Here is a 144,179-nt window from a genome sequence, read left to right on the forward strand (position 1 = left end):
TGGATTTTACAGTTCATTACTTGCTTATCCACGACTTTCCTGGCTGCAACAATACACATGTGAGTGCATTCTAACTGTAAATGAGGTTATTCATCCTACAGGTGAAAGTGACACCAGGGCTGCCTCACACACCCTCATCTCCCCAAAGTCTTCAATACCGCTAGGGAGTTATGTACTGACCAAAGCTAGGATAGCTGACAAAGGCTTTGCAAAGCCATCGTCATTTTGTGGGTTTTCTTGTGCGGAGTTTAAGGGTGACAGCAGGATATGATACAGCAGCCAGAGCCGATGCAGCATTTTATCAAAGTCTGTCGTTGCTAATCTCCTTTTTATGAAAGGTAGGGAAGTGGCAGTCATTCACAGGGGTAAACAGCAGTCCCAGCAGAGATGCTTTGAACTGCACTGCTCCTTTGGGAGAGATGGGAGATAAAGCCGAATCTGGAAAGCATCAGTGATGGTGCATCGAGGGCCGCTCATCACCGCCGGGGTTCCGGACCTTCCCCTTTCTGTCACTTTCTGTCCCCCCCACAATACCCCTTACCCCGCGCTCCCCGCAGCCGTGGGACCGCAAAAGACACGAGTTGGGTCCGCGGGGTCCCCCCGACTCCCTCCGCACATCTGCCGGGGTCCCGCCCCGCCGCGGGGCCGCATCTGCCGGCACATCTGGGCGGGCGCGGCCCCTCCCCGCGGGCACATCTGGCGGCCGCGGGGGGCGGCCCTCCGTCGGGGCGGGAGGAGCGGCTCTCGGCGCAGCCCCGCCGCCGGTCGGGGCGGGCAGAGCCGGCGCGGCGCGCAGCGGAGAGGCGGCCCGATGGGGCGGCCGGCCCGCAGCCTGGCCTCGCTCCGGCTGCTGCTGCTCCTGGCGCTGGGGCACGCCTGGACTTACCGGGAGGAGCCGCAGGACGGCGACAGGTGAGTGTCCCCCGGCCGCGGGTTACCCTGCGCTCCCATTCTTTTTTCCTTTCCTATTACTGATTTTCCACCCGGCGCCCTGTCTTACAGGGAAGTCTGCTCGGAGAACAAAATCGCCACCACCCGCTACCCGTGCCTGAAGCCCACGGGCGAGCTCACCACCTGCTTCAGGTGAGCGCGGAGCCGCGGGATACACGCGTGGGCGCGGCGTTAACACCGCGGGCACAGTGTGACCGTCTCGAGCTCCTTGCCTGTCCTCTGCTCCGCGCGGAACCATCCGGCGTTCCGAACCCCCGGCGGAACGGGAGGCTCGGTCACGGCGTGCGGCATCTCTGCTGGCAGCTCCCCTGCTGTCCGGGGAAAAGGTTGGGTAACGCTGCCAGCGTCACCTCCAAGGCAGCGCTGGAGAGATTGCGAGGGGTTTGGCTGCTGGACCCCGGCTGTCAGTCGTCGATGCGGATGGGTGTAGACAGGAGGGCAGTGGAGCTGCATCAGTCACAGAATGACCAGGGAAATGTGCTGGGCTCACCCCAGCGAGTAGCCGTTTGCGTTTTTAGGTGGATGAATCAGACCTTCAGAATGACTGAGTGCTTCAGCTCTGCGGGAGAAGTCATCTGAGAGCTCTGCAATTAAATGAATTCAGGGCAACCCCAATTCTCTTCTCTTCTCTTCTCTTCTCTTCTCTTCTCTTCTCTTCTCTTCTCTTCTCTTCTCTTCTCTTCTCTTCTCTTCTCTTCTCTTCTCTTCTCTTCTCTTCTCTTCTCTTCTCTTCTCTTCTCTTCTCTTCTCTTCTCTTCTCTTCTCTGCTCTGCTCTGCTCTGCTCTGCTCTGCTCTCCCCTGCTCTCCCCTGCTCTCCCCTTCCCCTTCCCCTTCCCCTTCCCCTTCCCCTTCCCCTTCCCCTTCCCCTTCCCCTTCCCCTTCCCCTTCCCCTTCCCCTTCCCCTTCCCCTTCCCCTTTCCCTTCCCCTTCCCTTCTTTTTTAAGCTGTGTGTTTGAGAAACATCAATAATCTTAAAGCTGTCGTAAGGATGATAAAGAGCACTTGATGATACATTGAAGTATACACAAAGCTTGAGAACACACATATCCCTTTACTGATGTCCTCTGATTAGCTCCATCTGCAGATGAGACTTCTCATCCATGAAGGCTGCTTCTTGTGAGAGCTTTTGCTTTGTGGAGTCAACTGCACTCTGCTCATGTGTGTGTATGCCTGCGTGTGCCAGAGCCACTTATGTATACCAAAAATGTTATAAGGCACACTGGTGCTCACGAGAAGTGTTACAGAGATCCCTCATTTATTCCCAGGGTCCTGGTATTTTCTTTTTGGTACAGGTATCTGATTGCTGCAGACTCATGATGCAGCAGCGCTGTACTGTTTGTGCACCTGGGAAGGTACCACACCTCTGCCTGAGTAGTGTTAGCATCCTTGCAGCCCATGCTTTGCTCATCTTCTCTCCCTATGAAGGAGAGGCAGCACCTGCTTTAGTAGCACTGAATTGTAGAACCATAGAGTGGCTGAGTTAGAAGGGACCATAAAAATCAGCCATGGGCTGATTGCCCCCTAGCAGATCAGGCCCCATCTTGGGAAAGGCTGTTTGAAGTTCTGGAGCAGGAACTACAAAAATACAGAGTACATCCTGCTACTTGCATCCTTGCTGCTGCACATCCCCACATCCCTCCGAGAGAAGTGGGGCTGCTTTGTGCACAGCAGAGGAGGACTTCACAGGCTCCACTGGCTGCTGAGCTCCCCGTGCAAAGAAAGCAGGACTGTGTCTGGCTGCCAAGTCCGCTCATGCTGTCTTTCATCCTCGCTGAGGTGTTGCTGACCTTTGGGCTCTGCTCTGTCAAGCCCTCCCTTCCTTCCCCCCTGCAACTCCCAGACAGTGTTCACCATCCCCAGCCCACACAGACAGTGAGCATTTCCAAGTCACTGCACTGCACACTCTGTGTTGTTGTGGTTCGTGTTTCTGAAGTTTGTCTATGTCTGTGGCTGCTAGGACTGCTTCGTCTTGAAAAAAAAGGGGAAAAAAAAGGAAAAAGGTTGATTTCCACATAGTGAACTTTATCCAGGGTCTGGCACTGGGGATGTGTGAGAGCTCCATCCCTTTCTCTGGGCTCTCCTCCTTTGCACGATAGCATTTCCTGCATGAAGATGTGTGGCTCAGCAGAGCAGCCTCGCATGGAGGATGTCTTAAGTTTATGTTAATTGATACTTCGAGGTTGGAGCTGATAGTGAGATGAGAGGGAACATGCAAGCATTGGAGAAGCCAGTGATGCCTAAAGATGGGCTTCACCATACTGGGCCTGGCAGGGAGGTATTGGTGGTTGGACTAGATGGTCTTTGTGGTCATCCAAGCCTTAATGATTCTATTATTTTTCTGAACTTTCAGGGGCCTTACAATCCTGTTTTCACTTCTGGCGCAATACTGAACATTTTAAAAACTTCAGCTGGACATGAAACTCACCTTTGGCTGTAGGAAATTTTCACTCCAGGTTCCTGAAAAGCTTAACTTTGATATTCTGGTATTTAAACTTAAAAAATTTGATTTTTGTCTTCCAAGACTTTTATTTTCACGGTTTCACAATGACAATAATTATGCATCGTGTCATGATTTTAATATTCTGTTAGAGGTAGGAGCTGACAGTATGCCTTTTAAAGCTATTAGCTATTATCATACACATTTAATTCATTTCCTAAGTCAAATTCAATTAACCAAATTGACCCAAGCTCTATTTCATGCCATCCCACACCAGGCATGAGGCAGCACACACTGCTCATTAAAATCTGCAATACAAGAAGTTAAGTAGAAAAAGAGTACTTTTGAAGTCAGATGTCAAAATTCCTGAGCATAAACTCTTGACTGAACACAATTTCTTCTTCTTTTTTCCTCCTGTTGGATTTTTTTTCATGAAAATCAGCATGTTTTGCAGAGCACTTCAGTAAAAAATAGCATCTTCTCTTCACAAAAGAAATATTTCTTGAAAATTTTTTACCAGATTTACTCATGAATATAAATGAGCCAAATGCAGGGCCAAGCCAAAAGCAGGGCCAAGCACTGAGAGTATGTTGGCATCTCTCCCTGTGGTCATAGCAACCTTGTACATAATTAGATGTATTTTTCATTTTTGAAAGTGTGCAGTCTGGCCCTTGGCTTGGATTGATTCGTATTTTTTTAGATGTTCTCTGTATTTATTTTCATAAGAATACAGGGGAACGGATGCAACAAGCAGTTTGAGCTCGTACAGCATTTAAGCTCTCATTTAAACTCTTGCATAAAGTATCTGTAGTGATGGCCTGTCCAGGTGGACATACAGGGTGTAGTGGTAAAACTCCAGTGCTGGGTGAAAAGTGAAATGCTGGGTGAAAACTCCAGTGCTGGGTTAGATGTTAGGAAACATTTATGCTCAGAAAGAGCAGTGATGCATTGGCACAGGCTGCCCAGGGAGGTGGAGGTGTCCAAGGACTGTGGAGATGCGGTATTGAGAGACGTGTGTGGGCATGGTGGGGGAGTTGGGGTTGGACTAGATGATCTTAGAGGTCTCTTACAACCTTAATGACTCTTCAGGGGCTTTGACTCTGTCTATCCCATCTGTGATAACGAAGGGATGTGTCTGTGTGTAAAAACAGCATCTGTGGAGTTGGCATTTTCTTGCTTTATCCTAGCAGTGTCTTCTTGCAAGGGGATGGTGATGTTTCCAAGTGCAGGAAACTCAACGATTTATTAATTAAAGGCATCTTTTTTTTTTTTAAGATCTGTTAAAACCTGATCACTTTGCTAACTGTTGTATAGTAGGAGATCTACATATTACCTTCAGCGAGAGCAGGGAATGTGTTTCCAAATAACAACATACAGACGATATTTGTTGGTAGCAAAATATTTTGTCAGTCACCTGTTGTCTGCTAGATACTGAAATATTGCTGTTAATAGACTTGAGATAAATAGTTTCACTCTTTTTCAGAAGTTGTGGACAAAAATGAAGGTCTGATTTAACAAAAGCAGTGTGCAGAGCAGGACTCTATGCTTGTCTGGTCTTTGTTCTGAATCAGACAGGTAGATATTTCAACCTGGGTCTGTGTACTTTGGAAGAACACTTGCAAGACGTGTTTCTTCTTTTATGAAGCTTAAGACACTTGTCTAGGCCCCTCTCAACTTGCAAATCAAGTTGACAGAACTGATGCTTTTAAGCAGACAGGCAGACAGTTGGTCTGGTGAGAAAAATTATCCATCTTTCTTGGAAATCATGGTGAGTGCTCTCCAGTTCCTGTTTCCTTTGCTAGAAGTGAAAGATACAGGTACCTGATCATATCCCAGTGTAAATGTCCATTCTGGATCAAAGGATTCTCTGATTCTATTCTGAAGGTCAGGCGGGAGGGGCTGTGAGCACCTGCCTTAGTTGTAGGTGTCTCTCTTCACTGTAGGAGAGTTGGACCAGATAACGCCTTAGGGTCACTTCCAACTCACACGATTACGTGTAGTTCTGTGATTCTAATTCTGCGTGCAGTCGATGTCCTGCAGGACTAGCAAGGAGGAGATGCTGCTGGTGGATTAGAGGACATCAGTGTATGTGCAAATACGGCCACGTTGTGGAGCTTAAAATTTAGCTCAGAAGTTCATCAATAGCTTTTGTAGTGTTTTGGAAGCAAAGGGTCTTCTATGAAGCACAGATGTGTTTCTATATAGGCTGTTGGCTTCTGATAATTGCAGTTAAATGTGTATTACAGAGGCCTTCCCTACACATCAGGTTTTCAGTTTTGCCATGAAAGTTTGCTGCAGACTTCAGAGCAAAACACAAAAAAAATCAAATCACAGCAGAAGAGAATGCTCATATATGGATACCCTACTCAATCCTGATACTAACCAGAAATTGCATGCCCTGAGAAGTTTTTCTTTTCCCTCTCCTGAACACTGATACTGCTCGTGGAGCCTCCTCTTCCTATGCACAGCATTGTTTTGCACATTCTTAGAAGATAAAAGTGATTGCAAGTACGCTGGAGTGTAGCTGCTTCCCAAAGAGCAGCACTGTCACTAGTATGCCCTTGGGGACCACGCACCATTCCTGGCTCCCAGATACTTCGTGAGCCTCCAAAAGGGAAAAAATGCACTATGCAGTACTGATCCTCTCAGCTGGAGTAAGCAAGCTTGAGATTTTGTCATTTGTCAATTGAGTTTTGTTTTTAGAGGTTTGTTTTCTCATTCTGCTGTTGTGCTTCCCCCTGAAGTTTTGCTCATCAGTTTAATTTTAATAGCATTGAAAGAGCCCTGATTTACATTACAATACAACATTGTAAACAAGAAATTTATCTGATTAGAGCAAAGCGCTGCTTAATCTCCAATTCTCTTTCAGGGTAATGCACTCCATAACAAAATTTTGCTGAAAATTTAAGAGAGGATAAGATTTTCATTTTTGTTTTTGTTTCAGAAAAGCAAACATACACAACAGCTGTAATTCCACGGCTGCCAAACAAGTTTCCTTATGTTTCCATAAACTAAGAGTTCTTCTTTTTGCACGTAGTTCAGTGCTGAAATGCCACAATCTGCACCACTCAAAGTGGCATCAGCATCTGAAACATGCCAGAGTACCCTGTTAGAGCTGCTGAGATAAGGTACCTGGTAGTCGGATTGAAAATGAGTGTCAGATTTTATTATATTAATTTATTCATCCTTTCAAACTGCCCATGATGTGCAGGTGCAGAGCTTTGAACTACGTATCAAGCACATCTCCATGATGTGTGCTGTCCTCCACGTTTACCCGTGCTCCGTTCATGAAGACATGTAACAAGCCCAAGTGTTCTCCTTTGCTCTGTATGTATATATCTGTGTGTGTAATAACAAAGATAGAAGACAAATAAGAGACTCCAATTTAGAAAAATTATATATATATATATATATATATATATACACATTCATGGAGGTTCAGGTTGGATGTTAGGAAACATTTCTTCTCGAAAGATTGGTGAGGCACTGGCACAGGCTGCCCAGGGAGGTGGTGGAGTCACCTTCCTTGGAGGTGTCCATGGACCATGGAGATGTGGCACTGAGGAACATGGCCAGTTGGCACAGTGGGGAGGGGTTGATGATTAGATTAGATGACCTTGGAGGTCTTTTCCAACCTTAATGAGTCTATGATTGAATTACATATGTCCATTGTATGCATAAATATTTAAGAAATGTTACTTTAAATTGCCATCACAGGTAAATTTTTTACATAGTAATAATGAAAATTTGGTACGTTGCTTTTCCACAAAACACCAGGTGCTACGATGGTGGAATGTTACTTGTCTCCACTCTGATACAATTTTCCTCTCCTTGTTGCATAGAAAGTAGCACGTGAAAGTGTGGCAGCTTTGAATACAGTCAGCCCTCTGCTTGGTTTTCTTTCCTTGGCTGTGAGCACAAAGGTAGCTCTCAGCTGGTGTATCAGCTGCTTAAGAGCATCACCAGAGGTGTGCTCCTATCTGAAGGTTACAGCAATTGGGCGGCCATGACTTTTGGGATCCCTCCTCCTTTAGGAACCAAGGACCTTAACTCTTTCTGAAGCTTGGTGCATTAGAGAGTCTGCAGCAGCAAAACACATAGGTGCTGGGGATTTACTGGGCAGTGTTTCCTCTGTGCAGAGTTCACTCCCACATGAGCCAATATAACTAATGGTCCTTCAGAACATTGCATAATGATGGTGAGTGCTGCACTAAGGTAGAAATTGGTACAATTAAAGGATGAGGTCTGGCAGCTAGCTGCTCGTGCAGTCCGGAAGTTTTTGATGTTCACATCAAAGCAGTTGGGAGAAGTTTAAAACTGGCAAGAGAGAGCGAGCTGTGTGATAAGTGCCCTCCTTTGTGGCTAGATCAATAATGAGAACCAGGTGTGTTACATTATGGTTTTCATCTGCTGAATATAGGGTTAAATATGAACTGACTTTCCCAGGCATGGCGTCTAGCACAGAGGCTCCAGACAAACAAAATAGTAGCCCCAGGGCCTCCCGTGGTTGATACAAAATATGTAATAAAAATAGGCAGCCAAAGGGAATACCACTTTGGTAATTATCCTAAGCGTTGTGTATGCTCTCTAAGGTCAGGCTGCTTTGCCACTCTTGCTGGCAGCAGGATAGCATAGGTGCAGAGACCCCTGGAGAGGGGTTGTTCTGCATCAGGAGGAATGGGGCAGAAGGGTGAGGAATTGAGGGATGAAGGTATGAAGCAACAAGAAGAGAAAGGGAAAGCAGTAAAAACAGGGGCTTAGAACAGACAGGAAACAAGATAAAAGGTAAAGAGATGAGAAGGGAGAAATTCCAGCTTGCTGCAACAGATACGTGTGTGATGGGAGACAATCACATCCCAAAAAGGTATAATTTAAACACTTCCAGACTTCATCTGCTTACATAGAACCCAGACAAACAAAGCATCAGTTGAAAGCAAACGAAAACACACGCACGCACTCTGGGGAAATGCCAGTTCTCCCGACTGCTTGAAGCAATGCTGCAGAGCCACGGCTGCTTCCCCTGACCGCCTCTTTGCTCTTCTGATGCCTTGGTTTGGGAAATCTGTCCCTTCCTGCAGCATGCAGGTCTGCAGGACGGCAGAGGAACGTGATGCAGGCAGATGTTTAACTGCTCGTTGGCTCAGATTGCCTTCCCTCATTGTGGTACCGTGGCACAATGAGCAGTAGTTGAACACGAAACATTTAAACTACATTCAGAGAAATAGGTAAAACTTGGCAGGCATCCTGGATGGGTTGGGACTGTCCAGAGACTGATGAGAAAGCCACTGCCCGACAGGATCAGTATGACCAGGGGACAAGTTATCTAGCACTGTGAGCTGAGCCTCCCTGTTGTGGTGATGTTGCGTGTCCGCAAAGCGGTTGCTGTGCAACAAGATCACACAAAGCAGATGTGTGCATGATATCTTGCGTCACCCATACTGCTGATTTACAGATGTGCAGAGAAACATTACCTGGGTAGATCGCATTTCAGATTGCCCGCGTGCAATGCTGAAGGAATGTCTGATACTTTTCTTGTTTTGTTTTTGTTTTTGGTTGATGCTGTGCTGAATTCTTCTGTCCTTGAGTTTAATCTTTCATTTATGTCTCTGCCGCAGTGCCCCGAGTCCTGAAATGACTTTTGATGTGCGAATCATTGCTAGGTGTTCGGTATCCCTGTCACTGCATGAGGAGCAGATGGTCTGAAGGGATTGGCTTTGTTTTTGCTGAGGTGAGGACATGGGGAAGGCCCTTGTTGGTGCCTTCCCACTGCATTGCTTCTATCCCCTTGGTCACTCCTGCCTTTAAGTTCACACTTACTGACAGGCAGAAGCTTGTGCCTATATCCAAGTAAACAGAGCTGACATTTGATTTACAGTGAAAATGCTACCCTGCAATTCTGCTTTGAAATCTTTTTTCTGTTGCTTGGTTTCAGTTTCCAAGCTGATGGTGGCTTCTTTTGTAAATTAACAGTAGCAAATGTCAATCTGCTGGTATACTTTGCCTTTTCTTCTATGTTGTTCCAATTATATGCAAAAAACAATGGAGAGCTGAATCCATACAGTGCTGACTCAGTTTCTTCTTGGGCTAGGAGAAGAAAGCAATCCATCTGAATCTCCTTGAGGGTAGCTGTGATTAACAGTTGAAGAGAAAAACAATTTCAGCTGCAGACAGTAGCCCCAGAGTTTAGCTGTGTTTGGAAAATCCTTCTTGCTTAAGGAGTGTTTTCCATCATGTGTTGATTTCATTGTTGATCCTGGTTCAGAAAATGAAGTACGAGTCCATAAAACATTTAACTTACATCCAGCTATTAAAAGCATGTACTTCTGTTTTTTGTTTTGATTTGTTTTAAACCTCAGTTCTAACCACAACCATTTAAATTGGTGATCTGTACTGGATGTAAATAAGGTGAAATACTCAGTGTATATTCACTGTATTAAGATGAGCAGCTATTCAGTAGTAAACACACATCAAACAGAATTTTTCCCCCTTCCTTTTCAGATGGGCTGGGAGCTAAGGCAGAGCACGCACGGTGTTTTAAGTGGGTGAGAGTGGCAAAATCAAAGGTATTCCCTGAATATGTAAAGGGATTGTTCTTGGAGAATGAATAAGTCAAGGACAAGCTACACTACAGAGAGAGCTTGGAGAAGTATAGAACAATATTCGTCTAGGCTAGCAATTGTATGAAGAACAGAAGTCTTTCTATGGACAAATTAGCAGTGCAGAGCTTCCAGTGTAAAACAGCAGTCTTTATATTGACTTGATTATCTCATTGCCCTCCCTTGAGGGGAAGGCTGACAGCTAATTCTCTGTAACGAAATACTCAGTCCAAAAAGTCAGATTGCAAAATGGGTGAAGAAGGACACAAAGTATTATAGTAATATTTTACGAGTGATGGATAAATGCTGACAGCATAGAAATTTGTCAAAACAGTCAAAGAAAAAGTATGCTTAGAACTCTTTTTATATGAGAGAGCAAATAACTTCATTGGATGCGTCATTTCACTGTAAATAACTTCCTGCCCAGAGCTCTAATGTCTCGCTGGAATGTTAATATCTTTATGATTCAACACATTTAATACGTTGTAAATCTGACATCTTGCCTATTCAACAAGATGCTATAATCAGACACAATTTTTATTATGGAATATATCATCTTAGCTGCATCAAAAAGCAGTGTTGTTTCCTAAGCAATGCTGTCTGGAATTCTGACAAAACCCTTAGCTTAGAGATTATTGCCTTTGAGAGTTTAAATGAGTTATAATTGAAACAAAAGTAGCAAAGGAAGAATTATTTAATCTTTATAATAGCATCTGTGAGAAGAGAAAAACTGGCTGAAAGTGGGGTTGGGTGTCTTTGGTACATGTTAGTTGTTTGGAAGTGAAGTGTAAGGGACGCGAAGGACCAGAGGGCACTGGAACTTCGGGAGTAGAGAGTTGCTTTCAACTGCATCTCCCTAAGGCAAAAGCAAGGAGAAGCAACAGCCATGCACGCTTGCAATGTGGGCTGATTTCTGCTTGAGAATTGGTCACTTGAAGGTCCTGTGTGTGGTTGGGTTGGTTGTCTGCACAATGGTGGCCCAGACAGTCTACAGAAACTGTTGTCTCAGACTATGACTTCTGTGGTGCCTCGGATGTTGACTTCTCAATATATTACATAATGTGCTGGTTGTATGAAAATAGGCATTTTGTTTAGGCAGATAGAAAAACACTGTTTTGATGTGTAATATATTTGGATGAAAAGCTAATCAGGCTTTTTTTTTTTTCCCTGAAGAAACTCTTAAGTCTACTCCACTACTCCCTGGAGACTGGAAAGCGCACATCCAGAGAACAGCAGTTGGTGAAACTCCTTTGAATCTCAGACTGGAGTGATGAGGGAGCTGTTAGTAAAAGAGTAATTCTTTTCAGGAATTTTCACAGAAAATTCTCATTTCAAGTTTTCCTGATTTTAAAATAAAGCAACACAAAGTGGATTATATTTAATAATAGAGAGCATGGGATATATTTTTATTCTACATTGTCCTGCTGGTTTTCTAGTTTGTTTAATAGGAAAACAGGAGATAATAAATCCTTCCAAACCAAGCCATTCTATGACTCCCTGAATCCTTGTCCTTAAACCTAAGAGACCAGGTTCAGTCATCTCCCTCTGTATAGTTTAGTGGACTGTGTTAACATGTCCTATTTCCTTTCAGTTTTAAAACTTGTTGTAGAGAGTTGAGTTTCACTGTGATAAAACTTTAGTGAAAAACTTTTCCTACAGACTTGCATTCCTGGCTGCTCTTGGAATTTCAAAGGAGATCCACGGTGCGTTTAAACTTCTCCTTGCATGATCTTAAACCAAGTTATTTGCCTACAGAAATGTTACAGTATGACTCAGGAGCTCAAGAAAAATCCTTGACTAGGGTAAATACAGTAAATATATATATATAATTTTTTTAATATATAGTGAATGTATATAATATAAAAAGCGTTTGTAGGTCTGGATCCTTCTTGATTGTTCTTGTAAGCTCACCTGTGCTAGGGGGTGCTGTTAGGTTCCCTGATTGGCACCAACAATTGAGGTTTGTGTATCCATAGCTCTGCTGACTTCACTGGGCTCATGCCACGTAGCATCAGTTATGGAATTCCTCTTCGTAACTCTTGTTAGCATTCCATGAAAGAAAGAACACTAAAAGTTGTTAGAGCAAATTGAACACATCTTACCAAAGAAGCAAGTTCTCTGCTTGACTTTCCAGGCGGCGTTTGTTGGCTAGGCTCTTGCTTGTGCTGTTTCTTGTCCTTGCGCTGACCCGTAGTTGAGCAGTGGTTTTGTTGAACGTGGCTGGAAGGGGCCTTTCTGCACTCCTCCAGATTTACATCAGTGGAAGGCACTGTGACCCTGGGAGGCAAGATTGTTTAACCTTCATATGGATCTGCCAAGAGCCTAACCGTTTTCCTAGATGCTGGGCTACGTTTTTGTGCTCCTCAATGATCCATATCATGCCAAATTCTGCCTTCAGTTACCCACTAAGGTTTACTAGGGGATTTCAGTATTGTGTATGTCTCCAGCTATAAAATGTAGGAAAAAATCCACCTAATTTATGCCTTGCAGAAAAAAAAAGCACTTGGTAATTTATCCTGAAGAGGTAGTGTTCCTGTTTGCACAAAGAAGATTGCTGTAAATTGAGTCTTCAAATAACTTTTTGGTCTTTGTTTTCTTAGGATGATTTGTTGTCATTCCTATTCAACGAAATGCTACTGTTTGAGATAAGAATAAAAAAATGGTCCCTTTTAAAGTATATTTTTTCATATCCACTGAGAGACAAATTAGATTTTTGTGATGTTTTCTTATGTTGCAAAAATATCCAGAGTATTTCCACAGTGGGAATAAGTTAATGGTACATCACTGGAACATCTCCAGTGAAAATAGCTGTGGTAGAGTGAAAAGAGCAGCAGAAAACAAGAAGTCAGAAGCAAGGATGGCTAAGATACACATGCGTTTATTTACACATTCTGGTTTGCAATATGGACTGTAAGATATTTTTAAGTACCGAGACGGAGTGATTCCAAACATTTGCATTGACCTTAGAGCCATTACAATTCTAAGTGTTCCAATAAAAAGAAAGTTGTTCCAATAATTTTTCCTTAAGGACTTGAAGACTAATGCAGGACAAATATATATATATAGAATGGAAATAGAGAAACTTTCCTGTATTCATATATTCATATTCCTCTTAATTGCATACTAAGGCTGAAGACTCTGGCTATAGTCCATGTAGTCCACTTTGATGCTTTGCTCTGTAATACTTTTTTTTTTTTTTTTTTTTTTTTTTTGGAAGAAAGAATAAAAACAAACAGTAATCTTTTTATTAAATGCCAACTTGACCTTTGTTCATGGAAGTATAAAGGCTGAGAGAATGAAAAATTACAACGAACATTTATTACTGAAATCCAGGCTCAGCTGGGAGAAAATTAACTGTTTCAAAAGATTCAGTATCCTCCTTGTTACAATAGGATGCATGCAGAGAAAAGGCTGCAAAGAAGTCAAACAAAGGGAATATCTGTGGGGTCTTGCACTGGACACAAATGATTGGTATTTGTGGGAAATACTTGAGAAGACGAGTTTCAGGAGTGGTCCTAATCTAATGCTGTGGTGGGGGAGACCTGGGCCATGTCCTTCTGTCAGCCCAAGCTGCCCGGTAATTGGGACAGAGAAAAGCAAAGGCTTCTAAAATGTGGGTTTTGAGCAACCAGTCAAGTATCAAAGGAGCACCCTGCAGCTCACTAAAATGAAGAAAGGCCACTTTTTAGTCCTTAAATTCCATGGGGAAAGTGTCATTCGTTCATGTGGCATAGAAAAAGTCTGTTTATAAGGAAGGTTTCTTGGAGGAGTGTGGTTAAAGTAGGTGCTAAGTTCTGTTAGAAATGTCTTTTTGTTGTTTAAAAAGTGTGTAAACTGAAGATTTAAAATACTTTCAAAATTGCCCTTATTACTGCATACAAAGTGAAGCTGATTGTCTTTGAAGACACTTGCCCATCTTTTACCCCTTAACTGGAAGGCATTCACATTGCTTACCTCCCTGACACTTGCTGCAGTATCTTTATAAAGGCCAACTGTTAATGTACTGGAATCATATTTGTGGCTCCCCTTCTTCCCAAAGCGTGAATCTGACAAGAAAATTAATTTTTTATTGCTATTATTACCTGGTAACAGCTCCAGAAATGGCAAGACACATTCAGCATGGCAGTTTATTTGACTCCTTCACTGTGAATAAATATGTTGTCTGTGAAAGGCTTTGAGAGACCCAATCAGCTACTGTTCTTTGTTTGCACTGCCTATGGTAAGCCTTTACTATTGTTTCTAAAATCTCTCTCTCTTTAAAATTTCCTTTTCAAAAGGTAAATTTTCCACAATGTTATGTTAAATGGCTTGAGGTTGTTCATAATATACAGCTGGATCTCATTGCCTTTGTAAGGTCAGTGTTTGCTTGGGAGCTACAGAGCCCTTTATTTTTCTATTTACAGCATTTAGCTGAAATTCATAAAGAAAGAAAATTATTTTTGAACTTGGGATATCAGTTGTTGAAGTTAGGAACATTCTAAAAATACTTCAGATGTCGGGGAGAGTAAAGAATGGATTCTTTTGGGTGACATCTGGGTTGAAATACAACAGCATGTATGCAAAATATATGCAAAAATAGCATATAAAATAAAAAGTAGATGCAGAAATACATCAGCCCTATCCAAGACAGCAAGATTAATTCTTGTTGTTTCCTACTGCTTGTGAGCAAAAATGCCAGCCAGCATCAAAATCTGTTTTGCAGTACCCTGCAGATTAGGTATAGCTTCATTGGCTTTGGTTGGATTTCTGCTGACTTATGCTGCTTTAAATGATGGTGAAAATGGGCTTTAGCATATGGAATTCAGCTTTGGTGCAATGGTTCAAACTGTCCTTCGTGATGAAGTAATTGGTGTTTTACAGGGAAACAACTAACTCAGTTGTTGTGCACGAACATTTAAGTTCTGGGGTTTTTTTAGCACTTTCCTGTCTCACCATTTATTTTTATTTATTTTTAAGATTTGTAGGTTTGGGTAATGCATTGTTACTGTATTATTATTTTTAACAAAAACAGGTCGATTCTTTCGTAAGTTGTTCGAACATTCAGCAGTCCTTGGCTGCTTATAAATAAATAAAAGATGTGCCATTCTAGAAAGTCTTGGAAATCGACAGTGGACTGGTGTGTCTTCTCTAACTGCAAGAAGTACTTTGCATTTTTTTAGCCCTTCGTTTTCAAGATCAGCTAAGTTTGTTCTCAGCCCACTGATGCCCTAAGGCACAGGTCATCAGAGATGCTTGGATGCATGATTCCATTGATGTTGGTGGGAGGCAGGAGGGTCTGTCCTCAAGCACAAAGCATAAAGAACACAGGGTGGTAAGCATTGGTTAATTCCTCTGTGATAGGACTTGTAATGTAGGGGCATGAAAAAAAAAATATCATAAATCTCACTTTAGAATACAGTCAAGTCTTTGACCAGCCATCTAGTCTGATCCTCTGTATTTTCTCACCCCCAGGCCAGTTCTTCTTTGCGTTCTCCATTGTTTCTCAACATCCCCAAAGTACAGAGAGCAGAAAAGATGCTGAAGTTCAGGGTTCTGTGTGCTGTTTCCAAATGCAATGCAGAACATGCTCTCTTTCCCCTTGTTAATTATCCAGGCATCTCACCAGGGCTGTGCTTTTCCTTTCTCAGTATGTGACTTTAACCCTCACACACGGCTTTACAGACATAAAAGCAAAGTTGCCTCACACTTTTTCTTTCTGATTCACTTGCAAATGTTTTAACTTATTTAAACAGGGCTGCAAGTAAGCATAGAGGTGGGAAACACTTCAGCATTATCAGGAGACCAGAGAGGTGGAACATCACCTCTGGAACTTGGATGTTTAGGAATGAGAGAAAATAAACAGTGATCAAAACTTGGCAGGAATGGATCCCCAGCAGAAATTACCTAAGCCCTTTCCATGCATCATTTAGAAAGGCAGCTTGTTGTAGGTAAGATAAACCTAGCTGATATGGTGGGATTACTGGGGCAATTTTCTCTATCAGGTGGTGGTGGTGAAAGTGAGAGGCTCATCAGCTGGCAAAGATACTAGAGGAAACGTTTAGTAATGGGAAAACCAGGAACTGGAAAGGAGACATGCTGTGGTATATCCTGTGAAGTGTTGAATTTACTGTGCAAATTTGTGCTGAGATCTCTGCTGGAATAGTGTGTGCAGTTCTGGTCATTCATTTCAAGGGATGAGGAGTCACACCTGGGACAGGTGAAGGGTGAGCTGCAAGGCTTTCAGGAACACAGAGAGCTCATCTGATGAGAAGAGGGTGGTGGTTCAAATCTGGAAACAAACAGTGTCTCTCATGGAAAGAGACAAGCCATTCCTGCTTATAAGCTGTATAGCAGTTTCAGTGATGATGAATCTGAAGTACCAAGTTTTGCCATTAGTCTCGTTAGGTAAAGCACAGTGCCATATCCTTGTGGGAGTGTGGTCTCTGGATTTTGGAACTGATCTGCTCTGGGAAGCTTGGGCAGGTTCTTGGAGTCCTGCACGCATCTCCAATGCAATCACCAACCTTGGAGAAGTTTGCTCTTCTCTTTTGCATTCTTTCCAGCTTACAAAACTTTGCACACAAGAATTTTCTTCTTTATGTATGCCATGTACATAGATGTCTAGTTGGTAGCATGGGCCAAAGCTAGTGCCACATCAGTCTCAAAGAAGTCAGCAGTCCCCAGGCTGTGCTCACGCAGGTACGATGTGTCCAGGTAAGTTGGTTGTTAAAGACACCAGCTCTAGACCTTGCACTAGCACATGTGGTTTTACCACTGAAATTCTACTGCAGGCTTGAAATCAGCAGTCTCACAAATCATAAGCTAGTACCTTAGTACTGGGTACTCTTTCCTCTCTGGCTGGGCTTTCTGCTTTGTTATTGAAAGCAATGAACGTGGGAAATCTTATCTCTTGTCTGAATGACTTCCATGGCTATGCTCAACATCCTGTGATGGTGCCGTCTCTTCTTGATTGTCCCCTCTCATCATTGTTAACATGGAACAAATATCCCTGGAAACAAACAAAACAAGGAAATAAAGAAAACATTTGCGATGAAACAGAATGGTGTTTGAATTTAAGGTTTTCTCAGGGAACTTACTTGTACATGCTTAGAGCAGTGCACACTTGGTCTAGCCCTGAATGTTGACTTTTCCTTTTAGGATTTATATATTTATTTATTTATTAATATCCTTCATGGACCTAAGTCATTGTAAATCATTATAACCCTTTTGGACAGAATGATTTAAAAGTTGAAATGGAGTTAAAGCCTTAATGCTACCAATGTGGAGGAATTCTTGAAGAAATGTTTGCATTCATTTTTGAGGGTGAACAGAAATGTTTGTGTCTCTCTCAGTCCCTGGTTCCCAGATCTGAGAATCAATCATGCAGTATATCCAAGGATACAGTTTTGGGGAATGTACTATGATGTTCAAGGAATAGAAAATTTGTGCCTTATGCGTTTTTCGAAGTGGCAGTTCTGAGATTAGATGTCTCAAGATACTTTTAAAAAAGAGAGCTTTTTGTCTGTCTGCCACCCGTTCTAATGCAATCCAGAGGCTGCTGATGTACACACTGGGATACTTCGGCTGTGTTTTCTTTTATAAGGAGAGTGAAGAGCTGGACTGCCTTTGAGTTTTGGTGACTTTCACAGATGCTTGTTAAGGAATAGTAACAGGGCAAGGAGCTGACCTGGAGTGGGACTCTCCAGTGACCTTTAAATTTGGAATAACTGAGAAAACAGCAGTTATCCCAATAAAAGCTTCAAGTGAGCTGAGGGCTGAGGAGAGGGAGATTGTTGCTTAGAAGAGCTGAACCGATGCCAGCAGAAAGCTGATACAGGAGCGACATGAGTGATATCATCTCCCAAACAGACGTGACTCTGTTCCAGAGTCTGCAAGGTCAGATCCTGGGTTTGCATAAGGGCACGTGAAGACAAAACGCATCCTTTCTATTCTACTGTAAACAGGAATCCTAAACAAGATAATTAGCACTATTAGAATGAGCTCTCTGCTTCATGGAACCTCTCATGTATATATCAGCCAAGAAGAACAGAAGAGTATTTGGAAAAAAATAATCTGCAGCAAGTTTAAAATGACTCAATGGCCAGAGTGAGGATATGGCTGTGCTTTCCATTGTGTGTAAAAATAGCTCAAATTTGATGATTTTTACTTTGTGAGTATTTTGTGAGATTGTGAGTAGGATCTTACTATGAGAATTTGCCAGTCATGTCCCAGCCATCCACTTCACATCCAGTCCAACATTTACAGCAGCCTTCTCCTGATATTCTCCATTTAAGGGCTACTATTACGCATACCAGAGTTTTTGTTTATTTGTTTTTTGTCATATTCAATTTCTTTTAATTATTTTTTAAGTCATTGAGATAGGAGTGAAGGACAGCTCAGTTGTGAGTCACAGCGACAGACTAACCCAAAAGGCCATCTAATCACTTAATGGAGAGAAGTCCAGCCTTGCCAAATATTTGAATTACTGACACATTTAGTGTGAGATATGGTCACTAACAGCTCTTTAGAGATAGCCACCACCAGAGCTGATGAGTGGTAGCTAACTGCGAGGAGGACTCAGAGATACTGACAGATAATTTTAGGGTAACAGTCACATGGACACTCAGTTTAAGTATGTGCCACATGGTGACAGTTCTATAATTTTTTTAATATATGAACAAATAGAATAGAAAATATACAAGCAAACAATACCAGTGAATTTTTCTAGCTCATGATGGAAGTTAAGTGAAATTTAATTTTCTGTGTCGTAGAGTCATAGAATCATAGAATTGCTGAAGTTGGAAAAGACCCTCAAGATCATCAAGTCCAACCTCAACCTGACCATACTAATAACATACAAACCTGAGGTCAGAAGGTAAAATGAGCAAAAGTATTTGACACTGTCCTCCTTGACGTCCTTGTTTCTCAATTGGAGAGACATGGATTTGAAGGATAGATCACTGGAGGATAAGGAATTGCCTGGATGGTGTCACTCAGACTTTTGTCAATGGCTTGATCTCCAAATGGGAAACTGGTGACAAGCAGCATTCTTCAGGAGTCTCTACTAGACTGGAACTATTTAACATCTTTTTCAGTCACACAGACAGTGGGACTGAGTGCATCCTTTTCAGGTTTGTGAATGACACTGAGCTGTGTGGTGCGATAGACATGTTGGAGGGAATTATGCCATCCTGAGGAACCTGGGCATATGTGAGAGTTGGGCCCATGCCAACCTCATGAAGGGCAAGTGCAAGATCCTTCACCTGTGTTGGGGCAATCCCAAACAGGAGGTGCTTTAAATTAAATGAGCGGAGGTTTAGATTAGACATTAGGAAGAAATTCTTGACTCACGGGACAGTGAGGTACTGGCACTGCTGCCCAGAGAACTGTGGTGCTCCATCCCTGGAGGTGATCAAGGCCAGGCTGGTTGGGGCCCTGGGCAGCCAGCTTTGAGATCCCTTCCAACCATTCTGTTGGAACCATTAAAGAGTCGAGCGGAGGGCCACAAAGATGGTGAAGGGCCTGGAGCATCTCTCCAATGAAGAAAGGCTGAGTGAACTGGGTCTGTTCAGCCTTGAGAAAAGAAGACTGAGAGGGGACCTGATCCAGGTCTATAAATATCTGAGGTGTGGGGGGCAGAATGGCGAGGCCGGACTCTTTTCAGTGGTGAGTGGAGACAGGACAAGGGGAAACGGCCGCAAACTGCAGCATAGGAAGTTCCGCACAAATGTGTGCAAGAACTTCTTTACAGTGAGGTGACGGAGCACTGGAACAGGCTGCCCAGGGAGGTGGTGGAGTCTCCTTCTCTGGAGATGTTCCAGACCTGCCTGGATGCCTACCTGTGCGACCTGCTGTAGGGAACCTGCTTTGGCAGGGGGGTTGGACACGATGATCTCTGGAGGTCCCTTCCAACCGCTATGATTCTGTGATTCTGTGATTCTGTGATTTTACAGGAAGGTAAACCAGTGGAGTTTAGCTGTGGGGATTTTTTTGTTCACATGCTTGTTTTTCCAAAAAATTAGGATACTGACATGATGAAGCTATTTACTCTGGGTCAATGTGTTCCCAACTGTGATGCCAAACTGAATCCAATCCCATGCCTAAACACTATGCAGTAAATCCCTAGGATTCAATAGGGGTGTCTTGCAGCTCATGGGAATGTCAACTACCATCAGATGATGTGCTCAGTGCCATCAGGACACCTTTTCAAATGGATGAGGTGGCTGGAAACACTTTTCATGGTTATATCCTGTCTGATCCTCCAATGTTCCCTCCCACTTGCCTTCCCTTTCCCAAAACGAAGGAAATGTGTATATTCCATATGTAAATGTGGCAAGTACTAAGAAAGCTGGAAATAAGGCAGATCATTTCTTAGAACTGCTTGGTATGGGTTAAGAGCAGTTACTCAGCTTGCAGAATCTGAAAATGCAGTTGTAGTCCTAAAGCCAATGATTGCATCTCATGCTGTTATTTGATCTGAAATCTCCAGAAGGGTTACAATTGTTCGAAAATGGGTGGAGATCCCAGGAAACATTAACTTTCTTGGAAAAGTCCGGAGTTACCAGTGCTGTGGGAGAGATTGGAAGAGCACAAATTCTCTAATCTCTAGAGAGCGATGAGAAGTAGGGTGTTTGCAGGCCATATATGATCACTTATATCTGTCAACTGAAAGGAAAAATCCAAATGTATGATGAGTGTTGGGAAGCACTTTGTAGAACATGGCAGCCCTTGATATCCATAACTTGTACCTAGGTTACAAGGAAGTGTGCAACAGTATTTTAAGCTGTGACAGCTGTAAGCTTCCTGTAAACTTTAAGAAAATACACAGAGGAATTTTGGTCATAATTTTATGTTTTAGGCTTTCTCTTCCACTTTTTTTGAACATTGTCTTGCTGCAGATTGCTGAATGGCATCAGCACAGTAAGCCCAGCGCTCTCAATTGAAACCAGGCAAGTTTCAGTAAATCCTTCAGGACTGCAGGATTTGGGCAGTGGAAAGAGATCACCCTATTGCAAACTCAGTATTAGTTTTTAGCAGCTCACAAGCTAGTCCATATGAATGTCTTTTAGACACTCCTGTGGCGTGCTTTTGTTTGCTGCTGTGGGGTTTGTTTTGCCCAAACTAGGCTGATTTTTATTTCTCTCAAATTTATTATATTTGAGAGGCCTTCCTCACAACAAATGCCACATGCCAGTCAGAGCAGTGCTGTTGATGTGCACAGCTGTTGGCTTAGTGGTGCAGTATCGGCGTGGACCCTGCAAACTTGATTTTCCAGCTCAGTAGTGATACTCTTTTCGTTTACGTTGTCAGAAGAAAAAAATAAAATAAATCATATTGTTGACTTATATTTGACTGACTTATTCAGTTAACCTTGACAATATTTATCAGCCTAGGGGTAAGATTCATGGATTGTTCATTAAAAAGTCTTGTTGGGGTTGGTTGCTGGCCACGTTTTGAAGCCAGTGTCCTTGGACTTAGAGTGCATTCAGATAACGAGTTAATAATGGGCTACTTTCTGCTATGAAACAGGGCTGTAAAACCTGGAATGAACAAACAAACAAAAAAATCATCAAATCCAAAATCTTCTGTGCCAGAGAAGGTTTACTAAGGGCTGTGAAATGAGTAATTAAGATCCTTGTTCCAGAGTCTGCAAATCCTATAGGAACAACATTGTGAACACAAGAACTTGTAGTTAAGGGAAAACTGTCCCTACCAATGTGCTCTATCCCAGGTGGGAAGAGCTCACCCTTCATCTCCAAACCTTCCGTGCAGGCAATGAGGGTGACTGGATGGGTCTCCATGTTTTTATTTTTCAAGCAAAGTGCCTAGATGATATCTGTGCTTAAATCTTCTGTGCCTGGTAACAGGAACCAACAATATCAGCATCTCCCATCAGCTGGCATTAAAACTTGTTGGGTGGGGAAGAAATGGGTAGGAGGTTATGCTGAGTGCCCTCAGAGCCTCAGCAGCGATTTGTTTTGAGGAACAAAGCAATATTTACTGTGGGATAAAATCCTAAACTGCTGCGTTTTCACTGAGAGTTTGCCAGTGGTGTTTTAGAGCACAGACCACACAAGGAAAATTATTTTCCAGGATACATTGCTTGGTTCAAGAGAGACCCTGAGACTATGACCTAATGTTTGTAATGGTACGTTATTGAGAGTCAATTGAAAATTCAAAATTCCTAAGTGACTGCATTTATCACTGGTGTGATTAGTGTGCTGGTGGAGCATAAACATAAACAGCTAAACAAAACCAAATGGCTGGTGCAGTTCATCATGAGAAAGAAAATTAAAATACGTCACTGTTGACTGTGTAGGTAAGCTCTGTACAGAGAGGATAAAAAGATTTTTATAATGGGCTTTTAATCCTCATTTACATTTGCTTGTCCTCATTAATGCCTGGGGAAATGCAGTGTGCTTGGAAGCTGATAGAAACACTGATGGCATCACTGTATATGTGGGAATTTCTGTATTCAGACATGAAAGCTTGCATTGTGGAGTACTCAAGAGAATTTTTGGTTTTAGAGAAATGCTCCTAAGATGAGCTTTATTTTTCAGCATGCATGTGTAAAATATGCTACTATACCTATAATTATGATCTTTATACAGTGCATTGTAAATTAAACATTATATATATCGTTATCTCTATATGTTTTTCATATATATGCACTTAAAAATGAAATCTCTTGTTCTTCCCTAAAGAGCTATTTCAGAGCATTGGATTTGCGTGTGTGTGCAGAAATGGTTCCTTTAGATGAGATCATAGATTGAAGTCTGTGGCATCTCGAAAAATATTTTTAAAATCAGATTTTTCTGTCCCCAGCTGAGCCTTTCCTATTCTGCATGACAGGAGAAAAGGTAATTAGTGCCAGTATGGAAAATCCTGGAAGATCCCTTTGTTTCAGATGAAACAATGGTTTCTGCATGATAGTTGTATCTTATTTCTACATCTTTGTTGGCTCAAGAAAGAATATGATTTTTTTTTCTTTTTTAGCTTCCTTTCAAAAGGATTTATTGTTTTTCATTTTTGGCTATACTTAATGTTCAGGATTTTTCCTAGCTTGCTCCATTTCAGTGTTCCTGCATTTTGGAGAAAGAATCTGGGAAAGGAGCAGAATGTAAGAATATAATTGCAACTGGAAATTGCAGATACCAAGGAATAGAAATGTCCCTTTGACTTTCTAACTAGTTTTGCTTTGTGCTGCTTTATTCTCTCTTGGTTACGTATTGTTTTTAAGGCATGACGATGTTATTTTCTTTTCTGTTTCTTAATAAAGGGGGAAATGGAAGTGTGTTCTTTCAATAAACTCATCTGCAAACGAATACCTAAGAGGTCATCCTATTGGTAGTAATCTGCCAAAATTATGGTCCCTCCTGCAATAAAGCATGAAAGTTTCACATGCAACGTCTCACATTTATATCTGCCTTCGTTCGTTTGCGTGTGTAAATCCTGCTGATCCAGAAATTGCAAAGGCATTATAGGGCCATTGCTGGAGACCTGGGCTGGAAGGTGCTGCCCAAGGGGCAGCTTGTAGGCAGATTTATGCAGCTTTCTGCTTGCGTGCAGATGGAGCTAGCTGAGGAGTTAGGAACGCTGTTTTTATTGGGTTTGTTGTTTTTCCTTTTGGCTGACTTTGCTCGTCTTCGTTCACTCAGCCCCAGGAGTGCGCTGTGGTTGGGACCTTGCACTTAATGCACGTCAGGAGTTTCAGTAAACACTTAGTAAATAATAGATCGTGCACTCAAATACATGTATATGCGTGAGTTGTGCTGCATTTTTAACAGCTTTAACACCTGTGTCATTGTCAGTTTTTAGCAATTCAGTACACTGCGTGATTCAGCTGCAACCCATGTGTCCATTTTGGAGACATGAATGCTATGGATGGAGACATTCCTGATGTGATCTGGAGCTGGCAGACCACGAGAGCCCAGCCATGACTTGCGTGTTCCCTATGTGGCTTGCAATTTATGCTCCAAAACAGCCTAGCACGCACTTACTGTAAATGGCCCGTAGCATCACGAGGGCTGCTTGGCTCATTTGCCACAGCATTAGAAATCCTAATGACCCTTTAATCAGGGAAGCATGAGATAAACCGTGAGCTAGAAGCAGTTTCATGGCTCCACTTGCATTTAGTGGTGTCATGCTCTTCAAATGGTATGTATCTTAAAGTGTTAAAACATCCCATTCCTTGATGGCATCGAGTTGTTTTCCATATCCGTGGTCTAGCTTTGTGTCTACTTTTGGGGCAAATTACCCCACACCTGGGAAAGCCACAGATATCTGTCTGCACTGCTCTTTGTCCCTCGGCTTAATCGGATTCACGCATCTGCTGGGAAACCAGCATGGTTCTCATAATGTGATGACCACCTTATTCTGCTTCTACCACATCTCCATGCTTCTTGGTCCTCTTACAGAGATCCTCTTCAACTGTAAGGAGTGGGGTAAAGGACTGTAAAAGGTTAAAAAAAATGCCAATTTACGACTTTTTACTGCTTGAACCTGCTTTGGAGAACAGAGAGGAAGGCACATACGGCAATTTGAGCTTGCTTCCACGTGAGCCTCCAGGTAATGCTGAAAGCAAGTGGTGTAATTTCTGTGCTAATGGCATGTGCCCAACAGGAGGTAATTACCTTTTCAGGCTGCATGACTTCTTTCTAGGGACTTCCAGTAACCGCCAGCAGAGGAGAAATGGTTCCAAAATACTGTGCTTTGGGAAGAGATTTCCCAAAGTGCTGACTTTATCAAGAACAAATGAGATATTCAGTAAATATGCAGGCAACAGCTTAATCTCTAACTAAAGAAAAACTCTGCTCCAAACAATGCAAAGCTACAGGAATGTGTTTCATCAAAGTCGGAATCCACTGAATTAAAATTCTTCAAAGCTGACTGCTCCCCCCTTTTTGTGGAGTACGAACACAGGACATATTTTTCCATTTTCAGTCTCTGTAGGGCGGCAGTGTACACAGCCATCAGCAGGAGAGGAATCTGATCATCTGGCTACGTCTGAGGATGTGAAAAATCCTTAACATTTTTGGCTAATTTACACCTATATAGTGGAAAAGCACAGGGATATTAAATTAGGTAGAAAAAGAGCATCATCCAGGTCACATGGATTTACAGTGAGGTGTGAATAGGTCATTCTGTAGTCCTCTGGTGCAGCCTGCATTTTACCAATGCTATCAGAGCTCTGTGTTACTGTTTATCATTCTGATACAATATCTGATACTAAATCGTGTTATATATCCTTCTAGTACTGCTCCAAATATGTTCATTACTTAAAAAAAGAAGAAAAAAAAAAAGACTGCTCAAATCGTAGAAAGGTAAATGTAACTAAACATCAAAATTAAAACTCCTTCATGACGATGAAAATAAACTGTGCTCAAAATCAGCATTTTGAAACCTTCTCAAACACTTTGTTAGGAAAGCACAGGCAAGCTCTAAAGTTGTGATTTGAAATGAAGGCATTTCTAGGGATTTGAAAGTGAGGAAATGTTTAAAGTAATTCACCAGTCTCATAGGATGCCTCGGTCCAGAAATAGGAGAAAATGTGTTTCTCTGGTTGTAAAGCACTGTGCGAATCCAAGGACAGCCCTGCAGCCAGGCTGTAAATAAAATAAGGCTGAAAGCTTTGTGCTGGTGCAAGTCTAATACTCTGTGTTTGTGCTTCTTGTGTTAATAATGCAGCCACGTTTTCTCCAGGTTAGAAGTAAGCTTTGCTGTACTTGAGGTTTTTCCTACAGAACTGTAAATTAAGTTGGAGGCCTGGTCCCTCTGCACAGCGTTCTGAGTAGTGCTGCGCAGAGGTTCTGTGGTACAGTTATTTATTTCTGAGTGCCTTACTACACCTGGTTTTGGTTTTGTGGTGATAAATGTCCGCCTGACAGACCTTTGTGATGGGAAATGTGGCAGCACCGCGGACAAGCGGGACATCCTCTCCTCGGGGATAGCTGAGTTCAGCCAAGAGCCTGGTCTTCCCAGTAATGCTGAACTAATGCAGAGTTAAGCTCTGAACTGGGAGATTTCTGCATGAGCAAGTACTTTGTGGTTTTGAATATAGCCACAGGAAATGAAACAATCATTAACGAATTTAGAGTCGACGAGTGTGCAAGCTGAAAGCTGAAGAGGACCTCCTGTGCTGCAGATGTTACTCAGTGCCGGGTGCAGGGCTGTGTCCTGGGGTCTTTGGGCACACTGGAAATTGCAACATCCACTTACAGCTGCTGTGTTGTTATTACCCAGAGGCCTTGCTAATGCCACACAGTTAATTTGGGCTACAAGGAGATCCACAGTCCTCTTGCCAGCAGCGCTGCTGTTTTAAATTTTGCCTGTGTAAATGATGTTAGTCTTTCCATTCTGGGGTGAGATTATGTCCTTTACATAATCACTTTTGCTTCTGGAGGCAAATCTTCACACAGCAGCAAGCTCTTGGGTATTATTTCTCATGCAGGCTCAGATCAGGTATTTAAAGATGTTTGTAGCCTGTAATGCTGCTGGTGTTTGGTAAAAGACACTGCAGTGAGGAATACAGCCCATTCCATGCCTCGTCTGTGACGGCAGGGATGCCTACAAGCCATTTGTACATACTTCTGTAGCCTGAGGCATGTCTTTGGTCTCTGAGTTAATTAACCTGGTATGTTTTTGAGATATTTGTCTCAACCTCTGACAGCTTGGGTAGGAAAGTGGTTGCATGACTAAATCAAAACTGAAAATAATCTGCTTTCAACACTTCTGCTGTTAAGCATCAGCACTGTGGTTGTCTTATCAAGAATAAGCATAGATTTTTTTTCTTTAACTGACCATAAGATTTTCACTTGATTACTGACCTCTTGGGGTTTTGAAGCTCTGAGACAGACCTCAGCTATCCCATGGGGCAGTGTAGTTTGTTGCGTCTCACTGAAGGCAAAAGAATGCATCTGCACAACCAGGCATAAACAATTCCTCAAGGCTTCATGTGGAGACGAGAGGAAGGTTTGGTATGAAGGCAGCTTATGGCAGACCTGTCACTTGGGTGGTTGGAAGAAGCCTTTACCTCAGCCAAGTTTTACTTGCTTTTTTCCAGTTGATTTACTGTAGAGCTGAGTTTTTGCTGGCATTGGTGTGGAGGTTGCAGCCCACTGTCAGAAAAGAGCTGTGGGCACGGCATCCTTGCAGCCGAGGGTATTTCCTAATTCCTGTAAATGCTGCAGGAAGGCAGAGCACCCCGTCCAAAGTCCTGAATCTGCACTGAGGAGAAGTGCCTCAAAATTAAATGTAGTGCTTTTGCTTCTCCAGTACCAGGCCCGCTTTTTGAAGCAGTCTTCAATGTATGGAAAAGGTAGAAGCATAGAATCATTAAGATTGGAAGAGATCTCTAAGACCACCCAGTCCAACCACCAACCCACTCCCTACATTAACCACATCCCTCAATGCCACATGTCCACGGTTCTTGGAGTCTCCAGGGATGGTGATTCCACCACCTCCCTGGGAAGCCTTTGCCAATGCGTCACCACACTCTCTGAGTAGACATTTTTCCTAATATCTAACCTGAAGCATCAGAGTGTACTCTTAGACATTTAATAGTATTCCCCTTTACAGTGGGATAGCTTGTCAGCTGTGCAGTGGCACATAGCTGTTTCATACTTGATTTAAAAAAGAAAAAAAAAGAAAAGCACCAGAATAGCAGTAAATTAGTATTTGCTACAAAACAGAGTCTTCTCTTCAGTGGTGGTTTAGTGGTGATAGCATTTGTAGCAAAGGCTTTAGTCTTTATTTGGATGGAGCTACCAGAACATAATTAAACTCCATTTAGAAGGTTTAATTTGTTCTTTGGTGCTGAGGGAGCCATTCCAAAGCTTGGAATTGTAAAGGGGATTTAATCATAAAAGATTAATTAAAGCCTAGCTATGTTTGACAAGTATTTCACCTTTGAGTAAGTCATATGATCCATAATTATTCCCTAAAAGCCCAATTAGCTCTGTATCTGATTTAAATTGTCTATCTTCAAAAAGACCTTCCTTGTGTCGCTCCATCCGTGCTGCCCCTTGGATGCATGTTTTGCTAATCGAGCTTTTCAGCTGGCCAAATCTGCAGCCCCTTACAGCCATGGGGTCCATCTGTCAGACCTCACTTCAGCCCTGTCTTGTAGATGCCTTATAAGCCCTCCTTAGAAAGCTTGTGTGGCAAAATGCCCCGGGCAAGTGGTAGCACAAGTCAAAGGCCAGCCCCGTGTAGAGCAGAGTGATTTAAACCTGTCTGAAGAAAACTCTAAAGACGTTTTTGCTGGAGGCTTTCATTCCACCTGTTGCCCTATGACCTCCTCCTCTGGGACAGAGACACATTTTATTCTCCTCATGGAAGCTTATTTTCTTACCCAGAAACAAGGGAAAAAAAAAAAAAAAAGGCACTGTTATCTGCTGCGTTCTTGTCTTTTTCCTTTTCGCTTTTTACTTTTTTCTTCTTTTTTTTTCTTCTTCTTTTTTGTTTTTTTTTCTTCACCAAGCTCTGTTTATAGAAGGAGAAATGAGAAATTTGGGAATATTGCGCCAAGATTGATGCCATTCCAGTAGCGTACTGGGTGCGTGTCATTCTGCCAAATGCACATGCTTGGCTCAGGGAAAAATAAAATCTTTTACCTAATAAAAAATTCCTCAACAATAGCTCAGCAGGAGTGCACGAATCGTTTCCAAATACTTGGAATTATTAATGGAAATGCCTTCTGAAGTGTAATAGCAAACTTGCGTTTTCCTTGTAAGTAGATATGTAATCTGTTCACATCTGATAGTGCTGGGGAACAACATTTGTCAAGGTTCAGTAGGCTACAATTATCCCTTTTTTCCCTTTTAAAACTCAACTGCAGAATTTCCCAAGTACTTTCTGGCAAACAACAACAAAGACATAAGAAGCTCTCATGCATACTAATTGCTTGTGTATTTTGCCCAAGATCTTTAATGGGAAGCTGTGTTTTGCAGAAGCTGTTTCCTCTGCATCACACTGTGGCTTGGAGCTGGAGGTGAGATCCCTGAGGAAAGACCTAGTGCTGCTGTGTTTTCAGCTGCTAAATTTCTTAGGAGAAAGCAACACTGAGCAGAGCTTCTCTGTCATGCTTGGTTTCACCAACTGATCATGTCCTATTGATCGACCAATTACTGATTTATTTCATCTTCAGTGATGTGCCAAATGGACAACAAGTGATGTAGGTGTCTACAAAACCAACGCAAACCTTTCTGGGTTAGGGTGTACTAAGGGAGAAGGCTTGAGGTGTCACAAGCCAATAATGGGCAATTTTTCAGTTTTGTCTCTGGCCTCTGTTCTGGAGGCCAGACTTGAGCCCAGACAGGCTGGGCAGTCTTGACCTTGCCTGCAGTGCCTGTTTGCTGGTGTATAGTCTGTGTTTGCTGTTTGCTGGTGTGTGTCTATGGGAGTTAATGAGCTGTGCTTAACAGAGGCAGCAGAATTTCAGTTTTAGCCTTTGCAGGGGCTCAATGGTGAAGTCTGTGCAATGTCTGTCACCGGTGAGCCCTGTGGGGGCTGTTCCACCACTAGCATTGGTGCTGGTGTGGGCACAGGGCCCTGACCCTAAAAAGAAAAAAAAAAAGCAGGAAAAATACATATAGGGATGAACTGTTATATTTTAAAATTCTGAGTTCTGAGCCTGAAGCAGTCATTGGCACATGGATGTAAGTTCTAATTATTCAGGTTTTCCTTCTTACCCCGTCTTGTGCCCTTGGGACTGACCACAATAAAATGCATGGCCAGACCTCCAGATGAGAATTATCGCTGAAGAATAAAGAATGTTGGTTAATTTAGTGAAGATAATTTGTTGTAGGATTTTCTAACAACAGCCATAAGCATGCCAAGAATGCAATCTGTTGTTGAGTTTGTTGGGTTGTTGTGGAGTTTAAAAAGAAATTTCAGAAATCACCCAGGAAATACTGTATGTATTGAAAGCCACAGCAACGCAGAGCACAGCTCTTGTGCCAGGTCTGCTTCCTTTGGCTCCACGAGGCCAGTGGAGGGGACACTGCAGGATGCTCCTCTGGGTCCTCCTTACCCCATTCAAAGTCATTCAGCCCCTTCATTCCCTTCCACACTGGGGTCTCACTACTCCCCCAGAAATGAGTAAGCCTAAATTAATGCCTTCTGAAAAAGAAAAGCATAAAGAAGTAGCGCAGTGTGAAGTAGGAGAGGCAGGAGAAATGATGGGAGGGAGAACAATTTCCCAGCTCGGGAGCAGCGTCCCGCAGAGGCACTTTGCTTCCTTGTACCTTCACAGCTGCAGTTTAGCCCCATGAAACTTGAGGTCTTTCCAAGATTTCAGCACAGCTTTGTTAGTGCACCAAAGCCTTTGTTTGACCTTTTCCTGCAGTCCCCATGTGCAGTATTGTTTAATCAAAAAGCAGTAATGTCACTGTTTTTTGAATAATAATGGCAGTATGATTTCTTTTTCACAGTCCTTAAACTGGCATTCTTGGCTAAGAGACTTATATAGTTCAAACAGTCTTTTCAAAACATTACCCTCTAGGGTACCCCAGTTCTCCCTTTCTGTCAAGTCAAAGCACCACTATAGCAGATGGTGGCCCTGTTGGTGACTGCTGGGCTTCCAACTCCTTGGGATGTGTCCGAATAACTTGTTGCAGGAAGAAGGGAGGGATGCTGAAGGAAAACCACGTAAGGCTTGGCCATGTCTGATGCTCTCTCCCCTAGTTACAGCTGCAGTCAAGGCTGTGTTAATCAGACTTTATTTTTTTAACCTACCTGTGGCAGTTTTCTGGTCTTATCATCATTGGTTATTTATGCTCCTCTTGTGTCTATTAATTTCCCGAGTAGTTTTGTATTACAGCTTTTCATCTTTCTGGGCATTTGGAGCACACATGCTGTACTTAGTGAGGTGATGCTTTGATTTAGATTTCCAGCAACTTGAAAGTAAGACTCTTAAAATCATGAAATACTTGGAGAGCCAAAACACTACACTTAAAAATGGCAAAACACTCTGAAATTTGCTTTGAAATTTTGGATTCACTAACACACTCCTTTTAATCCTTCTAAATTTCTTGGCTTACTTAAAAGATTCCTATCCAGATTGTCTAACAAATTCATTATAAAACCAATTTTTTTTTTCTTTTTTAGGTTGTATGTTTTTCTGAAAGTTTGAACTTATTATTGTTTTCTAATCTTGATTATCATGTCATTTTAAGTGCACAGCGAGGCTTCAAAAATAGTTTCAGCTGGGATCATGCCATAAGGTGCATCTGGATTCCTGGCAGATGAGAAAAGCTTTGAATCAAGCAGCTTGCTTGCTAGAAAAAGGTCTGCATGGCGCTTCAACCTGTGCAAGTACTAAGGGAAGCTCTTGGTTACTTAAAACAGTTGCTCAGTCTTGTGTCTTCATTGGGGATCCTATGTCTGAGGCTTTGCTTAACCATGCAAAGAGGTTGTGTGCTCTGTTTGGCACCTTTGGCATTCCGGAGACACGTTCAAACTCTGTAGTTCTGCTGTCCATGTGAGCCCATGTCAACTCTTTTGGCTTTTGGGTCCAAAACTGTGGTTGAAAATCGCTCTCTGTTGTTGTTCTTGGAACTGTTTTAAATAACATACACGATAGCCCCACTTGCTACTAGAAAAAGAGATAGCTGCACTGTGGAGAATGTCATCATGAGTGTCCCATTAGAAGTGCCATGTTGTTTGGTTGAACAACCCGATGTTTTCAAGCGGTTTCACCTGCACTTTCATGATGTGGAGCACTCGGTGACAATTCAAATGCAAAGAAGTTCCCCCTTTTTGGTGATGTCTCCCCATCCGCTGTGCTCATCCCCATGTGCTCTGCCTCAGCTCTGCCTTCACAGTGGCTCCAGGCTGATCCTGAGAACTGTATCTGGAGTGGATTTTGCTTTTTTATGTTGTTGTTACTCTTTTTTTTTTTCTCTATTTTGCTTCACTGTGTTTCTAAGCTAGAGAGATCCCTAACATAGCTAATTTGATGTCACTGGCTACAGAAAATAGTGAGCTGTGTGAGTTTTCCTCTAAGTGAAGCATATTGATTTCTACTCTCCTCTGAATCCTAAGGTGAACAGAATGAGATAACTGAATTTATTCCATTTCTTAGCATGAATGAAAACGTTACTTTTAGTGTTGCAAAACAACAAGGATATCTATTTGCAGGAGCTGCTGAGGTTAATAATATAGAATCATAAAATCATAGAATCAGTAAGGATGGAAGAGATCTCTAAGGTAATCCAGTCCAGCCCCAACCCACCCCCACCATGCCCACTAATCCATGTTCCCTAGTGCCACATCTCTGTGGTTCTTGGACACCCCAGGAAGAGTGACTCCACCAATTCTCAGGGCAGTCTGTGCCAATGCATCACAGCTCTTCCTGAGAAGAATTTTTTCCTCATATCCTACCTAACCTGAACCCTTGGTGCAACTTAAGGCCATATGCATTTAGGGAAACTGTGTACATTTATATATCACTTTATATGCTAATTCCTGAAGACACTCAGCAAGCTGGATGAAATTTATTCTCTTCAGTTTGTATTACTGAATTTAATTACAAAGAGTACTCTTCATCACCCCCAAATAGTGGAAGTGTTGACATGTTTAGTTTCAGTCTTCTGGTTGTCATGCAAAAGTTGAATTTGAAATACTTTCCAAGTTTAAAGTATGGTTGTTGTATCTTAATGAAAAAAGAAAAAAGGAAAGAAAAAAAAAAAAAAAAAAGAAGAGGAAGACGAATTGCTTGTGCCTGACAATGCTTATTTATGAAGACTTAGAAAGGAGCAGAAGAAGAAACAGTGTAGTTTTTGTGACCTGAGGCTTTGGCATTACTCCAAACCCCTTTGCATGCTGAGTCCTTCCATTATACGTTTTGACAAATCACTCCTATAATCCCACTGTCTCTGGTCTTAATCTTAAAAAAATAGGCCTTTGTTTTTTTCTTGACTCTGGAGAATAAAGAGTAGGAGACAGTCCATAGTGTTGTCAAACCTGGGTGGGCATTTGAATGTGCTTTTTGCTTTTTTCTATTGTGTAAGGGCATTACCGTCTGTGACCTCAAGTCCTCTGGGTGTCCATTGTTTGCATCCTCCTCTGGTGTTATCTTCACGTTCCTCCCTTTTCCAGGGGAGCAGATTTCTGCTCTCCTCCCAGGCTCAGAAAGCCATCTCCATGGAGCTGCTGGCAAGCTGTGGGCTGTGCTATGGGAGAATCCTGTGGGGATGGAGCCTGGGTTAAACTTCTGGAGAAATAATAAAAAAACTGCAATGCCTTGGGAGAGAAGGAGGAAAGGAGGGAGGGAGGGAAGGAGACGCTATCGGGGACATAATCTCTGAATAGATCGAAATCTGCACCCTCAACTTCCACTCTGATTGTAACCTGTACTTCAAGAGCTTCACCATTATCAGTAGTACAGGAGCGCTGGGGTTGTGGCTGCTGCAGCACTGCGTGTGCAGATGTTTGCTGCTGCTTCTTGATGCCATTGGTGATGTCAGATCTCAGTCTGTATCTTTGCATCTCTCAGGAGAGCAAGGCACATTCAGCTGTCAAAATATCATATTCTGGTGGGGAGGGAAGGAAAGGCAACCTTTAATCTCAGATTTGTCTGAACTGTTGTTTGTAACCTATCCCCCCATTTTAACTTGCAGCTCCAATAGCCACCCTGTGCTCCCCGTGGTGCTGGAGAAATGGAAGACCTTAGATACTCTGTTTTTCTAAGATTGAAACAACATTAACGTAGCTCACGTTACACAGCTAAGAGCTCTACTTCATAGCTTAGTGAGTTCTCGTACTGTTAACCTCTTTTTAGCTAAGCACATTTTTGTTGGTTTTGCCAAATGCTCATAGCTCAGTGGTTGTGATCACTAATGCCATATGTCATGTGTTGGGGACATACTCCTAATTCTGGTCAGATTGGTGTGATGGCAATAAGGAGGCGAGTTGCTCCATGGCAGCATCTGTCCAGAAAAACAAACAGCATTGGTCAGTTGCCTGCAAGTCTCTTGTAGTCTCTCACTATAGATGTTTCTTTTCTGCATCATGGAATTTCTATTCCTCTCCCCAGTGTTGCTTCTGCCATTGTGCAGATGCTCTACACAGCCCTGCACAATGATAATACCTACTAACTCAGCACTTCTGGCACCTCCTGTTCACTGAGCTGCAATGCCCAAAAAACTACCAGGATCAGGCGCTTAGCAATGCTGGCAATTCACCTGTCCCAGTAACTCATCTTTATGAGTGCCCAATTCAATGCTCAACACTCAGTACTAAATACTAAACACTCATCACTCAATATCCAGTACTTTGTACTCAACACTCGATATTCAGTACTCAACACTCAGTACTCCATGCTCTGTACCCAACAGCCTGTATTCGATATTCAATACTCAGTATTCAACACTCAATACTGTACTGCTGCTCTTCTCCACTTTTCAACTGTTCTCAACTCAGGGACTCGCTGACCAAGTTCTGATTTCTGTCTATTCAATATCTGCAAAGAATTTCTCTTCTGTGAATTTGTCCCTTCTAAATAGATGATAGCCTTATCATGCCATGACATTGACCCACACATTTCAAATAGCCATTATTTTTATACATCACATTAAGCTTACTAGCTTCATCTGATGCCCCCTGCTTCTTACAGTGGGCCTGCTGTGTAACACTGTGTGGCATTTTCAAGGATGTTAGCTTTGCAATCTCTGGTATGTTTTATGTTGTAAAAATTATTCCAGCACAAATATTCCTCTTTGAAAGTCCTGCTTCTAATCCCTCATAGTGCTTCTAATTCCACACACTGCTTAAATCTGATTTCGGGGCTAAACGTCTCTTAAAATATATTTTTCATTAAGCAAAAGGAGTTATTCATGTATAATCAATTAGGAAGAAACTATTGAGGAATTCACTTTTATTCTGGAGATTGCCCATGTGTAAAAGCAGGGAAGAATGACAGAGCTTACAACAGTGGCCATACACCTCCAGGATTGGGCTGTTTCTGTGAGCACAGCTATAGCTGGCCACTGCTGTAACACCCTAAGCCTCCTTAGCTGTCTGCTGCTGAGATTTTCCAGCTTGAAGAGATGGGGAAGGCCCACAGGTGCTGTGCCCACCCTGCAGATGTGGGCTGCGCTGCAGGCATTGCCTAACATGAGTTCTTTAAACAGGATGGGGATCATGGGATTTGCTGATAAACTGTGGGAACGGGAGAGCTGGTGAAATGAAGGCTCCTTATCTCTGTGTGATGTGGCATGGAAGCCGGGATATAAATTACAGTTTTCACCAAGTGCTAATGGAGAGGCTGTTCCTGGAAAGCAAAGGTAAAGCCTGGGAAGTGTATGAGCAGCTGCATTTTAACCAAGCTGCTGGCACAAGCTGGTGAGGGGTCTGGAACACAGGCCATATGAGGAGAGGCTGAAGGAGCTGGGAATGTTCAGCCTGGAGAAGAGGAGGCTCAGGGGAGACCTTATTGCTCTCTATAACTTCCTGAAGGGAGGTTGTAGTGAGCTGGGGGTCGGCCTCTTCTCTCGTGTCATTAGTGATAGGACCAGGGGGAATGGTTTCAAGCTACGCCAGGGGAAATTCAGGCTGGACATGAGGAAGTATTACTTTTCAGAAAGGGTGGTCAGGCACTGGAATGGACTGCCCAGGGAGGTGGTGGAATCACCGACCCTGGGGGTGTTCAAGGAAAGACTGGATGTTGCGTTGAGGGACATGGTTTAGTAGGAGCTATTGGGAATAGGTGAACGGTTGGACTGGGTGATCTTTTAGGTCTTTTCCAACCTTAGTGATTCTATGATTCTATGATTCTATGATTCACATGACTCCTCTGATAGTTTGAGTTGAGTCTGTAAACCTGGAGTGCCATTTGAGTTTGAAATGTGGGAAGGCTCAGAAATGGGCTGGGTCCTGTGCTTTCTGAGATGTCCTGGGGGCAGCAGTGAGAACAGACACAGACTTGATGCTAGTGAGTTCAGCAGCTGCTGCACACAGGTGTTTTCCCACCCTTTGGAGATGATGGATACCTACTGACTGCACCAGTGCTCTTTCATCAGCTGTTTTTGCTTTGTCCCTTAAACCAGTTCTGCTTTTTACAGTCTGCTGCTTCCTTGTACACATTTGAAGTCAGAGACATAAAATGCCAATGTTTGTAGTTCTTTATATAAGTCAAACCACTTCTGAAGTTCTACTGACATCCATTACTGGCCTTGCCAGTATGTTCTTACTCCAGTTCCAGTTCTCAGGAGTGCCACTGACACTGATGGTGTGTACCTATGGGCAAATCTCAGTCTATCATTTGTGTGCCCATTTTCTCTTAATACCACAGCAGACATATATCCCTCAGCAGACCAGGATTTCTAAGCAGTTCAGGGGCAAGTCTCACTATATGCAGCTGAACAGAGTCCTCCCTAAACAAGAACTAGCTTCCTGAGATTTCTAGAAGTTTGAGCCCATTGCTGGAACAGTAAAACTGCTGCTTTATCTTTCTTGAGGCAGTTTAATATTTTCTTGGCTGCATAACCCATCTTCCCGTGCACTAAGCAGATGTTTTCACTGGATTCCTCACATCTCTGAGGTCTCTTTCTTGGATGTTTTACACTGAATTAGAATTTATGAATGTGTAGAAGCTCCTTCTGGGATGTGCTGCATTTCTTCCCAGCGTGTTTCCCAGAGATGTCTGTTGGCGTTCTGGTGTCTCTTGGATTTTTGTGAGCATGACTTTCCAGATGCTTTGTCAGCCAAGGTTCCTGCCACCTTCTGCAGCTGATAACTCACAGGCACTGATCTCTGTTAACAGCTCAGGCAGATCTCTGTCCTACTATTTCTCTTCCTTCACATGGGAAGCTGCCGGTTTTTCTATTCTAGATGTCTCTTCCTGTTTTCACCCCTTAGCATAGCATCATATTATAAATCCTTAATTTTTCATCATGGTGCACAGCCCCCAGTTCACACCAAGCACTGCAAACCCATGCTCATCCCCATCTGCCTGTCCAGTTCAGCATGCATAAATAATTTGAACCAAAATTTAACTTCAGCTTGGTGATATTTGGGTAATAGCTCTGCGCATGGGATGAAGTTCTCTTTTGGTATGAGATCACCTCATGGGAGAACTTCTCCGATTCATTCCAGTTTGGCCTCTGAACAGTGTTCTGATTTAGCTGGTGAATTTCTAAAAATGAAGTTAAGACAACTTGGGCATGTATTAGACAAATGATTAATGAGCAGTGGTCTAGTTATAGCTGTTCTATGCAGCTTTTTCCTTATCTCAGCTACAGGGGAAAAAAAAGAGAGAGAAAAACGTTCATATGCTGTTTCACAGCACATGCCTGGAACTATTTCTTAACCTCCCTGGTTTAAAAATAAGTATTGAGCTGATATGCTTACAATCAAATCTACCATTCAGAAGCAGGCTCCCTGCCTACCTTTTCTCTTTTCTATCCCCTCTCTTTTTCTGGAGGACAGTGCAATATGTACTGGTGAGAGCACTTATCCAACACACGAAGATATGCCAAAGAGGGGTTGGGCTGCCTGCACTGACTGCACGCTGAGGATATGCCATGTGCTGCCCCACTTGTGCTGAACTGGCCTCCAGCTATCTGCTCTTGAGCTTTAAGCAGCCAACTTGGGAGCTTTATAGCATTCAGACGTTGCGTTTCAGTTTTTGGAACTCATCAGCACTCCTAAATCCCTGTTTGGAGCCAGAAGGAGGAGTGCATGCTCAATGTCTAGAAGACGGGATGCATCTGTTTCTGTGTCCAGGAAAGCACTGCGTGCATCCTTAGGAAGAAAAAAGCCATTTTGGTTCAGCAGCGGTTCCTTCAGCTGCATCTGGAGAACTTGGAACTTCCCTGGCATAGCTGCAGCTGCTGGGTGTCATTAGGCTCTGAGATAAGCCCAAAGGGATTCAGGTATTGCAGGGGAGGACCTCAAGGCACCCAGCCACCTAATGCTGTCCAAATCCCACAGTCAGATATCCAGACACATCCAGGAAAGGAAGTGACCTGCAGGAGGAAGCACTGCAGGAGTATGGGTACTACTGAGTGTGTTGGATTTAGGGAGCTATTGAATCTGCTGGATTGAGGATGTTAATGAATCTGTTGGATTTAGGGTACTCTGAATGTGTAGGATTTAGGGTGTTATTGGATGTGTTAGTCAGCGCAGTGTGGGCTGAGAGTGGCCTTCTCCGGAGTGGGATGCTTAAGGGAATGTAGTCACCTTTGTTTTCTGTGGGGTTCATAGAATCACAGAATCAGTGAGATTGGGAAAGACCTGTAAAATCACCTGGTCCAATCATCAAACCATCATCACCATGCCCACTAAGCCATGCCTTTGCAAAGGACAGGGCTGTATTAAAAAAAAAAAACAAAATTAGATATTCATAAAGCAACATCCAGATACTTGGCCTGCAGAGCTGCTTTAAGGAATCTGTCTGTAGCACATTACATGCACCATCATTTCAGAAGGCTGGAATACCTCTTCAAATAAAAAGCAGCAGCACTGGCAAGCAGTCTTCAAAGGTAGCATGGTAATCCCTAAGGGGAGATCTGCTTTTGTGAGGAGTTCCCCTGCAGACAGCTGGGAGTTCTGAACAAACCAGTCCTTTTAAACTGCCCTGCACAGCAACACTCCAACGAGCGTTCATTCATCTGACACAAAAAGCAACAGGGAAGGGGAGGGCAGGGGGCTGGAGGGCTTAGTCAAGGTGAGCATGGAGTTGGGTCTTTACCCAAAGCCACTGCGGAGGCAAAGGAATTGCTTCAGTGGAGGTAATAAGAGATAAGTTATCCTACTTTTAGTAAAAAGCAACAGTGAATACAAAGGGCTTATTTCAGGCTTTGGTTATCTGATGTGCCCTACTTATTGTGCACAGTAAGTGCCCCCGAGAAGAACCCAACAAAGTGCATTCCCTTGGACATGTGGGTGCATGGCCAGTTACCATTCACAGCCTCTCTGGAGTTGCTCAACAACCCGCTTGTGATTTGTGCTTCTCCTGCTAGTATTTCAGTTCCATATTGAAACTGTTGTGTTATCTCTAGTGATTAGATCATGATACTGAGAAAAAACAATTTTCTTGACAGTGCATTTCCTGCTAACAAAGATACTAGGGAAGGATTCCCATTAACGTCAACAGGCTTTGGACTGGGGCCATAGTCCACTTCCAGGCAGTATTAAACATTCCACATTTTTCCTATCAAAAACAATAATTTTTCAGCTCTATTTCACTGGCTGAGAAGTTTACCTTAGTAATGCCATATAAGAAAGAACATCAGGGGACTCAAATCACAGTCATGTTTACATTTTCTTGTATAAAACAGCGAAATACTTTTAAAACTGGTGTTACAAAATATTGTTTTTGTTGTTGCTGAAGCATTTTGCACCAAGCTCGTGTTGTCAGCAAGCCCAAAAAATTCAAGTAAATGGAATGGATTAAGATCTACTTATTCAAGGAGTTCTGTTGGGACTGCTGTTCTTAAAATAACAACTTTCCTTAAAAAGTAGATTGGTGTGCTATGATATCACTGTAGAGTCATGACTTTGAGAAACAAACTTATTTATATTAATGAAAAATATTTCGGCTGAAAATTCTGTCAAAACAATCTCCAGGAAAGTCATTGTTGTGGACTGGAAAGAATGCTACTTCACATGTGTTTAATTATTGGGGGAAAAAAATGAATCTTGCCTTGCATCACAAAAATCAATCTGCAATAACAGGAAATCCTGAGCCATTTATGTAGAGGTTCCTCTGGCAATTAGTTCCAGCTTCTAAAACCTGCCTAATTCTTGACAGCTATGATAATACTGCCTCCACAGAACTGTACACAGCAACGTTCTGATGGTGCATCTGAGTCAGTGCTGTAAATCAGAAAAAGAAACAACAATAGAGATGACTGGTCGGAGTGCAGCGATGCTGTGCTACATTTTGGTTACAAACACAGAGGTCAGCAAAAATAGGAAAAATCTAAATTTGTGAGCAAGGAGCTGATGACCCTCCTTCCTTCCTCAACCTGTGCATGCCTGTGCTTACATAAGCCGAGGAAATAAAAAGTGAACTCTGACGGGCAGATATTTGTGCTCCTAGAGCCTGCATTCCCAGCCCTGCAGGAGGACTGTTGCATCAGTTACCATGCAGAGCTGAACCACAGCCCATATGCCCAGATATTTGTGTGCTGGGGTGCAACAAAAACAAAAATAGCACCGTGTGACACCTTGCTTCACACACAGTGTATGTAGGTCACTCCAAAAGTAGCACCTGCTGTTTATTTTCATGGAAAATACAGCGGATACAAAGAGCACAAGAACACTGCTTGATAGAGCAAACTCTCATCTACAAAGCACTATTTTTCAGCATAGTCACCACCATTAGCTAGTTCGTTGATATAAGCTGATTGAGAAGCTCTTCATTTCATGATGTGACAACTGTGCATGGCTATTTAGAAAATGGTTTGTTTCTCACATCTGTATTGCCACTGCTGAAAAGCACCATCCATTGCCTCACTGTGCTGACATCCTCTGTTTGGTCTCCATAAATGTTCAGCTAACATCAAGGAATGTCAACGGGTGCCGTTTTTTCTTTCCTTTGTATGCACTTCCTTGTCAGATGCCATCTTTACAGACTATCCTTCTGCTGCTATTTGTAGCATGGCAACGAAACATAACAGAATATTGTGGGAAAGTTCAGCCTCTATTGCCAATACAACCAGCATCTGCCTTATCATCATGGGCCAACATCATAAAATCGTAGAATAATAATAATTTGAGTTGGAAGTGACTCTTTAAGATCACCTGGCTCAACTCCCCCGCAGTGAACAGGGACGCCCACAGCTCCATCAGCGGCTCAGGGCCCCTCCACTCTGACCTTGGGTGGCTCAAGGGATGGGGCATCCAGCACCAACCAGGCAGCACCGTACTGTCCATGTAATAAAAATCTTCTTTCTTATGTCCAGCATGAATCTCCCCTTTTCATTTGAAGCCATTTCTCCTTGCCCTATCACCACAGATACTGCTGAAGAATCTGTCAATGTCTTTCTTACAGCCCCCATTAGACACAGACAGGCCGCCCTCAGGTCTCGCTCAGCCTCCTCTTCCCCATGCTGCACAGCCCCAGCTCTCAGCCCGTCCTCACAGGGAGCTGCTCCATCCTGACCATTCGTGCGGCCCTCCTCTGGACGCTCTCCAGCAGGCCCCCGTCTCTGCTGTGCTGAGCACTCCAGCTGTGGACGCAGCGCTCCAGGTGCGGTGTCACAGCGCAGAGCAGAGGGGCAGGATCCCCTCCGTCGCCCCGCTGGCCGCGCTGCTTCGGATGCAGCCCAGGATCCGGCCGGCTGCCTGGGCCGCAGGGCACACTGCTGGCTCACGCCCGGCTGCCATCCACCGGCACCCCCAGGTCCTTTCCGGCAGGGCCGTGCTCTGTCCCTACGTCCCCCGGCTCGTACTGGCAGCGGGGGTTGCCACGACCCGGGTGCGACGCCTCGCGCTTGGATGTGTTGAGCCTCAGGAGGTTCCCCTGGGCGCACCGCTCAGCCTGGCCAGGTCTCTCTGGACGGCATCCCGTCCCTCGGCCGTGTCGACCGCACCGCACGGCTGGGTGTCATCCGCAAACTGCTCAGGGTGCGCTCCGTCCCACTGCCGTTCACTCGTGATGACGTTAAAGGGCGTCAGTCCCAGAGCTGAACCCTGAGGGACAGCACTTGTCACTGATCTCCATCCAGACATTGAGCCATTGACCACCGCACTCTGGACATGAACTCACAAACAGTTCCTCATCCACTGAACAGCCCACTCATCGAATCCATGTCTTTACAGTTTAGAGAGAAGGATGTTGAGGGGGATCATGTCAAAGACCTCAAATTTTTGATGGAATGGATCAGGCTCCAGCCCTGGAGGTATTTCCTTTGGATGTCCTTTATCCGTGAGATGAAGTGAACCTTAGGTCCAAGCAGGGTGAAACTGCTTTGCAATTCCCTGGCCAGGCTGGAAGGCTTCTGCCTTTGATGGGAGAAGCTAAACGTGGGCATTCCTCTGAGCTGAGTCACAGAGCAGACAAGGGACCCAGCTGCCTTACCAGCTAAGCAACAACTGAATAACCTAATAAAGGGAACAATGTTATTGCATCTTGGAATTATGCTTGTGGTAAAATGAAAACCTTTGCAACAAACACAAAAGTCTGCTGGAGGAGAGGAGAGTGGAGGAGGACTGTTGAAATGGAAGCCAGATCTGAGCTGCTTGACGGGCTGAATTCTTTGCTGTGAATAATAAGCTTTTACCACAAAGAGAAAAGAAAGTTTGTTCACTAGCTGGGATTGTTCCAGAACCCGCACAACATCTAAAATCGTACAGACTCTGTTATCCTAATGAAAAATCATTACTCTATAAAGAATATTCTTCAATGAACCCTTGGGGGACAAATTATGATATGTCTCCGAAAACACTCTGTTCTTTTTCCCCCAGAAAAAATGTTCTCGTGCTTGTTTCCAAGAGGTAGGCAAGCAGCGAGCAGAAAGGCTCTTTGGAAACCCGCTTAATATCTCACACTCAGGGGCAGCTTTCTTGCGCCATTCATGATAATACAATTTGGCAAAATCCAACGAAGTCAATCAGAAGTCCCATAGCAGCATTCCAGTGGAAATTCCAAGCAAAGATACTTTGCCACTGAGCACTACAGGCCACTTAACAAATATGCACTCACTGGTATAAATCTTCCTACAAGCATTGGGAAGCATTGGCCAGCAAATTGGGTTTTAAGTGTCCAGGAAATATGGCCTGAATACAATAAAACATCTATTTTAAACAGGATGCATGAAGTTTTTCATGTAGGATATTTATGTTGCCGTGATGTTTTATAAATAACAGGATAAAAATAGTAAATAAAAAAGGATTGGACTTCTGGTGAACACTCATAGTTCTACAATCATGTCAGAGGTTGCAAAAAAAAATGATGCTTTCTCATCTTTCAGTAGCTGTCATTTACATACTGTTTCATGCACACCTGAGACTAAGAACTATGATATAGGTTAATCATGCAGAGAAATGGGTCAGCGGGTTGCCCAGAGAGGTGGTGGATGCCCCATCCCTGGAAACACCCAAGGTCAGGCTGGAATGGCTTTGAGCACCTGATGGAGCTGTGGGTGTCCCTGTTCATTGCCAGGGAGTTGGACGAGATGTCCTTTATGTCCTATTCCGTGACATATTCTGTGCTGCATATATTCTTTTTTTTTTTTTTTTAGAGAAGATTGGGTGCATTTTTAACATCTCTCCTTATCTCATCCGAAGAACTCTTGACATGAGCATCAGATTTGCAGCTGCTTTTGAGCATGTAATATCACCAAAAGGGGTTGAATAAATCACTCTGCAAGTGAATAAGCACTCTCTGCAAGTCTACTGCCCAGCAAGATGTGCAAGGACTGATGAATACCTCATTGCCTGTGCATAAAACAAAAAGTTAAATTCCATAGCTATGCTTGACGTAATTCCACTGCTATCACTGCAACTGCAGCAGGACAGGGCTTACCCTTATTATTCCTATACTCTAAAAACTGCATTTTGGTCTGTTTGACACTGAGTGAGGGCCAGTGTCAATCCACATGGAGGGGGAAAAACAAGCCAGAATATTTTTTAAAAGCAGCATTCCACAGATTGAGCATTTAAAAATAGTTACAATTGAAGTTATTCTATTTACTTTTCCTTTCATTATGCAGAACAATGGTGCTTTGTTGATGCTGAGATGGAGGACAGTTCCACATGGGAAATTCATAGCCACAGCATGGCTTCTGCCCCAGGCACTGCACAGTGATGCTGTCTGGTGTGCTTTGCTCCAAACCACCCTCTTATACCATCTTGCATACCATCTTCCTTTCACCAGTGCCACTCTTCTGTTGCTTGAACTGAATGTGACTAATGTGGTAATTCCCCACTACCAGGAAATGCTGATTAATCATCATTTAAATGTTTTCTATGAGTGTGTCAGTTTTGATGACACTTTCTTCAGAAGGAAGCACAGATCGTTTGAGGAGCTTTCTAATTTTCTTAACAAAGGACAAGGAGACAACATTTCCAGACAAGGAGAAAACATTCCCAAAGGATTATTATCTCCGGCACACTGGTGTGTGAACTTTTGTTATAACTGCCTCTACTCCTGAATTCTGATGCTCAATAAATCCCAAATCACCTGCATTTGCTCCTGCTGGGATGAGCATATGCCCTATTCCCCAGAGCACCAAGAATGCACCACCAAGCACAGATCGAATCGTGGTGTTCAGCACTGCCCAGTCGCTCAGATAATTTCAGTGGCAACAGTTATGAGATAAACTTCTGAGTGAATGTCAGATAAGAACAGTTGTCTTGCGTTCTATGTCCAAGAAGAACCTGTTTCTCTAGAAACAGCGGATAGTGCTCATAATTTAGCCATGATCTCATGTATTGATTTCAGCAGAAGAAGCGCTCCTGTGTTCTCCATCAGCAATTTGGCAAGTTCATTTGCCATCCTTGCTCCTATATACAACATAAATAGGAATTCTGCTTCCTTGGCAGAACTTTTATCCCATCAGTTGTTGATTTACGCACCACAGTCACCCATTTCTCTTATGGTCTGCTTTTCAAACATGGGAAAATGACAGCAGGGAACCATCAAAAATCCTGGTCCTTAGAACATCAACAAGATAAATGTACAGTGCTGAGAACATATTTCCATCTTTATGATTTCAATTATAAAGAAACAGGTTAATATTGATAAATTCACGTGGAAAAGAATTGAGACCACCCCAGGGTATGTAATTGGGACAGACACCACATGCTCAATTTAAGACCTGAAATTAAGTAGCTCTGTAAACATATTTTCATTAAAAAGTGATAAATAGTTCAGCTACCAGCTGTTGGTGAACTTAGCCACCACCCATCCCATCACCTCCTCCAGTTATCTGTGGCCAGCTGGGAGCAGGCAGCAGGACAGTGCCCTCTCCAAACAGAGAGCAGTAACTCACAACACTAATAAACCCATAAATCCATGGGCAATCAAGCACAGAATCTGAATATTAGAAAATATTTTAATGATAATATTTTATCTATATATTTTATCTATAATATTACAGATAGTATTTTAATGATGAATAAAGAAACTGACAAGCCCAGCTGTGATCTTGTTAGGTCAGCAGTAAGATGCAGTGTAGCAGTCCAAACCACTGCAGCTCATGGTTTGATCAGATGTTGAACAATATCTTCTCTGAGTGAGAAAATATGAGCATATCCAGTTGCTAGAATGAGAAGCTGGATTTTGGGAGGGCTGTCATCTTCCTGCCTACTCTGAAAAACCAGGGGTGCCAAATGCTCCAGATTATGTACAAGTCCTCAGCCTGCCCTATAGAGTATAGGGTTTGGTGTCCTATGGCTTGCATCCTGTTGTGGTTTCTGTTTCATCATAAACCACAGCCCCTAGTCTGTGTGGCAGAAGTTTTATTTACCCTTTGGAAAAAGAGCAGTGCAACCAAAAATCTGCTACAGGCATTTCTTCCAAGTTAACAAACAACCAAAATGAAAACAGGCAACAATATGTATGTGTAAAAGCTCAAGCTTCAGTGTTTGAGTCTGACCAGCAAGCTGCCATCTGCTAAGGCACCTGAGGGTATGGTTCTGTTTCTGTCCTTGGCGGTTCTCAAAACCAGCCTGGGTAAATCCCTCAGAAATTTGGTTGCATCTCATAGCTGACCCTGCTTTGAACCTGGATTGGACTTCAAAAGCTCCCTTCCAACATGAGTGACCCTTAGATCTGGATTCTTTCATCTCTTTCTGCCACGGCTAGTAGATTTCTTCCTCCTATAGCTCTTCTAAAGTCAACCAAAACATATCTTAGGATATATGTAAAAGCAAAAGGAGGCAGACTCTCACCTTGTGACTCCATCCACACTAGCCTGACCAGTGCACTTCCCTAAAGCTACGTAGTTCACCTGGCCTCCTATCATTGAATCACAGAATAACTTAGGTTGGAGAGGACTTAAAGCCCACCCAGCCCCACCCCCTGCCATGGGCTGGTTGTCCCCACAAGCTCAGGTTGCTAAGGGCCCCATCCAATCCAACCTTGAGCACTTCCAGGCTCCAGACTCTTCATCAGGGTCTCTTGCTTCAAACTGAAAGAGAAGAGATTTAGACCAGATATAAGGAAGAAGTTTCTTATGATATGGATGGTGAAGCACTGGAACAGACTGCCCAGAAAGGTGGCGGATGCCCTATGCATGCAGACACTCAAGGTCAGGGTGGAGGGGTTCTGAGCACCTGATGGAATTTTACGTGTCCCTGCTCACTGGAAGAGAGTTGGACTAGACAATCTTTAACAGTCCCCTCCAATTTCAGGAATTCTTTAATTCTACAAAATAGCAATAAAGTCAGAAGGCAGATGGCTTCCATCTTGCAATTCCACAGTCATGACCTAAACTGAGTAGAAGGAGGCAGCCTGGCTGTGATGGGAAGGACGTGTGTCCTATTGCACATGGAGTGGAGCCTCCAGCATTGCACAAACGCATGCCTTCGCAGCAATGTCGTGCTTCATTTTGGCTGATGGTTGGTGCTCATTAGTCGTGGCTGGTGAGGAATGCTGGGGAGGGAGCTGTTACACAGTTCTCTTTCTCATGTCCTTGCTGATACGAAGTCTTCTCGCCTTCTGGTATTAAAAACACGACTCCCTCTTTATCACTGTCTGCAGACAGGGTGCAGCTGTGGCCGGCAGCACCATCCCTCCACAGGGTAGGCAGTGAGCACTGCTACATTTCAGCATACTCTGCAGCTCTCTTGGCTGGTACAGTGGCTTAGGGGAAGCCCAGGCCACAAAAGCAGAGGTGTCAGTGCTCTGTGCACCTTGCAGCAGTGAAGCTTGAAGCTCCTCATGAGATCAGGCCCTGCCACTAGTAAATACAGAAAATAAGATGTTTCTAAATTTTTTTTTTTACCCCCTTCCTAGTGTTTTCACTGCCAAAACTGAACTTAATGTGTAACAAACGGAATCAGTCTGCAAACTCCGAGAGCCTGCTCATCTCCCTGGTGTCACCTTCACGCGTACAAAATGCCACTTACTTTAGCAATCTCTGTTTGATTGATTTTTAAGTGCTACAAAAGATGTTTTGCATTAGAAACAGAGTTCATGAGGGTTACTGGGTTTGCGTAGTATTCTGGGTTGAAAAATAAAGAGAAATGCAATAGCATGGATGGCATTCTGGCTGTGCCAAAGACTGAAGAAATGATGAAACTAAATAATATTATAGCACAGAGGAAACTGCTAGACCTCAAAGCAGGACCTTATTTAAACTCATTTGGCACGCTGCTTATTCTACTGAGATTTTAAAGCAGGAATGAAAAGTAAGTTTGTTGCTCCAAAAGTGATGCCTCCTGTTTAATTCTGTGAAAACTACAGCAGATACAAGGAGCACAGTAACATTATCTGGTAGAGCAAATTCTCAGCCACAAGACTCAATACTTTAGCACTGTCACCACCATTAGCTGTGCATTTTTGGCAGTGATGCAGAAGAGCCCGCATGCCACACTCATACCAAGCTGCATCAGCAGAGGTGGCCCACTGTCACTATCACCACTGCTGAACGCACCACCCACCTCCTCACTGTGCCCACATCCACTGCTTGGGCATTCAGTAAGTTCACACAATGGTGTGGAAGCCCTGAAAACCCAGAGTCAGCATACCCAGTTCTCTACAGAAACAGAGCTATGTAAAAAGAAATAGCCAGTCATTGGAAAACAGCCCTGGGACAACTGATTCATCTTTCCTGTCCCGCTGGTCACGTCCTGATTCTGAGTGTTATGTCTTTTGTGCTGTGTGTGGTGTTTTTAATCCTGTAATCTTTCCTTTTGGCTTCAGTTTCTGATCTCCAAACTGAATCCTATAAAACGCTTGTTGGAAATGTAGGCACATTGCTGGAGCTGTATGCATGCTAGTGAACTTCCTTTATCTCTCACAGCAGCAATGCTTTCAAAAAACTCTGCAGCACAGATAAGGACATGCTGCACATGAATCTGTCCTTAGCTGACATGTGGGCTTGAAGTGTTTTCTTAGCCCATCAGTAAGAGCACTTCCCATGATTCCTTTACATCGTGTTCTTGCATAGATCAAGAATTCATTGCAAAAAGTTGAAATGTCTTTTCCAAATATGCAAAAATAATCTCCAGCAGAAGGCTATAGTGGAATCTACAAATATGACAGAGATAATTTAACTAAAGAGAAAAAAAAAAAGAAAAAAAAATTTCAAACTTAGTGAATTCCCAGTGGGTGCAACTCTGCACACTTTTAGGATGGATTTACTGGAGAGTGGCAGCATGCATTCACCTGTTGATGCTCACAGACATGCACAGTGCGTGGAGCTGACATGAACAGCGTTGTGATGTGGCTATCACTGCATCTCCTGCACAATGTGAGAGTATCTAGAGATGCTCTAAAAGAAGAGAAACAACAAATCCACTTGGAACTAGAAATGTGCCAAGCTGCTACCTGCAGGGTTAGCATTTTTCATCTGTTTTTTCACCTCATGAAGGACAGCCCCAGTGCAGCACTGTTTCCCTTGGCTGCCGCGTTACCACAGTGCTGCACTGCTTGCCAGTGTTCTCCCACAGTCCAGCCTCCCTGGTCTTTTGGGTCCAGCCCATTTTTACATGGCTGTCCACCACTGATATTTCTGTGGAACAGAGTGTACTCAAAAGAGGCCTATGGAGATTTATCTCTTGTCATTTCAAGCATGTTTTTGGAAATAATGGCACAATTGACTAAGAAAGCAACTCCCTTTTGCAACCACCCAGCCTATCATGATGGTTAGCACAGCAACCAAGAGGCACTGGCAACATTTCAGCTCTTGTAAATTGACTGCTGTTTTTATGGTGGAGGGAAATGATGCCACATACCTCCATCAAGTTAGAAGTGTATTGGAGCATAACCATTGCTCACCAAAAAAAAAGGGGCTTCAGCACAGCTCTGATGCTTGGGTGATTTGCATTTAGGTGATGCTTGGAAGGTTGTTCCTTGCTTTTGATTCTTGAGTGTGATGCTGTTAAAAGCATCCATGCTTTTCCTGGGTTTTACATTATTTACAGTGCAAGCTGAAGTCTGGAAATCAGTTGGGAAGACCATCAGCAGTTTGGGATGTGAACCAGCTGGTCTGTGAGGTTGGGAAGCATGTGCTGCAGCGGGTTCTCAGATACCTCAGTGTTACTGTTTGCTGCACAAAATGCTGCTCAGCCTCAGTGCATGCACAAGGCAGTAATGCTTCTGTCTTCATCACTGCTTTGTTCTCTGGAACCAAGGGGATTGCAGTGACTGGGAGCATGATGTAAAATACACGTATTGCACAATGCATGGGCACAAGGGTATCTCTCTGTCCCCTGAGCTTTCTCAAGGAGTGCAAGAGACTATCTAATTCCTTGTGCATTTATTTGTGCCGGTGACTTAACGGCTTGTGTTGCTATACACTGATCCCTCCTTGGCAGATCTGCTGAGAAAGACCTGAAAACCAGCTTGCTGGTTTTGGTCTCAATTTTTGATGCTGTGTCTTTCTCCATGTTTGCATTACATAGTGCCAACAAAGCAAGTACTGCCTCTTTTATTGCTCGCTGCTGCATTGCCACCGCCAGTGGTTCCGAGACTCTCCAGCCTACAGGTGCCGTGCATGAAGGTGGGAGGTTTTGGAGGAAGTCAGCCCCAGGGGTTTGTATTCACCCCTGCTGGAAATCCTCACAGAAAGGATTAATTCCAGAAAATAATAGTTTGGGTTGCTATGTAACTGAAAACTGAGCTGTTCCATAACCTTGGGTTCAGTTGTGCCAGAGAAATGTACTGCAGCAAGGGGGAGGCCCTCCCATCAGCCACAGCAGAAAACTGTGGAGGTCAGGTATGGCCCAGGAATGTGGTTGTAATCCTTTTTGGATAGGAGAGACCATTTAGCTTGCAGGGTGACATCGGAATTATTACTCCTTTCATGGGAGAGAGATTATGGCCATGTGGTTTTCCTTTCAAATTCAGGTTTTGGTTTCCATTTACAAGCAGTTCTTGTAAACAGTGCCTCTCTGCTTCATTTTTGCTAAAAGGCTTCTTGTCATAACAGTCGGAGGGCTGCTTTATCTTCCTCCCAACCAGCCCAGGTAGCTGGGCAGACTGGGAGCAAGCTGCCCTTGCGTGGCAGTCCCATCTACAGCACTGGCTTTGAAGTAAATTGAAGTGGATCACATAGCTGTAGGCCACCAGCAGTCATCTGATACCAATTTCTAAGGAGCTGAGATAGTGTGGCGACGGGTGACTTAACACAAGCCTGGATGAAATGTTAGCAGATTGATGTATCTGAGTGGTTGGGGTTATGGTCACAGTGACGGTCATGGTCATGGCAGGAGGGAGCAGCTCTGCAGTGCCACCCCATAAGAGCTGCTGCAGTGCTGTCCCACGTTTATGAGACTGTCATCCATTTATAAGTCACCTGGGAGAACCAGGAACAGAAAGTAGGTCAGCACCCTCAGCAGCCCTGTGCAGTCATGCGGGAGGGAGATGCTGAAGCTCTGTGCAGACCAAGTTCTGTCCTCAGTTCCCTTGCTTTCAGTTGAACAGGAAAATTGAATGTTGCCTTTATTTTTTATTTCTTCCACAACCCCTTCCTTTGGGGATCTCACGCCAGACCCTCGTTCTGCCTGCTGGCCCACAGGGATGAATGCAGACAGGCTGAGCTGGGAGCAGCAGGCGATCCCTCACATACTTGGTGAAGCTATCAAGCTCCCTCTGTGTCCAATGCACATCAGCCAGCCCCGGCTCTGCAGACAGAGGGTTCTGGATGCAATTCCTCACCTCTTTAGGAACATCCTATTGAATCCAGGACAGGCAGATCTCTGGGGCACCATGCACATGATACAGTCTGGCGTGCAGCAATGGTCTAGTTTTGAACCACACCATAGATCCTTCTGTGTTGTATAAGAGTTTTGGCCATCTCTGTGCTTTTCTGTGAAATGATGCCCTTCTCTTGCTTGCCTTTCTGAATTAGACACTCCTACATCAACCTCTCCTTGCTGAGCAAGAAGCCAACAGCATTTCCCGAAGTGATCCTCAGTGAATTGCTGGCTGATGCATTCGTTCTCTCCCTCTGCATTTCTAAGTAGCAAAGAATATATAAGTAAATAATGATCTGGGGAGAGATCAGTAATGGAAAAAAATAACTTGAACAAGATTTGTTAAAAATGCTGTTTTGATTCAATCTCATGGGTTACAAAGATTTCCTGCAGGCCATTCGAATTGGAAAACTGTCTTTGTGGGATTTTGAAATCTTAGTAATATCCAAAGTGAGACAATCCCTGAGCCTGTCACAAAACCTCAGGCAGCAGCTGAGTCGTACCCTAGCAAGAAGCTGTTTTGGGTAGTGCACCCAACAGATCCAAACCCAGCTTGCAGAAGAGCTGGAGCAGCAGTGTGATTTTTGTCAACCTGCTGCTGCCTTGAGCAGGTCAATATGGTCTCAACTTGTGGATTTAAAATCTGTAGAGGGATTGCTGTGATCTTTTAACAAGCCATATTAATGAGAGGAGATTTGCCCCTATTACTAGGAGTTGAGTTAAATCAAGAGCGAAGGCATTAAACAACCAAAAATTTGTACTGCTGGAGAAGTCCAGGACTAACTCCGAAATGTGTGAAATGTTTTGTTGTGCTGGGATTTAAACCAGGCCCGCTCTGAGGGGGGTCCCTTATCTCTGCTGCTTTTCCCTTCCTGGCTGAGTGATGGACCAGGTCCAGCACCCCCACTGTGCCATGCTGTGGTTGTCATCCAAATCTCTGGGTATGCACAGCTGGGGATGGCATGAGCATCCCTGTGTGCTTTGCAGGGCTCAGAGGATGAAATAGAAAAATGAAGTCAAGGGATGTAGTTTAGGCTGCCCCACAAACACCTATACTTGGGGTTTTGGAATCAGTCAATGCTGATGCAGGAACACTGCTCCTCAGTGCGGAACTGAAATACTTTGACTCAGGTTCTTTCTGCTTTTTTCCTAGCAATTAGTCATTTCCTGAAATGGTACTATTGTTAGCTTCTTCCCCACACACAGTGAAATGTTTTTCTCTAAAAATAAAAAAGAAAGGGGAAAAAAAAAAAAAGAAGAAAAAGAAAAAGAGAAAGAGAAAGAAAGCCCGGTTGTCCTCAAGGCCACAGGACGAGTCACGGGTTCACTGCAGCTGGAAGATGCACTCACACATCAGCTGGTCCTGCATGGTGCGCCCGGGCTGCCCGGTCGGTCACACTTAATTGCTAATTAGCTACCTCCAGCCTATTCCCTGGGAATTATGATAATGAACATAAAGAACTGTTTATTCTAAATGAGACTTCCCAAGGGGAACAGCCTCCTCGGTGGCTGGAGAAATGGAAAGCAAGCCCGAGGAAACACCAGGGCGCTGTGGTTTTTGGCAACAGATGATAAACATTTCTCAGTGGATGGAGCAGAGCATGTAATTTACTGCCCAGCTCTAACGAGAGCTGTCTTGACTATTTTGCTCTTCTGTGCCACCGCTGTCAAAATGCAACAGCTAAATCTCCTCAGAAATGTCAACTCTGAAAAGCTGATGACTTTGTAAATGGTGGCATAAAACTTCTGGGCTTTATCTGTGGGAAGTTAATTCATCACCTTTGTAAGATCTCAGATATTCCCTTAACGGCTTCATTGCTTGTGGAGGGGCAGGGATCCCCTGCCCACCCTTCTGTGGGGGACAGTGGTAGTGGGATCTGTCACCTCTTCACTGCATTTCTGCAACATCCTACTGGGAGATACGAGTTCCATCATCCCCATGTTACCCCAAGGTCATAGGATGTGGAGAACACAGAGCAGGGCAGAGCAATGTGTGTGTGCAGCAGGGGATGCAGGCACTCATCCCATTGACAGGTCTGTGTTCGCACATTCCTCACTGACTCAGGTGTTGGAAAAACGCAGGGGAAAAATGTTGTGATCCTGAGAGCTTCAAGGAGCTCTAAAAGGGAACTTGGTGCATTGGGAATTGTGGTCCATATAAAGTCGCACAACAGAAAACTTATAAACACATGAAAGTTTCAGCACTTACTGGTTAAGCAAAACCAGTGTTAACACATGCATATGCTATGGCTCTCTGTTATGATTCAGCCTTCAATAACATACGGCAGACTTTGTTGTTTTTCTGGGTCTGATTCTGGAGGGGTTTCCATGGAGGCCCAAAAGCAGTGATGTTCTGCTGATGCAACATCACCCCAGCTGGAGAATGAAAGCAACGAGGTGCCAGTCTCTTGTTGGTTGTGTTGATTTCTTCTTCATGTCATTTATTTCCACCTTCCCTTGCACAGCAAGGAAATGATGAAATACAGTTTAAAAAATCAGGTAGCCCTGCAGAAAACAGGGACATGAAAGCCTAGGAAATTTGGAGATGTGCCATGCCATGATGAGGTTGAGCACTCAATGGAAGTGCCTGTTGCAATCCTCTGAGTACAGAGGAACCCACAGTCAGTCAGCCTGGTGGGGTGAGTTTGAGATGAATTTCAGTTGCTTCACAGAAAAACATGTATAACTGTCATGAAGGACGGGATGGCATTGATTATCCTGCTGACAATATGCTGATGTGTAAAACTCTATCCTGGTCTGAGTGTAAATGCCTGCCATGCCACGTCTTAGCTCCGGCTTGAAAATATATTTGGATTGGGATCGTTCTTTCGGCCAAGCTTTGCATAAAGATTTGGGATTCTGGTCCTTGCCAGAGACACTTTGGTGTCAGTCTAGTGAAAATAATGACACGTTTCTGCTGTGAAATTTGAAGAACAGTGCTCATCTGGTGGTAAATTTAAGGATTTAACTAAAGAGTCTGACAAAGCTAAGAAAGGAGCTATCAGTTTTCTTGGATATCTCTTGATGTTGAACTTAGCTTCTATTTACAGCTCTCATACTCCAGTGGTTAACATCATGGAAGTAGAAACATATTATTACTACTACCAGTAATAATTGGGCATGTAAAGAGCTCCAGAAATCCCAATCAGAGAAAAACATGTAAAACTACATATTTCTAAATGAAGGTATAGGTTTCATTTGAAGGGAAAGCACAGGGTTCAGGGCCAGAAAGCACCACATGAGTTTTCAGAAAGAGCCGCAGCTCCATGTGTAAGTAGGAGCAAGATTGTTTTCCACTTATGGACTCCCTGTATGAGATGACATTGATTGCTGCTGAGCAGGGCTCACTCTTCTCTTCTACTCATTATGCATTGCAAGCTTAATCTGGAGTGAGGTATTCTGCATAATATCTTACCTGGCTTTCATCGGACTTAAGTTATTGCAGTTCATCCATAGAAGGGTTTGTGTGAGCAACGATAGAAGGCTCGACAAATTTATTCTGAGTCATTATCTGCCGTTGTGATGGGTAATAGATACTGGATTTCTGCTAGTACTGCAATTAATTTAAATAAAAGCCATATGCCCAAAGTCAGAGCCTTAGAGATAAGTCAGACATCTGGCTGAGATTCCATGTTTGGGAATGTAAATGGTGCAGATGATGAGATTGCAATACACGCTGTGCCTGTTGGGTTGAATAGTGATAAACGCACATCATTAGGTAGAAAAAGGGGGAAAGTTCTGAACAGAGAAGTACATTTTCCCAAGGAATGTGGGTGATATTCGTTTCAGTTTGGAGTATGAGACCTTCCATGTATGTGTGGGGGGGGAGTCTGCTTTACACCATGAGCCAAACTTCTATTCCAAGCAGAGTGTGCCAGATATAATATAACACTTTCAGACAACTTTGTAGAATCAGATTGATATCTCAGGCTGTAAAAATGTTGGGTTTTCTTCCTTTGAGTCCTTTGGGAAAAAAGTCAACTTGTGAACAGTATAGCAAACAAAAAAAAGCAGTTCCTACTATTCTGCATGAAATATTACCTCCAATGACTGCATTGGTGTGAACTGTGGCTCAGAGGCATCTCACAGGTGCTACATAGACATGAACTGGAATTTAGCAGCAGTACAGACAGATGCAATTTGTATATTCTGAGAGGAAAAGAGGTGTGAAGCATGTAATGCTAATGCTGTCTTTGCTGATATTGTTTTAACCTCAGGTCTGAATTTAATATTGTCTCTGAAGGCTGAGGCAGACCAGCACCAGGTCTTCACCAGGGACAGCTTTCTTTGAAGACAACCTGTGCTTATGAGGGAGGGCTAAGATTAACCTGGGGAGGGCTGAAGTGACTGTCACCCAACATCACACTGGTCAGGGTGAATCAGACAGAAAAAAATGCATCACTTCCCTATCTCTTAGACTTCTTTTGCAGTTGGTCTACTTTGTATTTACTGAAGTAAGGATTCAACCTGAAAATGTCTCGTTAACAATGGTCATAGCACAAAACACTTTACAAGACCGTGAATTAATAGAACAAAATCACCCAAACTTTCCCCTTTCGTTTTGCTGTTTGCTTTAGATGGCGGTGACAGCTTGTTTCTGTCGCCAGGGTTGCAATCGTCCAATGGAATTAAGCAATCCATCCATGTGGCATCTGCCACTGCTTGTGAGTGGTGACTCTGCCACAGCTTTCCGGCTTGGTCAGGTCTACAAGCTGTTCAGAAAAGGCTTTTGCGGAAATGCACAAAATTCAGCCAGCAAAAATTGACTTTGTGCTGAAATGCTGAAAACATGAGGCACTACTTTCTTGCTTCTGAGTCCAATTTTGAGCCAGTTTGGGTGCTTGAAATGCCAGAGTTTCTCCAATGATCACATCATATTTGCCTGCAACTGGTACCAGTCTGCCAGCCCCAGTTCTGGTTTGCTGGATTTGAGACAGGGAGTATCAGTATAATTAGACTTGAAAATACTATCATATTTCTCTTGTGATGCCTAATTAATATGAGGGCAAATATAAAAGACTGCAAGCCAACAGCAAATTAATTAATCTACTCATTAATTTTAAAAATACATTAACAAGGGTGAGTTTTTTGTACCAGTGATGTCAAAATGACAGCTAGAAGCATCACATGCTACTTTGCATAGGTCTCAACAGAACGCTAAAATTGGACAACTTGTTAGGAGAATGCCAAGCTCTGTTTCTTTACATGTTTATGTAATGATGCAATTTTCTATTTCATCATTTATTTCTTAATATGTAAACTGAAATTAAAGTTTATGAGTTCATCAGCTTTTATTGCTACCAAGCAGTAACAAAATATGTTTTTCCAGGTGAAACACATACCTTCACCACCCGCTGCACTCTGGGCCATGTCCTTATGGTTTGCTTTCTCTCATTCAGGGGCTAACTTGCCCAACACCGCTTCTTTCTTCCCAAGCAACATGAGTTTGGCAAGCTCACAGATCCTGACCATGCAGTTTTCCCTTCACAGGGCTGATCTGTTTAGATGAGTAAAGGATTTAGTGTTTTTAAAGCTGGGTGGCACGGAGGCTGGTTGTTGTTCTCTAGTATCAAGCAGTGAGAAGTTATGCAAGTTGCTTCCCAGAAGCCAGCAGTCTCGAGACCCCCCCGGTCGCAAGTGATCCCCACTCATGCAGGATCTCTTTGCTGCTTGTCTGATGATGACCTGGGTTTGTAGCCTTGCCCCTCGATCCCTTGTCTGTCCCAGAAGTGTTTCTTTCTTGCATTCAGTTCTCCATTCCAGCAGCGCTCCTTGCTTTTTCCTCAGGCTCATTTCATCTATTGTGTATTTCCTAAATGAGCAAAGAAGAGTGCCTCTTTGTCCCATCTCAGACCATCAGGCATCACCACACATGTGAGGAGAGCCCATCCCCAGTTTTTGTGCGGTGGATTGGAGGGAAAGCAGGGGATGAGGATGGCTGCGATGGGCTGAGCATGCAAATAGCAGGCAGGCAGGGTGGGTGGCTGTAACCTCCAGTGAAACACATGGCAAAATAAATTTGTTGCATGTCACCATAAAAACCTCAGTAGGTTATTCTGGGCTGAGATTCTCTTCCAGCATTCAGATGGGGAATGGACTGGGAGAAGCAGCAGCTGGTGTCAGAGTTAAATTAGGCAATAGGAAGTGTGCTCGGGTTGTGGTTTGCTGGGTTAAGAGATGGTATGGTTGCTCATACAATTAGTATGTGGCTGATGGGTAAGAGACACCAAGTTCAGTCTCTGTCTCACAAGCTGAGCCAAGTGTGGGGCGCAGTGTAGTGAAGAAATGGAAGGAAGCTTCAGAAAACTTTGCTTTTATTTTTAAGAATGGTCTCATGCCACCCACCTGCCCATGAATTCCAGAAGTGTGGGATGCCCCCTTGGGTGGAGGGTATGGCATGAAGAGCATGCGCCATGCTGAAGTCCCCGCAGCCCTGTTGTTGGCAGGAAGAAGTGCTGGATTGCATTCCAGCGCCTGCCATTTTTAACAGATGAGCTAAACAAAGTGCCACATCAAAACACTGCTTTATGAACTTTCCACGCCCTGGAGGAGACAAGAGGGCACTGTGGGCACTGTGCTGCATCCCAGCAGCAGCAGCAGCAGCAGATGCCAAGTGCTGTCGTGACACCATATAAATAACAGCTCACTCCAGCGATGCTTCTCTGCTGAGTGAATTGCTTCAGGATTTGCTCCATCCACCCTGCCTTGCAAAAAATAACCTGCAGATGTATGCCTCTAAAAATAATCCTTGGTGCTGTGGTCGTGGTGCAGTCACTGCATAATTCAGCAGTTTCATACTGTGTTGTTTTAAAAACAAATATTTTCTGCACGCTGATGGAGACAGATCCTGTGCTGTCTGAGGCTGCTCTGTGTATAGAGAGCATTTTGCTAGCATATCTATAGACAACAAGCACAGATCTGGCTTGTGATCATGTTGTATTAGGAATTATTTCTTTCCTTGTCTAATTCATTAAGTCTGTGTACTTAATAACCAGTTTCAGCTTTTACAAGGTCTTCTGTGGGAACAATAAAAGAGAAGGGAAAGGAGAGAAACATCTGGATCCATGAAATGCTCTTGAAATAGTATCTTTTTTAGTGTCTTAAGAAGTTTCCAAGGGCTTACACTAAGAAGTTAATTCCATTGCTGATGATGATGTTGAAAGCAGTACAATTTTGACTTGGTCTTGTTGCCTAGATAGAGATCAGAGTTGGCCCACTCTTTTGTCTGAAAATAAGCTCGTGACAAATAGCATTGTTTGTTTTTCATTCGAGTTTTACTACTTTTTTCATTTTTTCTCCCTTTCAAATTTTATTGTGAAAATGAAGAGAAAGATAAGACAGTGGAAGGGCACTAGAGCTGCAGTTCTGTTGCAATTTAGCAAATCATTTCTTTCCTCTTCCTTTTTTTTTTCTTTTTTGTTTGAATTTGTCTGGTTTCCCAAGTCTTTAATCTGTTTTAACAAATACCTGTTGTGGTGATGCTTGATTTGGTTACTTGCAGTTTTGTGCACCTACCAGAAAAGTAGAGCTGGGATGTCCAGGGCCTGGAGCGCATCATGCTGGAGAGGAGCCCAGGTGGAGAGGAGGGAGCACTGGGGCTACCTAATGGAGTGCTATAGGGAAGGTAAAGCATGTCAGACATGCATAAGAAAAAGATATGTGACCAGAGCTGTAAGTGCAGCAAGAGGTGTTTTAGGTAGTCAAAAAGGGAAAGATGCACAATTAGTGGTTATGTGCTGGAAGACGTTTTCAGGGGGTTGAGACAGTTATCCACACTTGACGACATCCATCTGGGAGGACCTCTGAGCATCTCACCCTCCTTGAATCAGGTGTTTTCCAAGGATTCCTTGCTGCTTTTTATGCTGTGAATCTGTTCTTCTAATGTTATGCTTTTTTTTCCCTTGGATTTCCAATAAGATGTCTGAAGCCTTAACTGGAAAAGTCCCCTTGGCTGCAGCTGAAGCAGGGTCGTGCCCTTTGTGACTCTAAGCCAGTACTGGAAGGATAAAAACCCTTTTCCATAAGTGGCTGTTAAGCACCCTTATGTGATTCATGGAGTATAAAATTAGATGGCTATTCTTTTTCAGTCTTACAAAGCACGTGTGTTGAAAACAGAAGATATATGCAACCTTTTTCTTGCATTGAAACATCGAGGTTGAAGCTATTTGCTGTGATTTCCTTATAAAAAAGTGTTGATTGTCGAGGGGAAACAGACTTTTGGATTGCAGCCATCTGATTCATCAGCTTTTTGGCTTTGATATAAGCAGAGAAGTGAAAGTATATCACCCCTTAACTTTCAGGCACTGAGGTGGGCAGAGAAAAATAGAGACAGGCTTGAGCACATCTCAGAAGTCAAAGTGGAGAAAATTTACCTGTGAGATATCCGACTATGCACAGCAGTGTCCTATTTGATTTTGCTTTCATCACTAGGTGGGAAAGACCAGAGCACTCAGTAGAATGTTGAAATAGTAGAATCTTGTTGAAATTGTCCTGTCCATGCTGGAGATCACAAAAACAATAGATCTTGCTGTAGTGATCCTTCGTGCCTGTGTTTTCCTCATTAATCTGTGATAAGATTGCACCATCCCCTGTATCTGCATGGCGAAAGCTGTCCTAGTATTATAGGATGATTGTATGGCTTGGATTGGAAGGGACCCCAAGAATCACCAAGTTGCAGCCTCCCCACCACATGCAGGGCTACAAACCTCCACATTTAATAGTAGACCAGGCTGCCCAGGGCCCCATCCAACCTGGCCTTGCACACCTCCAGGGATGGAGCATCCACAGCCTCTCTGAGCAGCCTGTTCCAGCACCTCACCACTCTCTCTGTAAAGAACTCTCCCTGACATCCAATCTAAGCTTTCCCTGTCCTTTCAGCAGGGTAGAGGTAGAGCTTCCGTACCTAGTGGTCATCATGATACTCACACTTTGTTGATGTCATCTCAACATGGGTAACCATGTAGAGAACAACTGCATCTTTCTTAAATTATTTTCCATGGTATTTGACTTTCCTGAAAGCCGATGTCTTTGTGTCTGGCTGTGTGCAGACCTAGTCTATTAAAATCACGAGCTGGGATTATTTGTTTGCTTTCTTCCCAGAGCTGAATTTCAAAAACCACTACAAATTTTCCCTTTATGCTTGAAAATTGTTTCTGAGATACGTATTCTTAGAATTTCACATGAAAAGCTGGTGTTATATCTGTGCATGCCTGTGGGGATAGGTGGCTGACGTACCTACGGGGGAAGCAGACTTCAGTCAAATCCTGAACCCACCCAAACCAGAAAGAGGCTTGCAGCTGTCTGCAGTGACAAATGTGGGACAGAATTGGGTAAGTTTATGCCACAAGTGATTATCCACAACTGTTCTTCATAAAAGTGCAATTGTAGCCCACCCTCAGGGCTGAGCGCGTGCCTAAGCATAATCCTCAGTCTTGGCGTATCAGCCTGTCTCCCACCTGGTGTGTGTTCATGGCAAAGTGATGTCTGCAGAATCAGGATCAGATTCTTATACAGCAGCTCCCCTGAGTGAACACAGACCAAGCTACTAGCTTGCCTGAGTCCTGTTCGGAGAACTAGTTTTAGAAACCTACTTCCTTGCTTTTGTTTCTATGATGAGCTTTTCTATGCATGCTTGCATAGAATGCGCTTGCCTTCCACTGTTTATCAAAACACATTTATTAGACATTGCTTATGCAGCATTTTCATGATCGTGTTGATGATAGATACCATGTAAACAGGACTGGATTGGACTGCATTCAATCTGAGAGCTTGCCAGCACTTTATTGCTGTTTGACTCCAGCGACGGAGCACGAGTCCTGCCGCCAGCCAGCGCAGCTCCTGCAGCATGGTGCTGCCTTTGCCTCCCTCCTGAAGGAAATTATTGCTCTGTATCTCTCTCTCAGGGCTATTTGGTCAGGAATTGGAGCCACAAAATGAAAGTTGTGGGAGTTTAAGAATACAAGGAGTAAGATAGATATGCTATGATCATAGAACCACAGAAATGTTAAGGCTGGAAAAGACCACTAAGATTATCTACTCCGACCATCCTGTACTCACCTTTGTGTCCATCCATTGCTGAGCATGAGCTGTCTGCAGGCGTTGCTGTTTATGGGGCTAGAAGGAAATTTGGCAAACAGTCTTCCAATTCAAAGTCAGAAGTGGGCCAAGAAAATGCCATTTGCTCACTTTTTTGGCTTTAAATCTCAGAGCAGTAAGTTATTCTAAAACAAAGGCTTAATTTTAGATCACTTTAACTGAGATGTAGAAGAATGCTTGTTTTAACAAATGAAAACCGTAGAACACAGAATTGTAGAGGTTGGAAGGCACTTCATCTGATCCATCAGACTGATCGTCTGGTCCAAACCCTGCTGAAGCAGGTTCCCTAGAGTAAGCTGAGCAGAAAATAAAATGTGTTTGTGAGGATGTGTTATACTCTTCCAGCTCATTAGGCTACTGCATTATTTACTCTTTCAGGTCATCAGACTATGCAGCACATGCAAACTGTGCCATCTTTGCACTAAATTCATTTTTTTCTTCCCCTCAAACTTCACACCTGTTAAACATTAATTTGATTCTGCAAAATCCATTCCAGTTTCATCCCTGAAACTAAACAAAATCATTTTCTTGGGTCAACGCCAAAATATAAAATAAATTTGTTAGAAAAGAGTGTAAGACAAAGCTGACAGCATGTGTATTAAGCTGAGTCTAAACAGATGAATTCTGTCAAAAGTTTTTTATTTAATCATTCTGTTATTTTTGACGTGCTATCTAGCAATAAACCACATGAGCATTCCTTTGCATTAAGAAAAGAAAAAATGGAGGAGAGTACAGCTCAGTGCTGAGGGAATCAGTGTGTGATGCTGAGGATGATGTTCCCATCTATATAAAATGTACAAGAAATGTCTTTTCCAGTGTCCACAGGGGTAGTTGCCTTTTGAGGTCACTGGTGGCAGAAACAGGGCCCAAGGGAATGGTATGGAGCTGTGCCAGGAGCTGGGGGATTATGAAAAAGCTGTGCCCCAGAGAGCGGTAGGCATGGAACAGCCTGCCCAGGGCTGTGGGCATGGCACTGAGCTGCTGGAGATGACAGAGCATCGGAACAGTACTTGTAGACATTGGGTTTGGAGCCAGGAGTTGGGCTCAGTCACCCTTGTGGGACCCCTCTAACTCAGGATGTTCTGTGATTCTACAAACCAGATCAACCAAAACCTTACCCTGCACCAAAAAGTCCTGAAGTAATCCAAATGGGATGACCTCTGGGGATGGCAGGCCACTTTTCCCCCAAACTCTGTTGTTCTGCTTTGTGTGCATTCCCCACTTGCGTGCAGCTCTCTGAGCCCCACCAGTACCCACGCAGGGTGGAGCATTTCTTGCACCCCTTCAAGTCGTTTTCCACTGCTTCAAAGAGAAAGGTGCTTCGCGCGTTCACAGTGTGCTCTGCAGAGGCCACAGATCATCCCATCTACATGGAAGGTCCCTCTTGAGAAAAAAGGAACCGCCGTTTCTGCTCCATAAAAACTCCCCTTGACCATAAAAAAGATGACATACATCAGCAGCTGCAAGAGGAGTCCATAAACAATACATTACAATAAGGAGCAGCCAGAGGTCACGTCTGAGAGCATCAACCAGAGCAGCCCCAGGCAGGACCTGACACAGGCCCCCAGAGTCATTCAGCAGAGGTGTTTGCCAGAAGAGGATCTGGTCCCTGGCTCATGTTCGCAACAGAGGAGCCCAGGAATTATGAATCTTATCAAAGATTGCCCATTAACAACAAGTAGAATGGAACTCCAGTTCTTGTGTCTGTTTTTATAACCAGAACTGAGCAAAAAGCAATAGCAGGATTGTGGGGTGGATTTTTTTCTTTTTAAGAAGAGAACAGTAATATATGATTACAGTTATTGGACTGCAGGAGCTGATGAGAAACGTGACTGAGATTCGTGCGATTACTCAGAATCTGACCTTCAGAAAAACCACGTATGTGCCTGCAGTGATTTGCTCCCAGAGGTCGGAGCTTCAGCTTTGGTGGTGAAGGTGGGTCTCTGTGGCTGCCAGGTGGATACTGCTCTATTCACTTCACCAAAAGAAACAGAGCAGCACATATATGCCTACTGTGCTCACAGACGATACTGCACTTCCTAGTGTGCCCTGTGCTGTTCACTGGAGAGGGTAAGGCTGGCATTAGACCTTGCCTTGCACCCAGGGTGGACATAAATCATCTCTTTACAAAACTATGAAAAAGGGCTAAGTCTGGAAATCGTGGCAAAGTGTATGCTGAGTGAGCGTCTGCAAGAAGGCCACCCTCTCTTACTCAAGATTTTGGTATGTATCCCACGGAAAGGCAAACAAAATTAAAGCACGTTGCTTCAGTTTTACACCATCTTGCCATAAATCTACTCTCTGTGTGAATTATGGCAAAACTACATGCAGCTACTGAGCTTCTGTCTTAATGCACCCGCACTGCAGATGGGTTTTGTCCGTACGTGTTTTGGCAGACAGACCTGGCTCACATTCAAATTCTGTATAGCATACAGGGAGAAAAAAGGGGTGGGAGGGGGTAGGTGTTTTTTTAAGATACCTTGTTGGCTTGTTTACATAGCTAATTATCTTTGGAAAGTTAATTGTTGTATTTTCTGTCTGCATTTTTGCTGCATTCTGTATTTCTGCAAGCCAGGATGATCAAAGAGAAACACGAAGCAGGCCCAACAAGGAGCCGCTCCAGCAAAGTCCACATGCTGCAATTAAAGGCAGCTGTGCCATGGCCTTTGCAAACTCACATCTTCAACATACAGCCCTAGTCCTGTATTGTCTAAAATTGTCCAAAAAAGCCTTGTCAAAAAAAAAAAAAAAAAAAAAAAGTCTGCCTTTTCCCAATAAGAAATGTGTTTTTTCATTAATCACATTTGTCAAGAGGAGCATTGGCTTTCCATGAAAATGCTGGTTTGTCCTTGGAGCCACCCCTGCCAAATGGAGCTGTCATCTGACAACAGATGATGTTCTCAGAGTTCTGGCAGTTGGCGTGGAACACTTTCAGGTTTCACTCTTTTAATGAAGTCTTGAGCACCTTGTTGGCGTGCTGCAGGCTTTCTTGCTTTTAGTTTGCTATTTTGACACAGTTCCACCACATAAGATACAAAGATGGGAGAGTCTTTTGCACTGGCTGCTTGATTGCATTTGTGGTCAGGATATAACAAAGATAATATTTTACTTTGGGAACTCACTTTCTGACTCGCCATGGGGATTTCTGTGTCTCCTTCATTCCTATGAGACAAATATTTCCTGGAGTGCGCTCTTCCTTTTCTACTTTTGACATATTTAGCAAGAACTTCCTTGACGTGTTATTTTCATTTGAAATAATGAATAAATAAATAAAATTATATGAAGCTTTGGGTTTTTCCATCCCTACTTTTCTCTCCATATTTCTCCCACCTTTTTTTTTTCAACCTCTTCTGCTGAAGTCAAGCTCTGTAGTCACTGCCACTCTACTGCCAACAGATACAGATTAATTCTCAATTCCTTCAATTGCTATCCTGCCATTATTTGCACTTGTAATATATTCCAGCTGTGACAGCACCCGAACCCTTCCCTCTGTCTCCCACAGCTGTGTTTTCCTGGCTCAGCATTCCCCAGTCTCCATGGCACCGCTACCAGTGTCCCAGCACAGACCGAGAGCTGGGCTGCGGGTGGTGGCAGCCCTGCCCCAGGTGGGAACAATTATGGGAAGGGGTCCTAGCCTGGACCTAGCATGAGTTACTGCTGATAGCACCCAGATAAGCTAACTTAATAAAGCAATGGCTTAATCAAGCCACATTCCTTGCATCTTGCCTTTCGTCCTGACTCTCTGGGGTGATGCTATCGAGTAGCTACATGGAGCCGGGGGCTGGGCCAGTGCATTGGTGTGTTGGGTATAGGAGGAACAAGTGGAAAGCTGAACAGATTTATATCCTCTCAGATTTATTGGTCTAAAACGCTTGACCCTAAATCAAAACCTGTAGGGCCGCTCTCCTCCTTCCAACTGCTGAAGCTCCCCTTTAAATCTGTAGCAAAAAGTCCTGAGAGTTCCTCCTTTCAAAAACAATCCTTAATGTTAATGAAACAACTTAATTTCCCCGTGGTTCCATATTTCAGAGACTGATCTTCTTGCCCAGCTGTGTATGTGTTGGTGTTTGCTGCATGCTTGCAAGCACGGCTACGTAGCAACTGCTGACCTGAAAGTTATTCAGTAGCTAAAATTATCAGTGGGGACCCTCTCTTCCCTCTCGGCCTGTGTAATGAGATCGCTGCTGTGCAACTTTGATTAGACATGTCAACATGCAGCTGGATGTCTGGAAATGAGTATTGCTATTAAAATGCCTTTGCTAATGATCAGCTCACGTGTCTATCATTTTGACAGATTTCTCCTCAGGAATGTGGAAAGTATGCAGGAATCCCAAGGTTGCGATGTCATGTTCAGGGAAATGGGTATTGGTGTATTTCCTGTGTGTTAACCCTGAAGTAGCACTTTCCTTGGCAAAATCATGCTGGTGTCTGAAGCTTGGTGCTGAGCACAGGCTGTGCTCAAAGAGATCCATAATCCTGAGCTGGGAACTGAGTATGATGGGGAATTTCTGGAGCATCAGCCCGAGAACAGGGCATCCATCCTCTGTACCACTTCTTTTGGTTTGATTTAAAGCTTTCATTATGTGGAAAAAAGAATCAGGTGTTTGGAGGAAATATTTCCAGATCTCCATATCAGTTAATCAATTTAGCAATGGGAAAACCAAAAGCTGGGTGATTCGAGAGGAGAGGAGCAGTTCCAGCACAGTGCCCAGCTGCGAGCCCTCCCCAGGAGCAGGCCGTGTGCTGAGCTCTGCATGTTCTGCACAAGACACACCAGGGCTTTTCAGGGGCCTAAACCTGGAAAGTAGGTGGGAATTCCCAGGGAGAAGGGAAGAAATGGAGACAGCTGCTGCTCCCATTTCTTTTGTTTTGGCTGCCACAACCCACAGCCCGGAATCTCATGGCCCTCCTCTGCCATCTCCCAGCTCTCCCTTTATCAGCCTCCCCTCTTTCTGCAGACAGGAGGAGACGAATGTGCACTTGGAAAGCCATTGGCATGGCTCGTGGTGTATGAACAGCCTCCCCAGTGCACCTTTGAACCCATTCCTCCTACATTTGTTTGTCTTGCAGATAAAGCTTCACAGCAGTGTTTGGAGAAAAGTCTAATGAGGGACCACTGTTTGCATAACAAAGCGAGGCTTCCTCTTCAGATGTTCAACCTTCATTAAGCATAATTTATATTCCAGCTAATCTTTGGAAGTGGATAAAATATGGAGCCAAAGTTTGTTTTTACATAGTTTGGAGTAACGCGTTGTTTGTTTTAAGTGGTCAGTTGCAACTGACAGCTGATTTATATTCAACATAATGATGATTTGTGATGGCTGCAGATTGTCGTGGGGACTGTTGTGTCACTGACTGCCGTGGCTTTAGCACTCTTTGACGTCAGTTGTTGAGTGAAAGGATAAGAGCAAATGGATGTTTTCGGATATTTCAGCAGATCCGCAAGAGTAAAAAATTGCAAATTTGTGAAACACGTGGGCTTTTTCCTCCAGAACCTCACGTTGACTGTATTGAGTAGCACACTGAATGGTAGCTTGCTTCTCTGGCAAGTCCCAGCCAGCACCGCTTGGGGCCCTTTGAAGGTCACTGCAGGAGCCTCTGCAGACAGCAGCTCTTGGGGTGATAAGAGGCACCAACATTCTGCTCTAGTGTGCTGCCTAGAAAGAAAGCAGGCTGATTTGGCCGAACACTTACTTACAAGACATCACAGCTTGGTGTAAAAAAATTCATTTGATTTCTCATCATTTAGACTTTTTTCATACCATAGGCACACTAAAAGGATCTGATGCTATTGAATCTTCACTATAGTTTTGACCTGCTGCCCGTATAAGATGCACTTTTTCACTGCAAATGAAATATTCAATATATTTCACTTATCACCTTCCAGTTTTATTAAAAGATGAGAAATGACTGATAACATTTATCTTGTTTGAACTCCAAGCTGAGCCTTACCCCTTTCTGCAAGTTTACATTGTAATGACAGATGTTTGAAAACACCCTTCAGTATATCAAGAAAATTACAACCTGGCTTGTGTGTGAGGACAGCACTGAGGTGTGCTGTGTCCTTTCAACACAGAAAAGCAAGATTTTCAGATGTCTGTGATCCTCTCCAGTTCTCCGAGCAGAGCAACATAGATACTGTGGATTGAGTGATGGCTTTCCACTTTGTGTTCTTTAACACTGAGAAAAGTTCAGGATCCTCTGCTGGTTTGGTTCACCGCATCTGTAACCATAACCTATCTGTAACTGTTTTTAAAAGAGACACCAAGCTTTAGAGAATATGTTTATTTATTCATTATTTTGTTTTATTATTTTTCAGGAAAAAATGCTGTAAGGGTTATAAATTTGTTCTTGGACAGTGCATCCCTGAAGGTATGTGGTTTTGCTGTTCTTACCTTTCCTTTCCCTGTGCATTTGTCTTTCCATGTGTGCTCTATTCTCTGCACTGCTGTCTGGGAGAGCATCCTGATACAGCCCACAGCCTGGGCTGTACCGCACACATGGAACAATTTCCAAGAAATTGTTGTGAAAATAAAAAAATCAGCGTCTTCCAAAAGTTTTGTTCAGCATGCCAAGCCTTAATCCTCCCTGAGTACGTGTGGCTGCACAGATCTTGTAACAGGACCTGGTGCAAACACAGAGCCACATGCTGCTCTTGGCTGTGCGTCCAGGAGCAGTCTGTGCATCCAGGAGCTCATGCTCCCCCTGTGGTCTAGCAGAGGAGATTTGGCTTGGAAATGCATGGAGTGACCAGGTGAGTAAGTCCTGCTTTTGTCACCTGTTTCCTGCAGGCAGCAAGGGGAAAGCATCGCCATACCATGCCTCTTTTTCACCACATCTTCTGGCTGTGGGCACAGGGACTGAGAATTACCAGGGGTGGTTAAATTCACAGTGGAAAGGAAATCTGTCTCTCCTGACAGGCTGCCCAGAGGCTTTGAAAGAGAGTGCTGGGATCCAGTGCTCAGAAGTTGATTGCACATCTCTTGTAAGAAAAAGGCTGAGGTCTGCCTGCCTTAACCGTGGCAGAGGCCTCTGCTGGTTGGTTGGCCCAGTCTCAAGAGCCATCACTCCTCACACTTTGCTCACCTTGGGTGAAATTGGCTCAGAAGTTATAAGAGAGGAGAAGTGGCCACACAGAAGCAAATGGCCAGAGACAACAATACATTAAAATTCATTTCCTCCAAAAAAACAGGTTGGGTGGATGTTGTCTCAGCTTGAGATGGTGATGTTTCAAAAAGAAAAGTGACAAATTATCATTGTTAATATCAGCTGTTGATATTAGCAGAATTTTGGATTTCAGTCTCCAGCCAACGGGGATCATAAACCAAACTCCAGTCCTGCTGTCTCTTTTTTTGTTTGTTTGTGTCCTTTGTACCTTTGCTGTTGGCTGGAAACACTCATGGAATCTGTACAAAAAAGAAGATATTAAATGTCATATTTTAAAAACAGGAGTTGTACATTTCCTGCTTCCATGAGGAGGAATGGGTTTGGGCATCGTCGGTGCTCACAAGGGCATCCTTGTTCTGTGGTTTTGCAGTTTTGTCTCAGGGCGTGCGATGTGAGATGATGGCTTCAGTGTGAGACACTTGGAGGAGACGGTTGTGCTGGGTTTGTTCAACCCTGTCTGTGCGTAGGAGGAAGAAGCCCTGAATCCTTTCAGGGTGGAAGAAAGCCAGGGCTCTGCGGCCTGGCCTGCTGCTTTCCTGTCAATTGTAACACTTCTATATGCTGTTATTTTCACTAAATATAATGGATACAGCAGAAGAAGTAATGGGAGCGAAAATATAGTGAGAGCCATGGCAAATTATAGGAGGGTTCTAATTTTCATCTCTTGAGGTTTCAGGTGATTATGAAAGCAGCATTTCTGTGTACCCACTGACTTTACTTAATCCTGCCTACTAACTGCATCTCAGTAACCTAGGTTTTTGCCATTCATTGAATTTCTCCACTGGCTGTGGCTGCTATCCCTTTGTCTCTTTACACCCTTTTCAGCTCAGTAGATATTTTGCCTTGAATTCTGCAGCCCACAGCAGCTGCTGTAACATCCAAGACAATCTGGGCTTTTGATGTAGGGATGAGAAACATGATTCAATGAAGCAGTTCTTTCATTTACTCTGTTACAATACATCACTTGGCTCTTTGCACGTTGTTTTGGCATAGTCTTGGAGGAGGAGCTGCATGAAATGCATATCTTGAGACAGGCACATAAATACATTGCAGATGTGAGCTTGTTAGAGCACATCTGCACCTTTTAATCCAGTGCTGGCAAGCTAAAGCTCAGAGAAATAGTTCCAGCCTCACCTTCTCTGTGATTTAGCAGTGGCTGCAGAGAGAAGAGTCAGAAGAGGCCTAGACCCTTCCCTTGCACACCAGCCTTTCTTTTTGGCAGCTGCTATCTGAACACACTCTTTCTCCAAAGGGTTGCCCATGTCCATCTTTCATTTCTGTCCTGTTTTTCCTCTTCCATCTTTGGTGTAGCAGCTTAGTGTACCTGAGTTCCTGCTGCTGTGTCCTGCATTCTGTTGGCATTGGGCTGAATGTCTCTCTATAGGTTTCAGTTGCAAGAGCAGGGAGCCATGACCATTGGGAAACAGAGGAGTTTCCTTTGCGTGTCTGATTTGCACTCTACTTGGCCAACAAATCAGGCCAAAATGAGATCTTTGCACTTCTACCAGAATAGTTTTCCTCTTCTTTGACTCAGAAACTGACAGCTCCAAGCAGGTCCTGCCTCTCAGTGTTGCTGACATTGAAGTAGAGCTGTAGTCTGAAACAGCTTCTTGAAGAGCAGACTTCCTACCAATGATCTGTTAGTTAAGTTTCCTGTCTTCAGGCTAATTCACCAAATTAATTCAGGCTAATTCATGCAAAGCACACCATGACAGACAAATACTCAGAAGATCTGCTCTCTCCTCACTAATGCTACTTAAGAAACTTCCTTGGTGCAACCTTCTGCGTTGCATTGTCACTCCTGAATTCATTGAGGCATGTATAGAGGCATTATTTCCTTCAGTGCTTCGTATTTTCCTGAAGTCTGAAACAGCCTGATCCTTGCTGTGCAGCTTTGATTCGTCCTCAAACCTTCTGAGACCGGGCTGGTGAAGAAGGGGCAGGTATGTGAGGAATCCTGTATTCTTATTGCTTCAGAGCACGCAGAGGTGGTGTCCACAGCCAAGAGCCACAGCACTTTTTGTCCAGTTTTGCCTCGTTCCTAGGAGAGTCATTCCACATGGGACCTGTTTAGTCTAGAGGAAAGAAGTCTGAAGGGAGATCTGTTAGCAGTATTTATGTGAAAAGGCTGCAAAGCAGAAAGCAAACTCTTCTTCATGGCCAGGGAGAGGAGGACAAAAATAATGGGCTTTAATGGCATTAAGGGGAATTTGGAACAGGCATTAGTAAAAATCTTACCCTTTACAAGGATACTTCATCTCTGGAATGTGGGGTATACCATCCCCGAAGGCTTCCTAAGTGTGGGTTACTTGAACATCTGAGGAAAGGCTTGCACGTAGTTAATCCTGTTTGGATGGAAGGTGGCCCCTTCCAGCTCTGTTGCTTTATTTTATTTTATCATATTCTTTTTTCTTTTTTTCCTAATTTTGTTAGTGTATGTCTATTCATGGAAGCACAGTGAGGACAGAGATCATTCTTCCTCAGCTCTGAATAGACTGAACAGGCCAAATTTTGGAACAGGCTAAATACAGCATCTGTGAGGGCAACTGCCTAAGGCACAGGCATGCTCAGCTAAACAAGGGCGTGCTCCCATGTGCTACAGCACCATCCAGCCCCATCCCTTGCCTGCAGCCTACAGCAGTGCCAGGAGCTCCATGCAGCACCTAGTACTCCAACTTTGCTGCTGCACAGAGGCCAGTCATTGCAATCAGCCACATCTATGTGGAAAAATAAAATAGCAGCCATGCTCAGAAAAATTGCCTCTGGCCCTTTATATTTGTGACTATTTGTTAGTTCCAAAATTTGCATCCCCAGTGTCACTGAAAAAGCCCAAACTATCCAGAAGGTTGTCCAGGTTTGAAGGCAGTGGCCATGTTTTCCTTCCAAACCCAGGCATCTACACTATTCCACCCCAACCACAGCACCATGGACACAGCTGGCATTAAAGCCAACCCACTGTGAAGTGCAATGGAAAGAAAGGATTCACAAGGTAACAAGTACCAGAGAGGAAATGCTTGGCACTGAGACAGTATTTTTCAGTTGAAGGAGCTCTGGTGTGCCATACTGGTGCTGGCACACCGTGGCTCATTAAGCCCCATTTGGAGCGCTTTTGTAACCATGCACATAGTCACTTCTGCCCACAGTTGTTCGCATGTGTTCTGAATACTCCGTATAGCAAATGTGGTTTCACTTGCTTTTCCATCTATTAATTCATTTTAATTGTTTGGAAAAATCGTCGTACTAGCAGAGATGTCTGCTAGTCATTAGCATGAGTCAGTAATGAGTTGGGGTTTTAATCATTTTATACTGTGTGTATGGAAAGACAGTGCATTGCTGGGAACTCAGTCGAAACACGTAGGTTTGGGTGTTGTGTGTTATGCCTGGAGCAGAGGTCAGATGCTTCTGCTTGGCCACACAGTGCCCTGTTGCTGCAGGGTTATCCAAGCACTGTGAATCACTGTGTGCAGGGTGATACTCCTCTGAAATAACCTCAGAGCATGGCTGTGGCATAAAACCCAGCCTTCAGCAGGGTGATCTGAGCTGCTATGGAGGCTGGATGCTCCTCCTGCTCCTTCCTTCTCCTGGGGTTTTGAAGTGGGACCTCAGGCAGATTTCTGGGATCTCACTCACAAGCATGGCTAGTGACTGAATGTATCCTGATCTTCACATGGCTGTTATTAGGGGTGATGATGGTTTTGCAGCAGTGTGTTCCTTGCTAGGAGGTTTATAGCTAGGTATGAACAGTTACTGCGTGATTTTAACTTTCTTTTGTGATATATTTTCTACCTGGATTTGGCAGTTTGCCATACTGTATTTCTCAGTACTTTGCATATGAAATGCTTAGATCAGTACTTAAGGACTGTGGAAGAAAACAGCAAAAAACTTTTAGGTAATGTAAAATTCCTGAAAATTCTTCTTAAATTCTGCAAACTGGATAAGTATCCCTTGCTTAAAAGCCAGTTTTAATAAATAACCCAGTTGCCATGAGGTGCATTAAAAAGAGCATGGCCAGCAGGTTGGGGGAGGTGATCCTCCCCTCTCCTCTGCCCTGGTGAGGCCACATCTAGAATACTGTCTCCTAACCGTGCACTTCTCTCCGTAGACTATGATGTGTGTGCTGAAGCCCCTTGTGAACAGCAGTGCACGGATAACTTCGGACGGGTGCTGTGCACTTGCTATCCTGGGTACCGCTACGATCGGGAGAGACACAGGAACAGGGAGAAGCCGTATTGCCTGGGTGGGTAGAAGTGCTTCTCTCTGGTTCGAGACGTATTTTCCTTCTTCACGTTCTTTAGGGGTCAGTTTAGATTTCAAAACTTCTTTATTTTCTTTACAGTTGCATATTAAATGTGGCTTTTAATTCTGCTGAGTGTTGGTCCCCATGACTAAGATACCTAAATCCTCCTGAAATTATGGGTGGGCAGTACCTAAAAAAAGCCATATACACTTAAGCGCTTTGAAGCATCAGGGTGATGCAGTTTTCCCTTTCTTAATTCCTCCTGCAGGTTATGAGTAGTATTTGAGAAGAGGGGCACGGTTCTAGGTGTAACCCTCAAAGCACTATAACCATGCCTGATTAGGACAACCAGTCCTTGGGGTTCCATTCAGATGGGAAGGATCTGGTTCAGGACAGTTGTCACTGTCCTGTGGTTCTCTGCAGTTCTCACGCAGCTGCGCTCATGTGGCTGACACAAGGAGTTGTGTCCTGCTTAGTTTGCCGTGCCAGGGAGCCAGGGTTGTCGGGATGAAGCTTTTAGTGAGCTGCCTGGTGCAAAAAGCACTCACACAGTGCTCACTGATAAAACGACGGGTGTGTTAATGATTGTCGGTCTGCACAGAGCTCCGGTATGAAGCAGCAGCAGTGCAGCAGCCACTTATTTATTTAAACCCCAAATCTCCTGGTACTTTAAGAAGAAGATTATTATTTACCCGAGATGTGAAAACTCCGGCTTCAGGACGCTTTCTGTTCTCACTCATCTCCAGACATCGATGAGTGTGCCGCCAGCAATGGGACACTGTGCTCACAGATCTGCGTCAACACTGTGGGCAGCTACAGGTGTGAGTGTCACGAAGGCTACACCCGGGGGGAGGATGGCAGGACGTGCACCAAGGGAGATAAAGGTACGTGCCGCTGGGGTTAAAGGTCTGGGGTCAAAGGGTCTGCTTCACACGAGGCTCCGTCTGGCCGTCAGGAAGCACTGCTGTATGTGTGCATGATGGAGCATTGGCACTATTTGCCCAAAGAGGCTACAGACAGCCCAGAGCTCAAGAGATGGGGTTTTTTCCATTGGAAGTAATTTGTGACGAAAAAGGGGTGAGAGTAAGGGCTTGTACTTCCTTTTCACTGCTGTTTTCAGAGCATGAATGTGTACAGAGTGTAAATGACTTTGAAATTGTTGACCTCATCCCAGTTATTAAATTACAGTATTTAGAGTACTGAAGATTAAATACTGATAGGACGATTTTAAAAACGGGGAGGAAGACAACAATCTGTGCTCTGGAAAAGAAAAAAAAAGAGGGTGGGGGAAATGAAGAAGGAAACTTCACTCTTCTGATGAATGGCATCTTACCTAAGTTCATCTGTTAATGCCTGAGCACATGTATCAATGGGTGCTCTAAGTCTCACTGGATGGCCAAAGCCATTTATAATTTTCGTTTTCCCCTGAAAATCAAATGAAGTGGCTGGAGCCTCTCCATTAACGTTAGTTGTTTCTTGTCATTTTCAAATGTTTGGATATTTTTCCTTTATAAGTGTGGGGGGGGGCATTAAGGAAATACGTGTAGCATAAATAATCCCCTTGCAAATAGCATTTTTAGCTAAATTTACCTCTGGCTAATTCATATTTACTGACAGGGTAATGTCTGAAGCATCCAGGATAACTGATCACTGGAAACATTCAGGGCTGTGGAAATCATTCTAATATTTGAAACAAGCAATTTGACATAGCCATAAAACAATTGCACTCTGTTTTCAAGAAACATTTTCAAGAAACCCTCTCTCCAGGTTTACGCTTTCTGTGTGTTTGCTGGAGAACTATCTCTTGTGCTCATCCTGCCATGCACAGAGGCTGCAGCCTGAGCACTGTTTTTGGCTCTGAGCTACAAGTGAGCTCCACTGAACGCTCTGGATTTGTTAGTGGGACGCGAGAACAGGGAGCATTTTTCCTGCATCCACAGTGACGTTGTGTTTGACAGAGACAATAGAGCCACCCGCTCTGAAGCAGGCACATTAAACCATCTCAGCAGGCTGAGCCCAGATAATGCAACACAGATGATCCACCAGGCAGCTTCCATGCAAAGACCGCCCGCAGCACAGCTCCTGCAGAGCTCTGCTCTGCCAGCATCTCCTTCTCATCCAGCATCAGCCCTTTGAGCAAGGGCAAAGACAACATGTTGCTCCCTGAGCTGCTCTCTTACTGATAGCACTGAAGGGTTCACCAGTACCTTGCTTAGATGGAAGGCTCTGTGTCACCCATGAGCTGGACTTCATGCTTCAGAAACCCTCCCTAAATGGGGCTACTTGAAGCCTTCTCTGCAGTAATTTTAGTTTCCCTGTGCAATGAAAACAGGTTATGTAAGCGTCTTGCTCAACGCTGGCCAAACTGATCCTGGTGGGTGACCTCAGTGTCTGCACCATGCGTGGGAGGCTGCAGCTGATTGCTGCCTGCCCCTCTGGCCCATCCTAGGTGGCTTCTGGCTTTCTCCGTGCTTTAGTCTGGCTGTATTCATATTTTGGTCCTGATGCAGGATCAGATGGGGGTAGAGCGAGTGTTTGATGGATGACTCCTTCTTTGGGCAAATCAACACTCATGTCTGGTATGAGTTAGGGGATTCCATCCCTCTCTGGGGACACAGCTCACACTTGCTTATGTGACACTGTTGGACTTCTTCCTCAGATAAATCAGTCCAACTGGGTTTGCAGAAATCTCTCTGGTGTGGTATTTTCCAAACATTAGCTGACCCCCGCGCTGTTCACCTACACGGGCTGTTACAGCCCTGTTTATCTGCAGTCCTCAGCCCCATGTACCACATCTTTCTGGAAGGTAAACTGCATTTTATGATGCAAGAAGAGGCCAAATTCACTGCTGCTTAATCTGCTCATAATTCTACTGACTCTGGTGGGACTGCTGGAGTCTCAAACAGCAGAGGTTCTGGCAGTTTCTCTCCGTGACCGCATGTTGCTGTCAGCAACATTTCTTAACACAGTGTGTGTGTTGTATGAGAGAACTCATTTGTTAAGATACCTACTAAAACAAATTTGGTTAAGAATAGTATCAAACACAGTTTTTAGGAGAAATTTTTAAAAAGGACATTTTAAAAATGTCTCCCTAAATGGGCTTTTGTAAATCTTACCAAGGTCTGATGGTGAACATGTCAGAGCACTCTCATGTTTTTAGAGAGCTGAAAAAAATTGACAAGGGTGAACCCCTGAGAGAACCACAGTGCAGACTTACAGTCAGGAGAAAATTTGCCTTGTAGAAATATGAAGAGGTGTCCTGATAACAGCTTAACAGCTACTTGTTAAGGGGGGAAAAAAAAAGATGAAAAAAAAACCCTACATGCTGCAAGCTCTGCCAGAGATGGGCAAAATGGCATTGGTGAGAGTCAAAATGACCAATGGTAGAGTCCTTCTCGGAGGGGCTGTGGCCAAACAAATGGTCAGGGAGACATAATAGCTGTAATTCGGTAAAACCATTTTATGTGAGGGTCAGTGGAGAAGGCCCTGGAATACCTTTTGACCATAAGCATTGAGCCATCCAAGCACAGCACAGAAAGCTGTTCAGCCACGCGCTATCAACTAGGGCTGGGAAGCTCTGAAAGCAGGAAGCTTACTTTTAGACAAATGCTAAATGAAATAGGGAGGAGAGCTGTGGATTACCACAGTGCCATAGGACTGCAGTGTCGTGCAGGCAGGTAGTGACTGGGAAAACCCCCAGCCTTTGCTTCCTGATCTTCTGACTGATTTACACCAGGATTTACACCAAGGCCCTGCTGCTGGTGGTCATTCCAGCATCCTGCCTTTGCAGTCCCACTTGCTATCTGCAGTAAGACAGGGGCTTATGTGATAAAATATTACACCCAATGGACGAAAACTACTGAAAACAAGTTTTTTCAAAGATTGTGCACTGATGGTCTGTAGGTGACCATCTGATGGCTGCAATGTCCCTTACTGGACGCTGTAGACATTTAAAGTCAAGTAGCACGTGACTTATGTAGTATTAGAAAATTCTGCTTGTATTAGAAACGATGCAGACTTTTTCATAATCAGTACACAGTTAGGAAAAGATGAAGGGTGTTAAAGCTGATATGAGGAATGTAAAACAATAGGTAAGTACATTCCAGGAGAACCCGCAGCTTTTCCGTTACAAAGCATGCTCTGAGGGATCGGTGTGCCAAGGTGTCCGATAACCCTCACTGGAGATGTCGTACAAGGCCACACATCACATGCAGAGCCTTTGTGTACTTTATGCTTCTCAGCAACTGCGTGTATAAGAAAAAATGCTTATCCGGAATTTGCAAGTATGTGTTTTGGAAACCACGTTTCTCTTTCAGTGGACATCTGTCAAAACAAGCTTGTTTGTTTATGATGCAGAAATGATTCACTGAGTATGGGACCAGGAAAAGGACGCATACAAAAAAGCACTTGCAGCATCTTTTACAATTCAAATCATTTCAAGGATTCTTGAAAAGATCCTGTTCTTACAGCATATTCACTGGTGTGACCCGTTCTCTCCAGTGGATTTCAATCCTTATCACTGTTCTCAATCCCAATCTCCCGTCACGTGGGGAAAAAGCATGATGATAAAGAGCAGTATGTGCAGAGTGAGTGAAATGGCCACATTGTGAGGAGTTATACTGTAATTTACAGCATATGAAAATTTGCTCCTTCAGGGCACTGTAAATCCAGACAGACCTGTAGGAACGGTCTGCCCTAAGTGCAAAGATGAAAGAAGGGGTGCAAACTTTTTCAGGTATTAAAAAAATAAATACTTTGGTGACTGTTAACTGGAAACAGCTGCATTAAAAATGAGCTCAGAGCTGTCCCTGAAAAATTTTTCAGCCTTGTATAGCAGCTCACAGTCAAGGCATTAATAATGGTGAGATTGCCTCTTCTTTTCACAGTCTGGGGGAATGCAACGACCTTTCAAACTCCAGTTGCTTTTGCAATTACTTTATGAACTTCTTTTCCTTGGATCTTTATATTTGTATTGGAAACTGCTTTCTTTCAGCTGGACTTTCTGAGAAATCTGAAAACGTGGCAAAACCAGGGACATGCTGTGCCTCTTGTAAGGAATTTCATCAAATAAAGCAGACGGTTTTACAACTGAAGCAAAAGGTATGAACACTGATCAATCATGTTATGAGACCTGCGTGTTTTGTGACAACTGAGTACAAATTAAGGTGTTTGGAACTGTCACTGCCACATCACACTTTTGCCCTGGAAGATGATGGCAACGTGTTTTAAAATTGCATAGGAAGAGCATCTCTTCCTTATGCTTCTGCACTGCTTGTAAGCAGATTACTACCCAAGCTTATGGTAACAGGATCTGGCAAAACCTCTTGCAACGTGAGCCCAGGTTTCTTGGCAAGATGCACTGTCCTCAGTTTTTCATTCATTCTGAACACATGGGATTTTGGACTTGATCCACCCCAAGTATATGTAAGTGCAAGACATTCTGCTGATGAGGGAATGTGGGAGAATATGATTTTGCACTACCAAGTTGTTGATACAGGATGCTTGCCAAATAGGAGGTGTGTGGCTAGACATAAAACATCACTAGCACGCACATCAGCTTTGATTGTTAAAAGAAAAAAAGCCTCAGCCATGAGTTTTTAGTTGATTACATTGCACACAAAAACATCCCCTGACCTTTAACTTTGTCTGCTCCTATATGTGACCTCCTTCTGCATTTTGGTAGGATTTAAAGAATGCAGATACACAGGGTTTGGAGAACCAAGTACGCAGGTGCAGATGCCTTTTCTGGTGACACTTCCTCCAAATATTCAGTTCTCTGAAATGGAAATGCTCTGCAGGGTCAGTGTAAGCAGTCCATGTTGGCAGGTTGTCATCATTTCAGTCAAGCTGCTCAATTAATTTCACTGCATCAAAACATAAATTGGTATATTCACCTGCTGAATTTAATGTTATTCATTCAGTGTAATTCCATTATGGAGAAAGGAATCTACCTCACTAAAATTAAATACACTGAAGTGTGACATATTCTTTATTTCAAAAATCTAAAAAAAAAAAAAAAAAAGCCCCAAAACCGAACAAAAAAACTTGCTTTCCTTATGAACCCGTATGAAGACAAACGTGAAAAGTGACAGAATTTTGTACGTGGAAGACATTCTGGTTTTCAGACAGCTCCTGCTAGTGGACAGCGAGCAGGACACAGCAGAGCCGCGCTGCGGAGCGCCTGCGTCCATGGCTGGGAGGCTGAGCTGCTCGCAGCTGCCTGAGCGCTGGGACCGAGCTGTTGGCCAACTGTTTGCTGCAGGAATGCGTGGAAACGAATCGCCTGGATTAAGGGAAAGTTTTCATCAGCGTTGGGAGCCTGAGTCCTGGGAGCCTGGCACACTCTTGTCGCACTTGTAGCTGTGCCTTAATGATAATTCCTGTCGTAGTACATGGACTAAATTGTACCCAAGTATTTTCCTTGTGGGACTTGATCAACTTGGCATCCTCAGAGAAAAACCACTGAGCTGAGCCACATGCAGAGCAGGAAGAGATGATCCCTAGATGCCTTCAGCATCTCTTACCCTGCCCCTTACAGACCTTTTACCCACGCAGAGAAGAGTTCTGGCCTCACGCTGCTCCTCTGCCCAAGGAGACACAAAACTTCTGCGTTTCGCTAACAGCTCCCTGTGGCCATCTCAGTATCTGCGGTTGAAGCTTTCTGTTTTGTACATAAAAATTCATTACTGGCTGCCAGACAGACAATTTATGGGAATAACTCTTTGGTCTTTATTCCTGTGGTTAAAGATTTTGATTTTACAAACTTCACATCAAATTATGTATAGCAGAAGAGTCGCAGAAGGATCCAGTCCTGCAAATGCTACAACTGTGAATTGGAATGTGCTTCTGGAGGTTGGAAGTTTGTTTTTGGATCTTCTTAGGAAAAGAGGGAATTGAACTCGTGTCACTGAAGCCTCTAGAGTGTGCACAAACTGTTGGGTGAAAGGAGGTGGTTGATGTCATCAGCACCTTCTCCGAGGATTGCAGCACGGATTCCAGATCCAACATGAGAATAGTTTATGGATCAAGTACAGAAATTCAACTTACGTGGTTATCAAATGGGCTGCACTGTTCTCCTGATTTTCTAGAGGGCTGTGGACAGATCTAGACTGTAGGTAGTAGACTACTAGCCTTGTAGGAAGGAGGAAAAGCAGAAAGCTGGAAAAGCAGGGGACGTGCTGACATGCTGACACACAGTCAGTTTTGTAAGAAATCAAGTAAGCAGTTGAGATCTTGAATTTGGGGAATGGCTAGATCTTATGGAGCAGGTATATTTAAAAATTGTATTTAGAAATCACTGATAGAATTCCACAACCAAGAAGCACTACCAGAGTCACATAGACCACAGATCTAGAAACTGCCCAAAACTCCACATGCAACATTCAACACTGAATATATGGGATCTTATCTCTAGCAATGCCTTTCTTTAAAGTAGTCCCTCACTAATATTTGCACGCATGTGGAAAAATATTTTTCAAGGGCCACTGAGATTTGGAGCTGTGGAGGGAGAAAGTCAAGGTCACTCTATATCAAGATCCTCGTAGAGTTAAAAGGTGAAACAGAAATTAGGCTAGTGAGTATAGCCAGCCCCTGAGAGGATGTGAGTCAATATCAAAAACACATGGTTTGGCTGTAGTACATGTAACAGCCATTTTCTGTCCAGAAGGTATCAAAGAGCAGTGAGCTAGACCAGATCGTGGGTATTTTGGCATTCCCAGTGTGTGCCTAAGTCCAGCTGACTCAGTGGGGAAGCATGTGTAGATGCTTTCACAGCAGCTATGTGATCTTTTTTTAAACTAAGTTATTGTTAAAACAGCCTTGCTGGCAGGAAAAAGCCAGTATTTTATTTATGCAACAGAAAAGAATACACTTCCAAATCTCCTTCATGATGAGTAGCATCTTTTTAATCCAGGCTGGCCATTTGCAGTACAATCTGAAGAGCTGTTCACAGCAGGGGCTGTGCAGAAACCAGCAGCTCCCTCACGTGGGCCCAAGCTCTGAAGAGAAGATCCATTAATAAGACACTCAATGGTGGCCACTCTCAAGGAGAAACATTCACTTTTTCTTCAGTGTGAATAAGTGTTCCTGCTGAGGAAGGCTGGAAGAGATGAAGTGCTCCTCACCTGTTTGAGCCTCATTGATGACAGCAAAAATATTTTCACTTTAAAACTGCCTCAACAATACAGTGCTGTCAGGTTTTCATGTTTGTAGTGTGCTGACCAAAGCTTGTCAGCAGACAGAGCCATTGGTAAATGAAGAAGACTTTCTTCTGTTGAAAATCCAACATGACAGCGCAAAAGGCCAACACCAGAGCAGCAGGCATGCTGAATCACCACCCTGTGGTGCTTCCGTGAAGTGCTTGATTTCCAGAGGGGAGGAGGGAGCACATGGGATTCCTCTAAGGCTTTCATCTTATTGTTTAGTTTATATTCAGAGCATTCACCTTGCCTTTGGAGCAGCAATGTGCTCCAAAGCACAAGTCAGGAATGGCTGCTAAACCCTTGTATTTCTCTCATCATATTTTGTATCCCATTGTTTATGAAGTGCCATTGGGAGCTCTGCATTTCCAGTGTTCTTTCCTTACTTTTTCTTCCTTCAGAACTGTTCTGGTGCATTCAGCCTTAAACTGCAAGCAACACTGGCTGCTCTTCAATGTGCTTTCATTCACTAATAACTTGTTTGCCAAAAGAAATTTGCCCACATATAGTAGGTGTTGCAGGTGCATAGCATTACTATTTTTTCGGTGCTTTACAAACATGAAGCTTGTGTGAAGGGCAGGAGAGTATATATCAAATAATTGCGTGAGGAGGAGTCCTGAGAACAGTGCAGGGAATTCCAAACAACTGATTAAAACCACTAGCAGAAGGCAGGAGTTATACATATTAGTTGATGCTCCTCTCCTATGCAAACGTTGCGGAGTCCAGTGAGCAACAAAGATGACCCAGGGGTGGATCTATCCTGATCCTGCTGAAACAGCTCCTCAGAATTCCCCACTCCACATGCAGCCCATTCAGCATTAATAAACTTCTCGCTGTAGACCAGCCTTCTGGCTTATCATCTCCCCTCAGCTTCCTCTGGAGACACTAAGCACTTGCAGAATATTTTAAAACATATTTCATTATTAAATACATTCAATCTGGGCAAGCAGGAATTGATATTTAATGGTTAATGACATTTTAAACCACAGCATGCAGTTTTCCTTGCATTCTTACTTGCTTTTGCCTTGTGTCTTTATTCAGAGCAGATGCAAGCTCCATTGGGTCAAACAGTGTGATTACAAAGCATTTTGGTCTCCCATTGAAACCACTGAGATGTTAGGGGCTTGTGCAGCAATTCAAATGTAAATATCTGAGCAGATGTTGGCCTGAAAAAGCATAGAAAATGAACAGAAGGAAACTCAAATGAGAAAAGAGAAGTTTTCTGAGAAATGCCAAGCAGTTATCAGACTTCCGTTTTTCACAGCTTTTTGCTGTTTCTCACCTGAATTGTTTGTGTCCTCCATTTGGATAGACTTGCAATATTTCCGTGATGACTTGGAAGGTGGGCAGCCTTATAGGTAAAACCAGGACTACTAGCAAAATGCTGGCTCCACATCCCAAGGGAAGTAAAGTACCAGAATGTATAAATGCCTTAAAATCAAATGGTGTCATATTTTTCACGTGGTATCTTCCAATCCTTGGTACGTGATGCAGGAAGTGTAAATAACCTCCAGGATCTCCCATCCAGTTCTCATGTCCTGTGCCCCTATATCGGGCAATTCATCTGCACAGCCATGTGCTGTTGGTGTGCCTTTAAGAATTAGCTGCAGAACTGATTTATTTTACTTCTATCAGGGAATAATGGTTGCATTTTCTTTTCTCCATGTGCTAAGTTGCTTGATGTCATGTGAAGTGTAATCCTGACTAAGGTTGCAGAACAGTTTTATTAAGAATATGGATATCGATAAATATTTTACAATTTTTCTGAAGTACACAAATATGCTATTTGTCCTCATGAAAGCTTAATCAAGAGTGCTGTTTATCCAGCTTAAGGATGGAGAGCTTACAGTGATTTTTGCTTTTGGCAGGTTGCTTTGCTACCAAATAATGCTGCTGATCTTAGCAAGCAAATCACTGGTGAAAAAGTGCTTGCATCTAACGCATATATCCCTGGCCCCCCGGGACAGCCTGGCCAACAAGGTCCTCCAGGTAAGATGCAGACCAGAGGGATGTGGGTATGAATCAATGCCATTTGAAAAAATAATAAGCTTCAGTCTTCCAGTATAACAGGATTTCATGTGTTACGTATTGTGATGTATTGCTATGATTATATTTTAATTTGCAATAAGTTGAAAAACACACTGGTCATTATTCAGTCATCCTCTGCCAACTGTCTAAAAACAGTCCCTTGTATTTCCTTGTTTCCCCATACTTCTTGGCATGCAAAGCTGGTTTTGTTCTGTATGTGTTAATTTTCTCCCTCTCCCTACGATATTTCACCTGCTTCACTTGTCATTCCCCATTTCTTAACTCTGTCTTAAGCACCCTGCATTACATTTCAGAAATGCCAATTATTTTAAGATTGTTAATAGAGCAGAAGATCTGCTTTCAGTTTGTGGGAGTTTGTGCCAAATGTTTTATTTTTCCTTGTCTGATTTTGCAAGAATTAATTTCTTGATTTTATGTTGTGCTCAGGATTCAAAGAAACCTGAACAGTAAAACTACACTCTTACCTTCATTTTTGAAACAATGAGAAAAGCAAAGTTCCTAATTCTCTAACTTAAGCCAGACATCCTGCAACCTATGGTGGTTGCAGGATGGTGGTTAAAGTTTTGCTAACTGTTGAATGCAAATCTGATTTTGGGCTAGCAGTAAATGCAGGGAATTTTAGTACTGTTCTGAGTTCGTGGAATACTCTGACCAAGGACAAGCTGATATTCCTTGCCAGGTTTGATTCTCTACACGCAGAACTGCCCTTCATTTGTCTCCACTTTTGCAGTCTTTCTTTCTTTCTTTCTTTCTTTCTTTTCTTTTCTTTTTTTTTTTTTTTTTTTTTTTTTTTTTTTTTTTTGAGCTTTTACCTCATTTTCTTGGAAGATGAGTATCTTCAGCCTTCACTACAACATAACCGCAGGGCAGTGTGGCTAGAGATTCTGTGTCAGCCTGTGAAACTTGTGGCACACCGTCTGCAATTCTCTGTCGCAGGCTGGCTCTGCATGTCTCCCACCTGGTCCCATCACTGAGCTGTCCAAGGTACTGTAGAACTCTCTCCATCTCCGCTGACCTTCTCCCCTGCTCTGCCATTACCAGCAGCGTGCCGAGACTTGAGCAGCACTCTGAGGTGTTCATCGCTGAGCTTACTCCTCCTGAAAACCCTAGCTGTGAATATTCTGTCCTTATGAGCGCTTTTTTTCGTTTCTTGGGACTTTCACATGACTTCAGTATGCAGGAAGGTGCTTTCCCCGCTAATTACAAAGCACTTCTGCCAATGACATTTTAATGAACTTTTATTCAGTGCAGATGTTCTTTTAGATGCCTTATTTTCTGTTTAGCTTTCCACAGTGTTCTCTTGATCTAAACCTCTACTTTGTTGCCTGGCTGCTTCCTAAAAACTAGCATTTTCTGCTGAGACAGCAGAAGCTGAAAAGGGTATAAAGTAAAATCCAAGAACAGAGCTTTTCTTGCCCTAATATCTTGGCTGCCGTACTGTGAAAAAGAGACTTGTAAATCACTGCTGAAAAGGGTTTGCTTCTGTGCCAGTCGTATAGGTGGCTTTGACCCAACATCTCCATGAGTTTTCTCAGATGATTCTGAGATGTGACTTGTTTTTTTCCCCTTTTCTTCACTGTGTGAAAATGAGACTTTTCTGCTTTTCTTTTCATCCCTGGTCTGTGTCACCAACCACTTGGCAGTGGCAATCTGGTGTTATTTTCTGGTTGCTTTCTGTTGTTGTTGTTTGTTTGGGGGGGGGGGGGGGGGGGGGGGGGGTGTTTTTGTTGTCATTGTTGTTGGATTGTTGGTTGGTTTTGTTGTTGTTCTTTGGATTTTTTTTTTTTTTTGAATACACAGGATTTCATTGCCTTGTTAAAACTGCTTGTAGCTACTGTGACAAGGAGTGATGTCATCTAAAATGAATTCTGTGTTGGTTGTATTGTGGGTTCGGGCATGTTAAGGTAACCAGTCAATTGGGTGGTTCAAAAAATAGCCAATCCCCACTGCAAATGCTGACAAAGCGTGCTGAAGGCTTTCCCTGGCAGATAACCTTTGCTGTCAATTGCAGGGGCACCAGGACCAAAAGGAAGTCAAGGAGTTCCTGGGTCACCTGGACCACCTGGACAGCCAGGCCCCCGGGGATCAATGGGGCCCATGGGCCCATCTCCAGATATATCCCACATTAAACAGGGCAGACGGGGCCCCGTGGTCAGTATTCTCACCTCCTCTCATGCGCTGTATGATTGAGCTTAGGCCTGCAACCAATCATGTTCTTGTGAACACTTTCTTTTCTGTTGCAGGGCCCACCTGGAGCACCGGGGAGAGACGGTAGCAAGGTGAGAAGAGGCACAATGTACCTTAAAATGAAGTGCAGGCTTGTTAGATACTCTTTATGCACTTGCAGTCTTTTACCATCTCATTTCCTTTGCTAAGCTGAAAATACTCTGTTGTCCTATCCCTTTGTGTCTTTCTCATGCAATTCTGTCCTTTCCACTCCTGAAGTCTTAAAAGTAATAGCCCTGTCTGCTGTCAAGCAGCTTTTTTTCCTTTATCTGCAACTATTTTGGCTTTTCGAAGAAGAAACATTTTTTCTCTAGCCCACTTCATTACACTGTTCTTCTGTGATTTTCTGTGGTGATCAGGTTAGTTTGTTACCAGCCAGGATAAACATCAGAAGCATCCAACTCTGCTCCTGCTAGAGCGGGTGGAAATTTCCTGTGTTCTTTCTGGTGTATTCCTGGTTCTTCTTGGTATACTTGTTCCCACTTCACGTTGTTTTATTTCTCTGAGCAAGCAAAGTTAACAAAGTGAGCTGATGATTCTTCATCTGTAGCCAGTAAGGGAGTCTGCACAGGTAAACTTTGATGTTTTGGTTTCCTTTGGTCACAGCAACTTAACTGAAGTGGTATTGATTACAGGGGGAGCGAGGTGCACCAGGACCAAAAGGGATACCTGTAAGTATCACTCACAGTGAGCGTTTCTACAGCAAAGTGATGCTGGCTACCAGCAGACCAGCCAAAAGGAAGATAAACTTCTCCTTTGTCAAAATTACAGTGAATTGCACTTTACATGCAGAGAAAAGGTCACTGGAAAGAAAGCGATTACCAGTTTTCTTCCAAGCCTGTTGCCTGCACACCTGCAACTTCACTGGATGCTACAGTGAAGGCCGTAAGCAGTGGGACATGTTAGCTGGCAAAGGCATGAGAATACATGCAGAGTGCTGGTTAGCATAGTTCAGCCAATACTCATGGGAATGTGAGCTCTGAAACATTTTAAAATCCTGCCTCTCATCTCTCTCTGGAACCTGGCAAGCTGTAGGCATTGAGCAAATCATCAAGAGAAGGATGGGGTGTATATAATCTGTTTTTAAGAGAAATTGATTAAGATGTTGTTTGTCATGAAATGGATTTTTAGGAGTGTGCAGCAGAGCATCCTCAGTATTGAACAGTGTAGTCTACTGCATGAAGTCAGCTAAAAAGAAACGATATTCTGAAATTAGATAGAAACAGGTAGATACTGTCTACATCATAATTACCAATGAACATAGTAAGTACTAGACAACAGTGGGGATAATATACTGAAAACTATCTTCCAAACATCAGCACTCCCCAAAGAATTTTTAATTAGGTAGTCTATCCGTTTAATAAGAGGAACCAGTACTTCTATCCTCTTTTCCAGGCTCTGTCTGGGGAAAAAAAAAAAAAAAAAAAAAAAAAAAAATACCAACTTTGCTTTTTGAAAACTGTTTCCTGAGCAGGTGGGTTCAGAAAGGGACATTTAATTTCTGTCAGTAGATACAAAGCAGTATTATAGTGAATTACCCCTGCAAGGGTAATTATATCAACCCATTTGAAAACTTAAATGCGATATGACTATGCCTTGTGACTACAGGGCCCACCAGGTTCGTTTGACTTCCTATTGCTGATGATGGCAGACATCAGAAATGACATCGCAGAGCTGCAGGAGAGAGTGTTTGGACGGAGGACTCATTCATCAACAGAGGAGTTTCCATTACCTCAGGAATTTACAAACTATCATGACACAGTAGATTTTGGATCTGGAGAAGACTACAAATCACAGGCAGCACCCAGAGACTCCAGGATACAGAAGGCAGCCCATCCTTAGCTATGCCTACTGAAAAGTAGAGCCCCTCTAGAGATCTTTGTCACAAAAATGCACTGACAATGTAAAATATATATAGATTATTTCCCGTTCTTTCTCTTTGCCTTTCCCTAACCATGCTGCCTGTACTGTAGCTTTCCCAGTTCATGATGGCCTCCTTGCAGTAATTCTATACCTTCAAGCCTGCACTGTGCACTGTATGTAGTTTATCAGGAAAACCTTCTTAATGCGTAGGGCTAGCATGAATCAGGCAAGAGCTAGCTAGTGGGGCAGACAACAGTATCTCATCTGCCTACCTGTGGTTCTGTGTCCAAATGACCCAGTACCAAATTTTTCAAGGGGTAGAGAGGTGAGAGAGGTAGCTGAACATCATCCCTGAAAGACATCAGTCATGAAAGTCTAGGTTCACATTTACTTTATACTTGTAAATGAGTTATTCCACTGAACACAAGTCTCCAGCTAGTGTCCCCAAGCTTAGGAGAGTGTGAAAGGTGGATCTCTCTTTCACAGCAGGGCCAGGAGTCTCCTTCTGTTGTGCTTCACCATGACAGAAAAAGAAATTAAGATGAAGCAGTGATGCTCGTTGATCAAGAAATTATGTGGCTTGCAGTTGATAGAGAATTGTGCAAAAGCAGTCAAGAAGACATCTTTGCCTAAACTAACCATTCTTTCACTGCTTAGCGTGAAACCCAGTTCTCTTTCTCAGCAGGTTCATACTGAATACATTTTCACACAGACGAGCAAAAGAACAGGGATAAAGCAGGAAAAGCAAGCATATATCAATCAAGTTGGCTTATTGGCAAGCACAAATATCTCAACCTTGCAGAAAGTCGAGATTCTGACCTCCTGCAGGTGCTTGTCTTCCTTGGTGAAATGCTAACTCAATTTTATTTGATCCAAGTAAAACTGAGACCAGAGACAGGCCTCGTTTGCAAAGAGCTTCCATCTGTTTTGTTCCTTTGCTGCATGAGAGCAATCTAAATGGCATTCACAGAACTGGAACACAAGAGTTGCAGTGTGTTTGGCTGGGTATATGAGGAGTGTGGGTAGGTGCAGGAGTGCACATGACGAAACATTTCAATGGTACAAGTACGGCTAAGGTGAGGTACTGCACATGGCATCCTGTATTTGCAAAGACGGATGAAAGGGAGTGCCCTTTTTTTACACTGGAAAATGGGATGCACGAGTTAGACCATACCTCATACGGATGATGCATGTTAGCTTTTTTATGGGGATTTTCTCAGCTGCTGAGGACTTTGCCATGCTTAGAAGATAAAGTAGTATATTAAGCACCAAACTTCAGTGTTGTATCTGTGTAGCTGCTACTTCCATAAGATGTTTAGTGCTGGGTCCTGTCCACATCACAAATGCAAAGAAGAATTTATTGTGCCATGTTTTCCATGGCTTGCAAGTTCTAGTAGAATAAATACTGTTAAAAACATAAGGAGGTCCTTTTCAAATAATCTGTAAAGTTTTGGATCCCCTTCCATATTCTCTTGGCCAAAAGACAGTTGGTGTAATGCCTACACCACCAGAACAGGCCATGTTGTATAAACAGCTGGCTGTCGAGACCTTCCATATCTTTTGTATATTATCTTAAGAGGATTTTCTTCATTCCTGTAATTGTTCCACAACTTTTCACTATCAGTATGCCACAAGCAAGAGCACTAGGTTAGAACATTAATGTTCTTTATTCCTCTTCACACTATACGCATATCAGTATTTACATAGCAATGACTAAGCCACTGGTCTAAGCTAAGCTAAGGAAAAATGAGTGCTCTCAGCCTCTGGTCTTTGGGCTTCTCTTCTGAAAGCACCTCACCCAGCAGCTGCAGATCCAAGTAATCTTATGAAGGAGGTAATGGGGATATCAGTGAGATGTGAGGAAGGAACTTCTGGCCAAAGAAAGGGTGTTCTTACATAGAGCAGACTGAAAGAAACTTCTGAGGCAGCATTAATTGAGGCATGTATGTATTATTTTCTAAAATTCAAAGAGGCAACTGGGTACAAATTATGTAGTTCATGAATATGCAGTAAGTACAATTGTTAAATGTCTGACTATGTATTTGTAACTATTGCAAATTATCTAACTCTTGCATATGTTCACCACCACCACCCATGAGCTGCTGGACCAGGTTGATTTCCACTACAGAATTAGAAGCTGCGATTGTTTGAACCACCAGATATTGAGCAATGAATTAAATGAGTTACTTCCTCCATGCTGACTAAATTCTATTGCCCACTGCACACAAAAAGGCACTTATTTGAGTTCTCAACTCTGCTTTTCTGAATATATACAAATAGCAGTTCCTACAGTCTGACAACTGAATTCAGGGGAATGCAGTAATTGCCCTGCCTTGCATAAGTATTCAGGGAAGAGAAATTCTGATACTACACCAGAAAAAAAAGGTAAAATACATGCCTTGTTGTAAGTGCAGAAGCTGTCCCACAAACTTGAGAGCATAAATAGGGCACATTTTTACATGCCTTTCTCAATAACTTCTCTTTCTGTAGTCAGCATCATGTTTTTTTTTCACAGTCCAGAGCTGTTTCTTTCCAGCATACATGCTTTCTCCATAAAAATGGTGAAGGAAAGAGCAACTTGGGTTTGTCCTTGTGCCTCACCTTCTTTCTACAGACTCCTTGCCCCATAGTGCTGTTGGCTGAGTCCCAGCAGCAAGGAGAAGATGCTGTGGTAAGGACACATTCACTCCACAGGACAGAGGAATGCCTCTAGCAGGGAGAGCTCCTCTGAGTAAAACTGGCTGGGAAGGGTCAGCCTTGTGTCTGAGAACCTCTGTGTACAACTTTATCATTTTATTTCTCATTAACTGTATGATAACTTGCATAACACATTGTATCAGAACCATTTCACTACAGTTTCTAGAGAAACACATGCAGAAGCTCACAAAAATGAAGCTTTCTTAAGTGCACCCAAACTTTTATAGACACAGATCAGAAGAGACATCTCCAGTTTTAAGCAGTTACTAGAGAGAAGAAAGTCATCGGCTTATAAATTATTTATTTCTCTATAGCTCCAAAAGTAATAACCCAAGAAGAATGCAGTAACATCTATAATCATGTCCAGTTTCGTTACTAGGCTCACGCACGTGACAACTTTGTTTCGTATAAATATTATGTATAGTTTTATTAGAAAGAAATATTATTTTGATGTTAAGACATCAACTTATAAGCAGAAGGATAATAAAGAGTTTGTTATTTTATTAACATTGGAAATATATTTAATGGAAACATTTGCAAGAGTGTGTAGTGATGGGGAAATACTGACTGTTAAAAGGTTTAACAAAAACATAAACCTCCCAGGGACATACGGGATTAGTCTTCCTTGCAAAACTAGAATACTGACACATAACAATTCTTACATGGTCAGGTTAAACCAGAAAAAGGAGAGGAAAACTGATTGTGTACAGAATTATGACAATCCCTGGAGTTATTTTTGGTCCCGGTTTGAATAACATTTTTCTCACAAGTATTTCAGAGTTAACATGTTTAGCCCCAGAGAAGCAACGAAAGATGGGGTCCAAGAATTCATTAATTTCACTTAAGATCGATATGTTTGTTCCTATTACACATTCCAGTAACTATACTGTTCACTTTATTTATATACAAAATACTAAAATGTGTATAAAATGATTGTGATTTTATGATGTATTCGTAATAACAAAGATATTTTTTCTTACACTGTCGGTAGTTGCTTTTGTTCCATGTAGTTTTGCTTGCACCTGCGGCAGTGACTGGGAGAAACAAAGAGGACGCTTCCAGACGCTGCCTTTTAGCATCCCGCTTGGAGCTAGGCGATACGCACAGCCACGACCGCGGCTCTGGGGGTACGGCGTTCCGTGCTCGTGGCCGTGAGGCACAGACCCACCTCGGTACCGCCACGGCCTCACGAGCGCTGGCTTGGTGGTCTTACCCGCGCTGTCGGCACGCGCAGCTTACAGCTATAGAACCGTTCAGACCTCTCAGAGCTTCTCACCCAATCCACCCCGCCACGCCCACTGTGCTCCTCAGCGCCACATCCCCGCGCTTCCCAAACGCGTCTGGGGATGCTGGCTCCACCACCTCCCATGCTCAGCGCGTCGCCACCGCGTGCCGCGCCCCACGCTGAGACTACACCTCCCGGCATGCAGCGCGCCCGCGTGGGACGGCTGCGTCGCGCCGTCGCGCCTGTGACGTCACGGACGCGCGACGATTCCCCTCCCCCCTACCCCCCTTCCTGTTGGCGAGGCGGCGGCGGCGGGATGCGGCTGTCGCTGGTAGCCGCGATCTCGCACGGGCGCGTGTACCGGCGGCTGGGACACGGCCCGCGCTCGCGCCTCGACCTGCTGCGCAACCTGGTGACGGCGCTGGTGCGGCACGAGCGCATCGAGGCGCCGTGGGCGCGCGCCGACGAGATGCGAGGCTACGCGGAGCGGGTGAGCGGCGGGGCCGGGCCGCGGCGGGCGGGAGCGCCGGCTGAGGGGCGCTGACGGCCGTGCCCCGCTTCTTCCCCGCAGCTCATCGACTACGCCAAGCGCGGGGACGCGGACGAGCGCGCCATGCGCATGGCAGATTTCTGGCTGACGGTAGGTAGTGCCCGGCCTCTCACCGCCCCCGTCCCATGGGCCCGGGGCTGAGCGTGCCGTCCCGCAGGAGAAGGATCTCGTCCACAAGCTGTTCAAAGTGCTGGCGCCCCGCTTCCAGCCGCACCCCGGCAGCTACACCCGCATGCTGCACATCCCCAACCGTGACTGCCTGGACCGTGCCAAGATGGCTGTGATCGAGCTGAAGGGGAACCCCTACCCACCGCTCATCCGCCCGCGTCGTGACAGCGATAAGACGCTGCTCAACCAGCTGCTGAAGGGCTGCCGGGAGGACGCCCAGCGGGATGCAGGCCGCTGAGGGCACCGTGCAGGCATCCTGCTCTGCCCCCAGCGTGTCCCATGTGGGCAGCAGGATGGGGCCTGGGGTGAGCTGCCTGTGAGCTCACATCCCAGGGCAGGACACCTGCTCTCCTGGAGCACAGGGGTGGAAGGGTCCTGGGAGGGCTCAGGACACCTTCCTAGCCTTAAGTGATCATAACAGGGCACAAGCTCAAGGTTTACCTTCGTGCTCCTGTGATTTACTAGCAACTTCACAAGAGAAGGAAATCAAGCTGCGAGCCCTACTGGTTGATGTCCTCTGTGTAAATAAACTACTTTGGAAAGTGAGCTTGCTTCTGTATGGATTATGTTATTGTGTGCAAGAGTTAATCATTTATTCCAGCCAGTTTCTGATCCTGTACTCTGCAGCCCTGTACTCTGGGATAATGTCTCCACGTATCTTCATATTCTTTAGAAGCCACTGTGCAGACTTTCAGCGCTGGAAATTCACAGAAGAATCGAGTTAGCTTCACTGTTTCAGCATTGCTGACTACAAACAAGGACAGTAGTACTGAAGTTCATAAAAGCAGCAGTACTATAGCAAATTGTATTACTAGGAGGCAATGTGGCCAGAACTAAGTTGTTGTTACTGAACTTGGTAGACAGCCTCAGGTGTAGAGTTGTAGGAAACCTCTTTATTGTGCTCTTAAAACAAAGGGATAGTGGCAGAACTTTTACAGGCAATAATGTAACAACTCAGAGATACGAAACTTGAAATTGCTAGCTTTGCCCCTGATTTGTTCAGTCCTAGCTGTAGCTTCTGAGTTGGGGAAGAGATACAGAGACATTGTGTTCCTTTCTCCCTCTAAGTGTCTACAAGCTAAGACTACTCAGTAATCTTAGATAGTGAAGTGTTAGCTGAAACGTGTTAACTCACATGAAAGAGCTTACAATTCAGTCATGCTTTCTCCCACAGACTCACTTCTGTTTTAATGAAATCCAATGAGAAATTTAAAATGTGAGAGATATCGTGCAAGGAAAGGAAAAGTGAATGTTACAGAGACCTTAATTTGTTTGAAGGTGGGGTTAGGTTAGGTCATCACCTGCAGGGTGTGCAATTCTAAGGTCACTAGAAATAAGAAATTGCATGCCTTGCACTAGATGGCCTAACGTAATCTACAGGTATTTTCTCCATAACTGAAGAAATGAACCAACTGTTGTTGCTCTGTAGCTTCCCCATATTAAAAGTTAATGTTGAGGCTTTCATTCAAGAATAGCCAACTGCAGCCATAAATTGGTCTTGTGCCCCAGCAAACTGAACTGTAGCACAATCTCTGCAATCTAATGCCCCAGAATGCTCATTCTATCCCTCTGCAGATTCCCGCCATGCTTCAGGAGCAGAATTACTGCCCAGTTTTTTCACTGCTGTTTCAACTGTATCATTTCTTAGGACTCAGATCAGAAATGCGAGCCATGTTTCATAAGTGTGACTCTGTTGCCTATCAGTTCATCTCAGTTATCTCAGCAGATCAATTTTTGTTGATTTGATGAGAGGTAGGCTTTGTTTTCCCTTATCTGCCTACTTGTCACTTTCTCAGAGGAGGAAGGGTAAACTATTCAAAACACTTTGGTAAAAAACAGATGGGTATGAATGATGAAAAATCAATGTCAGGGGAGGAACACTGTGGCCCCTTGGCTCTAGCTGAAAAGCCTGTGTTATGTCTACATTACTGGTAGCCAAAACATCCGTTTTATTCAAAGAATTCATAAGCCAGAAGTAAGAGAAGGCAGACACTCAAATGTGCCAGTGGTGATCTGGGTAAAAAATATTTAATGAGGGCAAGCAAGTGAAGGTTTCTTCTAGTGGGACTTAGATTTAATAATCTCAAGAGAAAAGGGGTAGAAAAGCTAGAAGACACTAACAGAAGTTGGGGGAAAGTCTTTTTAATTACAAATTGATTGTGCATACCCTTTTTTTGCCACAGGTGTTTAAGAGAGCTGACAATGCATTCCTAATCTCACAAGCTCAGCGTTCCTCTAAACACAACTCTCCTACTGCACGTCCCTGAATGTTTCCTGAATTTAACGCTGGCTTCTCTCAAGAGGCAGTCATCCTGCTAGGCTGTCTTGTACTCAGATGGGTCAGGCTTTCAGCTGCCTGTGGAGGAAAATGAAGGGAAAGTTCACTGTTAATTTAAGTCTATTCTTTTTACTCTCTTGCGTTCTGGCTATCAGTCAGATCTTCTCTATCAGACTTACAGTAGATATATAGTAGATTCAAATATACATGTCCATATGATTGTCAGTATAATTCTTCTGTCCCCAGCCCTCTGGAAGATAAAGGCCTACCTGACCGCAGTTGTAAGACTCTGGTGCCAGTCATTAATATCTTGCTGGTCAGTGGACATCAGCAACAGCGTCTTGTGTGGGAAGGAAAGCTGAAAGACAGATGGAAGAGATTCAGTCCTGCATGTTGATTTCTGCCATTTTTTTTCCCAGAAAGCTAGAAACGTTTTGCATTGGCACACAGGCTGGAAAGAACACAGCATGTGCCAGACTTCTAGCTACAGATGTCAGCTTGCTTCAACTTAACAGTGTTTGGAAGTCAGCAATGCCAATCTGTATCTGCTGGTCTTTCAGTTTTCTCTATTATTTCAAGCTGCCTCTAGAGGTCCTTCTACTACCACCAACTACAAACACACAATTTGACAAAGAATTTATAGCTTACACTCAAACAATGAGTCAACAAAGCCTCCCAGGTGCTGCAGTCTAGAAAAACCTGAATTTAAAACCCTCACCTGAGGCATTACTCCCATTCAGAGCCTGTGCAGTCCTCAAAGAGTTGCAGGCACAAGCAGTACCCACTGTGATTGTTCCATCCTATTTTTCCATGCTATTTCTGCATTCTCTATTTTTTAGCATTCTCTCTGAACTAATTCCACATCACTGTAATGCTGCATACTGCTTGTCATGAGGCTGTGGGCTCATGACACGAGCATGTGCTCAGTTGAGGGCATGCCAGAGTGTGATCAGACTCTCCTCAGCTGACCCATGTGGAACAAGCAGGAGCCTGTATTCCAGTGCTCAGCAGGGCCAAACGATGAAGGGAAAAAGACAGCCTGCCCAAAAGAGAAGAGCTGCCCTAACTCAGATTAGTTCCTTGCATTTACCATTGTCACCACTTACCACCTCAGCCATGCTGCTGCTGAGACAGTTAGAGACTTGATTTGCAATCTGACCCACTGATACTTCTGCCAAGCAGAAGCAGGAAGACTTACACTGAGCAGCCCTCCCTCACTCTGAGTGTGGCCAAATACTTTATCCACTACACACTGGTGAAGGGGATAGACAGCTGTGCAGGCAAATTTATTGGAGCTCAGCAGATGCAGTGGGTGGCAGGGCTTTGCTGAAATAAAGATATCAGAAAAAAGGAAGAACATCCTGCGCTTCAATTCTTCGCCCTTTGAGGGCACAACCAAAAGCCAGCCTTCCCGGATATACCAGCGCCCTAGGCATTCAAGAAAAAATAAAGACAGTTGTCAGACAATCACCGGCACGAGAAAGGATTTACCATTACAAAAGAGAATACCGTGAGCTGCCTCGTAAACCACCAGGCTCTGCACCAACCCCAGCCACTAGAAGGCACCTGTGTATCAACACGTCTTAATTCAGATCCCGTATGCTGTCTTAAAATGGGTTACCCAATTGTTCGTCATTAACAGCAAAACAGAAGTCAGCCTGAAGTCTGAATATTTATTATATTTCCCTGTTTTTTTCCTGCTTGTGTGTGCTGATAAAAAACATTTCACAGGTCACCTAAATATATACAAACCTGTACAAGCTAACAAATCACAGAGTGGGGATTGCTGCCGTAATGAAAGACAGCAAAGGGATTCAAAAATAAGATGCTAAAGAGGGCTTCAATAGGCAATTTTATTAGACTATAGACAGGATCCACTGTACTCTACCCACAGAATGAACAGTAATAATTAAAAAGGTAGAGAAATCAGCTGGAAAAAAGTAATTGAAAAGCCCAGAGGTAGGCAATAATTAAAAAAAAAAAAAAAAAGGACATACACAAAATGGAATAATTAAAGCTATGCTTCTAAACATTGTACTCAGCATTATTGTAGACAACAGCCATTAGCTCTTAGTGAAAACACCTGCCAGAAAGAAGATTATTTATAACAATCCAAAGCCTTAATATGATATCACCACCTGTCCTGGTCTGGGAAACAGCTGCCAGAGAATTTCAGACACTGTTTTTTGTGCTCTTGCTTCTGGCTGTGCTTGCGCTTCTTTAGAGAACAGCACTGTGTCAAGTATGGACCATGTGTCTTAGTATACTACACGTACAAAATAGAGACAAGTGAGCTGCAGCTTAGCTCAGTCTACAGAAATGGTGTCTCCTGCCAGAACAGGAAACTGAAGAACAGAACGGAGAGGCAGGGATCAGTTCAAGTTTAAAAAACAAATGGAAAGAAGGTGTTGGTGTGGGGCTGGGCATCATTTCCCTCATGCTATGCTGTGATCAGGCTCAATAACATATAGACTGAGCTGGACTATGCGGGAATGAATAGGGATGCATTTTCAGTATTCCACGTCGGCATGTGGAAATTCTTGTGAACGAAGTCTAGGGAAACACCCCTAGGGAAGCTAGAGATGACAAGAACAGCGTTTTTAAGGAGACAGTTCTAGCTGAGATGGTGTTTGCTCTACATACGAAAGGCAGCAAGAAAAGCAGGGTCTCTTTGCATTGTGAGCAATATTGGTATTGTCAGAGACAACACCAGTAGTGAGAAACTTAACTTCAAAACCACTTTTCCTTGAATCCACAAACATTATGTTTTCTGATCTTTTTCTCCCTAATAACAGGATGCAATCCTTAAAAAAAAAAAGCTAGCTAGCTGCTGGACAAACAATGTTGCCAAGCTTGCAAAGAACCAGTAATACTCTGCAGCCTCTGACTTTCTAGTTTACCACATCTCACAAGACCTAGTTTACTCCAGCTAATGGAAAGACTTATAATCATAATTCTCTGTCCAAGACAATGGAAATAGAGTCTATCTATAGACTCTCAAAACTTGTCCTAATACAGCTCTCAAAATATGAGGAGCAAAAAAAAAAAAAAAAAAGCGGGCCTTGGGCTTTCAAATGATAGCCACCTCTGGTCCAGATACACCAGTTTTTTTGCTTTCCTTTTTTTTTTTTTTCTTTTTGCCTTCCACTCACAGCCACTTTATTAACTCTGTCACTTCAGATAGCTGTTTTGCCTTTTTTCACAGACACTGTCCAAATGAGTCCAGGCACCTCCACCTATGCTGAATGCTTAGTATCAGCAAAGCACACCTGTGTTAGCTCCCTTCCAGCCACCATCACCAAAAGGACTGTAAGCAGAATGGCAAAGAGAAATGTAAATTGATCTGCATATTGGCTGCGCATAGTAGAGAATGATAACTTGTGATTAGCAAATCATTTTTTCTACTTTCACCATAATCCCTATGTACAAAGAAAAAAAACTACCATCACAGTCACAGATGTGGGGGTGCATCTTAGAGATCTTTAACTTTGCAGCTGCTGCAGTGTTTCTAGGTGACCTCTGCAACAGCAAATTTTAGTGAAGCTGTGCAGGCATGGATGAAGCCCCCGGTGGTCAACTCATACTTGTCCAAACCGGACGTACTTCTCACAGTGTTCCATGTGTACCTTGGAGCATGTTCTGGGCATGGAGAGCAGTCGGTCAAACCACAGATCCTAAAAAATCTTATTATCCAACTAGATGATCTTACATGCCAGTTACTGTGATTTTATGTATCTCAGCTATTAGTACAGATACTCTGATTTCTGACAGTCTAACCTTGCAGCTAAAAGATGTTTCTTTTCATGTATAAGGTGTGAGCAGAGTTTATGAAATTCTTCTCCAAAATAATTCAGTTTCTTTCTCTCGTTCTCACCCAGGACTTGTATTCTAGACCTCCCTGGGTTTCTGTGAACTAAGTTTCTGAATGCGTTTCATCAGCTCCTTTTATCTGAACATCAGACATCTAATATGCTGCTTATCTTTACTTAAAAATTAAAAAGGTGCCTAAATTCCTTACTGATTACATTATTTTACTACCTGTGAAATTCAGATCAGAAGGGGAACTCTGACTGACATGAGTAGGGTTAGAGATGAAGGCAAGCATACCCCCAGTTGTCTCAGCTTGGCAGAAGGAAAACAGCCGTCTGTAGGACCTACCTGGAGTCAACACCTGGATCTTCTGTCCTTTGAGGAGTTTCTGAATCCTGTGTAGCTGCAGTGAGTTCTCTCTCTTACGAACAACGTCCTGAACCCATTGAGATACCTCAGAAACAGATTTCACAGTCCCTGAAATTATAGCAGCATATTTTTAGGTTATCACAAACGAGTATGTGTACTATCTTGCTGTGAAAACATAAGGTGAAATTAAGAAGCAAATGTTTTTAAACCAAGTATCCATAACAAATTTATTTCTTAATTTCAAAGAGAGATTACACTAGAAGCCATCAGAAGACTCCTTCCAAACAACATTTTTGTGATTCTGGAAAATATTTATTTGCCAGTGAAATACTATCCAAACGGGTTTAGAAGCAAGAACAAGAAACAAATGCCCCACTGTAGATGATGTTGGCTGCAGGAGAACGTCACATTAATTATCCTAGAAAACTGAGGTATGTGACAAATAGAACAGACATTTTTCCACTCTAACCCCACACCAGTTTCCCAGTAGGTCAGTCTACATTGCAATTCCTCACTCTTTCTCAGGAAGAGGGGTCAGTCAAAATGGTGATGGAAAATCATAGAATCATAGAATCACCAAGGTTGGAAAAGACCTAAGAGATCATCCAGTCCAACCGTTCACCTATTCCCAATAGCTCCCACTAAACCATGTCCCTCAGCACAACATCCAGCCTCTCCTTGAACACCCCCAGGCTCGGTGACTCCACCACCTCCCTGGGCAGTCCATTCCAGTGCCTGACCACCCTTTCTGAAAAGTAATACTTCCTGATGTCCAGCCTGAATCTCCCCTGCCGTAGTTTGAAGCCATTCCCTCTGGTCCTATCACTAATGACACGAGAGAAGAGGCCGACCCCCAGCTCACTACAACCTCCCTTCAGGAAGTTATAGAGAGCAATGAGGTCTCCCCTGAGCCTCCTCTTCTCCAGACTGAACAATCCCAGCTCCTTCAGCCTCTCCTCATATGGCCTGTGTTCCAGACCCCTCACCAGCTTTGTTGCCCTCCTTTGAACACGTTCCAGGGCCTCAATATCTTTCTTGCAGTGAGGGGCCCAAAACTGGACACAGTACTCGAGGTGCGGCCTCACTAGTGCTGAATATAGGGGAAATAGTAATGCACTGGAAACCCAAGATTTTTCTTGGGGAAAAAGACAAAAAACTGGACTCAAAATGTTAGCAAGGAAGCTAAGACTGATAAAAATGCTAGTATTTATTGTGGCAATCAAAGTAGCAATGTTTACAGATGGTATCATACTTGCAAGTTTCTGGCATTCAGCACTGCCTGGGCTGGTGTTCTCCAGCAGGTCTCTGAAGAAATGCTTGTACCTAAGACAGAAGAAGCTTTATTGCACAACACCAGGAACAGAAATATCACCTTTATTACCAAAATCATTAGCAGTGTGCCATCAGCACACAGAGTACACTCTAGGTCTAACCAGGAAGCTTTGGGTCATATTTCATTGTTCACACTCATTTTATCTTCAGATGCATCAGTTGCAGTACACTATATTTTTTATACATTTGCAAGCCTTTGGAATTTCCTGGGGAGCTGGTAAGAACAATTTCACTTACTATTGCATGAGACACTGAGACAACTTCAAGATTCATACGAATGCCTTAAATTACAGACATTTTGCTTTGAACAACTTTTTTTTTTGTTGTTGTTGTTTCTTTTTTATGTTTGAATGGAAGCATTCCTGCCATATATTCTCTATTTACAAAGAAAATAAAGGCATTCCTGTCCAGTCTTAAACTAAACTAAAAAGAATCAGATCTCTGCAACTAGCTTCTCCCAATAAAATCAAACTATTTTCAGTCTGAAATGACAGAACAAATTCAATATTGAACAGATTCATGAAATGGTAGAAGTCATCTCACCTGCAGTATATGTAACTGAAAAGTGAATATGAAAGAGCTGATTAATGAAAAAGTTAGACCTTCTGTTAAAAAGGCATAATTTCTCCAAGAAATACACTGTTGTCTTACAAATTCAAAGGAATGACCCAAAGAATTACAGTAAAAAAGAAAGCTTACATTTACTAAGTAGATTAAAAATGTTGTATAACGCCACCTGAAAGACCATGGTACGCTCAACCCTGTATTTTCAAAGAAACAAGGCTCTGATCTCTTAAATGTACCATAGTATGGATAAGACCATGGCTAAAGAGCAGCTTGTCCTACAGCAGCTGCGGCCGGGACCCCAGAGCCCTACTTAGGTCTGTACTACCCTCACACTCCTCTCCAAAACAGGCAGCCACTGAGGGCATGCAGCACTCTCCTCATGCACTCAGCCTGCCCCTCAAAGGATGCCTCAAGGAGAGGGCAGTAATCCAGATGGGATCTGTCTGTCTCAGGCAACCGTGGCAGGCACCAAATACAAGAGAAGCAAATACAAAGAAAACGTGGTCCTGATAACCAGACAGAGGAGAAAAGCACCCTTGATTTCATCTCATCTCTCTCCAAGAGCAGACATTTACAAGAAGGGAGTCATGCTCCAGATCAGCAACCTGCACAAAAGCAGAGCACAGCAATCTCTAGCTAGGAGCAGCACTTCTGTGGTGTTTCAGACAGCTTGCTTTTGTTGAGGGCCTAACTTCAGCCACCTACTGAGATGACTCTGATTCTACCTGAAAGCTTAATAAAGGGCTTAAGAGCCAGGGCTAAACAAAGCAATCTCTGCATCAGTCACCATCCAGACACACTGATTCTGCTTTACAGGTACATCCTGAAGACCATTTCACTGCAGTCTACATGTTCCAATTTGGAGACATATAACATTACTATTAGCAAAACACTATATGTGTATGTTTGCTTTCTCATACTAACACCTTGAGGACTCAGAACTGCTTACTTACTGGTGCAACCTCTGCAGAGGCAAAGGAAGCAAATCCTCTAGCTTTTTCCCTTGAAACTGAGGTCGAGTTTCTTGGAGCTTCTTAAAACGTCGGAATGATTTATTTTTCCTCAATTGTTCCTGCATGCAGCAGAGAAGATACATTATTTTGAGACTACAAAAGAAATATGCATGCTAGTTTGCATCAGCGCTTAGAAAACAGAACGTCAGTACTAAATGCAAGCATCAGCAGCTTATTTTGTGGCCCTGGACAAGCCATTTCCTTTCTTCTGCCCACTGTCTCCCAGTGAGTAGTTTCAATTATATCCCCTCTACATATATGCACAGCAATACTAAGCTAGCATTCTGGTTCCAGCAGAGACAGAGTTAACCTTTTCTTTACAGCATTTGGTATGATGATGTGTTCTGGCTATGTTGATAACACATGATGTTTAGTTGTTACTGAGCAGTGCTGCACAAAGCCAAGGACGTTTCGACTTCTTATACTGTCCTGCCAGCAGAGGGGCTGAGAAGGGACAGAACCAGGACAGCTTAAGCAGGCCATAGGAATATTCCATACCACAAGGAATCATGTAAAAAGACTATAAAACTGAAGGGTGTTGGCTGTGGGGCAGGCACTGCTGAAAGACCAGCTGGGCACTGGTAGTGAGCAACTGCCTTGTGCATCCTTCGTTTTGTGTGTGTATAAATATATACATTAACACACACATAAACAAATACAGAATTGTTACTAGCACTGCTGGGTTGAGATAAAAACTACAAGTATTTCGTATTTGTTTCTTTCCTGATCCTCTCCACCACCACTCTAGGAGGGGAAGAGAGAGCAAAGAACAGGTGCTGAGCTGCTGTGGGGTTAAGCCACAAGTTAGTATTACCACCTGTAGCTTTTTGCCATTCATTTCAAGACAATGCAGTGCAACCCCTCATTCCTATCACGTCAAGGCAGTTACCCAAAAATGAAAAGTCTGATTATATGTGAGCAAGCAGAAAAGAACAGAAATCCTAGTACATTCTGCAGCTAGCAATAAACATTGACAAGAACCGAGGTCAGGCGGTTTAAATTCCAAATATGGCTTTCAGGACTTAGAAATAAAAACACATTTATCTGAAATATCTCAGAAGACAGACTATATGTGGAAAGCTAAGCAGGAATTTTCCTTTACTGCAGAAAAGAAAAATGGGGAGGAGAAAGGAAATCCCACCACTAGGATACACTTAGTAGCAGTGGAGGAGATTGAGAGACCTGATAACTGGCTGGAAAAAGACCACTGTCCCCTATTGTTTACACTAAACACACTCCAGGCTTGCAAGCCAAGGATTGGAAGTGAAAACGTTACTCTGTTAGAGAAAGCTCAGTATGTGCACACACACAGGTACCAAAACACCTGAAACATACTTTAAAAAAACTGAAGCTCTAAATAAAGAGAACAGTTTTTACCACTCTATTATGACAGAAGGACAGAAAACAGCCCAGAAAAAGGAGGAAAACCAAGCATTCAAGAATCAGAAGCAAAAGCAAAACAATGCTTCAAAGAATGGAGAGGAGGGAAAAGGCAACAGGAAGAGTAAAGGCAATACATACCATCAAAGTTTTATTTGCCTGTTCGAAATTCTCAGCATAGTGACCATAGAGCTCCAATTTCTGACAGAAATTTTCCAATCCTACTCCTAAATTGCCTCTCTCCAGGTGAAGCGACAAAACTCTGTGCACAAGGAGGAAAGACAATTAGGCAAGAGTACATTTCTGATACCATTTCCCCAGCTCCTTCTGGTTCATTCCTATGCTTACTTTCATTTGCTAGCCTCCATCTCACATTCAGTTTCTATCCAGAATGTGTGCTTGGTGGTCACAGAACAAGCTGCAGAAAACAACCCATAAAAATACTACAGAGTAGACTTACTGGGTTTAAACTACTATCCAGAAAACAATCGTAGAACAGAAGGGACCTTAAAGATCACCTAGTTCCAGGTGACTGCCCCACCTCTCTGGACAGCCTGTTCCAGTGCTCCATCACACTCACAGTGAAGCTTTTCCCCCAGTAAGAGTTTGTTCACTTACTGGCTGGCAGAATATATGGATTCCAGGGGTCCAAATATGGTTTCCATTACAGCAGGTTTCAGTGTCCCTTTGGCCTTTAAAATTGTCACAAAGAACTAAACAGGAAAGAATTAAAAATCACAGGTAATTCAGAGATCATTCTTAGCACTGAGCGGAGGCAAGAAGTTGCAGCCTGCACGCTCAAGCTCAGAAGGACAGCAGGTATCATGAGCACCTATCTAAAATGTCTATTATTATACGTAAGTATTTTTGGTAACTTTGACCATAGCTGTAAACATGTGACTGAGTCTATTTCAGTATTCCGAGATACATCTGTTTTTAACCACCTACTTCTTAATCTACCTCTGTGTCCTCTATGCCCTCATGTTTTATGCCTCAAGAATCTTAAACCAGGTCCCCTGTACAATCAAAACTTATGGCTGGATATGGACCAAAGCCAAAAGGCCAAAAGCACAAGCAATCAGATGCATAACAGGAGGTAAAAGACAGAAGAAAAAAAATAGCTTTCAGGCTCAGCAACATAAAGAGCTGTAATTTGTCACATGTTGTATAGATGCATCAAATTCATGTTCTGTGACCTCATGACGCCAGAAATAAACATGTGATTCCTGAGGGCAGCCATGTATCACAAGGGCCCAAATACACACCGTTACCACCAAATCCAGCTGCTCAAGGTATCTGTGCTCCGTTTCCAGCAGCTCCTTGGCTGTGCGGCTGCGCTTTCTCTCCCAGCGAGCCCTCTGCTCTTCCACTGTGTTTGCTCCAGCCACCGGTGGAAGGGGTGAGTAGCTCATGGTAGCCTCAGGGCTGATAAACAGAAAGGTAACCACTACTGAGAGCCAGGAGAGGTGGACACACAACAAACGCACAACGTGGGCTGAAGGGTACAATTCTAAGACACAAATTCTACTGTTTCTATGGAAGACAGGAAGTCAGCTAATATTCAACAACAGTTTCCTCAGTTTCCTTCTGCATTCTTTCTTGTGAAGCCTTGCGTCAACCAGAGGAAAGGTGACAGTAAGACCAGACTGTAAAAGCAAGAGAAGCAGTACATCACGATGCATCCGTAAGCAAAACTTAAGCATGCAATCCCACCTGCTTTCGTAGCCCACTACTGCTGCTTCCTTTGCTTTAAGCCATCCTTCATGCAGGATTCTCACTCAAGTCACAGACACAAACACAGACAGCTCACCTGCACGTTGAAGAGCTACAGCATACAGAAATAGGAAACAGCCCTAAGATTTGTGTTACAGGTGGGGAGAGAGACTGTTTTTTCTCCATAGAGGATCCCCTAACAGTGAGTGTTCTGCACTTATTTGCTAGCAGTAGTTTGTCGTTTCAGAGGTGAGAGCCTGAGCAACCAACATGAGCCATCTTGTGCACTTGTTAACAGGCTTCTCTGCTGCTCTTCCTCAAGAGCATCATGTTTTTCTAACACAGAAAAACACTCTCAGCACCCTCTCCTGAGAAAGAAGCACGTGCCAGCACAGCATTCATTACCTCAAGCTTTCTTTTGATTAAAATTTAGAGCGGCTTGTTGCATGCTTGCCATGATATAAAGTCTGTGGTTTCAGGGGAAGCTTGCCACTCTGTCTTGAGCTACCCCCACAAGTGTTCTGGCTCACAAACATCCAAGCTATGCTAGCACAAAAATTCATGTTGTTGCAGAGAAAGGCATTTGTCAAATACAGCCTATTTCAGATATTCCAGATATCGAAAGTCGTGCAAAAAGAGAATGGCCTCCTTTGTCCTAGCAAAAGTCCAGATAGCTGAGGGACATGCACATTATTTCATAGCACCAGGAGTTTCTTCAGGGTTTTTTTTCTCACATTTATTCATGAAACAGCAACAAGTTTAGCTAAGATCAAGTCTTTCTCATGACTAAATGTAGCTGGGAGCTGGAGAGGTAGTGCTGCAGTAATGCTAACCAATGGTTTAGCATCAGCACAATGTGGTGAAATACCCACAAATCACATTCTGAGCAGCTATCATTCAGTAAGTATCTTTACCCAGGGTAGGCTGAATAATTTGTTTAAAACAAAACAAAACAAAGCAATAAATAACCACCAGGTTATACCATTTCAATTTAAATGTACTGAAATCTAACTATTTCAAGTCTATGTTTGGTGAGTTGCCTGGAACCTCTGGGCAGAACAGAAAACACAAAAGCACATCAGCTTGCTTCTTTTTTCTCAGACTCAGTATAAAAACCATTGAACAGTGTTTGTGTAAATAATGACTTCAAGACGCTCTGCTAATCTTCCAGTGACGCTTCTGAGATTACCAGTTCTAACATCCTCAAAAAAAAAATCTCATTGTTATCTTACTCTTGCTATTCCTCTTGGTATCTTGGTATTCCTCCGAAGTCTTAACAGCCTAACAGGTTGGTTTCAAGAGCGATAGTACTTGCACACTGCCTCCCAGGAGGGTAAGACTTCCAAGTGCTTGCACTCTACACATACTTTGTCCTTATGGTTGCATTCTGCCCAGACAGAAACCAGGGTCGTGGCAACCCCCGCTGCCAGTACGAGCCGGGGGACGTAGGGACAGAGCACGGCCCTGCCGGAAAGGACCTGGGGGTGCCGGTGGATGGCAGCCGGGCGTGAGCCAGCAGTGTGCCCTGCGGCCCAGGCAGCCGGTCGGATCCTGGGCTGCATCCGAAGCAGCGCGGCCAGCGGGGCGACGGAGGGGATCCTGCCCCTCTGCTCTGCGCTGTGACACCGCACCTGGAGCGCTGCGTCCACAGCTGGAGTGCTCAGCACAGCAGAGACGGGGGCCTGCTGGAGAGCGTCCAGAGGAGGGCCGCACAAATGGTCAGGATGGAGCAGCTCCCTGTGAGGACGGGCTGAGAGCTGGGGCTGTGCAGCATGGGGAAGAGGAGGCTGAGCGAGACCTGAGGGCGGCCTGCCTGTGTCTAATGGGGGCTGTAAGAAAGACATTGACAGATTCTTCAGCAGTATCTGTGGTGATAGGGCAAGGAGAAATGGCTTCAAATGAAAAGGGGAGATTCATGCTGGACATAAGGAAGAAGTTTTTTATTACATGGACAGTACGGTGCTGCCTGGTTGGTGCTGGATGCCCCATCCCTTGAGCCACCCAAGGTCAGAGTGGAGGGGCCCTGAGCCGCTGATGGAGCTGTGGGCGTCCCTGTTCACTGCAGGGAAGTTGAGCCAGGTGACTTTCAAGGGTCTCTTCCAACTCAAATGATTCTGTGATTCTGTGAAACATGCAGGGTTTTCTTTGTGTCATTTTTTTTTTAATTCTGAAAGAGTTTGGGGAGCTCTGCAATTAGGACTAATTGTGAGGCACACTGCAGTTGGTGCACACTGCAGAGACTAGATTGCTTACAATGGACTCCTTACACAGCGAGCAGGAGATGATGCACACACACTGTGCATGCTGCTTCTTGTCAGGCTCCTCCAGACTCCCTTCAGAGCTGCTTTTTATTTGGACTCTCTCTCCCTGAGTGCCTATCAAGCCCCGGGAATAGGGTTGCCTTATGTTACCAGCTCAGGCTGCCCAGGACCCCATCCAACCCGGCCTGGAGCATCGGCAGGGAGGGGGCACCACAGCTCTGGGAAGCAGCGCCTGAACCCGTCTCCACACACCCAACAGGTAAGCATTCATCACACACCTCCGTAGGAGCCCTGCTCCAGCTCCCTCCTTCCTGAGGAGGCTCCAGCATGCCCACACGGACTCTCCTTATCATCCCCTTCTTCTGCCCGCTGCCCCACACCGTGCCCCGGTTTGCTGCTGCTGCCCCGACCTCCGAGCTGTCCTGGCGCCATGATGACGCTCCCGGGGCGGCTACGCGCGACCCTCAGCCGGGCAGGGCAGGCAAGGGAAGGGAGGGGGGGGGAGCGTGGCTCGCACCGCACCGCACCGCACCGCACCGCACCGCACCGCACCGCACCGCCGCCCCTCGGCATTCCCCTCCTCCAGTGGCACCGCCGCCCGTTACCTGCTCCGGCCCCGCGGCCGCCGCTCCACATTCAAACCGAGCTCCGCCCCGACGGGCGGTCCCGGGGCGGGGCTGCGGCGAGGCGGGCCGGGCGGCGGGCCGGGTCGGGAGCGGACGGCATGGGGCCGCCGGGGAAGCAGCGCGGAGTCGGGGTGGCGGGGGACCTGGCGGCACTGGCGGAGCTGGACGAGGCGTCGCTGCTGGGCGCGCTGCGGGACCGCTTCCTGCGGCAGCAGATCTACGTGAGTGCGCGCGGGGCTCGGCTCTCCCCCCTCCCGGCTCTCCCCCCTCCCGGCTCTTCTCCTCCCGGCTCTCCCCTCACCGCTCTCCCCTCACCGCCTCCAGACCGAAGTGGGGGACATCCTCATCGCCGTGAACCCCTTCCAGCCCCTGCAGCTCTACGGGAGAGAGGTGAGTGTCGCGCTCGGGCAGCCCAAGCAGCAGCGAGTGCTGGTGCCGTGTCCCCCAGCCCGTCCTCAAGGGCCGTCTCACCCTTCAGGTCTCCGAACAGTACCGGTGCCATGAGAAGGGCACGCTGCCTCCGCACATCTTCGCCGTGGCCGACCGTGCTTACCAAGCCATGCTGGGTCGCCGCGGCGCCCGGCCGCAGAGCCAGTGCATCGTCATCAGGTGAGGTGCCTCGAGGGCACGGCGTTCTCCCCATCAGACCTTCACGTATCCACGCTTCTGGTGGGTCCAAACCCAGCTTCGTTGGCTGCATTCCAGCAAGATTAGCAGACAGATGGTGAAGAGAGAGGTGTTGTGAAAGAGGTTGGGTTTCATGTGGTCGCTAGCCAGCCTTTGATGGTAGTGCAACTGTGTGGAGTCTAACAGGGTTGCTTCTGTTGGGTTGTAGTGCTGGAAAGGTTAACCCACTCTGCACATTGCTTTTCTTTGGCAAAACATCTTCCACTATAATTTGTGTATTGAATCTTATAAATCATGCAATTATAAAGTGGCTTGTGTTGGAAGGGACCTCGAATATCATCAAGTTCCTCCCTTCTCCCACAGGCAGGGCTGCCATCCATTAAATCAAACAGCAGACCAGGCTACCCAGGGCCCCATCAAGCATGGCTTTGAGCACCTCCAGGGATGGGGCACCACAGCTCTCTGATTGCCATTTCACTGAAAAACTTCCCTCTGACATCTAATCTAAATCTCCCTTCCTTTAGTTTAAAACCATTTCCCCACATCCTCTTGTTTATCTACCCATGTAAAAAGCTGATTTGTCTCCTACCTATAATGTCCCTTTAAATATTGGAAGGCTGAAATGATGTCTCCCCAGAGACTTCTCTTCTGCAGACTGAACAGGCTCAGCTCTCTCAGCCTGACTTCATAGGAGAGATGGAGTGGACCTATTTTTGTAGGTGCTCCATCCCTAGAGGTGCTCAAGGCTGAGCTGGATGGAGCCCTGGGTACCTGAGCTGATGGGAGCAACCAGCCCACAGCAGGGAGAGGAAACTGGCTGACCTTGAAGTTAATTTTTAATTTACACCTTTCTATTATTCTATCATCTCCCTAAGTAACCAAAGAGGAAAGGGAAGAGAAGGAGTTTCTTTGCTGTAAGAAAATCTAGTCAGGAAAAATCTTAAAATCAAAGCACATCCCAAGCTGCATCCGAAGCAGCGCGGCCAGCGGGGCGAGGGAGGGGATCCTGCCCCTCTGCTCTGCGCTGTGACACCGCACCTGGAGCGCTGCGTCCACAGCTGGAGTGCTCAGCACAGCAGAGACGGGGGCCTGCTGGAGAGCGTCCAGAGGAGGGCCGCACGAATGGTCAGGATGGAGCAGCTCCCTGTGAGGACGGGCTGAGAGCTGGGGCTGTGCAGCCTGGGGAAGAGGAGGCTGAGCGAGACCTGAGGGCGGCCTGTCTGTGTCTACAGGGGAGCTACAGAAAAGAAAGTGAAAGGACAAGGAGAAATGGCTTCAAACTGAAAGAAGGGAGATTTATGTTGGATATAAGGAAGATTTTTACATTTAGGGTGATGAGGCACTGGCACAGATTGTCCCGAGAGAATGGTGGATGCCCCATCCCTGGAGCCACCCAAGGTCAGGATGGAGGGGCTCTGAGCACCTGACGGAGCTGTGGGCGTCCCTGTTCACTGCAGAGGAGTTGAGCCAGGTGACCTTTAAGGGTCCTATCCAACTGAAACAATTCTGTGATTCTGTATTGTTGTGAGAATTCTGTGGAACAGGAGAGAAATGAGTTCCTGTATCACAAGACTGTGATCCAATATCATGAGTATTTCCCTCCATTATGTCATTATTGTTTCTCATCTTCAGGGCAGCAGATAGCATCATCTAGCAGAGAAAGTCTCTGACAGTATTGACTAGCAAAAGAAGCCTTTAATCACCAGATAACTTTCTGTTTTGACGATTGTAGAGACTTTAAATGTCTTTTGGGTTGATATGTTAGTTGCCAGCTGCTTAATTTAGTGTTTCCTTCTTTATGTGAGCATTCTGATCATTTTCATGCTACGTTGCATGGAAATGACTTACTGAATCATTACTGGGTTCTGCAGTTGGAACTTGGAACAGACCTCAGGTTTCAGCCCTGCTCATTTCAACAGCCTGCAGGCCAACAGCACATTGAAGTGCTCTTATAAAGCAGAAGGATGTGGTGGCTGTGAGTCTGCAGGTGGGAAAGGTGCTGCTGGTGGAGTTCTTAGGATTTGAGAAGTCACAGGATTTGTCTAAGGAGGTAGAAGACAAAATGAGTGACCTGTAGATGTTTCCCAGTAAGGCAGTGGTCTTGTTATTTTCGGAGAGCGGTTTGTGGTCTCAGAAATGACAGCTCAAGCAACTGTCATGCACCTTGCAATCCTGTTAAGTATGTTGTTGTAACAGGAAGTTCATGGTTTTACTATCTGCAAGTGGTAAAACACTCAATAGCAAGATTACCTACTTTGAGCAAAGCTTTGGGTGTGGAGGTTGATGTCACTCTTGTTACACCGGAGTTTATCAGAACAGTGTAGCAATGCACCACGTTCTACTATTCCTTGTGCTTGTGTTGCTTCTGCATTGCAGTTGCCCATGTCTAGCAAGGCATGAACCCGTGTACTTTTCTCTAGGATACACACATTGCCTTCCTGCCCTTTCTGTTCTCTTTTTGTTCGCTTCAGCTTATTCTGGGAGATCTGGATGACTTACTTCGGAGGTTATAACTGATGTTGAACACAGCAGCTGCCCCCTGGGTGACAAAAGTTCGTTGCAATCAAGTTTTCTTGAGCTGCAGATTCCACTGGCTGAGATTTGCTGGCATTAGTCACAGCCTCAGTATGCTGTGGAACAGCACATGGGTCTCCTGGAGATAACTTTGCTTTTCTTCACAGCCTGGGGCAGTTACATACCCACAGCTGGAGAGTGAGCTTGCAGGACTTGGCAGAGCTGTTGCTCTTGTTTAAGAACATAAGGGTGAGCTTGACCTGGAGGAGTGCTGAATGACAGTGCTTCCGTGGAGGAAGGAAGTCTCCAAGAACTGTGTCCAGTTCTGTAGCCCCTAACATGAGGGATGTGGAGTTGTTGGAGCAGGTCCAGAGGAGGACCACAAAGATGATCAGAGGGCTGGGGCACTTCCACTGTGGGACAGGCTGAGAGAGCCAGGGGAGAAGAGAAGGCTCCAGGGGGACCTCATAGCAGCCTTCCAGTACCTGAAAGGGCTCTACGAGAAAGCCAGGGAGGCACTTCTGCTAAGGGATCCAGCAACAGGATAAGGGGAAATGGCTTTAATCTGGAGGAGGGTGGATTTGGATTAGATATTAGGAAGGAATTCTTTACTGTGAATGTGATGAGACATTGGAACAGGTTGTGCAGAGGTTGTGGGTGTCTCTTCCATGGAGGTATTCAAATCCAGGCTGGATGGGGCTGTGGGCAACCTGGTCCAGAGGGAAGTGTCCCTGCCTATTGTAGGAGTTTGGAACTAGGTGATCTTAAAGGTACCTTCCAACCCAAACTATTCTATGACAATCAGAGATCATCTTATCTGTGTGGCAGGAGTGCTGGATAGCATATGGTCTTGTTTTGGTTTCCCATATTCAGGTGATGATGGCTCAATACATGCTTGGGATCAGGTATTCATCTTAGAGCTTGAGGTATTTAGCAGCCCGTGCCAGGTGCAAGCACGGAGTTACTGGAAGTTGCGAAGCAGCAAAGCCACACCTGATGCTCAAAGGTCAGGTGTGTAAACAGAGACCAGCCCTCACATATACCTGCATTGTTTCCTGCATTTTTATTTTACTATGCAGATGCTGGAGTTGTGTGCCAGTGTGATGCTGTTGGTCGGTGAGGCAATGTGTCCTTGACTGGGCATTCCCTCTCCCGTAGGTCGGGAAACTGTGCTTTCTGAGTGCTACTTATTTGACTTGGAGGTGGAGTGCTGAGTCTGTGCGATGCCAAAATGACATGCAGCATTGCTGCTGTAGGTGTGACGGCAGCTCTGCAGCTATAGGCCAGCATTATCAACCAGCTGAAGCATGTAAAGAGCCTGAGATTTGAGATTGCAGCAGCATCACAAGATCAATCGCTCACTTCTGGATGTGAGATGGGGCAAATAGTCTGTAGAAGCAGGAATCTGTTGACCCCAGCATATATGAGGCAGTTGGTGAATCAGAACACTTCTGAGGGGGATTGTTAAGTATTAACAGATCATTAAGAAGCAGATCAAGTGAACTCTTCTATGTGTCCCATCCAGTAATGACAGCATGAAGTATTTCTGTACTTCCTGGTAAATGGGGAAAAACTCCTCCGGGCAGAAATCAGTACACTGTGGAACCCACTGTTACAGCTGAAAAAGGTGTAAAACTGCTGGATTGCATGCTCAAGCAATAGGACATTAAGACATGAGGGTCAGAGCAATTGTACTTTATGGCAACTGGAATTTCCTCACTTCTTTGCAGCGGAGAGAGCGGTGCAGGGAAAACAGAGAGTACGAAGCTACTGTTGCAGCACATAATGAACCTGTGCAAAGGCAACTCGCAGCTGGAGCAGCAGATCCTTCAGGTAGGTGCTGGGGGGGTCTTGTTGTAGATGCAGAAGTAGCACTGCTGTGAGGCAGCTAGCACCAAGCTCAGAGAACCTCCTGGTGAATCATCACCACTGAGCTGAGGAGCGAAACATTAAGACAGATTTTAGGAAAATAGGGGGAAGGATGATGAAACAGCTGACCACAAGTTAGAAGGGTTGGTAGCTTTGCTGGGAATGTGATGTTTTGGTTCCCAAATGGAACAGAACTATTGTGATTGTTTAGCATGATGTCTGCAACAAGAAAGTAGGGGTTTATTTTCTGAATCATTTCCTGTTTGAGATGGAACAATATTTTTATTAGAGAAATAAAATATTGATTTAATGAAAGCCAGGGATGGAGAATCTGCACAGCCTTCAGTAACCTTTTATTGGCTACTTATACTTACAGTCAGACACATACTTGCTAACTCAGTGACTTAATCTTTACTGTTTTCATAACTTTTGCTAGCTGATTTTGAAACATGGCTGTTTGGTCTTGACTTGCTCCCAGAGGAGTTTTATTTTGAGCAAATCATATCCTACACTTCCAGTTGATGGATTAAGTGGAATGAGTTCCTGGACTGCTCCATTTTAAAGTCTGTTTCAGACATCTGTGGTGGAATCAGACCCAAGCTGGTCTGATTGTTCTTTCAGTTTCTTCATAATTCACTGTTCTGATCCTTATGCTGTCTACAGATGCCATAAGGTATTTTATCGTGCTTACATTTAAAGAAAAATTTTTTTTAAAGTGTTAAAAAAAAAAATGTAAAAAAAAATGTAAAAAAAAAAAATGAGTGTCATGTGTATTGGCTTATTGTTGGTTAGCAGACAAATAATCTTGTGGTGCCATACCAGATTCCTGGGAATGTCTGTTATACCAACATTATCTTAACAAATGAGTTGATAGTCCATCACTTTTTGTGATTATTTACAGTAATTTCTGCTTAGTCTTTGTCACGTTTGCCTCTTGCAGACTTTTTTTTCCCCAGAATATGATAAAACATACATTTTTGAGTGTTCATGGAGTGTTTCCTGTTCCATCAGAATGTTAAACAGAAAATGCTAAAGCTAACCCTTTCCAAACAAGTTGGATTGGATCGCTTAGTTTGAAGAATGCATTTTCTGTCTGTATACGTCTTGTAGGTAAACCCATTGCTTGAAGCTTTTGGCAATGCCCAGACTGTGATGAATGACAACAGCAGCCGCTTTGGAAAGTACATACAGCTGCGTTTCCAGAACAATACAGGTAAAGTCAAGGGCAGTTGAGGGAGTGGACTGAGTAGCTGGAACTTAAGGAGGGTAAAATTTTGTTACTTGATTCTTTGTGGAAAGGGTGTGCGTGTAAAGAAAATTCTGTAGCAGCCACAGCTTTGAGATGAGACCTGGGTTTGAATGATGTGGGAGTAAGGGAAGAATACTGGGGCGATGATGCAGGGGAGATATCAGCAATGGTCAGTGGTGTCTGATGATTCTGTTGTGATTAAAGGAGGTGAGCAGATATCTTTGAGAACATGGGAAGCATGGAGGAGCCCGTTTCCAGCGTGTTGGGCAGCCCAGAGAAGTTGTATGCAAGACTTGTTTCAGGCAACTCTGTGCTTCTTTCAGTAGTGCAGAGATGTGGGCAGCTCAGTCAGCTTCATGTCTCCTTGTGCAAAATACACCCTGTTACCTCCTTGTGTGCAGTGCGAGGTGCCAAGCTGAGTGAGTATCTGCTGGAGAAGTCACGAGTGGTGCAACAAGATACTGGCGAGAGGAATTTTCATATCTTCTACTACATGTTTGCTGGACTGTCTTCAGAGCAAAAGGAGATGTATGGATTATTGGATCCTTCACTCTATAGGTACTTCAAAGTCAGATCTTGGTTTAGTCTTCGTGATGGGGAGTGGAAGGGAAAGTAGTGAAATGGAGCCTACAGTTCTACCATTGGGGATGGAGCCTGGTACAGGTAAATAAAATAAAGGAAGCTGAAGTGGGATCTGAATGGGTGTTTATAAAGAGATCTTACAAGTCATCATGAAAGCTGATAGATCTGGATCTCTTCTGTGTTGCATTACCTTAGAAAAGATTTTTATTTCTTTCAGATCTCAGCCATCGCTGATCTGCTTTATTTGGAGTAGAACTGAATTGCTGCACTGATTTTGTTATGATTTTGTATACTTTCTCAGGTACATAAGCAAATGGTTTGGTACGGAGGATGTATCTCAGCACTGGAAGCAGAAATACCAGGAGGTGTGCAATGCCCTTGACATGGTGGGCTTCCAAGAGCAGGTCAGTTCTGGGATTGCTTTGTTTATACCTGAATTTTCCATCTTGCTTCCAAAACACTTGAATTTGTTACGCTTTGTGTACAGCTAGAGCTTTTCCCACAGGCTGCCCATGCCTTTCCTTCACCTTTTCTCCTTCTGGGGTCTCCACGTTTTGTATTTTACATACTAATACATTTTCAGTCACCCCTCATGTGTGTTTTAGGAACAAGTGGATATGCAGGCAATCCTGGCTGGTGTGTTGTCACTGGGCAATGTGACCTTCGAGCCTCAGGAGAGCAATGGGTCTCTAAAAGTGAGTGAAAGCTCACAGGGGTGGCTGAAGGCTGCAGCGGTGAGTCACAGTTTTGCAGTGTGTCCCTCTGATTGCCTTGTGTTCACTGCCACTGGTACCCAAAGAAACACTTCCCAGGTTCTCTTTCTTGTCTAGGACTAGGGTTTTGCATCTGGAGATATTACACATGCCTTGTTGACTTGACACAATGCAAACGTTTTAAAATCAGATTCCATGTTTCACTAAGTGTGGTACCTTGGAGAAATTTGGATATGTGGTGTCTGAACACTGGCTTTGTGTATCTATGTAAATCCTGTCCAAGGATGACACCTTAATTGCAGTCACTTTTGTTGATAATCTTGAATTAAATTTTCTACTATTTTTACATGAAATTATCAGATTAAAAAGCAGATATTCCCTAGGCCTATCTGATCTTTAGTATATGAGATGGATGCATTATAGTGCTTTACTAACAGCACAGTACAGAAAAAATACTTTTGCTTTCTCCATGTCTTTTTATTTTGATCTGTTAGAAATTCCAGCACCCTTGGTTTTGTGTTTCATCTCTTCATCTGTGTTCCTCCTACAGCATACCTGAATTAACCACATGCATCTGTTCAGCAGCCAACTTCTTTTTGTCTTTGTTTTTAAAATCTGCTTCTTGGTTTTTGCCTACAGAAGGGGGAATTCCTGTTAAAGTAATTACTGGAGAGTTCAACTGCATCTGAGTTCCCTTTGTTCCCTTTGTTTTCTTGTGGGTTCACATGGCTGATCTCTGTGCACAGTCACCTTGGTGTGGTGCTATTCCATAAGTCATTCAGCCGGGACTGATGTGGCACGCAAATAAGGTGACGGGTGGCACCACTGGGAGAACCAAATGGAAAGTATTCAGAAAATGATCTTACACCCTGGATAAGATAATGTGCATCTCAGAGCATGTATCTGACTCTGGTTCTGCAAGATGCATCCCCTTACACTGGGTCGGTAGTGATATAGATACGATCCTCACATATAGAACAAGGATTCGTTATTGCCTCCTGATCTGTTTTCCCTTTCCCAGGGTCAGTTTGGAGTGCAGGAGGATGAAATGTTGAAATGCCTCGTTTGCACAATGTCAGTGACCCGGGGAGAGCAGATACAGCGTTTTCACACCCAGCAGCAGGCAGAAGGTAAGAAACATAATGAATCACAGATGTGCTGGCTTGAACGAATGACCCAGAGTTGTTTGATGGGTGTCCCTGCACATGTGCAACTTCTTAGGAACAAGAATGTCTGTCTGTGCCACTTCCTTCTTCTGCTTGCACAGAGGCAAGCTTATCTGCTTGGTCTCTTACTAACAGCTGGGATCATGAATGCTGACCTCCCTTTGTTTGACCCCAAAGAGACTGCAGAGATTAAGTGGGAGACCAAGGAATTATCGTTACTTTCTCCCTCAAATCTAGACTAGAAGATAAATGTAGGTGTTTGTAGAAAAGAGGGAAAGGCTACTGCTGCACAGTTTTGGCAGTGTGCAGAGCTTTAGAAAGTTGCTGGAGAGAGAGAGAATCGGTAAGACAGCACAATATCAGAGAAGTCAAAGGAAAGGGAAGTGTGATAAGTGTAAGGTGTTATTTTCCTTTCAGTAAAAAAAACTAACAAGAAAATAATTTTCACAACAAGATTCAGTTGAAATACAAGATGTTTTTTTAAAAACAAACACTAAATGCCAATACTTCAGATTATTGTTTAAAACAAGTTGGAAAGGCAAAACTGGAAACAGAATTATTTAGTTCTGCTTCTCAAATATCTTCTCTTGCTTATATCTGGACAGTAACATAACCATCTCTCATCAGTAGGTACATGTTGAGTTGGTCAGCAAATTTTTCATCAATAGCATCCTCCTCTTGCACACAATGTTTTTGGTGTTAGCTATTGGATTAAAAAGAAGTTCAATTGTTTGCTGCAGAACCATTTGATTTTCTAAGAACAAGATAGAGCTTCTGGGTCATTTAGCAGGACTGTACTAATTTAACTTCCAGAGAAGAAAGCAAGTCTGGATATTCTAAAAAGTGGAGGGACTTTTTGGGAAGTTAGGTTTTGTTTCTGTTTTGGATAGTCTCAAAAATACCCTAGTATGCCATATTTGGTCTTGTAGAAAGATAATGAAAACTTTTGAATGGAAGAGCTCTGTATGAGCTCTCGACCAATGGACTGCAGGAGCTTGCAGGGGGCAGGGATGATCAGACACACCTAATGTTGATGTTTAAGGTAGTTTTTAGAACTCAAGAGTTTTTAATTATATAAAATATATATATATTTTATATAATTTATATATTGAGATATATATTGAGACAACTTTGGTGCTGTGGTCTCTACCTTCCTCGGAGCCCTTCAGTGCATCGTTTGTTCTCTCCATGCAGATGCTCGGGACTCCATTGCCAAGGTGGCATATGGCCGAGTATTTGGCTGGATTGTTTGCAAGATCAATGAGCTGCTGGCTGAGAATGTGGATCCTGAAGTAGAGCTGAGGGAGATAGGTGAGTTCTGCCTGCGTTGCTCCTTCATCTGATCTCAAGTGCCATGACAAAGGAATGCACAATTTCACGGAGTTGCATAAGGGACACAACCGTGCTGGAGAGACTAGTGAGCGGCATTAAATCTGTATGGCAGCAGAAAGTGCTGGCAATTAGCTGATCTGAAACAAATGTGAGGCTGAAGTTCTAGGACGTGCTGACTCTGCAGAGGAGCTGGAGATTGGAGTGGATTGATCTGAATTGATCTTCCAAGAGAAGTTATGGGAGGGGTGTCACAAGCTACTTGGCCAGGGGCTCACGTGCCATAACAGGAGCGTGATGGGATATTCAGCTGTGTGGTGAGATCTGCAGGCTCTTGTGCTCATTTTCATTCTTTCAGGTATCTTGGATATTTTTGGGTTTGAAAACTTTGCAGTGAATCGTTTTGAACAGCTCTGCATAAATTTGGCCAATGAGCAGCTTCAGCACTTCTTCAACCATGTAAGTCTGTTGTGGATTACCTCATCTTGTGTGGCAGGGAAAATAGAGCACTGAGCTACCTAGAACATAAAGAACTCGTTGGAAAGCAAATTGGTTGACTGGAAGGACAGAAATGGTAATGGGCAAAGCAGGGTAAAAAAGTGGCAGTGACCTTTACTGCCATTGCAAAAGAACCATCAATGAAAGTATAAGGGTTAAGCAATGACCTGAGTTGGCAATGTAGGGACACATACTCTGAGAAGTGTTCCTGCTCTATGCAGCAGCAGCTGCTCATAGGCTGTAGGAGAGCATGCAGAACAGCAGTTTCATTTTTAGTGATGCTGTAAGAGAGTCATGCCTGTGCCCTCAACTCAGGGTCAGAGAGATTTTCAAAGTTATCTAACTAAGTTTGCTGGGGGCTTAAACCTCTGTTTTCTCTGTCTCAGCACATTTTCCAGATGGAGCAGGATGCCTATAGGGCAGAAGAGCTGCCCTGGGAAACCATCACCTTCAGCAATAATGAACCTGTTCTGGTGAGTGAGAGTTGAGAGAAGAGAGTTGCTCCGCTCAGCCAAGGGAGCAGTGTTGCTCTTTCCATCACTGGGAAGAGATGCATTGTGAAAACACTGCTTAAAGGGTGGTACAAATGAGAGTGGGTACCCTGCTCAGCTTTGGATACATGTAATGTTTCTCCTTTCCCTACAGAATCTGCTCCTGGCCAAGCCACTTGGGCTGCTGTCTCTTCTGGATGAACAGAGTGCATTCCCTCAGGTGTGGGACAGGGAGAATGATGTGGGGGAAGTAGCAATAAATCTGTAGACTGCAGAGAAAGTTGTTATGTTGATGTGTAACTATAAAGAGCAGGATGAACAAAGGAGTCCTCATGTGGCTGATGAGGCAGGACAGATAAATCACAGACGGACTGTCGATATTGGGATTTCTGTGGAGTGTCAGAGGATGCAGCGTGAAGCTGTTCCACAGCCAAGGCCGCTTCCAGTACTGTACTTTCCTTCCATGTGCTCTGATCATGTCTCTGTTGCAGCCCTGTAATTTGATTATAAAATCTGCTTTCTTGCAGGCAACTGATAAGACTTTTGTGGATAAACTAAACAGCAGTTTTAAAGGGAATGTATACTTCCAGCCAGGCCGAGGACGTGTTTTGGGCTTCAGCATCATTCACTATGCTGGGAAGGTATGTACTGTTTGCTAAAAGGATGTTGTTGTAATGTTTGTAGGAGAGGGAAGATGTGTTGCTTGACGAATAAGGCTTTGAAGTTCAGGCATCTATTTTTTTGACAGTTATATAACAAAAATATTGTGTTCCCTGGGAGCTGTCTCCTAGGACTTCCTGGGAGCTCATTGGAAGGTATAGAAAAAGGACCTCTGAAGAATGTGGGACTTCCTCTGGGAAGCATGTGGTATTAGAGGAATCTGTCACACTGATCAGCGGCCTTTTGGTGCACTGATCTTAAAATAGTCCTTTTTAAAATGAAAGTCCTATATCACAGCCCCAGAAGGGAGTCTGTTGGCTTTGTCTTTACCTATTGAAATCCAGAGTACTGCAGTTACAATTTTATTGTAAACACTGTGCATTTACAGAATTCACCTTCCAAGACCCTACATTCAGATTTACAGTTTTTCCTGTCAGGCTGTGGAGATGGCTTTCAGCTCAAGCTTGTGAGCACTTTGTGATTCTCTGCCTTTTCTCCTAGGTACAATACACTGCTGGTGGCTTTCTAGAGAAGAACAGAGACACGTTGCCAGCCAATGTCCGTGGGCTCTTCATCAACAGCATCACTCCCTTGCTCAGCCTGCTGTTCACTGGCAAGTCCCTCTGTTATGTTGGGGCATCCCACGTGAACTGGGGCCCTCCCCAGCAAAAGCTAAGGGTGGGGATAAGGCATGAGTACTACAAACATTTTTCCAACTTGACAGCCTCTAGGAAGGCTGCAGCCTGTGGGGTGGGATATACAGTACTGTGAACTGTTCTGTTCCCCATGGTACATGTGCATGGTAGCAAGAATATCCGTCAGAGCTGTTCCTCCTGTGGATTTGGGAAAACACTGCATGTGCATAGTTCTGACCACAAGCCTAACCATTCTTACACACACTAATTACAGAGATCCAGGTCTTATTTGTTTGCTATATTTTGCTTTAAAGTGTTGTCTGAATGCCCCTAGAGCTCTGGCAGCCTCTTCCATGCCCACCGCCCTCTGGTGCAGAGCCTTTCCCCACCGCCGGCCCTCCCCTGGCGCAGCTCCATGCCGTTCCCTCGGCCCTGTCGCTGTCACACAGAGCAGAGCTCAGCGCTGCCCTCCGCTCCCTGTCAGGAGCTGCAGCCGCCATCAGGCTCCCCTCCGCTCTGTGCCCAGCACATGCAGGGCCCTCAGCCATCCCTCACACACCTTGCCCTCCAGACCCTGTCCACCTTTGCAGCTCTCCTCTGGGCTCTCTCTGTTTTATATCCTTGTTAAGTCCAAGCCACATTCTGGGATTTACAAGTAACTGATGAATTCCATATCTATTCTGCACTGTGTTTTGCAGTTCTGCTCGTGTTTCTTAGATTCAGTGAATTACTTAAGTTGGAAGGGACCTTAAAGCCCACACAGTTCCACCTCCTGCCATGGTCTGGTTGCTCCCACCAGCTCAAGCTGCCAGGGCCCCATTCCAACCCACTGAGCACCTCCAGAGATGGGGCACCACAGCTCTCTGGACAGCAGTGCCAGCGCCTCACCGCCCTCTGAGTGAAGATCCTCTCCTTAAGTCTAACTTAAATCTTATTTAAGTTAAATCTTATTAATCTTAAATTACTAATTTAAACTCTTTTAGTTTAAAACCATTGTCCCTTTGCCCTATCAGTGGTAGACCATGTAAAAAATCACCTCCTCTTTATTATTGGTGTAGGGAACCTGCTTTGGCAGGGGGGTTGGACTCGATGACCTCTGGAGGTCCCTTCCGACTCCTACAATTCTGTGATTCTGTGATTAGCTCCCTTCAAGTACAGGAGGGTTGCAGTGAGGTACCCTGGAGCCTTCTCTTCTCCAGGCTGAACACTCCCAGCTCCACCAGCCTTAGAATCATAGAATCACGAGGTTGGAAACGACCTATAAGGTCATCTAGTCCAACTGTCTCCTCATCACCATTGCCACCACAAGCACTAAACCACGTCACGCAGCACATCGTCCAGATGCCTCTTGAACACTGCCAGGGACGGCGACTCCACCACCTCCCTGGGCAGCCATTGCAGTGCCTGACCACTCTCTGAGAGAAAAAGTTCTTCCTCATGTCCAACCTAAACCTCCTCTGATACAACTTGTGGCCATTGCCCCGTGTCCTGCTCGTTGACTGGGAGAAGAGGCCAGATCCCTCTTCATCACAGCCTCCCTTCAGGAAGTTGTACAGTGCAATGAGGTCTCCCCTGAGCCTCCTCTTCTCCAGACTGAACAATCCCAGCTCCCTCAGCCGCTCCTCATCACCCCTGTGCTCCAGACCCCTCACCAGTTTTGTTTCCAGTTTCTCTGGACACGCTCCAGGACCTCAACATCTTTCCTGCAGTGAGGAGCCCAAAACTGAACACAGTACTCGAGGTGCGTCCTCACCAGTGCTGAGTAGAGGGGGATGATCACCTCCCTGCTCCTGCTGGCCACACCATTTCTAATGCAGGCCAGGATGCCGTTGGCCCTCTTGTCCTTTCTGCATAGGAGAGGTGCTCAGTGCCTGTGAGCATCTTAGTGGCCCTCCTCTGCACTACTCCAACAGCTCCACATTTTCCACTTGTTGGAGATGACTACCTTTCATGAGTATGTTTCTCCGTTGCCACCCCCACACTGTTACTGGAGATACACAGCCTCGTCTCTGCTCTTTCTGAAAGCTGGTAAACATCAGAGAGAATCTGCTCAGTGCATTCCTGTTCTGCGGTTGTGTAGTTCCCACCGACGGGCTGTAGGTGGCACTGCGAAACAGAGCGGTTGGACAAGTTGACCTGCTGCGGTCCTTCCCGATTTCAGTCATTCTGTGATTGACATGACACCATGGCATCGGCAGTACGCCACACCGTCATTTGATCCTTCCGAAAATTCAGCCTCCCTGAATTTTTCATCTTATCGCTGAATTAATTTTGAGTTACTTTGTTTTGTATAATCTCCCACATTGATTGTGCATTGGTGAGCTTTCCACTTTCTACCTGTACTGTTTTCTACGTTGTTAGGTGCCTACTCCGGATGATCTTTGTTTTGAAGTTCACTTAATGTTGCTCAGTAACCCAGCTGTCTTGTCTTTTCCATGACAGAAAATAATGTTTCTTGGATTGCATGCTTAATATATTTGCATCTTCTTCCCTCACTCTTTAGCTCGTTCCTTATATTTCCAAATGCTGAAACCTAAAGTAACATCTGTGATTTAGTATGTGTGGGGAAATTTGTGCTTGAAGTAAGCTTTGAATGTTTTGGAATGGTTGACTGTGGGCAAAGCTAGATACAAAATTAACTCCTGTCTCTGTTCTTCCAGCCACTATCTCCAGAACGGGGACGCTGATGCCTCATATGAAAACCAAGGTATCGTGCTTGAGGCCCATGTGGCAGTTGATAAATTATGACATAGGTGCCTGATTTTTACTATTTGAAAAAATGGTTCAAAACAAGAGCAGGCAGCAATTGGCTGATAATAGGAGCAGACGGCAATCTGATTGTTTTGTACACTGTCTTCTGCTTGCCTCTATTGCAGTGTTTCTTTTACCTTCCCACCCCTGAAATCTACTCTCTCTTCGTCTGCAATCAACATAGCAATCAGTGACTCCTTCCAGAGATGATCATTTTGTTTGGGTTTGGTTTCAGATTGTACCAGGAGCAGACAAGTTCAACAGCACACGAAAGCAGTCTGCTGGAGCTCAGTTCCGGGTAAAGTATTGATGCCCTGCACTGCCCTTTGAGGTATATGCTGCATTATTTATTTGAGAGCTTGCCAGTCACTGGCTAAAGTATCCAGCTTGTAGAAGGGCTTCATTTTTGGGTGCCAGGCGCAGCCTGTAATGGTGGTCTGGCTGTTGCTGAGGCCTGAACTGTTGCTGTTTCAGGAGTCTGAGTTAGTGGCATGGGAAGGAAGGCAGCTTTTAGCTTCAGGGTATTGCACTCGGAAGTCTGGCAGTGCTTTGGTATGCTGGGCTTCTGATCTTTCTCTGCTCTAACCAGCATTCCCTGATGGTGCTCATGGAGAGGATGTATTCTGCCAACCCACATTTCGTGCGCTGTATAAAGCCCAATAGCCAGAAGCAGCCAGGTGTTGTGGACAGCCAGATGTTGCTGCAGCAGGTAAAGAAAAGCAGTTTTCTTTGCAGGTACTTCTGCCAGGTCTCAGTAGGAAGTGAATCTAAGGCAGGGAAGGAATGGATTTAAGGTTCAGAGCCTTCTGAAAAGTAGTGGAGCTCATTGGAAGTTTGCTGGTCTGATTCTTCCCTTGTAGGGGGATTAAGTGTGGGCACACCTTCTATGCATGTAGAGGTTCTGAGCATTTAAGGTTTTATTGTGACACAGATTGCTATGTCCAGGTTTTACAGTCTTAGTTCTCCCCCATTCATATTAATTTCATATTCATGAATGTAATGAGAGCTGCTTGTCAGGTACTAGCATCCGTCTTCTCATCTCTGATGTGGGGACTGGTATGGACAGTACCTCTCAGGGCAGCTCTGAACAGAAGCCAAGAAGCTTTGAGTGGAGCTGATGTGTGCTGATACAGGTGTCTCTGGGTATTGTGTCAGGTCTGATATCCAGGCCCTTAAAGAATACTGAAAATAGTTAGAAGAGTTCAGAACACTTTGTGGCCTGTATCATATATAAACATATAAGAAAAGATAGGATAAAGAGGGAAGTGGATCTGTGTGCATCAGAGTACAGCTTTGTACAGGTTTGGAAGTGGAAGGCTGTCCTACGAAGGACAAGTAAGTAGTGCCCACGTGGGAAGTAGTGCCCATGGCTGGCAGGTGAAGTTATTTGGATGTTGTGGTTTCCAGCTTTCAACTAGAGGTGGTTAATCATCAGAGTTTCAGGATGTGGTGAATTCAGACTTTAATCAAGGAAATACTTTCAGAAACTTTTTTTTTTTTTTTAACCTAGAGAGGTTTGGGCAGGAGAGGGACAAACTCATGTCCTAATGACTGTTCTGGCCTTTGTATGTTTGTTTCTCTAATCCTGTCTTTGTGGTGCTGCTCCAGCTCCGATACAATGGACTGCTGGAGACTATCCGGATCCGAAGAGATGGTTTCTCTTGGAGACCATCGTTTGAGGAATTTGCTGAAAGGTATCTTAAAGCCTCTGAATGTTCCTATTAGATACTGTTAGGGAAACAACGCTGGTAAACTGAAATAGGCGGGGAGTAAAACTACTTCTGTAAAGTTTGCATACCTGAGACGACGAGGTTGTTTGCTGTGGGAACCCTAGTGGGAAAGACTGATTTGTTATTGTTTGCTGTGGGCTTGACATGGATCAGCTCAGTACATCAAGGATGTGGCTCTTACCTAGCTGAATTCATTTGTTTTTCGCAGATATGGAATTCTTCTAGTTAAACCAGATGTTTCCTTGACAAAAGGAAGGTAAGAGCTCTTCCCTTGTTATGTGTTATCCAGTTTGTTCTACAGAGACTCTGGTTCTCAGGAAAGAATAGCAAACTGACTAGAGGCAACGAAATGGGGATGCATTTCTGTGGTGACAGGGAACACAAATTCCTAGACAAAAACAATTAATGTTTAAAAGTTTGGTATGATGAATGAAATATTTCTTCAATTACTCTGCAGCAATTCAGTTCAGTGTTAAAGTGCTGAAGAAGAAGGACGGGCTAAGGGGCTTAAAGTCGGGAGTTACAGTATTGGCCAGGGGTGTCCCTTGAACTCAGTATGATAAGACTCAGCACAGTTGCCAGTTGCCTTTCTAGATTTTTTTTCTGATTGTCTCAAAAGGGGAAGAAAATAAAGGCAATGCTGACTAAGCAGCCAGCACTTGGGTATCACCAAGCTAAAAACATTACATTTGGCCCAAGAATGTTTATATGTGTATTGGCACAACATACTCACAGCACTTCAGAAATCTGTCCCTTCCAAATGTAAATGTCCCTCAGCTGCACAGTCTTATCCTATTAGGTTTTTAATTCCTGCAGGTAGGGCAGCACTTCACACCTCCTGTCCTTCACTGTCCTGCTCCCTTCTTCCTGCCACAGTTAATTGTGATAATGACAATGAAGCATGTAAGACAGCCAACTGATTTTTTTGTTTGTTTTTTTTGGTCTCTTAAGGAAAGGATTTGAATGTTGTTCTGGGAAAGTTCTTTCCTGGCAGCAGCCTCTCCAGTCCTCACACAGATGCCTTGAAGTTATTGATGATACTAAATTGCTAAGAACTGCAAACCCAAGTGAGAATCAGAAGGAATCTCATGAACAAGATGGAGATGAGGTAGAGAGGCAGGCAGCATGATGTGTTTTCAGATACAAAAATCATAGGATGCAATATGAAAAAATTACCTTGAATGCAGTTCCTTGTTATCTTGAATGTAGCTCAGCAGAAGTTGCTGAAATCACAGGATAGCTATTTCTGTTTTGCTGTACAGGACACTTGCAAAAAGTGTCACTGCGGTTTCACAGCCTAGGTTTGCAGGCAGAGGAAGGAGACTGCTTGACAGAGCTGGAGTATTGCGTAGAATCTTTCTGCATGGCCCAGGTTTTATCACAAAAGCTTGCTAAGTGAAACTGGAATAAAAAATAGACTTTCTCTAAGAAGTCGTGCCTTGCTGAGCCTGTAACTTCTGTACTTTGAAATTACATGGAAATGAATGAGGAAGAATAGTTCTGAGGAATAAGACAGGTTCTGCAGAATTGCCTCTGAGAAAGCAGAACAAAGTCTATTTCTGAGCCTGCTTTGATGTTCCCGAATGGAACCTTCTCCTAGCTATACCCCAGGAGCTCTACAGATCGAGAGGCAGTTGGTGTGATCAAGTGGCAGGGAACGGAGAATGCTGCGCAGAAACATGGAGGCACTTTCCTCCCCTTTGATATGCCTAAAAACACAGCCACCTAGCGTTCACTATGTGCAGAAAATGGGTTTTTTTCAATTTCTTTCTCTCTTTCAGCTGCTTGGAGATACTGCAAAGTACAGACCTGACAGGCTGGATATGCGGGTAGGTGTGAATCATTCTTGCTGGCAGTGCAGTCCTGAACTGCAGAGACATTATACCTATAAACTGTTATGTGGTTGCCTTCAGGGAGAACTTTATGGCTGTGGGCTGTCCAAAGGATGATTGAATACAAGCTTAAACAGAGTATTTCTGTACTTTTCTCTCTTTCCAACCTCATAGAAAGTCACGACTTTTCTTTAAATACTGGCACCAGGATCAGCTGGCAAAATATGTGGAGCAACTGGAAAGAGCAGCAGTTGTTATACAGAAAGGTGAGCACTGAAGCAGGACAGTCCCCTCAACTGTGGTCTCATATTAGAGCAAAGAAAAATTTTTGTCCAGTCAGTGATTCAGTCTGACTGCCACATGCTGTTTTCTGTTCTTGTCTCTCAGGAAGACAGGTGAGTAGTGTCCACAGCAGAATGAGAAGGGTGCTTCTTTCAACTGGTGTTCTTTAGTACCTGGTAAAGTAGGCAATGTAATGCGATGTCTCTAACTTTTCTGGTGAATCTCATGAACTGGCACCAAGGAAATCCTGTCTCCTGAATAGAAGAGCTTTGCTTTTATTGAGCAGTGCTTGAAGGGTACCAAGTAAATAGATGGCTAAAAGTGGCTCTTCTGTGTGACTATTTTTTGGCATCTTGCACTTTGGCACTAGAGATGAGAGCTTAGATTTGTAACTTGTTGGTTGTTTTTTTTTGTTTGGTTGGTTTTTTTAAGTCTGCAATCTGACTGCTTGAAAGGTTAGAGGACAATTCTCACACAGCTTGGAGTATTTACAGCAGAGGGGCTACACTGCTCTTTGTTTCTGTACTTCAAGTGCTGAGGGCTTTGTGCTGGGTGAAGGAATATTTCCAAGTGTGCTTCCACCAGGGAGTGGCAGAAACATGATTATCGCTGTTTTTTTTCCTAACCGCCACTCTTCCTTGAACAGTTTTCAGGAGATTCCGATGCAGGAAAACCTATCTGAATCTGGTGGCTGAGCTTAGAGCTCAGGCACAGCGGCAACAGGAGGAGGCAGAAAGAGAAAGATGTCAACAACTGGCAAAGGAAGCAGAGGCCCAGAGTGAGTCTCCTTCCCCTCCCACTGCCACCTGCATGGCCACCTTGTCAGCTTGTTGTAAGCTCCAGGTGATGATGCCCTGTCTTTGGCTCTTGTGGGGCTGGTGCAGAGGGCAGAAAGGTGCTGATGTTTCTGGCTCTTGAAAATGAGACTTTCTGGGGAGCTGAATTTGCATGGTAAAGGTCATTTGCCTAGCTATGTTGGGAGGAAAGCCTAACTGTGCCCTTGCACTCCATACAGAAGAACTTTGATCATGGCTGTATGCCTGGATGTAGGCTTCCTAATGGCATGCAGAGTGGGAGCTGACGGTGATTATGAGGCTCTTTGCCTCTTTTTGCCCCTTCCCAGACTCCTTGGCTAAGGAGAGATGGGAAAGGATTGAGCTTCACAAACCTGTGTTCTTGATTCTCTCTCTTCCTAACATTTGTTGTCTATGCTGAAAAGACAAAGTCTTTCCTCTCCTACAAGGGTGACAGCATACCTGGGGGGATTGATCTCACAGATCTTGGATTGCAGCTTTCATCTACTTCTTCCCTATTTGCAGAACGAATCTCCCTCCCAGTCCCTGTGCCACGGAAGAGACGCCCGCTGCCTTGTCCTCGTCCTCAGACTGCACCTGATATGCTGTCGCAGCCACCTGTGCCACGGCCACGCAGCAAGCTAACAGAGGTATTGGCTCTGCTTGGGGGTCTCTTATCCGGGTGTGCTGGTTCCCTGCTGCTTCCAACTTCTGCACACACCTGTTCTACTGAAGAATGTTGTCTTGCTAGTTATCGGAAGTTAAAGTCCCTTTCTAATGTCATTAATTAAAAAGCATGGTGAGGGCAAGAATAAAGATATGAGTCAGGTGGTTGGCACCAGGATCTTTTCAACGGTACCCAGTGACAAAGCAAAGAGTAATGGGTACAAAGTGGAGCACAGAAAGTTCCATACAGACGTGAGAAAAATCCTCTTTACTGTAAGGGTGACAAAGCACTGAAACAGGCTGCCCAGAGAGGTTGTGGAGTTCCCTTCTCTGAAGAAATTCAGTACCTGTATGGACGCTTTTCTGTGCAATGTACTCTAGGGAACCTTCTTTAGCAGGGGGATGGAATAGATGATCTCCAGAGGTCCCTTCCAAACCCTATCTGATTATCTGACTCTGTGACCTGCGAGGAACTGAGAGCAGTGTCTGGTAATTTGTGACTGATCTTTTCTTAAGCCACTGAAGAATGGGATCTACCACAGTAATTGCTTCAGAGTGTCCCTGCCTCTGATCTTGCTTTCATTGCTGCCTTCCCCTTCTCCTCGTTTTCAGTTCACTCCTTTTGATAACTTCCTGCACCTTTCGGGGCCTTGCCCTGTTATGGGGACAGAGGAACAGACAGGAGAAGAGGCAAAAATGAAACAACTCAAGAGAGGAGCAACTCTCCGCTGGTTCAGAGAGACACAAGCCCAGAAAGTCGTGCAGGATGATGGGGCTTTTCCAAGCTGGCTGCATGGGATGATCAGCCGAAGGTGAGTATTGTGCACGCTCTGGTCACAGCTTGGGCTGTGGCAGGCAGGTAGAAGCTGCTCTTTCCTTAGGAAGAATGTGTAGGTTGGATTGCCCTGGATTTGCTTCCTTAAGGAATGGGAAATTCCTTAAGGAATTTCACTTTTATACTGTGAACTTCAGACCATCAAAAGTAAGTGTGAAGTTCCTTATGAAAGAATGCAACTGGTGAAACTTTACATGGCTCTAAGGAAGGACTGTAGGAACCCATAGGAAATTAACTGTGAGTTTCTAAACACTGATCAAGTGCAGGAAACGGAGTCTGGGAAAGTTCTTGAGGAAATACACGTTTGGCATGTTCTAGACTATTTGCATAGACATGATATTGAATGAAGGTGCACTTTTGGTCTAACTCATTATGACCTCATGCCTCTCGGTTTAGGTGAAATTGCAGAAGAATACAGAATTTAGTATTCATTATTTTTAAAAGTGTTAAGAGGGATTTTAGTGAATACCTGGTGGCAAGAGGCACCAGAGCCCCTAGGTGGGGAAATAAAAGGCATTTTGTTGATATTTTTTGTCATCTAAGGAAAGTGCAGTGTAGGTGAAATTTCACATACCTTTAGGCTGAGAGACAATTCCATGTCCTCCTACCTTCTTGGAGAAGAGATGACTGCAATCTCTCACATTTTTTTTGAGAAAACCCTTATTTAAATGCCTGAAATTCTGCTACTGAGAACTCACATTTTACTATCTTGGCCAAGCCAAGCATTATTGCTTTCCAGGCATTGTGACAGTCAGAGAAGTGCTAATTACAGTAGTGACGAAATAGGAGCAAGGCTGTGGAGCTAGACAGGATAGATGTCAGAGTTTCTAGCTAGTTTTCTGTGGGTGCAAATTCATCCGGGTTCTTACCAACTGCAAGTGTCCCTTATTTAGGGAAACTTCAGTGGTGGTTCTGGTGCCAAATGTGCCTGTGATTTGGGCACTTTTGTCATCTTTTTTCTGTTTGTAACTTTTTTATCTTACGACCAAAGGAGTCTTGCAGCTTTATTAGATCACAAGTTGCTGTATTTTGCTGGCCTGTCAGCGTGAACATTATTCAGAAACATCGCATAGCATGTTAGCTGAGTAAAGGACACTGGCAGTAGCTGACATCTCTTTAGTATCTGCCTTTTTTTCGATGGATAATTAACAAGGCCCTCGCCTGTGTAACTGCTTTTGTCTACAGAGTCAAGAATGCATGGAAACAATTAGCGCATGGGGGACTAAATTGTCAGAGTTCAACTATAGGCTAGAGACAAGTACTTCACAGTGGAAGACACAGCAGGTTCTTTGCCTGCAAATCCTTCCCAAAAACACCGAGGTTTTAAATTCTTACTAACTGATGCTTCGTTCTGCTGGATTTAAGTCTCTGTGCAGTAGTATAACAAGTAACAGAGCAATCAGAGCAGTCTCAAATTGCATTGGTGATTTACAGTCACCTTTAACCTAGAGCACAAAGTAGTGCTTTGTCCTTTGGGCAGAGAGGGAGAAGACTTCTTTCCAGCAGGAAGTAGAGAGCCAGTGCTATAATCTCACTTGGTATTTTTCCAAGGCAGGAGTTTACCTTATGCTAGGCGCCACTAACCCATGACTTCTTCCATCAACCCTCAAACCTCAGAATTGCCCACGTGCCTAACCTCCTCATCTCAGCAATGCTTTGTTATGTGCTCTGTGCTAGAAAGTTGTTGCTATTGCACTCAGCAGGCTGCTGGAGCAGGTTTGGAGCAGCACTGCTTGGAAAGGCTTTGTCTGAGAATGCTCCATCTTCTGAGCGTGCTACGGTATCCCTGAACCAGCAAGCCAGAGTTTGGAAACCTCTAGCTGGGAACTCTCTGGCAGATGCTGGCTGCCCTGTGGATGAGGAACACTACAATGGTAGCAAATTAGATAGACTGGGAATTTCTGCACAGAGGCAGCTGCGCACTTTCTGCTGAAAAATTCTTTCCTGCTTTCAGGGAAGCTGAAAACTTGCTGATTGACAAGCCTTTGGGTTGCTTCCTTGTTCGGATCAGCCAGAGCCGACCAGGCTACACCTTGACCTACAGGTAATAAACCTTGCAGAGAAGGAATATAAAGGTCCTAAACTGAGCTGTTCACGGATAGAGGAACAGCTCCATAGCATTCTATGGAGAAGAATCTGCTTAGCATGACGCTCAGTATCTCCTGTTGTGGGTGCCTCAGTCTGGAGTAGCAGACAGGAGGCTTGCAGTCTGTCTTTTGCCAGAAACTGTGGGTGCACTGTTGCTGCTCCAGAGCATGCAGGGTGCAGGTCTTACTTTGGGTGAGAGGGAAAACCAGTTAGAAGAAACAGTGACTGAAGCACAGGAGATGAGAGGAGGGCCATAGAGAAGCAGTCAGAATATGCTGCAAGGTCAGGATGGTAATACAGCCTCAGGCAACGGGTGGTGTGGAGTTGTAATGTGGGCAATGAGCCTGGGAAGCAGTACAGTCTGCTGGGGTTTGGATCCTGCTGCCTGGTTTCTCCAGCCCATCACTGACTTTGGGGAAATCGCTGCTCTTCCAGCAAATGATAGCACAGTGTGTGACAATCCTGCATAGAGTGTCTCCTGCATCTTTGCAGTATTTGTTACTGTAGCTTCTGATCACACTTAGGCTCTAAAGACAAGTGTAGAAAGTGATGACTGAGCCTTGGAGAGAGATTGTGGCCCCCTGCCATGACTATTTCTGCCTGTCTGTCTTCCCAGAGGTGAAGGCCGCTGCAGGCACTACATGATAGAGATGCAGCCCAATGCACGCTATGTGATCCTGGGGGAAGACCGGGCCCATGCCTCACTCACTGAACTGGTGCAGTATCACCAGACTGTGGGCATCCAGCCCTTCATGGAGATACTGACTGTTCCCTGTGGGCAGGTGAGTGGTGAGGATCTCCAGCAGGGAAAGGGGCATGGACCGTGCACTAAGCTAAGAAAGTCCCTGCTGCACTGTCTCTGCTCTGAGATCCTGCTGGAGGTATCCAATTTTAGCCAACCAGCTTGGCCTCTTCCACATACACCAGCAAACATAAGCAGCTGGGTGCTGAGGAGTGAGGGCATCAGAAGCAGCGCCTGTGGATGGATGATACCCCCTGCCTCAAGCTGATCACAGCTGTTCACTGATGAGTTTTCATCAGAGCTGTGCTGCTGGGGCTGTGTGTAACATCTGCAAGCCACAGCTGAATCCATTCTTCTTTCCCTCAGAAAAGCAGTGAGAGTCTGGATTATGAAGCCCTGGAGTGCCTCACACTGACACACTCCACGAGCACAGAGGAGAGCCTTCCCAAGGAGCAGCCCTGTCCTCCAGGACCTCCCACTGGCAAGTCCACTCTGCAGGCAGAAGCAGATACGATTCTCAGACCGCTATGGTTCAGGAGGACCAAAAATTGCCAAGAGCAACAGAGCCTGGACAAAGGCAGAAAAAAGCAAAAGTCAACCAAGGAGGGAGACAACCAGCGGGCTTTTCCTCGCCTTCATTCTTCCATCCACACGGCAGTGCAAGAAATCCAGAAAGTGAGCAAGGGTGTCATAGCTCCAGCACATACAGTTACTGTGGGACGTGTGAAGCTGACCTGTCTGGTGGCAGGAAAGAGGAGGGTTCCACAAATAGTGCTCCTGGGTCACAGGTGTTATTCAATGGTCTTGAGAGAAAGACTGTGTTCACTGAAATTGCTAGGCTGAGGGAGAGCCTGGCTCATTGACATGCCTAAAGAGATGACCACAGCACGAGGGGCTAAGATGCAGCTAGCAACCCACTTCATGTTCCCCTAACACCATCTCTTCTTCTTTCTGCAGTCCTCTTCTGCTTCCTTGAATGGCTCCTGTACAGAGCTGCAGTAAAGCCCTCCACGTTGAGGATGTACAGCCCATGGGACAAGGTAAGACGAGACTACACACAGAAGGACAGACAGCACCTGCAGCTTCCCCAGAAAATGGAGAGCTACAGGGCTCTTTCCTGTCCTACAGAATCCACATAGAGCATCTCCTGGCCAGCAACCATTTAAAAGCAGAACAAGAAAAACAGGGCAACTGCTAGCATTTGTTCCAGAGCTGCAGAGACCAATGGCAGAGGGAGATCAGGAAAAATGGGAACAATCCAAATTAGTTTGGGCTCCCAGTACCTCTGGTACATGGTGTGCTTTCAGTACAATAACAAAGCTGCTGGAGGGAGCCCATAGTGTGATAGAGGCTGCAGTCAAAAGGCTTGTGGCTGGATGGGGTACTATCAGAAAGCATATCTGCACACTGCAGTACTCAGCTACAATGGCTTAATGTTGTAGAGAGAGGCATGTATCAGAAGCAGATGCTGCATGGAGAGCCCAGGGGGTATCAGAGGCAGTGAACCAAAGGGAAGGCTGAGAACATAAAAAAAGATTTTAAGCAAAGGTTTTAAAGGAGGTCTCCACAGCTGTAGACACGGCTGGTTCCTGAAACTCTGATAAACTGGGCAAGTTAAAGGAGTATGTGAAAGAGGTCCAGGAAGGTCCTTCTGACAGCTGGTTATGTGTTAATTTTTGGAGCATGGAATGGATGCTCAGCTCTCTCTTGCTGCCAGTGGGCTCTGCTCCTGCCTTATTTATTTGCTGAAGCCCGGAGGAAGCAGCCTTTGTGCTATTATACACTTCCGGAGAAACAGAGATTTGTAACAGATCAGTGTGAAAGAGGTCAAACAAGTGTGCTATTGGCTGCTGACTCATTGTGGGACTCAGCCCTGCACAGGTTTGCCAGAGCTTCCTGTGTGGTTCAGCTCACAGAAATTCATGAGCTGCTCACAGCAAAGATTTTTAGCTGGGATCGATCTAGTCTTTCTCTTGGTGCCTGAGAAAGGCCTATCCCCGAAATATTTGACTCAATTGCTTCATTCTTTTATATGAGTATTAATGTCCCCAGAACGGTCTGAGATGAGGTGGAAACAGGAAACTATGCGGATGCATAGATGATTGCAAGCATGTTGGATTGGGATGTCCCTGTGTCCTGCACTGAGTTGTGTTTCCCGACTTTTTGCAGGTCAGAGTGGCTCAGCCACATCCTCTTCCAGTGTTGCTGAGCCTTGCACAGCTGGGTGATTATATGCAGACATACAGCAGCCTTTTTTACTGCACGTTTTTTGCTGCACTCTGCTGGGACTTTGCCTTTGGACAGGACTCCTGCAGAAGTGAATGTTCTTCAACACTTGGATGGTCTCAGCGGCTGAGACTGCAGTACATGGACCATCCAGGCAAAGGGGATAAGACGGGAACAGTCACACTCTGCACAGATTCACAGTGCCTCATGGCCTGTGCGTCATTACTTTAACATGCCAGGAGACCCCCTCACTGTTAACAGTCACAAACTGGATATTGCAATAATGTGTTCACTCACAGCTACCTCTACTGATTTCCTATCTGTTTCTGTTCAGGTTTTTTCTGTTTTCTATTTTCTTTTATGGTTCTATGTATCTGCTGCCCTGGGTGCTAAGGGAAGCTGGGCTTGAGTGGTAAGGAATGAAAGTGCTGCGTCCATTTTGTTGAATGCAGCAGTATTTGAACATGAACTGACACGAGACCAGATCTGTGTGCACATGGAATTTCCTGCCCAGTGTCATCCTGGCTTGCTGCCTCCCACCCCTCCACCAGAGCACAAGTGAACTCTTCTTGTTCATCTGCAAGCATGGGAAGCATTGCGAGTTTGGGCTGCAGAATATGCTTCTTTACACCGAGGGGAAAGAGCTTGGGAAGTTGTAGAGCAGTGCTTCTTGTTATGTGTTTTCTATCTTTTAAAAAAAATCTCTTAATGTTCTTACAAAAAGCTCTGTGTTTTCTTTGTGCCTGTTACCTACAGTCAGTTTCACCATGAACTGCAAAGGAAGAACAGCCAACAGTTCCTGTGAATGGTAAATACAGGATCTTCTTAGTAGGAGAGTAATTGGCAGCAGGGCTTCACCTCTGAGTTGTTCAGAGTCAACCTGTCCATGCCTGCATAAGGACATGGATTGTAGCTGAGATACAGGGCTATTTCTAAATGGTGGCACCAGGGAGTTTTCTTCTCATGTGCTAGTGGCAGGGTCCTAGCAAAGGCTCTGCACTGCCTCTTCTGGGACATAAAGGCAGGTGACAGACATAACATTGTCACTTGAGTCTATGCCAGGTGGCATACCTGCAGCTCCTCAGGCAGACCTTTGCTTCAGATTGCCTACCAGAGCCCTGGCATTTCCAGAGCAGGGCTGTCCTGCACTGATCTAGCCTACAGCAGTGCAGCTGCCAGCTCACCAGGGAATGGAGTTGTGCAGTTTGTTTTTTTGTTAGGAGAAGCAGTGTTAATAAGCAAGCTGCTTGCTACCCACAGTTGCTGGAGTGACCTAGGCAAAAGATATAGCCCATGGAGCTGCATTAGGGAAAGCTACCATGGATGTTTACTTTCTCCCTTGTGCCATGCAGTGCTTAGGTCTGTGGTTTAAAGAAGGGACAGTAGGGTTAAGAGGCTTGACTGTGTTATCACTGCAGATTACTTCTGAACAAGCAAACTGGGAGAAGATAAAGGCTGGTTGACCAGTAATGCTGGTCCAAAACTGCCAACAGTAATCTCCCCCCATGTCACTTCACTTCTCTGTGTGTCCTTCAGGCAAGAGCACCCTGCATATCCCTGTGCACAAGAGGATATTCGAAGTGCATAGCCTGGTGCAGCCTCGCTGGGTCAAGAGTCCTACCTCATCCTTGCTACACAGGCTCAATCTGCAGCCGCAGAAGCTTCTTCATGTTGCAGGGGTTCTAGTGGCTCTGCCTTTAACCGCAGGACTTTTTCTCTTCCCCGTGCTCTCAGCAGATATTAGCTCTATGGGTGCAGTGGTCACAAGGGAGCGCTGCTGGGAATGTGTTGGAAGCGGTGGTTCTTTCAGCCTGATGTCCTGGCTCTTCCCAGCACTGCCTTGCAGCATTAACACACCCTTTCTCTTCCTCATGCTGGGTTTTGGCAGCTGCTTTGAGGTTGTTCAGGACAGAACCAGTCCAGGCAGTCCAAGGCTGCTGTTTGCAGATCTTCCTGACTAAGCCCAGGGGCGTTTTCTGGGCAGCCTTGGCCCCTACCAATGTTCTCCTTGGCTTTCTCCACCACTGGGCAACTTCAGTGCCTTCCTTCTGGGCAGCACGTAGAGCTGCATCATAACCTAGGCATTTCTAAGAACTTGCTCATGCACAGAAATGGGACACACGAGAAGTGCATTTCAGGAACCAAGCTGCTGTGTAACTTTCCTAGTTTTTGTGCCACAGAGCATAGTGTAAACCCAGGGCTAAGATCCAGTGGCATGTCTGGATGGAAAGCTTCCCAAAACCAGAACGGATGGATCACAGATTTATTCTGCCCTTGGTGTGGTTGGTGGAAAGTGGAATCACAACATGGGCAGCCAGAGACCTGACACAGACCGAAGCAGCACGCCTGGGCTGGCAGGATGGATTTCTTCCACATCTGCTGCTTCTGCTCTTTCTGTGGCATGGTGGGAGGAAACCAAAGGAGGATAAGGGTGAGAAGCTGCTATGCTGAGGAGGCTATGCAGCTCTGGAGGCACTGGGGTGGTTTCTGTGAGGCTCTGGTTTGAAGGAGCGTTAAAATGAACTCAGTGATACTCAACATCTAAATAAGGTTGTGGGGAGAAACGTGCCAGAAGTGAGAAAAAGCTGGGAGAAGAGATGGAAATACAATTGAATTCTGAAGAAAAAAATACAAATTTGTCATCTCTAGTGTGATCTTCACTCCCATGCTTTCAGCTCAGAACCAGCCAGGCACTGGAGTTTTAGCGCTCTGCAAGAGGATGACGTAGCCTGAGGATTTCTTTCATGTGCTTCGGCAAGAAGACTGTCGTTGAAAAGGAACAGATGCACAACAGCTGCCCTATATCATTCCCTACAGGACCTGCTTGTCTTGTGGAACTTGAGAAATTATACCTTACGATAAGCAAAGAGCAACTTGAGTAAGCCAGAATGGGAAGGCCATTCATGTCATATCATGTTATAGTTCAGCTGACGTGATGAGCTGCACGAGATGTACTCACGTAAAAAGGTAAATATCAGGCTGTGCCTGGCTGTGCAAATGGAGGCAGCCTCCAGATCCTCCAAATACTGCATTTCATGCCCCACAGAACTGGAGCTGAGCTCAGAGAGGAAGGCTGAGAAGTCTTCCCAGCTCCCAGGTGGGGGTGCAAGGTAGAGAGTGCACCCAAGGAAGGTAGGGAGAGCAGTCAGAAAGCTCTGCCATCCTTGGGAATGACAACTGGGAGTACTGGAGGAAGCTGAGGGCTTGGAGGTGGAGGAGGAATTTTATCACATGAACATAGAAGAGAAGGTGAACAGAGAGAGGACGATGTCCTCAGATAAATTCAGAAGTTTGCCTGGGCAAGGGCTGATATTCTGTGCAGCATCAAGACCTGTTCCTGATCTAAGGCAATGTCCTTCCTGCCTTAGATCACCATGAGATAAAGCACCATTTGAGCTAGAAGAAGGGCCTGAGTTATCCGAGCCTGTAGCTTGGATAATATGTGGCCCCTAGTTGGGGATGCAGCATTGCAAAAGTGATGGCAGAACTGGAGAATGTATGACAGCACCACCTGGTAAACTGTAGGCTGTACTTGCTTTAAATGCAAAGACAAAGTGTCTGCTGCATTTTTGTTCTTTCATTGTTCCATATAATAGTCATGTTAAATACCTGGTGATTAAACAGGTGTTTGCTTATTTATTGCAGCAAAGCCTCTGTTCACCCTTCTTTGTGGTAATCTATGCACGTTTGGTTTTCTTTCATGTCAGAGCCTGTTCTTTTCAACTCATACAACCTTCTCAATACTCTTCTCCAGCCCCTCCTCTGTTCTTGTCAGACAGCTGGAGGCAGTTTCCTACAACAATTTCCCTGTGTGGTGGCATGGAGAACTCCAGTGCAGAGCTCCCTACAGCTGGAGGAACTAGGAGTCCCTGGCTGAGGCTTGGTACTGTGTGTGTGCCTCAGCACAGTCTTTAGAGAACTTCCCTATTTTGCCCCCCTGGTTTTGTAGAAGCATTTTGTGCCCCACTCTTATCTCCTTCCATGCTTTACAACTGAATTATCTTGGCTGCAAACATTTCAGCTCATCACTTCTTTGCTAAGCTCAGTCTTGCTCTGGCCAGCCCAAGGTTCTGGCATGTCTTTGGCCATAGAGATATCTAGCCAGCAACTCACCGTCAGGCTGGCTAAAAAAAAGGCTTTCTTCTGTTCTCAGCCCTTCTTTTTCCCCTTTTCCCAGCTATGCTTTTTCCTCATCTCTCCTAGATCTTTAAGGTACACTTGACTCAGGGACCAGCACGGCTTACAATCTGTTTTCACAAGACTGATGTTGCTTACTTTCTTCCTGGAAAATGTTATGGTGTATGCTGATATGTTTCCTTCCTCAGATATGTTTTAAGGGCCCATCTGGCCCTCAGCCCAGACTCTCTGCAAGGTCCTTAGCATCATGCTGGATTACATCAAGTGACTGTGGAGTGTTGTAACAGCACATCTGAGTTGCAGTCTTTCCCATCTTCAGTTTAATGCTGATGTGCAGATTAAGTGCTTGCAAGGTATGGCATTGCTGTGCAGCAGTATTTAGGTCAGACTACTTGGCCAGGGCTTTGCTTCTCATCCTGATGCACAATAACTACTACCTGGTGTATAGGGATCAAACCAGCCATGGATCCTGACAACAGTGGTGGTGAGTGCAGTGTGCTTCAAACAGACTAAGGAAAAACGTGGGTGTAAAGCAATGCTTTCTCTAGTATGTTTCCAGCAGTATCCATGATAGTCACACCCTGACCAAAGTATCCTTACCTCTAGCAGTCCTTGCTGAATTGCTCTTTCATGAAAGTATCTCATTGCTTTTGATCAATTCTGGGCTATTTGCCTCCACAGCAACTCTAAGCAATTAATTCCTCAGATTTATGATGCGTAGTGAAGTACTTAGATCTGTTTGGGTTTTAACCTGTGATGTCATTATGTGCTCCAAGGCTCGTGTCACTGGCAGAATTTTGGGTTTCTTGATTATGGGATGGTCTGCACAGCACCAGGCCTGTTGGCATCTGTTGGATGCACTTTTCTCAGACAGGGAGGAAAGGAGCACAGGAGTTAGCAGAGCTGATCAAGAGAGATTTAAACTAGATTCCAAACAGGAAAGGGATAAAACTAAGCTTGCTAGTAGTATGCTATGTATTGGCACAATAAAACATGAGGGACTGTGTGCCTGTGAGATCCTTCAGCCTGCTGCACAAGGTGGTAGGTGCAATGAAGCACATTTGAAATGTTTCTACACCAATGCATACAGCATAAGAAATTAGCAGGACAAGCAAATAAAGCAGATGACATTGTGGGAGCCTACGATATGCCACCCAGCCAGCACAGTGACACTAATGAACTGTTCTTTAAGGAACTAAGAGATATCTCTAGATCAAACACATTACGTGTGACGTACTTATGAGTAATTTATGAGCGTACTTATGAGAAACTTCAGCTTGCCAGACATAAGCTGAGAACACCACACATTTGGTACAAACAGATCCAGGAGATTCCTAAAATATGTTGATGACAATATCTTGGTACCAGTACAAGGGAAACAGACAAAAAAAGGTGCTTTCCTAGATCTGTTGCTTGTGAACAGAGAGGGTAGGGAGAAGATGTGTGCAGTGAAAGCCCAGTTAAAGTTGAAGAATGCCAAAGTGGGACAAGAGAAAGGTCTTTGTTAAACATGTTAGCAGCACACAGAGGAACAGATAAGATTGGTCGACGAGGAAGGTCACCTCGCAAACAGGGATGCAGAAAAGGCAGAGAGCTTTAATGGCTTCTTTGCCTCTGTCTTCAACCCCGAAGATGAGCTCTGGAACCCCTGTAGCCCAGAGCTGGAGGACCAGGGCTGCAGTAACAACCAGCTCCCAGCCAACTCCGAACTTGTGTGACTTGCTACTCCAGATACATGCATCTAAATCCATGGGGCCCTATGGGATTCAGTGCTAGCAATTCAAAAGATCTGGCTGATGTCATCATAAGAACCCTTTCAATTATTTCTCAGTTCCCCACTGAGAGAACCCATTTGATGGAAGCTGGAAATATTGTCCCAGTTCTCTAGGGCAAGGAAGAGGACCCTGATAACGACAAGCCTGTCAATTCACTTCAGTGCCTATGGAAAAGATTATTCTGGGAGTTACTGAAAAGCACCTGAAAACAGTACAGACATTGGTCACAGACACCATGGGCTCACAAGGGGAAAGTGCTGTTTAATTAAATTGATTTCCTCTTACGACAAGGCTACTCGCCTAGCTGACTGAGGGAGGCCAGCTGGGAGCAGCACTGTGGAAAGGGATCTGGGAGTTCTGGTTAGTGGGAAGTTGAACATGAGCCAGCAGCTCAGAGGGCTGACCGTACCCTGTGTGCCTCAGGCCCAGCACTGCCAGCCAGTGAGGGGAGGAGTTGTTCCCTCCGTGCTGGGCAGCCTCACCTCCAGCTCCGGGTGCAGGCTGGGTGCCACAGTGTACAGACATAAAGCTGTCACACAGCGCCCAAAGGAGGGCTGTCATGGTGGTGAGGCTCTGCAGGGCAAGGAGCGTGAGGGGTGGCTGGGAGCTCTTCTTAATTGCTCTGTTACTTGACTGAGAAAGAAGTGGAGAAACACAGAGCCAGTCCCCAGGCCACCTCCCTGAGTGAGGTAACTTGTCTGAACTCTCTCCTCATGCACTTAGAACTTCTCCATGTAAATTACTTTATGTCTACCAGCAGTGACTTTGCCATCTGACTGTCCAGATTAGTACCTCACTTTGGCCAGCAAGCCTTGTCCCGTCACCACACACACCCTTTTTCTGGACTATTTATGAAACGAGGAGGAAGCACAAGCCCAAATACAGATCCTGTTGAGGCAAAACCCTGTGTGCTGACCACTTTCCATTCAGTATCTCCTGCCCTTTTACTAACTGAGAATGAACATGCTGTAAAGAAGGATTAAAGGCATTTGGTGGAAGACTTTGCTGAAAATGTTTTGGGCATCCAGGTATAGTATATCCATCTGCCCAGCCACATCCATGGAACTAGCTTCCTAACTCCTTCCAGGACTGACATGACTTTCTCCCCAGAGCAAGCTTGTTTACTCCCCTTTGTTCAACTTTCCTGCTCATGGAAAGGAAAGTCCATGCCCAGGAGTGCTGTTCCTAATTCCCAGAAGGCACAGATCCACAGACTCACCCAAAGCCCTTAGAGCAAAAAAACAAAAGCCAACCTAGGCATCTCATTTACCTTCTGTCATTCCTCTGGTTTCAGGCTGAGTTAAGCAATAGGTTGCATGCCCCAAAGCTGCTGAGAGATCTGTGTTTGGTTCCTCCAAGGTCTTGGATAAGTGCCATCTGTGTCACTTAACGTTTGTCTTATTAATTTGTTTTGAAACATACCTGGCTACGCTTTCGCTTGAAGCAAGTTATCACATTTATTCTTGAAACATGGTTTCAGGATGGGAATTTCCCTTAACTGCTTGATAGTGTGGATAACTCACTGTGTCTTCCTGCTGTTGCCATTATCTTCTCTGAATGACTCTCATGACTCTACTATCTACTGACTCTCCAGTAAGCTTCCAGTGTGAATTTATTTTCTGTTGCTTTTGAGTGAGCCCTGTTTTTTCAGTTTTTCATCTTCAGTCACTTATCATTCTAATGGAATCTGTTATGGCTTTCCATTTTTGTTGTGGTTAGTTTCCTTCGTAGAATTGCAGGAAGTTTTAAGGTACAACAAAGGGCACATCATTTCTCAAAATATATCTCATTTATCTTTTTGCATGCTAATTTGATTCTTTAGAACTAACCTGGAGCTCGCTGGAAACCCAGAAGGAAATCCAGTCCTGACACCTTCCTGTCTCCTCAAGGCAGCCTTACATGGCAAGCTACAAACCATGTAAGAGTCCAGCAGTCTCACCTTGAGTTCTTTTAGATCTGCATGAGAGGATGGTCAGACATGAAGCATTCAAAAAAGGTCCAGGATTAAATCTTTCTGCAATAGCCCTGCATTAAGCAACAAAAATTACCATAGAGCCATAAAATCATTATTTGGAAGAAACCCTTGAAGGCCATCTAGTCCTACTCCTCTGCAAAGAGCAGAGACATCTACAGCTAAATCAGGCTGCTCAGAGTCCCTTCCAGACAGTCCTCAGCCCCTTTTGCCCCTACTTTCACACCAGATTGAAGCTCTGGGCATTTACTTATCCTGCAGTCATTGCATTTTGGGATGCTGCTGCCTAGAGATCTGTGGATAGGCATTTTGCAGCTTATCCAGTCCCTGGAGGAAACATCTCAGGCTTACCAGGCTGGGCTGGAGAGCTCTCAGCTTGTGCTTTTGCCTTTGCATCAAACTTGCCTTGTGCAGAGTGAGCATTGAGTACGATAGATTCTAGTGGTTAACAGCCTGGGGAACCTCATGCAACATGGATTTTGTTCCCAAAGCTGTACTTGTCTTCCTGTAAAGCAAAAAAACATTTGGCAAATTAGAATTTTGGCAAACTATGAAGAAAGAGCACTTCACAGCACAATAAGTCCTGGTAAAGCATTTCCAAGGGTTTCTTCTGATGCTTTTGTGCCTCAGAGATGTCTGCCAGCAACATAACTGTCATGGTTGCTGTGCCAAAGTCACAGTCTCACCCAAATACTGTTCAAGCTGGAAAGACAGCAGCCATACAGCAAGGGCTGGCCAAGCTGAGGGTATGTCAGCCTCACCCAACAATAGCCCTGCACAACCTGCTGCAAGGAGAAAGAGAAGGAGGAGGAGCTGAAGGAAAACAAGGGAGATGTGCTCCATAAGGCTGAGTTGCATAGGGCAGGTGTCAGTGTGAGTGCTGCTCTGGCTCCAGTCTGGCTCTGCCACACTGCCCACATCAGCCAGGGGTAAAGGGCAGCATGTTTCCTCTGCATAGAGCTGCACTGGCGTCTTGGTGCACCTGTGGGTGGGGATTGAAGATGGAATTGCTTCAGCATGTAGGCTTGCTTGGTGGATTCTTAGTTTGGGCACTTGTAAATAAGTAGCTGGGGTTTTTCTAGCCTAGAAAACAAAATGTAAGGATGTTTACTTAGCCTTGTCTGTGGATGGGCCACCTCTGAATCTTCACATCTGCAGCGTGCAGTTAATCTGCAAACCATCCACAAACAAGGGAGAGCTGGAGTTTCAGAGGGACTTTGTATTTGAGATAGCGCTACAAAAGCTGACTCTGTGCCCTTTGCCATGGCCAGCAAGATTTGGTGACATTTTCCTATGGCCTTCAATCGCAATTCTCTCCTGGTTTTGTCCAAATTGAGGTGCTTTTGTGCTGGTCACATAAGGAGGTGCAGGACTTCCAACTCAAGTTCCACTTTTCCATAAGTAAATTTTCCTTTCCTTTCTAACCTAACTTGGAATAAGAAGAAAGGAAGTTTCTACGGAAGCATCAAGACTGGTGCATTCAGTCTGTCTAGCATGTGTCTCCTGCAACGTGTGGCGAACCCCTTCCATTTCTGTGATCGCAGGATGGAGGGAATTTGGCTAGTTCTCAGTCAGATGGTTAATGGTTGAGACGGAGACGGCAGTGCTAACACTGCATCAAAGGCTTAGTGAATTCCAAAATCATGTGCTTCACATGACGGCAGTAATGCTTCCCTTCATCGGCTCATTCAGGATTCTGCTAAAAACACATTTGTCTGACGAGTTCCAAAGGCTTGTCACTGCTGCTTTGATCCTGTTTTTCCCTCTTGTTTCTGCTGCAGTGTGACTGAGATGGTGGCTTTCAGATCTGTGCATTGCTGAGCAGGACCCCAGCTCTAACCTGGCCATGGAGAAAGGATGCAGTGCCACCAAGGAGGTTTAATGACAGGCAGACCATGCAGGACTGAGCACTACTGGCTTTGATTTTTCTTTCATTCTTTCACCAGGGTTTGCTGACTTTTGTGTTTTTTCTGACAGATTTTTACACTCCCTGAATACAGTCAGAGAAAGCTGGTCTGCAACTTAATAATGAATGGCCCAGTTTTCTCTGTAGTCCTTCTTGAAAAACAGCAACCTGTATCTATGACTTTGCAGTGATGCAGGTTTTGTATTTAGCACCTACTGCATTCTGCTCACATTGGCCAAACTCGGTGTGGTATGTTCTGCAAATCTTTTTTACTTCTTCTTCCCACGTATATTTTATATATATATGAAATATTTTTTCTTTGTTCTTTCCAGGTTTCAGTGATGAACAACTTTGTTGAATTTTATTTTTTCACTGTGTTTGCACAGGTTTATTTCACTGTGTGCAAGAGCAATTAGCACTTGGATGAGTCCCTCGCATGCCTCTACTGGATTCAAAGCAGTTAAGCTGCTCTTGCTTGGCTCCATACGCGTAAAACATATTCTGTTCTCTAGAGATTGCTGCCCAAGAAGATAGTTGATCTGGCTGGATTTGACTAGGAGAGCACCATGTGCTGTTTGTGGTGCACTTTCCTTAGGCACTTTGGGTCTGTGTTGGATTGCAGTGTGCTTCCCAAAGCTTTGGCTTTGCCTAGTCCCATTCCTGCCAACCAGGTAGGAGCTGAAAGGTCTGTACCTCACAGAAACATAGAATCACAGAGTCACATAGAATCACAGGAACACTGCCAGGGACGGCCACTCCACCACCTCCCTGGGCAGCCATTGCAGTGCCTGACCACTCTCTGAGAGAAAAAGTTTTTCCTCATGTCCAACCTAAACCTCCTCTGACACAACTTGTGGCCGTTTCCTCGGGTCCTGTTTGTTGCCTGGGAGAAGAGGCCAAACCCCTCCTCATCACAACCTCCCTTCAGGAAGTTGTACAGTGCAATGAGGTCTCCCCTGAGCCTCCTTTTCTCCAGACTGAACAATCCCAGCTCCCTCGGCTGCTCCTCATAAGCCCTGTGCTCCAGAGCCCTCAATTGCAATGGACAGTGTTGGGTTGGATCAAATACAAAAGGTCCCAATTTTTCTTGAGTGCTGGATGCGTATGTCTATCAAGCAGGGTGGCTAGATATTGCACTGAGTAATTCTTCACAGGGAAGAGCTGGATCAGTGAAGATCTGTGATTGCCTGCCTTAATAACGCTTAACTTGTTGTTGCAAAGAAAGTGGGATCTAAGAAAATGGGATCTGACATGCCAGACATATGAAGTCCTGGGAGACTGACTGTGGGAGGAGGGAATTACCAGCAACTAATGTAGGCAAATCCTGGTTCTCTGCATTCCTGCTGTAATTACACCTAACAGAGAAGAGTTTCTGTGTAACAAAAGCTGCATATTGCAGGAAAGAAGTTATCAGTTCACAGAATTATAGAATATCCTGAAGGGAATATTGTCCCCTTCTTGTGGGAAGGGACCCACAAGAATTACCGAGTCCAAATCCTGACTCCAC

General features: G+C 44.4%; 3 protein-coding genes across 3 annotated transcripts; 2 read left to right on the top strand and 1 right to left on the bottom strand.

The window, feature by feature from the left end:
* Positions 1 to 811: 811 nt before the first annotated feature.
* Positions 812 to 86,593, top strand: CCBE1 (collagen and calcium binding EGF domains 1; the record flags this gene model as incomplete). Its single annotated transcript, XM_079548201.1, has 11 exons — positions 812 to 912; positions 1,003 to 1,083; positions 67,194 to 67,246; positions 72,144 to 72,278; positions 73,025 to 73,162; positions 77,272 to 77,378; positions 82,345 to 82,465; positions 84,537 to 84,676; positions 84,769 to 84,804; positions 85,387 to 85,422; positions 86,360 to 86,593. 11 exons carry the CDS (start codon positions 812 to 814, stop codon positions 86,591 to 86,593), a joined length of 1,182 nt encoding a protein of 393 aa, XP_079404327.1.
* Positions 86,594 to 90,852: 4,259 nt separating this feature from the next.
* Positions 90,853 to 91,492, top strand: MRPL17 (mitochondrial ribosomal protein L17; the record flags this gene model as incomplete). The annotated part of the gene is made up of 3 exons (XM_079548320.1): positions 90,853 to 91,026; positions 91,108 to 91,176; positions 91,244 to 91,492. The coding sequence occupies 3 exons, from the start codon at positions 90,853 to 90,855 to the stop codon at positions 91,490 to 91,492; spliced, it is 492 nt and encodes a 163-aa protein (XP_079404446.1).
* A 2,305-nt stretch (positions 91,493 to 93,797) lies between these two features.
* ARHGEF39 (Rho guanine nucleotide exchange factor 39) lies at positions 93,798 to 103,415 on the bottom strand (the record flags this gene model as incomplete). The annotated part of the gene is made up of 8 exons (XM_079548215.1): positions 93,798 to 93,890; positions 94,731 to 94,960; positions 97,691 to 97,819; positions 98,964 to 99,034; positions 100,564 to 100,682; positions 102,145 to 102,265; positions 102,622 to 102,716; positions 103,269 to 103,415. The coding sequence occupies 8 exons, from the start codon at positions 103,413 to 103,415 to the stop codon at positions 93,798 to 93,800; spliced, it is 1,005 nt and encodes a 334-aa protein (XP_079404341.1).
* Between the last annotated feature and the right edge of the window lie 40,764 nt (positions 103,416 to 144,179).

The sequence above is a fragment of the Tetrao urogallus genome, assembly GCF_951394365.1.
Source record: "Tetrao urogallus genome assembly, chromosome: Z".
Lineage (NCBI taxonomy): Eukaryota > Metazoa > Chordata > Aves > Galliformes > Phasianidae > Tetrao > Tetrao urogallus.